The sequence below is a fragment of the Camellia sinensis genome, chromosome 8 (assembly GCF_055761805.1).
Source record: "Camellia sinensis isolate YWXY chromosome 8, ASM5576180v1, whole genome shotgun sequence".
NCBI classification, from domain to species: Eukaryota; Viridiplantae; Streptophyta; class Magnoliopsida; order Ericales; family Theaceae; genus Camellia; species Camellia sinensis.
Genome location: NC_138968.1, coordinates 140,416,578 through 140,560,756, shown reverse-complemented (window position 1 = coordinate 140,560,756; position 144,179 = coordinate 140,416,578). Strand labels below are relative to the sequence as shown.

The window sequence follows — 144,179 nt, the reverse complement described above, 5'->3', positions numbered from 1 at the left end:
TGAGGCCCTGCCGGCCATCAATGAGCCACTGCCGGCCATTGATGATGGCCGGCACCCCCTATCTCAGCTGGTTTTCCTCCAGATCTTTTGAGCCAACGGGATTTTCATTTGCTCCCCTCCATACACGTGTATGGAGGGATGGAAGCCTTAAAAAGCTTCTTGAAGAAGCTTTGGCTTTTCATTCCTCTATATAAGGAAGAAGCCTCTTCCTTAGCCAGGGGTTCTGAGTTTTGGAGAGCAAAAACTCCCTTTCTCTCTATATTGTTTGTATTTTGTGCTTAGAAATTGGATTTCCTTGCACTTTTACACTACAACACCTAGATATACACCACCACCATTGAACCAAGCTTCTTGGGAGGTCTTCTTGAGGTCTGAAAGTAAGCTTCCACCCCCTGAAATTGCTGGTTTCGAAGAGGGTCTTCAAGGGTGAGCATTTCCTCCATTTTTGCACTTTTTTGCACCTTGTTGTAGCCCTCTTTGCATATTGATTTAGGCTTTTCTTATAACTGAAAAAAGTCTTGTTTTTAAGTGCTTTTTAAGTTTGGTTAAGGTCATTTTGCTGTTTGGGGTGTGTAGCCCCCTTGCATGCTTTGTTTGGCTTTGTTTTAAGCCATATCTTGAGGCCTCCGAGCTAGCCTTGGTTTGGCCTTCCTACCACTGAAATCCAGTGGGATTTTGGTGGTAGAGGTGTGGTTTTGAGGTCCTAAATCAGAGGGGGGTAGTCCCCTCTCTTGGTGTCCCTCTTTACTTGCATTTTTGGCCTTCCAAAGGACCATCCTTCTATGTATTTTTGAGGCTTGGTTTAGGCCTATTTTGTGACTTTTAGGACCTGCCTTGGCCCTGTCCATGGCTGGTTTGGTCATATTTTGCATGCATATAGTATGTGTAGTGTAACTCCATCCATGGCTCATCAAAGTAGCACGTGTGCTTGGCTTTTGTTGAGTCCATTTCAGTCCATTTTTGGTGATGTTTTACCATGCCATGGACCTATTTTGGGTTGGTTTTGTTACTCCATGCTTGCATGATATACTTGTAATGTAAATCTCCTAAACTAGCTTCATATGCTCCATGCCATGCCATGTCATTTTAGCTTGTTTGGTTTACATTTCAGCATGTATTTGGTCATCATTTGGCATGTTATGACCCTATCCATAGTTGGTTTAATCATCCTTTGCATGCTCCATATAGGTGTAGAACAAATCATGTTTACTAGCCCCTTTGTGCATGACGTTTTGACTCATCATACTAGCATATTTTGGCTTTGCTCAAACTTGATTTTATGCTTATTTTGAAGTGTTCTAGGACTATTTTGGGCTGCCATGGCCATATCACTCATGCTTTGTATAGCTATAATGTAAATGCTTAGGCTAGTTTTGGGTTTTGAGGCCTCTATCATGCCATACATGTGATGTTTGCATGCCTTGCCCTCATTCCACATTCTATTTCAGTCCATGAAATATTGTTGTTCACTCGCATTTGACATGCCTTGAATGCTTTGTATAGCTTGTGCTTTATGCCTCAAGAATGGATTTTTGTGCATGCCATTAAGCCTAAGCCTTTGGCTCATCATTTCAGTACATTTTGGGTCCTAATATACCATGATGTAACTCTGTTTTTGGTTGTCCAAGTCATGCCATGATTGGTTCTCATAGGTGTAATGCATTGCCTCTTTTGCAGCCTTTCATGTCCTATGTTTTAGCATTGTATGCTAGCTTGCTTTGGCTTACTTCCATGCATGTTTTAGTCTTATATCAGTATGTACTAGGATTGTTTTGGGTTGCCCTTGCCATATCCTTCATGCTTCGTATAGCTGTAGTGTAATTGGCCTTGCAAGCTTCGTGTTTCGGTGATTCGCGCATGCTATCCTTGAGCTATTTGAATGATTTGGCAGCGTTTATCATCTCATTTTAGTGCATATAGTGTTGTTACACTTACACATTTGTCACTTCTTAGGCACTTTTGAGAGTTGCCCTTTTAGGCCCCTTTGATGAACCTTTCGCATTTCGCATGCTTGAGTGTGTTGTATGGCTTAATTCATCGCTTTGGCTACTGATTTGGACCTAGTTGAGAGTCGTCCATCTTTGGTGTAAGCCCATCTTACCATGTTGTCGCATGCTTGTTTCATTTCGTATGTTGTCGCATACTTGTTTAGCTTTGCATATCTTGCATGCTCACATGTTCATGTTGCATTTTGTCATGTTGTCCAAGGTCATCACCTCACATCATGCTTATATGCTTGTTGCATGCTTGGTTTAGTTGCATGTTTGCACATTTAGGTCATATTGCATGTTTGCCATGCTTATGTGTTGCATTGCTTGGATTAAGCGTTAATCCGAGCACGAGGAACGAGGGGCGTTTCATACTTCAAGTGATGGAACGTGTCTCAATTCTCGGTCGCCGAAGCTCTTGATGATTCATGATAGAGTTCTAGGCTTTACTTGCTTTATTTGTGCATTCACTTTCATATTGATTGGCATAAGTTGGATCTTTGGCCATCATGCATCGGGATGCGTGATTGATGGTCGTGGATCTGACTAGGCCTCTCCCTTAATGTCTTGAGGTGATTTGGAGTGCCACGGTGCGTACATATCCTTGGGAAACCCTCCATTTTCTCTATTTGTGCTTCGTTGCAGTTTGGTGTCACAGCACACCAGTAGCCGGCAGCCTGTCACTGATGGCCGACAGTGTGCCACCATTGGCCGGCAAAGGACCACCTTTGGCCGGCAGTGATCCTTCCATGGCCGGCAGGCCACTGGTGACTTCCCCTGCAGTGTTTTGGTAAGGTCCAGCAACAAGAGCTGGAAAACACCCTGCAAACAGAGCCTCTAAAGAGCAACCGGAAGGCGTTTCGAGGCGAAGAATCGAAGCGAGCATGCATGCCTTCCTTCTTCAAACAGAGCTGGAATAGCACCGTTTACTACTTTCCCTACCTGCTTGTTGTCATTCATTAATTAGTTAATTAATTTGTTAATTAATTTGTTAATTAATTAAGTTGTGTAATAATTAGTTGTAGCTAGTTATTCAATTTGGTTCTGTAATAATTAATTAGCTTGTGAGTTAGTTAATTAAGTGGCTTGTATTATTTATTCGGTCCCTCCGAGTGAGGGCAAATTTGTAATAAGTGTGGGTGCGTGTGTGTATGTCTTCCAACCCCATTTCTTTCTCCCTTTTATTTACCTGCTTATGATGGTTAGATTTAGGGCATGTTTCAATTAGCATACTTATGCTTGCATGTTTGCATCATTTATCTGTATTGCATGCACCGGGCTCGGCGCATCATACTAACTGCATTGTATTTTAATTCCGAGTTGAATACTTGTTAGTTGTAGCATTTCACATGCCATCCTTAGAATAACCGAGCCTACTATAGTTGCATTTTACATGTGTTGCATTAAGCATTTCTGTATAGTTAGGATCATGCATGGATTTCTAACGAGTTCTCTATTTTGGCGCGGAGTACAATGTAAGTATTTATGCTTTAGCATCTCGCATGAGTGTGATTGTTAACATGACAGCATGCTTACCATATGGCTATATGCTTGTGTGATATACCTGCCTGAATGCTTGTAGGTGAAGGTTGGATTACTTGAATTGGGATAATTCATTGAAATCCGCATTTTATCCTACTTGCCAGTAGCAAACTTCAAACATTTCCAAACAAACGGATATGCAATGCTTTGTTCCAAATTAGGCGATCTAGTCTATACTTGTATGTTGTGCGCATCACATAGTAATTCTAGCTAATTAATCGGATTAAGAACGCATAATGTTTTCAAAAACGAGATATCATGGTTAGTAGAGGCCGATCTTCGGATCGGGCGAGCGGGGGTGCTCACGAAGTGACCTTCCCCAATCGTACCTAAGTTCCAGAGCCGAGGCAACTTTGGTGATGACGGACACGTGGCCTTAGGCAACGAGTCAGGGTTTCCTAAATTTTCCAAAATAAAATATTTAGATGGCGACTCTGTATCTGGCAAAGCAGTCCATGTTTGGCACTTCTTTCAAAAAATCTGTTTCCAAAAATGATTTGTCGGATTTGGACTCTTTGATGATTCATCGGTCTTGCATTGCACTCTGCGAGATTAGATACAGGACCGTGACTTCGAGTCCTGAACTGTAGTGAGCCCATATGAACAAAACGGGACGGGATTTCCCTCCCAGGACGTTCGGGGACGTCTACACAAACTCCACCATATAGCTCGGTATGAAGTGCGGTGGAGGATTCAGGAAAACCTCGGTCTTTGGACCGTGACCGAGCTGTGCCACCGCCGCTTTCCACCCACACCTGAAAAAAAATATCCTTGGCAGCTTCACACTGCAGGATATAGGTGGCCTCACCCTCCTTATAACCGCGGTCTTCCGCGTCTTCCACCTTCTTCTCCAACTCCTTTATCTCGGCGTTTTTCTTTCCCTCGAGCTTGGCTAGCTCGCGTAGATATTTGTCTTTCACCACGGCCGCAGCCTTTTGCTTATCTGTTTCGACTGACTTGACAAGCCCGGTCAGACGTGCCATCTCGGTTTGTAGCTCGATTATTTGCTTCTATGACTCCTCTAGTTCGACGGTTTTGGCACTGGCCTCTACCATGGCCTGCCTTGTTATTTTGCGCAGTTCTAACACACGCTTGTGAGCAATGTGGTTTTTCTGCATGGCCTACAAAAGGGTGGTAAGAAACTTTTAGTCAAACCGAGCAGAAAGATGTACACATTAAAAAGACAAGCAGATGGGCAACTTACCAGCACCATTGATTTGGTTGCCGAGCGAATGGCCTGCAGCTCGGTGAGATGGTCGTGATGCTCCATGTCGGTTGGAAGGCAAACACTCTTGGCAAGGTTGAATACCAACAAATGGTCTTTTTTCGTGACCACCGAGTCGGAGTCATGGATAGCACGTTTATGGAAAGTGATCTTGGGTGCCCACTTGGAAGAGCTAGCTTGGTCTGAGCGCTCAAGCTGGGGGCTTGGTGGGGTGGTTTGTAGCAGCACGGTCTCATCCTCGTCGACAAGACGTGGCTCGGTCGTGGAAGTCCGAGCACGCTTGCTTGCCCGAGATGATGAAGGCTGATGGGTTGGCAGGGCTGCCACGGCCGCTTGGTTTTGGTTGGCTGGCGGTACCTCGGGCTGGTTTGTCTCAGTGATGAGGGCCCTCACTGCTCTCTTCTTCGCCATCTCTTGTTCAGCAGTTAATGGAATCAGGTTGATTTGTGGAAGGGAAGGATCTGGTTCTGGCGAGGGCTCCAACAAGAAGTCTGTCACCCTGGTTTTTCGCCGACTGCTGTATCGGTAGGTCGACTCAAAGTTGAGTAGCTCGGCCAAACTTCGATCGGGATGTCTTAGCGCGGCGCGGAGGGTGGCAAGGTTTGGGTAGCTATATTACGACTTTAAAAAGTTTAAATCTGCATAAGGGAATATTACAACGGTTAGTGCGGTTGAAGTTTGAAAACCGAAGTAAAAGAAAGCTCAGAATTGGGCCGAGGTATTCATACCGGCTACACCCTTGTTCCAGTTTATTCGGTCGCCCGGGATCTAGGCTTCCTGGTCTTCAAAATTCCCAGAAACCTAAAAAAATCATCGTCGTTTACATCTTTGTCTGGAGTATTCTTTATTATCTTTTCACGGCGGCGCCTTATTCTTAAATAGTAAATCCAGCCGTCCTCATTTTGGCCTAAAGAGTACTGGTGAAATAGCTCGGCCAAACCGAGGTTAATGCCAAGCCGGCGATTTAGCTCGGCGATGCCATTTATTATGCGATATGAATTTGTGGAAAGCTGGGTGGGACAGAGGTTTGTTTGTCTAAGGAATTCGTAAAGAAGAGGCTGTACAGGAAATCTAAGTCCGGTTTCTACAATGGAAAGAAGGGTAAAGGGAACAAAGCCAGGGTTTCCCCAGGGTGTCGTATCTAGTTCGGCTAAGGTAAGATGGACATCATTAGGGATATGGTAGTCCCTTCGGAACTCGGCCATAGCCCCTAGTGAGTTTACCAGAAACCTATATTTACCCATGAGGTCTTAAATTATGTATGAATTAGCTGGAGCGCTAGCTCGGTGCTGAGATGACGTGCGTTATCTCAGTTGGACGTTCAAAGGAGTGCCTGGGCAACCTAGTCAGAGTCTGCAAAGTGCAAAGGAAAAAGTGTTAAGCACAGATCTGTGGACCGTGCTAAGAGTAACGAAGGTAAAATAAATGTTGTCTTAGCTCGGCTACGAGGAATACTATACATTCTTAGCTCGGTTTGAGCAGGGGACTTTAGCCCGGCTAAGTAAACGTATGGTTCGTAGCCCGGTTGTAGCTTATGATACAAACATTCTTAGCCTGGTTTTTTACTAAAAGAGCTGGGTTGGCCCCAAATTTTAACTCGGTCGTTGGTTAAGGACTTCTAGTGCGGTATTGCGCAACACCTAGTGCAATTCGTTAGCTTGGCTAAGTGAAACAGAAGGTACTTAGACCTATTGTAACTACAAGTATGGCGTGAAGTTTTAGTTCGGTTGTTTAGTTTGGCTAAGCCTGCACCTAATACAAACAGTATCCTAGTTCGGTTGGAGTGTGATTTTGCATAAAAACCACCATTTCCAGGTTGTTCATGTATACAGTGGTTATGTTACAGAGGTTTTTTCAAAAAAATGGAAGCAAAAATGGTATGTGCTTTGAAAAACATACAAACACGCACGCTATGTTGTACGAAACAGATACAACATTAACAAAGAGGAAAGAGGATTAAGTTACTTACAAGAATGGAGGCAAGTCGATGAAGATCCAAGTTGCAAGGAAGAACGTGAGCTTTGGAAAAAACAGTGGTTGCAGAAATGGAAACTCAGAAAGTAGAGAGGGAAGAAGGTGAATAGCGTTGCATTTGAAGAGTAGGGTTTTTGTGAAGAATTCGAGTTTAGGCGGGACTGTTCAAATGTTGCGAAGTACGAAGAACGGCGTGACAGCTATGCTGGGCCAATGAGAGTTTGCCACGTGTCCTTTGAAATGAGAAGCGATTCAATTACAGTGATTGAAGAGACGTTTTGACTAGACAGATGGGTAGCCTGGTGTGAATTTAGCATGGTTGAAAAGCTAAAGTTTTTAGCTCGGCTGGTAACAGGTAATCCCTATCATGCTGCACAGGTGGAATTAAGGGGCAATTGAGAGGGTAGTTTATATGTAAATTGGGCCAAGCTGGGTAATGGGCCGTTCTGTAGGCCACAGTAAAAAGGTGTGAGTAAAAGGGGCTGGTAGTTACCACGGTCCGGAGAGAGCCTTGTTGTTAGCTCGGTCACTACGGCCAGAGTAGTAGCAGTTAGCTCGGTCACACCATTCAGGACCAGGGTATTTTGGGCTTCTGCTCAGAACCTTGCTATTGAATAGCTTGGTCCAAGGACGCTATAGATAGCGCGGTCTCAAGATGTCAAACCGAGGTACACACAGTGAAAGAAAGAACCAAGTTAGTTGGAGCTCGGTCTAATTTGTAGCCTTAGCATGATCATGTTAGCTCGGTTGTATTGACATCCAACCATGGTAAACCATCTCACTTGGTTTAAGCAGTGAGGGGGGTGTTGAAGGATAAGCATTATCTTTCTGGAGTATGATTCCTAGGAGGACTATGCTTGGAGGAATAAGACTCTTACTAGGATTGTGCCACACGGAACCTATAAAAGTTCATAGCATAACCTATGGAAGAGGTAACACAACTTTGATTCTCGAATACACAGAGCCTTTGTCTATTTGTCTATTTTTGCTGACTCAGGCATCGGAGAGGTATCCTGCACACACCCGCCGGCTAGCTCACGTTTGTGTTTTTAGGGAGTAAAGCGACGACGTACGGAGGAGCGCAATCTTGATCAACAGGATTATACGAGAACAATATTTCGTGCTCGTACAGCTAGCATACTTTAATCTTTTCAGTATTAATGTATTTGATTATTATTCTTCATCAAATTACTCCAATATGGCAGGCAACCTCTCGATGAGAAAAGAGACAAGCTAAAATGTTGGTAAGAACTCTGATATTTTTTCCTTTTTCCTCATTTTCTTTTTTTGTGGGTTCTTCTATATTGGATTTCAGCTATTATTTGGTGTCTCAATATTTTTCATCTCTATGCTTTTTTTGATTTTATAAAAGCCTTTCTTGTAATCTTCTTTATTCATTATTAGCAATGCATTTTTAAACTGCATTGCTTACAATTTCACATGGTAATTATTATTTGTATTAATGAAGCAAATGTTTCCTAAATAAGCCACAAACATGGAATGGTAAGAGAATGATGGCATTCCAGTTGAGATATATATTAAACCTACGATTTTCTTTATGTTTTGACCTTGGATATTGTCTGCATCATGTTTCATCTTTTAATGCTGCACCGGGCAGGTATATTTGTTATGTTCATTGATTTTTGTTATTATAAATCAAATCAGTGTTAGGTTTGATGAACGACTTAGATATATTTTGTCCAGGCAAAAGCTAAAGTGAGGATGATGAAGCAGAAAGGTTCTGATCAAACTGAATCATATTGGAGCAACCTCTGGGGTAAGCCCAGAGACTATCAAAATACGGGTAACAAGGATTCAACAAAAAAAATTGCTGATTTTGATGTTTAAAATCATGGAAAGCGGTCTACTTCTATTATTCTGATATAAATATTTTGTCAAGTGCAAATATCAGCTCTATTGTTTCTCTCATATGTTTCTAAGAATTCTTTAGCTCGATTGAGTATACATTGTTGGCATGTGTTTGTTCCTAAAGTTGTAGAATGTGGTAAAATAATACGGCATATGCAAACTTGCATTGACGTTTCCAGTAAAATTTATTCACTTTGCTTGGTTACATTTTTTCAAAAACACTTTTCAGAAAATTCTAAGTTCTTGTTTCCGTATTTTTTTTTTGTTTTTACTGAATTTTTTATATATTTAAAGCAATTTTTTTTTTTTACTTTTTAGGTATATTTATATAAATATACCTAAAAAGTAAAAAAATTGTGAAAAAAACCTTTTAAAAATTCACTAAATACCAAAAATACAAAAAAAAAAAATGAGAATTCAATACATTTTTTGTATTTTTATGTATTTATTAATTTTTTAAAATATTTTTTCTCAAATTTTTTACTTTTTAGATACATCTAAGTAAGGTACATCTAAAAACGTAAAAAAAAATTTAAATTTTAAAAATATTCACTAAAAAAAAACACGAAAACCGAAAAACTCTGTTTTCAAAAAACTTAATCCAATAAACTCAAACCAAACACAATGATTATTTCTTTCCATTTGGTAAAATGCTGTCCAAAATAATGTTTCGTGTACTTTGGGAAGCAGCCCTACTTGTTGAAGGATGGAGCCTAATGAAAGCCCCCCTATAATTTATAGTGGGAAAGGGTTTACTTGTTAGCGTTTTTTGAGTGAAAAGTTAGGAGTTGAGGTTTAAAGGGTTTAGACCTGAATTTGGCCAAGTTTAGTCTATATAGTAGCGAAGAACACAAGGTTAATGCTTTCGAGTGTATGGCATATTTGCCGAGAAGCACCACACCAAGATGGATGTTGTGCGGGAACACATGTGTCCACGTGTCCGACATGCCTTGTGGTGTTCAATTTTTAAAATTATTATTATTACTATTATTTTTGTAGAACATGTCAAGGACACTTCATAGACTGGCCAAACACTCTAATAGGTTTTTTTTTTTTTTTTTGAATTTAGAAAGCTCATTTGGTGTCGAAATAAAATATATCCATATATGCATCGATGCCTTTCATATCTATGTATTCTTAATGTCTATTAATATAAATAGTAAATAAAAATAAGTATCTTGCCACCTCCGTATTATAATTTTTTGAGAATCGTTGTGTCCCGTGTCCATGCTACTTGGTTTATTTGGAGAAGCACTGGAAAATTTTGTATGATGCCATACATAGTATTGTCGCCAGTTTTAGCATTTGTAAAGATCCAAAGAGGCTAGAACTCAAAGCACTTGAATCTATAGTGTTCATTGCAAATACTAAAACAAAATTGAAATTTTAAATGTGCTACCCTAGTGCATTTAGTAGAATATAAATAAATTTTCGCTCCTTGGAGGCTTATTACTTTGTTGGCTTCTGTAATGGTTGAATGGTTTCTACACCAGTATAAATCGTATACACGGCAGAAATTGTCTCGAAATGTAGCCAACACTTTTTAGTTTAAAATTTTAACTAAAGCTTTATATAATAGTGGTCGCAGAGGAGAAAGCAAAAGAGAGCACGAAGAGTAGCTGCAACATCTCAAAGATGGAGAGAGTACTTGAGAAGGGGTGTTGATAAACCTCCGACCTTTAAACTTCCAGCATCCGTGTCAAACAACGAAAAATGAGTAGTAAATTCTGATACCCCTTGATTTTCCCTTGTTATACGTAATTAATGTTTTCAAAATTTCTTTACTGAAAACATATATGATAAATGTTTAGATGTTATGTACTATATATGAAAAATTCATATTGATCTCACAACTATGTAACTAGGATTGGTATAAGTGCAATAAAATTAAGGGCAAACTTCACTTTACCCCCTATGATTTGGGCCGGGTGCGGTTTACCCCCTGACATTCGGAAATCACCACATAACCCCTTTGTGGTTGATGGACTAAAACGCACAGTTAGCTTTTCTGTCTAAAATAACAAAATGTGAATGTCACATGCCTCTATAGAGAGTGAGTCCATTTTTATGACGAAAATGCCCTTTCTACCTCTTCAAATTTACAAAAGATGCCATTCTATTTTCAACCTTCTTTTTCTTCACCTCTTTTCTCTCTCAAACTGAAACTGGTTCAATATTTCTCACCAAATCACTCAATTAATTATATTCATCAAATAAAGAAATCATAGAATTTAGATCAAACCATCTTTCATCTTTTTTTTTTCTTTTTTCTTTTTTTTCTTTTATGGGTAGAAGTTTTGAATCAAACTTTACATATATATACAACCCAACAAAACTTTTTTTTTAATTTTATAACTTCTGAATCAAACTATATATATACAACCCAATCAAACTTTTTTTTTAGTTTTATAACTTCTGAATCAAACTTTATACATATATATGCATATATATACAACCTAATCAAACTTTTTTTTAGTTTTATAACATCTGAATCAAACTATATATATACAACCCAATCAAACTTTTTTTTAGTTGTATAACTTCTAAATCAAACTTTATATATATATATGCATATATATACAACCTAATCAAACTTTTTCTTGATCTCATTTTGATTCGAATCTGAGGCAAATACAATGGGGCGATCCTAGATGGAGAGAGAACCCAAAAAAGGATATTATATCATTAAATATATATATGCATATTAAATACAATGGGACGATCCTAGATGGAGAGAGAACCCAGACGATCCTAGTATGAATCTGAGGCAAATATATATGCATATTATTGGATATTATATCATTAAATTTAATGGGATGATCCTAATTCTCTAAACCCTTCTTTAGCTTTGATTCAAAAAGTAAAGAACCCAGAAAAGGTTTGTGATTATTATGGGTTTTAATAAAGGTGTTGAAGAAGATGAAGAAAAAGAAGAGGTGAAGAAAAATAAGGTTGAAATGGAGAGAGAGAGAGAGAGAGAGAGAGAGAAAAGAAGATGAAGATGGAGAGAGAAAGAACTGGGTTTCCCCTGAATTATATATAAGGGTATAATTCTCAATTTACAACTTCTGTTAACAGAAGTTAGTGTGCGTTTTTGTCCATCAACCACAAGGAGGTTATGTGGTGATTTCCGAATGTCAGGGGGTAAACCGCACCCGGCCCAAACCATAAGGGGGTAAAGTGAAGTTTGCCGTAAAATTAATAACAGGAAATTCCATTTTTCTCCTAGACTATACTCCTCCGATCAATTTCACAACTAAATTTTTTATATTGTTAATTTATCCCCTCACCTATTTAAATCGTTATCAATTTGCCCCCTACCGTCACTTTTAAACAAAAAAAATTAAAAAAAAAAATTACATTTTGACCCTAAATTTCAAATTATACATTCAAATTCACTCATTCTCTTCTCCTCTCTCACTCAAGCTACCCTCTCTCCGCTAGCAACCAAACAACCACCACCAATACCACTACCACCATTGCCACGTCGGTGTACTGCCCTTGTTACCACCAACCATCCTAAAAACTAAGAAAATTTTTCAAAGATAATGCGTGTGTTTGGTTTGTGTTTTGAGATAAATTTTCAAAAAAATAAAATAAAATTTGGGGAGACAGTTTAATTTTTTTTTCAATTTTTTCTTTTCCTTATTTTCTATCCATAAATATCTTTTCAAATTTTTGAACACAACCTAACCCTGTGTTTGGTTAAGAGATTTGGGAAGGGATTTAGAAAGGAAAAGAAAAAAAAAGTGTGTGAAACTAGGTGAAATGTAATTATATTTTATTTACATTTCACCTGCCTTTTTCCTTTCTGTTTCCAAATCTCTTCTCAAATTTCTCAACCAAACATAGCCTAAATGTGATAGTTTAATGAAACGTTTGTTGAATAATGTGATAGTTTTTTAATATGAGGGACATTACTTTAAAAAAAAAAAGTGACAGTTTATAAAAATTCATAGTTTCTGAATAGGAGGGGGCATTACTAAAAAAAAAAAAAAGAGTGACAGTTTATAAAAATTCATGTGTAGACCTTATATAATAAAATAGATATATGTAATTTTACATTTTTAGCACATTGATAAAGGAATAATTGCAATATCTAAAAACAAAAGGTTATAATCTATATTTATGCGAAATCTTAAGAGAGGTAAACCAAACCAAACCAAACCAAGCCTTACGTCCCATCAAATGGGTCGGCTACATGAATCCTTCTTCTCCATGCAGCCCTATCAAATGACATTTCATTAGTCAATTTAAGTTGATTCATATCTCTATTTATAACGCTAGCCAATGTTAATCTAGGCCTACCCCGTCCCCTAACACTTCCATCTACCGTTACGACATCGCATCTCTTTACTACTGCCTCTGTTGGTCTCCGTTGAATATGACCAAACCATCTCAATCGATTCTCTCTCAACTTATCTTCTATCGGTGCTACTCTTACCCATTCCTGAATACACTCATTCCTAATTTTGTCTTGTCTAGTCTTACCACACATCCACCTTAGCATCCTCATCTCAGCCACATTCATCTTATCTACATGTTGTTTCTTGGTTGCCCAACACTTCGTCCCATACAAACATAGCTGGTCTAATAGCCGTTCTATAGAACTTACCTTTTAGTCTAGTCGGTATTCGTTTATCGTACAATATCCCAGATGCACTTCTCCGCTTACACTATCACGCCTTAATCCTATGGGCCACATCTGCATCAATCTCCCTCGTTATTGTGATAATCGACCCTAAATAACAAAAATGTTCACTCTTAGGCAGTTCTTGGTTCTCAATCTTCACTTCTCCTCTGTTTTCATTGTTATTGTTACTAAATTTACACTCTATGTACTCTGTCTTAGTTCTGCTTATCCGGAATCCTTTAGATTCAAGAGCTTTTCTCCAAATCTCCAACTTTGTGTTGACTCCTTCTCTAGTCTCATCCAGTAGCACAATATCGTCTGCAAAAAGCATACACCATGGCACGTCATCCTGAATATTTCTCGTCAACTCGTCCATAACTAAAGCTAAAAGATAAGGACTTAAGGTAGATCATTGGTGTAACCCTACAGTGATAGGAAATTCATTTGTCTCTCCAGCTGACGATCTAATAGTGGTCACCACGCCTTCATACATGGCCCGAATCACGTCAATGTAACCTTTTATCACCCCTTTCTTCTCTAACACCCACCATATCATATCCCGGGGCACTCTGTCATATACTTAACACCCACCATATTATATCCTGGGGCACTCTATCATATGCTTTCTCAAGGTCGATAAACACCATATGAATGTCTCTTTTCTTTTCTTTATACTTTTCTTTATACTTTTCTATTACTCTCCTCAAAAGATAAATCACTTCCATTGTTGACCTACCAGGCATAAACCCAAATTGATTCTCTAACACCTCTGTTATGTCTCGCAATCGGCATTATATCACCCTCTCCCACATTTTCATTATATGACACATTATCTTGATTCCTCTATAGTTGTTGCAATTCTAGACATCACCTTTATTCTTATAGATTGGCACTAAAATACTCTTCCTCCACTGATCTGGCATGTTCCTAGTCAACAAATTTTGCTAGACAACCTAGTCAACCAAGCAACTCCTTTTTTACCCAAACACTTCCAAGCTTCAATAGGGATATCATCGGGTCCTAAAGCCTTATTTGATTTCATCTTCTTAAGTGCAATCTTCACTTCAAAGTTCCTAATCCTGCGATAGAACCTATGGCCTTGGTTAATCGTATTACTGGCTATTTCTTCCCCTATTGCTGTACCTCCATGTTCCTCAGTTAATAGTTTCTCAAAATAATTCTTCCACCTTTCCTTAATCTCTTCATCCTTCACCAATACCTTAGAATCCTCACTCTTGATGCACTTTACTTGATTAAAATTTCTTGTTTTCATCTCCCGTATCTTAGCAAGTTTGTATACCCTCTTCTCCCCCTCATTACTATCTAGTCTAGTGTATAGGTCATCATAAGCTTTCAACTTAGTGTCTCTCACTACTTTCTTGACCTCCTTATTAGCCAATCTATAGCTCTTAAGGTTTTCCTCAGTTCTATCCTTCTGCCACTTTTTAAAGCACTCTTTTTTTGCCTTAACTACCACTTGAACCTCTTCCCTCTACCACCAAGTTTCCTGTAGCGATCCCTGTTTTGACTGTCTCTTACGATGTCCTGGACTCGAGTTTGTATGGTTTGCATGATGGTTCATATCGTGTTTCCCTTGTCTTCCCCTTAATGTTGGTTATTGGGTTGTAGTTGTGTGTTTGGAAAAGGTTGGTTGCTTGTTTTTTCAAACTTTTAGTTGCCTAGAATTTGGCTCTTCCACTCGAACGGGGCTTTTTACGCTCGAGCGGGCTTCTGAAATTTTGCTTAACGCTCGAGCGAGAATTCGGGCACTCGAGCGAGGTCTCTGTCTGCAAAAATACTGGAGGAGTGTATTTTATGCTCGAGCGCAGGGTTTCATGCTCGAGCAGGAGTCTGTGTCTGACGCTCGAACGAGGCTTTCCACGCTCGAGTAGACCGTGTTTTACCAGTTCGAAAAGGTGACATTTCATATCACTTTTTGCAATCCTCTCTCTCTCTTTAAAATTCTCCAAGATCCAGATCTAGAGCTTCTCTCTCTTGAAATCATCTTCTCTCTTTGATTTCTCCAAATCTTTTGGGATTTTGGCTATAGTTCCTTCATCAAAGTTGTATAACTTCTCGAGGGCATCGTTATGTACAGTGGAGATCGAGTTTCGACACCGTAAATTTTGGGGTTTCATCTCTATTCTTCTTCAATACTTGAGGTAGGGATTTTCTTTGAGTTATATATACATTTTTGCAAGATCTAGATTATTTTTGAAATCATCCTTTGATTTGATTTGGAAAATGGGTTGTTGATTCAAGATGATGAATGATTTTGGAAGTGGGTTTACTTTCTTGTTTCATTTAAAATAGAAAATAGAGGGTTTTGAACTATGTTGGTAAAAGAAATATGTTTTTGGTGAGATCTTCTCAAATCTTTGAAGATGGTTGGTTTTGGTGAGAAAACCGACAAATTTAGGGGTTTTTAGAAAGATGTTGAAAATTTTTGGAAGATGTTGTTATATTTGTTTTGTGTGCCAAAATAAATGATGTTAGAAAAATTGTCTATTTATTTACATATAAGTGATATTTTCACGGAATATGGGAATTATTGAGATTGCTTGAAATGTGGGAGTTATGTTATCCCTTGGATGAATTAAAATAAATGTATTTATTCATCTTGTGAAATTGTATTGAAAGGAGAAATGGAAATTTTGATCACAATGGAAATATTGTGTGGAACAATTGAAATGGATAAAATGTTGCATTGCATTAATTGATACATTGGCATATCAATTCATTGATAATGAAGAACTTTGAAATTTGATTTGAAAACTTTGTATTGAGTAAAGAATGTTGATAAACAAGTTTTCATAAAATGATTTTTGGGTGAATACGGTGGTAAGTCTTGAAAGGTAGTGTAGAGATTATCGGTGTCGAGCCTTCCAGTCGATACTGGTAAAAATGACAGATTATGGGTGTCGAGCCTTCCAGTTGATACTGGTAAAAATGACAAATTGGTAGTACTTATATAGTCTACTTGCAGACACCGACCTAGGGATTACCAGAGTCATATTTACCGCCCTTGAAATAAATTGATAAGTTTTGAACAATTGAAATTGCATGACATCATTGAGCATGATGGTTTTCAAAAGATGAAAATGTGATTTATCTTAAAAAAGGGCATAACATGGCATGGGCATTTATCTCTTGAGACTTGTATAAAATGTATATACTTTGTGAAGGATTTCTTACTGGGCTTTATGCTCACCCTACGGGATTTTTGTGCAGGAAAAGACGTGCTGAGTCCGCCTAACTGAGGGCATGAAAATGTGTGTGTTGAGAGCATAAGGTTCTCATTTGCTGTGATTCTATTTGTAAGCCAAGGGATTTGTATGTGTGGGTTTGAATAATCATTTTTGTGTAACCGGGCTTAAGCGTTGGAAACTTGTAACCCTTAGGGCTATTTATTTGTTTCTTTACTTGATGTCGGATTAAAGTATTATCGCATGAGAAAACTATATACATCATGGAATGCAAATGCGGGATTGTATAATTGGTTTTTCCTTTAAAGGGGCCATGATTATTGTATTGTCATTTGGGTATGAGAAATTGGGGTGTTACATTTCCCTAGAGCTGGGTCCCATTCCTTTCGACTCTCCAAGCACTTTCCTTGAGATTCTCATCATACAATTGGCCATCGAGTTCCACATAATGTTAGCATCACCTTCTAAGTCCCAAGTACCTTCTTTATCCATTCGATTCTTAAATATTTCTAGTTTATCCCTTTTTAGGTCCCACCATCTTGTCCTACGACGCCCACCATCCTTCCTAGATTGGTATTGCCCTTTAAAACATAAATCTAGTACCAAAATCATATGTTGAGAGACCAGGCTCTCTCTAGGAATCACCTTACAATCATTGCATTTTAGGCGGTCCACTTTTCTCACTAGGAAGTAATCTATTTGGCTCTTAACCAATCCACTCTTAGAGGTTATCAAATGCTCCTCCCTCGTCTTATACATAGTATTGGCCACCACCAGGTCAGAAGCCAACGCAAAATCTAAGATACTCTGTCCAGCCTCATTTTTGTCACCAAAACCGTATCCACCATGCACCCTTTCATAGCCTAGTTTATCTATGCCCACATGGCCATTAAAATCTCCACCTATAACCAGGTTCTCTCCTACGGGTTTCTCCTGTCAGATCTCATCTATTTGCTCCCAAAAATCCTTCTTAGTCTGATCATCTAATCCAACTTGAGGGGTGTATGCGCTAATAACGTTCACTATATTCCCTTCAATAACTAGTTTAATTAGCATAATCCTATCCCCTTTCCTAGTGGCTGCTACTACACTCTCCACAAGACCCTTGGTGATTATGATTCCTACCCCATTCCTGCATCTATCCTTTCCACTATAATATAGTTTAGAAACGCTATCCTTAATTTTCCTAGCTTTCTCTCCCGTCTACATAGTTTCTTGTATGCAAGTTATACTAACTCTCCTCCTAATCATAACATCTACCAATTCCATCGTCTTACCAGTTAAGGTTCCTGTTCCAAGTGGCTACCCTAAACCTATAGTCTTGGACTAGCTTCTTTACCCGCGCTTGCCCAGAAACACACGGAAACCTTTGCCCATTTTTCACCGCTCCCAGGCATCGATGCGGCGCCCCTTGCTCACTTTTTGAAACACCCGGAGACAGGTGCAACGCATCACTTGAGGGGAACAACCTAGCATTTAAACGATTCAAAGTAGGATTCATTTTCATAAGGGATCCGAGCAGCTTTTTTACGTGTTGGCCGTCGGCTACCTAACACACAACCCTCCTCCTTAACCCGGGCTTGGGACTAGCAGAGTTGTTAACAACCCAGGCGGAGTTAAATCTTAAGAGAGGTAACGGTAATAAATTTTTTTAATTTATTTTTATAATTATTGCTTTATTTAAAAGTCAAAAAATCTGAGGAAGTTATCAAGAAAATGGTCTTCTTTTTCCAAATTGCTTGCAAATAACACAAGAAATAGATCTGGAAACTTTTGAAAACTGTTTCTAGTTCACATTGAGATAGTTTAGGAGTATTGCTGTCGGCAAGAAATGATAATGGAAATAGCAAAGAAATGATAATGGAAACATATAGCACACAGAGTTTGTAACGCCCCAAATTTCTAGCCCAAATGATAATGCAACAATCATGGCTCTCTTAAAGAAAAACCAAATATAACTTCCCATACTTGCATTACATAATAATAATAGTTTCTCATGCGATATTACATTGATTCAACAACAAGTAAATAACCAAATAAGCACCCCCAAGGGTTTACAATCTTTCAAGGCTTAAGCCCGGTACACAAAATGGTTATTCAAACCCACACATACATAGCCCTTGGCTTACAAATAGGATCACCGCAAATGAGAACTTTAGTGCTTTCAACACACACATTTCCACGCCCTCAATTAGGCGGATTCACCACGTCTTTTCCTGTTCAAATATCCGGTAGGGTGAGCATAAAGCCCAATAGGAAATCCTTAACAAAGTATATACATTTTATACAAGTCTCAAGAGATGAGTGCACATGCCATGCCATGCCTTTTTGAAAATAAAACACATCTTCATCTTTTGAAAACCATCATGCTCAATGATGTTATGCAACTTCAATTGTTCAAAATTTATCAATTTAATTAAAGAGGGCGGTAAATACAACTCTGGTAATTCCTAGGTCGGTATCTGCAAGTAGACTATACGAGTACTACCAATTGTCATTTTTACCGATATTAACTAGAAGGCTCGACACCTATCCGCGCGACTTTCTGGTCTTTTACCAAGGACACTCAGGCCAATTTAAACAATTTCATCTACACCACCTATCAAGACTTACCACCGTATTTACCCCAAAACCATTTCATGAAAACCCATTTCCCAACATTCTTTTCTCAATGCAAATTTCCAAAGCTTAACATAGTCCAATGAATTGAAATGCCACTGTATGCTTAATAATGCAATGCAACATTACTTCCATATTCAATTGTTCAACACAATATACCATTGTGATCAAAATTCCCAATTCTCTTTTCAACACAATTCCACAAGATGAATATATATATATATATATATATATATACTTTTATACCTAATTCATTCAAGAAAATAACGTAATTCCCACATTTCGAACAATCTCAACAATTTAGTCAATTTAAGACTAAATCAACATTTTGGCAACAATTTCCAAAATAAACAACATTTCTCATTTTTTTCACAAAATTCGTCATTTATATATAAATAAATAATTTTCAAAACAAAGGATTTTCAACATCTTTCAAAGAAAAGACCCAATTTCTAGGTTTTCTCACCAAAACCATTCATCTCCAAGATATTTAGAACAATCTCCCCAAAATCATCTTTCTTCAATCAATATGGTTTAAAACCTTCAATTTCTATTTTAAAAGGAAAAGAAATTAAGCCCTCTTTCAAAATCACTCATCTTCTTGAAATCAACAATCAATTTCTTAAAGCTAATCAAAGGATGATTTCGAAAATCATCTAGATCTTGCAAAAACATATATATAACTCTAAGAAAATCCCTACCTCAAGTTTTGAAGAAGAAATGAGATGAAACCCCCAAAATCAACGGTGTCGAAACTTGATCTTCACCGCACACAACGAAGCCCTCGAGATGATAACCAACTTTGGTGAAGAACTTAGGTCTAAATCCCAATGGATTTGGAGAAATCAAAGAGAGAAGATGACTTCTAGAGAGAGAAAATCCCGGTCTAGAATTCTAGAGAGTTTTAGAGAGAGAGAGGACTAAAAAAGTGATATGAAATATCAGATTCACGAATTGATATAACATGGTCCACTCGAGCGTGGAATGCCCCGCTCGAGCGTCAAATACACTAACCCAATACTTTTGCAGACAAGTCAAACTTCTAAAACCAAACATTCTCTGCTTGAGCGCATAAACGGCTACTCGAGTGGACAAGCAACTTCGAATGCATTTTGCATTTTTGTTTTGGGGGCGCTACCCCTCAATCTCGCTAGGGCGCTGCCCTAGGACCCGCCAAGAGGCGCTGCCACCTAGACTCCCGCGAGCTGACCGGACAGTTTGACCCCCGCCAAGGTGCTGTCCTTGGACTCGCCAAGGGGCGCTGCCTCCTGGACCCCTGCGAGCTGACTGGGCAACTCGACCCCCGACCGGCCCAGTCGAAGTGGCAAAACATGAAGAAAGGATCGAAACCAGAATCGCTACAGATTTTTCTTTGAATTTTTTTTTATGTTTAATAATTTTTTAAATATTTTAATTAATTAATTTTACTTTTTAGATGTATCTTGATTAAGTGTATTTAAAAAGTATAAAAAAATTGATGAAATTATTAAAAAAAACTCAATAAAAATAAACAAAAACTTATCTAAATATAATTTTTGAAAAATCAAACTAAACAAATACTAAGATTGTGTTGAATATGAAAATTGAAAGAGAAAAATGAGACAAAAAGGTGTAAACTTAAAGGCAGCCACTTTATACAATAATGCCAAAAAGTAAATGTAGTTCTTTACCTAATCATGCATTGCTTATATATATATATATATATATATATATATTTGTTCTTCTTGTTCTTTTGTTTCTTGAAGTTCTTTGAGGAGGCTTACTAAATTGAAATTAATTATGTCTTGTGTGACACCACATTGACGACAGACAGGCACATTTTTTAACTCCTTTTTGAGACTTGTAACTCAATTTTTTATTTTTTATGCTTTTTAAAACTTACAATATAAAGAGAATTACAACCGGACGATTATAGTCCACTAATTTTAGAACTTCAACAACTAGCCCAACAAATAGTCTTATAATGGTGAAGAAACACCAACCCAATAATCAATCAACCTAAGAAAGGGTCCTGTAAACACTACAAGAAATTTCACTTTTGGCGACTAAAATTTTAGTCAGCAAAAGCCTTGTTTTTAGTCGCCAATCACTTTTGCCAACTAATATATTTGGCCGCCCATTTGGTTGCCAATAGTTTCTCGGGGAAACAATCGGCGACTAAAATTTTTTTGGTAGCCAAGAGTGGCCTGTTGGCAACTAAAACCTTAGTCGCCATATATTTTTTTATAACAATTAAATATATATATTTAATTTTAGCGACTAAATTATTTAGTAGCCAATTGAGCATGTATGTTTGGCGATTAATTATTTGGTAGCCAAAAGTTTTACTTTTTGAGAATTGGCGACTAAAATTTTAATAGCTAAAAGTTTCTTTTTTATAATTGGTGACTAACAATTTATTAGCCAAAAGTTTCACTTTTTTTACAATTGGCGACTAAAGTTTTAGTAGGCAAAAGCCAACCCGTGACATTTGTTTAGTCACCAAAAGGTCTCATTTAGTTTTTATAATTTATTCTGTAATATTTTTTGCGCCACCTATAACATGTGCATATACAAAATTATTCATCTATTCATTCATTCATTCATTCAATTCTCAACCATTCAATAAAAATATTTCTCCACAACCTATACCATTCAATTTTCAACCACATACAAAACTTAACTACTAACCGTACATATCAAACAAAATAAGAATCCATAAATATAGTATAATCCAACAAATACATATACTATCCAAACCAACAATTAAAATCCAAATTAAAGAAAATCTTAATAACAATTGTGGTGATGATGCTGATGTTAGAGACACTGTTGTTGGGCTGAAGGTCCTTCCACAATTGTTCTTCATCAATTTGTCACGTGGATGTTTAGGTTGTACATCATGACGAGAATGACAGTTTAGAAAATAAATTGAAACTGTTAAGTAAGGACAATAATAGTAAAAAGAAAGAGCAATACACACCTGTGCAGCTTGAAACCAATTCATGACAATAATAGTAAGGACCAAACCAACGGTATATCCTAGAAAAGCACTCTTGAAATATTGGCTCTTTTTCTCCCTAGACACATCGAAATGCAATGCCAATGCTACAAAAATGCATGAAGATTAGTTTGGTCATCAACACAGGAAAACAAACCAACCGATTTTCACAAACACTGGCACATGAGGCATGAATGAATGACAGATCTCTCTTGCAGCCCACTGAAAGTTGCATAAATAGGATGCTAACTTAGATGACTTCAATTCTCAAAAAAATGAACATCCAAAATCTCAGAAACCCAAATTTCTTTCATTGTTTTGGGACATTTGAACAAGGGTCCCTTATAATGATAATTGTTTTTGCGAAATTGTGAGAGAGACAGAGAGAGAGACCTTCCATTCGGAGAAAACAGAGTCGTGTTTGGTGTGTTTACTGTCTTCCCTCTTCATGATGGCGATGGTGGAGGAGAAGGAGGTGCTCCGATTGCCGGCGAACGCAAGGAAGAGCGGCGGTGAGAGAGGGAGGGGAGAGGAGTAGCGGAGAGAGAGAGGGAGAGGGAGAGAAACGCTGAAAATGGAGAGAGAGTTGCTGGTTTGTTACGGTTTGCGTTGGAAACAAAATACATATATAATTTATAACAATTCGTGACTAAATATTTTAGTCACTAATTACTTTTTTAATCCCTCCAAAATTTGAAATCTCTCTCCAAATATTTTAGTTTTTTGGCAATTAAAATATTCTTTTGTTGTTGAAAATATACTTTTGGCGACCAAATTTGGTCGCCAAAGATGAAAAACAATTTTTTTCTTTTCATTCGGCTACTAAAATATTCTTTTGTCGCTGAAAATATACTTTTGGCGACCAAACTTTTGGTCGCCAAATATAAAAAAATAATTTTTTTTTCATTTATCTACTAAACAATTTTACTAGCCAAAACTAGCTATACGGCTACTAAAATTTTTTTTAGTCACCAATTGTGATATTTTTAGCGACTAATTTTTTTTTAGTCGCCAATAATCTATACTCCCCGACTAAAAAAAATTAGTAGCTAAATATTTGACTTTTACTGACTAATATTATTTTTGGACGTCAATTCCACAACTTTTGACGACTAAATTTTTTTTAGTTGCCAAAAGTGGTCGCCAAAAGTATATTTTGTTGTAGTGAAAGAGGAAGAAATGAATAATACAACAAAGAGCCCCCATAATGAAGATGAAATTATCAATCCTTGAACTCCTTTTGAGACGTGTAAATCAAACTTGATAGTACTATTATGCAAGTACGTTTAGGGGGCTCATTACTATTATCAATGTTTCCAACCCAGATTGTCACTAGCAGCCTTTGAATTTTTAAAGAAGCTTTTTAATTTTCTATTCCAATGTTCATCTTTCAAAAGTTTTGTTTTGAACTAGTCAATTAAATTTGAAGTTTTTTTTTTTTTTCCCTCCCAAATTTTACAATGGTGAATGATGATTCCATTCCATTTACAGTACATTTTCCAACATTTTTTTAGGGCAAATTACACTAACGGTCCCTATAGTTTGAGAATTGTGTCACTTTGGTTCTTGACTTTTCAATTGTGACACATTTGATCTTGAATTTTGAATCTTGTTCCAAATAAGGACAATTAAAGATAGCATTGCTTAATTTCAAGGGCAAAATCGTCAATTTGATAAAATATAAGCTAATTTGACAAAAATAAATGTTAAAAAAATATTTTTGAATTTTTAAAAAATATTTCTACACACTAAAGATAAAATTATGCAAAATTGATATATCTTTTAGACATTTATTTATTTATTTATTTTACCAAATTAATTTTTATTATGCGTTTGGATGATGATCATGTAATGGGTGAGTTTTTTTTTTTTTTGTTCATTTAATTAGTTTCTATTTTTCTAAAAGTTAAATATGGTGACAATTTTGATATAATTATTAAACCAAACCATTAAATCGAAAAATCCAAAGCTAAAAACATTTCATATATTAAATATATCGATTACACATTAAAATTCTAACAACCACACATTACACAATCATTATCCAAACACATAATAAAAATTAGTTTGGTAAAATAAATAAATAAATAAATGTCTAAAAGATTTATCAATTTTACATAATTTTATCTTTTGTGGGTAAAAATAATTTTTAAAAGTTTAAAAAATATTTTTTTGACATTTATTTTTATCAAATTAGTTTATATTTTATCAAATTAACGATTTTTCCCTTGAAATTAAGCAATAATATTTTCAATCCTTATTTGGAACAAGATTCAAAATTTAGAGTCAAATGTGTCGCAATTGAAAAGTCAGGGACCAAAGACACGAGTCCCAAACTATAGGGACTATTAGTGTAATTCGCCTTTTTTTATTATTATTAAATCAAACGTGAGAATGGTTGTTATGATGGAATGACCATTCCATTCCATATTCATTTCAATGAACCAAACATTATCTATATTATTTATAATAGGTATCTGCCTCTCCTGCATCATATGTAATCTATGTTGGGGAATTTTCAAAATGGGTTTTCAAATTTATAGTTTATTTTTAGGTGTTTTCAAAACCTTCCATGTTTTTCTTTGGAAAGCATAAAATAATCTTGGGGCTTTGTCCCACATTGGAAAGAGAGGGAAACATGGAGCACTTAATAAAGTGCTACATGGAATATTTCTTTAAATATGGAATTGTGAGGTGAAAGCTAGCGTACATGCAGCCACACCGCAAGGATGGTGCTTTGCACCATCCGCACACGCACACGCGCGTGTGGGCAGTGGGTTGTGTGGCGTTTAATGGGGCACTTTGCACTTTGCACGGACGCATCGGCGCAAGGCGTCATGAGGGCGCTTTCCTATTTGCATCGGACAGGTTGGAGCGATGACGTAGATCCAACATGGCATGGGTGACGTGGAATACAATCAGCTCCACGTGGCAGTGACATGTCGTCTGTTGGCGATGACTCAACCAACCAATCGAATGGTTATGTGTCTGATTTGGAGTGGGGTGATCATAGCCGTTGATTGGAGATGAGCGTGATCGTACAAATATGATGGCACCCGATCGTAATCAGGTGTGATTAGTCAAGGCGTCCATTCGGTGTGAGAATGATCTGCACCATAGATCGTCGATCCAACGGTCAGATTTGATCGGATGCGATCAGGGGACATGACCATTCAATCAGGTGCATGAAGGCCTATAAATAGGCTGCGAAATCATCCATTTCATTCCATCCAAAAATTCACAATTCATTCCTGCAATTCTCTCTCTCTCCCTCTTGATTTAGAGTTTTCAATCAAGAGTTTTTTAAGCAAATTTCTGTTTTTCTTACTGGTAATCAAGTTCTACAGATTTGATTATCAGTATCTTGGTTTTCTTGATTATATCAAGAATATTCTGATCTACTGTCGTCAATGCAGATGCCGGTAGATTTGATCTTTAGAACAGGCTTCATTGTATCCTTGAGGCAAATTTACTGTAACCCCCTGCACACTTTTTGGTGGGTGCAAATATTGTCTTTAGGAAAGCGGCTTAGTAACACGACTTGAAGCACCAAATTTTTGTCCTATATAGACAAGATCATCGCCAAGTTTTGAAGACCCGAAGACCACCAATTGAAGAATTCAAGACAATTTGTTCCAACAATCTAAAGACAATAGTTAGATATGGCAATGTCTATTCAGAAAATGATTCAAGATTTCATAAAGCTTAACCGGTTTGATGGCAACAATTTTCGTCGCTGGCAAAAGAAGATGCACTTTTTGCTCACCACTCTCAAAGTGGTCTATGTGTTGACTACCCCCTATCCGGTGGAGCAAGAAGATGAGACTATGGAGCAAACCTGTACCAGAACCAAATGGGAGAATGACGACTACATTTGCCGAGGACACATTCTGAATACACTGTTAGACTCTCTATTCGATGTGCATCAACATCTGGAAATGGCAAAGCAACTTTGGGACATACTACAATCAAAGTACCTCGTCGAGGATGCCACCAGTAAGAAATTTCTTGTTAGTAATTTTATGCGTTTTACTATGATTGATACAAAGCCCATTATGGAACAATTCCATGAGCTCCAACATGTTTTGAGTCAGTTTCGACAAAAGAATATGAACATGGATGAATCTATTGTAGTTTCGTCTATAATAGAGAAACTGTCATCTTCTTGGAAGAATTTTAAGAAAACTCTTAAACATAAAAAGGAAGATCTAACTTTAGAGGAATTGGCTCAACACCTCCAAGTTGAGGAAGAGTCAAGACTTCTTGAGAGTAAAAAAAACCAAGTGGCTCAGACTTCCGAGATTCACATAGTGGATGATGGAAAAAGGTTCAACAAAAAGAAGCGTAAGCGTGAACCCCAACCCGAGAAAGATGTTAAGAAGCCAAAAGGCGCTTGCTGGCACTGTGGCAAGTCACGGCACTTCAGGAATGAATGTCAATCATACAAGAAGAAGCCAGAAGCATCAAATGCCAAGAACAAGTTTGTGGCTGTTGTATCCGAGGTGAACATGCTTGAAGATGCTGGTGATTGATGGATTGACTCAAGAGCAACAAGGCACGTCTGCAATGACAAGAGTCGTTTCACTACTTATGAACAAGTGAGTGATGGAACAGTTCTCTACATGGGCAACTCTTCAACTGTTACTATCAAAGGCAAAGGGACGGTGGATCTAGAGTTCACATCTAGAAAAGTCTTAAGTCTTAATGTTGTTTATCATGTACCTGATGTTAGGAAAAACCTTGTATCTGGAAGCTTGCTTAATAAGCATGGTTTCAAGTTAGTATTTGAGTCGGACAAATTTGTCCTGTCTAAGGGTGGAATTTTTGTTGGGAAGGGCTACATGTATCAGGGAATGTTCAAACATAACATTATCAATAATACATCTATTTCTGCTTATATTGTTGATTCTCTTTCTTTATGGCATGCTCATTTAGGTCATGTTAATACTAGGAAAATGCATAATATGGTTAATTTAGATTTAATTCCTAAGTATGAGATTGATATGTTTGAAAAATGTAAATTTTGTGTGCAATCAAAAATTACTCGCATTCCATTTCCTAAAGTAGATAAAACCACATCTCTGCTTGAACTTGTGCATAGTGATGTATGTGACATACATAGTACCCCCACTAGAGGTGGTAAGAAATATTTTGTAACATTCATTGATGATTTTTCTAAGTACTGTCATATCTATCTTTTGCATTCAAAAGATGAAGTGCTTGATAAATTCAAGATTTTTAAAACAGAAGTAGAAAATCAGTGTAATGTCAAAATAAAGAGACTTAGGTTTGATAGAGGCGGTGAATACCATTTTCCAGAATATTTTGAAAATGTTTGTATTATTCATGAGAAGTCTGCACCCTACACACCACAACAAAATGGAGTAGCTGAAAGAAAGAATAGGACATTAACAGAAATGATTAATGCTATGCTTTCTTACTCTAGTTTAAGTTTTGATTTTGGGGGTGAAGCCTTGCTCACTGCCTGTCACGTACTCAATAGAATTCCTCTCAAGGGAAGAAATGTTACTCTTTATGAACTATGGAAAAACAAAAAACCTAATCTTGGTTACTTGAAAACATGGGGCTGTAGAGCAATAGTCAGATTGCCTGAACCTAAAAGGAAGAAATTAGGTGAAAAGGGAATTGAATGCATATTCCTTGGCTATGCTATACATAGCAAAGCATGTAGGTTTTTGGTAGTAAAGCCCAATGGTTTAGTGAAAACAAATACCATCATTGAATCACGTGATGCAGTATTTTATGAGAATCATTTCACAACCATTCCAAGGTTGGATTCTAATCAAGAAAATGAATCAATTCCTTTGATGTCTACAGAGGAAAGTGAACGACATGAACCCATTGAGCCTAATGAACCTAATGAGCCTATTGAGCTAAGGAGGAGTAAGAGGGCTAGGACTAAGAAGTCATTTGGCCCTGATTTCGTTATTTACCTTGTAGAAGAAACTAGGAAAGCTTATTGTAAGCAAACAATGATTTCTTTGAATATGGATTCAGATCCATTAACCTTTGAGGAGGCTATGAAGTCTCAAGATGTTTTTTTCTGGAAAGAAACAATAAACGATGAGATGGATTTTATCATGGGTAACAATGCTTGGATACTTGCTGATTTGCCACCTGGATCCAAACCAATTGGTTGTAAATGGATTTTCAAAGGAAAATGAAAGTTGATGGCACAATTGACAAGTTCAATGCAAGATTAGTTACTAAGGGTTTTACTCAAAAAGAGGGTATCGGTTATTTTGATACATATGCTCTGGTGGCTAGAATCGCCACCATTCGAGTGTTGATTGCCTTAGCCTCAATCTATAAGCTTGAAATCCATCAAATGGATGTTAAGACCACTTTCCTAAATAGAGAGTTAGATGAGGAAATCTACATACAACAACCGGAAGAATTTGTTGTACAAGGTCAAGAGCACAAAGTGTGTAAACTCGTGAAGTCACTATATGGTCCGAAACGAGCTCCAAAACAGTGGCATGAGAAATTTGACAAAGTAATAGTGTCAAATGGTTTTAGGATACATGAATCTGATAAGTGTGTGTACAGTAAGTTTACTGGAAATAGAGGTGTAATCATATGCCTATATGTAGATGACATGCTTATTTTTGGTACTGACAATGATGTCATTGAAAGTACTAAAAATTTCTTGTCGTCTAGCTTTAGTATGAAATACATGGGCTTGGCTGATGTAATTCTGGGTATTAAGATCAAACGAGAGGACAATAATTTGATTCTAACCCAGTCGCACTATATTGAGAAAATTCTTAAGAAATTTAATCAATATAATTGTACACCCATATCTACACATTTTGATTCAAATTTGAAATTGTATCCTAATACTGGAAGAGCTTTTGATCAACTAGAATACTCAAGAATAATAGGTAGCTTGATGTATGCCATGACTTGCACTAGACCTGATATTGCATTTACAGTGGGAAAACTTAGTAGATACACTAGTAACCCCAGTAGTGTGCATTGCCATGCTGCTAACCGAGTACTTAGATACTTGAGGAAAACAATAGACTGTGGAATAGTCTATAATGGCTATCTGGCAATGCTAGAAGGATTCACGGATGCTAGTCGTATAACTGACCGTGAAGATCACCCGTCCACGAGTGGTTGGATTTTTACTCTTGGAGGAGAAGCTATCTCCCGAGGTTCTAAGAAGCAAACATGCATAACAGACTCAACCATGGCATCAGAGTTTGTAGCATTGGCTTCTTGTAGCAAAAAGGCAGAATGTGTAGCGATCCCGGTTTCGACCTTTCTTTCATGTTTTGCCACTTCGACTGGACAAGTCGGGGATCAAACTACCCGGTCAGCTCGTGGGGGTCCAGGGGGCAACGCCCCTTGGCGGGTCCAAGGGCAGCGCCCTAGTGGGGTTGAGGGGCTGCGCCCTCGAAGCAAAAATATAAAATGCATTCGAAGTTGCTTGTCCGCTTGAGCGGCCGTTTATGCGCTCGAGCAGAGAATGTTTAGTTCCAGAAGTTTGACCTGTCTGCAAAAGTACTGGGAAGGTGTATTCGATGCTCGAGCGGGGCTTTCTATGCTTGAGCGGACCATGTTATATCAGTCCGTAAGGGGAGATTTCAGATCATTTTTTCAGTTCTCTCTCTCTCTAAAACTCTCCAAAATTTCCAGATCTAGAGCTTCTCTCTCTAGAAGTCATCTTCTCTCTTTGATTCCTCCAAATTCTTTAGGAGTTAGACTGAAGTTCTTCATCAAAGTTGTGCAACTTCTCGAGGGCTTCATTGTGTGTAGTGGAGATCGAGTTTCGACATCGTAAATTTTGGGGTTTCATCTCATTTCTTCTTCAAAACTTGAGGTAGGGATTTTCTTAGAGTTATATATATATTTTTGCAAGATTTATATTTATTTCGAAATCATCTTTCGATAGCTTTGAAAATTGATTGTTGATTCAAGAAGTTGAGCGATTTTGAAAGTGGGTTTGTCTCTTGTTCTTTAAAATGATCTTATGGGTTTTGATCTTCGTTAATTGAAGAAAAGATGATTTCAGAAAGTTTTCTTTCAAAAGATTTGAGTTATATAGTTTTGGTGAGAAAACCTAGAATTTGGAGATTTTTTTTAAGAGACTGAAAATCCATGAATGATTTTATTATATTTATTTTGTGTGTCAAAATAAATGGATGTTCGGAAAATTTCTTATTTATATTTTTATAAATGATGAATTTCAGGGAATATGAGAATTATTGTTCATTTTAAAAATTATTGTTCAAAACGTTGAAATAGTCTTGAAATGACTAATTGTTGAGGATACTTGAGAAGAGGGAATTGTGTTGTTCCTACGATGATGAATTGGAATAAAAGTATTTATATTCATATTGTGTTATTGGCATATCAATTCATTTGATTACATTAAACTTTGAAAGTTGATTTGAAAACTTGCATTGAGAAAAGAATGTTGAGAAACAAGTTTTAATGGAATGGTTTTGGGGTAAATACGTTTGTAAGTCTTGATAGGTGGTGTAGATGATATTGAATAAGTTGGCCTGAGAGTCCAGGGCGAAAGACCGAAAACTCACGCGGATAGGTGTCAAGCCTTCCGGTTAATACAGGTAAAAATGACAAATTAGTAGTACTTGTATAGTCTGCTTGCAGACACCAACCTAGGGATTACCAGAGTCGTATTTATCGCTCTTAAAATAAATTCTTAAGTTTTGAAGAATTGAAATTGCATGACATCATTGAGCATGATGGTTTTCAAAGATGAAGATGTGATTTTCTTTCAAAAGGGCATAGCATGGCATGTGCATTTCAGCTCTTGAGACTTGTATAAAATGTATATACTTTGTTAAGGATTTCCTACTGGGTTTTATGCTCATCCTACAGTATTTTTATGCACGAAAAGATGTTGTGATGCCGTCTAACTAAAGGCGAGGAAATGTGTGTTGAGAGTACGAGACTCTCATTTTGCTGTGACTCTGTGTGTAAGCCAAGGGCTGTATTTGTGTGGGTTTGAATAACCATTTTGTGTAACCAGGTAAACCCTTGGGGGTATCTATTTGTTTATGTTATTTTGATTTGAAGTGAATGTATTGTTGCATGAAGAACTATTGTATAATGTAATGTAAGTTTAGAGATTTATATTCGGTTTTCCTTAAAAGAGCCATGATTGTTGTATTATCATTTGGGCTAGAAATTTGGAGCGTTACAGAATGGCTAAGGAATCTCTTGTTAGAGATTAAGATATGGCCAAAACCTATGCCACCAATATCTTTGCATTGTGATAGTGAAGCAAATCTATCATGGGCCTATAGCCATGTCTATAATGGAAAGTCCAGGCATATAGAACTGAGACATAGTTGTGTTAGGCAGTTAATCACAGAAGGTGTGATTACCATTAGTTATGTAAAGTCAAGTGAAAACTTGGTTGACCCCTTAACAAAGGGACTTGCAAGGGATTTGGTATGGAAAACATCAAAGGGGATGGGTCTTAAGCCCACTGTAGACACCCCATTTTTGACCGACCTTAAGACTCAGACGTCACCGATTGAGCGCTTGGTGATGTTGCATATGTGCTCGTTCAGAAGTCTCAGAGTCGCGGCTGCAAGCCCTGCCTTCGGGCTTCCGAATCCTTTTCTGTGCCTTGTCTCGGTTTGCGAACCAGACTCGGTTTTCTCTGTTTCTTTTCCTGAGGGGAAGGAGAGGTCCTGTAGACCATCTCTCAATGTCCGTAGGCTACATTTGGTGGCCGTAGGCCATTTTTCCCATTTCGGAGTCCGGTTCCCGGTTTTCGGAGCCGTCAGGCCGTGTGCCTCGGTTCGGGACCGCTTAACCATCTCCTATTGCTCTGATTTTTGGCATACTTCCTATTTTCTCCCTTTTGAGGGACACTGGGGGCCGAGAAACCCACTTCGAGGTCGAATACCATTTTCGGTGTTTAAACAGCCCATTTTCGGGACCCCGAACTGCGTGTTTTGGCCCCGGAACATTCGTTTTGCAACGGTTTTTGCTCATTTTTGGCAGGTCCCCCTGTTTTATAACGAGAAAGGTCACTGAAGGGTGGGAGGCCAGCAATTGTTGCAGCAACCAGTTATCTCTCCTCCGGAGCCTCCCGGCGCCCGTTTTTCCAACTTCCGGGCTAATGTTGAATACCCTAGGGTTAGTGTTGCCAACTTTCAACCACATATCTGTGATCTACACATCTGGGAGGCCCATAAAAGTTGGTGGCCGGCCATTAAGGTCACCTGACCCTTTTGACCCCTTTCTTCCGGGCTAATGTTGAACCCCTTAGACCTTTTTTCTCGAACTTTGAACCACATATCTGTGATGTACACACCTGAGAGGCCCCTAAAAGTTCATGGCCGGCCAGTAAGGTCAATTGACCCTTTTGAACCCCTCTTTCCGAGCCAATGTTGAACCCCTTGGACCCACTTTCTCGGAATTTTAACCACATGGTTGTGTTGTACACACATAGGGCTACCTCTCCAATATCTGGCCGGCCAGAAAAGCTCCTTGACCCTTTTGACCCCTAGCCGGCCGGCTAGGGGGTGTGGCCGGCCGACCACCTCCAGCAAAAGTAAGAGGCCGGCCGTGTTCTTCTCACTGTACCCTTTCCAGCTGTTGGGCAATATCCCCCAGATATTTTCTGTATCCGGGGGATATTTTGTGGGGGAGTTTTCCTCTCCATCTCCCCCACCTTTTACACCACCTTTTGGCCCTTTTAACCAGCTGATGGCCTCCTCTACAAGGGTTAGAAAAAATACTCTTCAAGACTCCATAGCCATCTCCATCTTCTTCTCTCTCAATTCTCCAAAAAACCCTAAGTCCCTAACCTTCATTCCTTATACACCACCAAGCTCTACCACCACCATCTCATTTCCAGCAGCAAGGAGGGATTCTAGAAGGCAAAAGAAGCTGCAAATCCATCCAAGAAGCAACAAAAGCTCGAATCTTCAAGGGTAAGTTACACTTTTACCCTTTTGACCCTTTTTCTTGTTCTATTTCTAAGCCCATCTTGCTTTTTGTTTCAAGCTCCGGCCCTAACTGAAAAGGGCCATTTTTTGAGCTCATATTCACTTCTCATTAAGGGCTCAACCCTGTTTGAGCCCTCCATAATACACTTGCTTCATTGACCATCTTGTATGTCATAGTTTTGCATGCTATTTTTGACCCATGAGCAATTTATTTTCGAGCATGTGGTAAACTGATATTAGGCTTATTTTGAGTCCCTCTTCAACATTGGAGAAGGGCTCAACATTGTTTGGTGTCTCCATGTGTCACTTGTAGTTCAATCCCTTGTTTGGCTCCATTTTTGCATAGATTGATAGCCCTCTTTGCTTTTGTTTTTGGACCTTGGTCCGAACTGACAGTGGCCTTATTTTGGCCTATACTTCATGTTTTATTCACACTTTTTTTCTGTTTGGTGATTATTTTATATACTTCATGCTTTAGCACCTTTTGGGCCTCATTTTGCATCATATTTTTAGCATGTTTGTATACTGATTTTGAGGCTGCCATATACTGTAAATGTTCATATTTTTGGCCCATCTTCAGTGTTGTAGAAGGAAATTTTTCGGTTTGGGTTTATCTTATACCACTTGCTTCATTACCCCTCTTTTGGCCCCTATTCTTGTATGCTATTTTTCCCTCACCTATGCTTGCTGTTTGGCCTTGTTTATAACTGTGAAAGTGCATCTTTTGGGACTGTCTATCTTCTGTCTTTGCATTGCATGTCCATATTGTGCATATTTAGCATGGCTATAGGCCATTTCGGATGCCTAATGTTGCATTTCGGGACATTTCCTTGCATTTCATGTCATTTCGCTTCATTTCGGGACTGTTTTCCCCCATATTTTGCTGCTGAAATTCCATTGGCATGCTTGCATATCATTTTTGCCATGTTTCGTTGCATTTTTGCACCTCCTCGGTTTGCGTGCCCGTGTGCACGCATTTCGAGGCACTCCGTTTTTATCCGCCGGCATCCTATGTGAGTGTGGCTGAGGCTCACTCATGTTGGTATAAGCCCATTTGTCATTTCCATGTCATTTCATCACATTTTGCCATCGCCTCGGCTTGCGTGCCCGTGTGCACGCATTTCGAGGCACCTTCTTTTTATCCGCCGGCATCCTATGTGAGTGTGGCTGAGGCTCACTCATGTTGGTATAAGCCCATATCATGTTTCCATGTCATTTGCATTGCGTATACTATTGCCTCGGTTTGCGTGCCCGTGTGCACGTACTTCGAGGCAACTCATTTTCATCATTTCTGTCATCGCCTCGGTTTGCGTGCTCGTGTGCACGTACTTCGAGGCAACTCATTTTCATCATTTCTGTCATCGCCTCGGTTTGCGTGCCCGTGTGCACGTACTTCGAGGCAACTCATTTTCATCATTTCTGTCATCGCCTCGGTTTGCGTGCCCGTGTGCACGTACTTCGAGGCAACTCATTTTCATCATTTCTGTCATCGCCTCGGTTTGCGTGCCCGTGTGCACGTACTTCGAGGCAACTCATTTTCATCATTTCTATCATCGCCTCGGTTTGCGTGCCTGTGTGCACGTACTTCGAGGCATCTCATTTTTATCATTTCTGTCATCGCCTCGGTTTGCGTGCCCGTGTGCACGTACTTCGAGGCAACTCATTTTCATCATTTCTGTCATCGCCTCGGTTTGCGTGCCCGTGTGCACGTACTTCGAGGCAACTCATTTTTATCATTTCTGTCATTGCCTCGGTTTGCGTGCCCGTGTGTACGTACTTCGAGGCATCTCATTTTCATCATTTCTGTCATCGCCTCGGTTTGCGTGCCCGTGTGCACGTACTTCGAGGCAACTCATTTTCATCATTTCTGTCATCGCCTCGGTTTGCGTGCCCGTGTGCACGTACTTCGAGGCATCTCATTTCATTGCATTCCGCTATCGCCTCGGTTTGCGTGCCCGTGTGCACGCATTTCGAGGCATCTCATTTCCATAGCATTCTGTATGTTTGGATTGTATCTTAGTTGCACTTCATGCATATCATGCATATTGCATCGTGTCCGGAATAGGAGTTAGTCCGGGCACGGGAAACGAGGTACATTTCGTACTCCGAGTGACGGAATGTGTCTCAATTCCCCAGTCACCGACACTCCGGAGTACCCATGATGGAGTTAGGTTTTAGCTGTAGTTTCATGTGCATTCATCCTATATTGAGTTGTGCATTTCGACTCCTCGGCCATCATGCCTCGGTATGCGTGATTGGTGGCACGAGGATCGAGACATGCATATATCTGTGCAAATACATTGCTATGCCCCTTTCCTGCTCTCTGTTGCAGCAAAACGCAGAATCAGCGACTTTTCTGGAACCTGGCAAGCATTTCAAGAACAGGTGTAAACAGAGGCTAATTGGGGCATTCCGGTGGATTTCCGCGCAAGACAACCCGGACATGCATCATCCATCAGAAGCAAGGCGGTCCCTGGCTTGCACGCCAGTTTTATTTGCTTTCTTAGTTAATTCTTTAATTAATTAGGATTTTGTAATATTTTGGACTGTAATATTCTTTTATTTGGGACTGTAATATTCGGACTGTATATTTATTCGGACCCTCTGAGTGAGGGCACAACTATAATAGGTGTGTGTGAGTGTGATGTATGTCTTCCAACCCCACGTCTTTCTCCCTTTTATTTATCCGCTTATGATGGTTAGATTAGGGCATATTTCAATTAGCATACAGTATGACAGCATGTTTGCATTCATTCATCAGTTTTGCATGCACCGGGCTCGGCGCATCATACTAACTGCATTGTACTCTCAATTCTAAATTGAATACATGATAATTGTAGCACTTCATATACCATCTTAGAATAGCCGAGCCTGCTATAGTTGCATATTTGCATGAGTTGCATTAGGCATTTCTGTATAATTAGGATCATGCATGATTTCTAATGAAGTTTCTATTTTGGCTTGGAGTACTCGGTGAGTTTTATGCTTTAGCATCCTTGCATGCGTGTGAGTGAATGCCATGATAGCATGCTTACCATGAGGCTATGTGCTTATATGATATAACTGCCTGAATGCCTGTGGGTGAAGGTCGGGTTGCTTAAATTGGAATAAATCATCAAAATGTTTCAAAGCCTACCTGCGGGTAGCAAACCATTTTCAAAAACAAACAAGAAGTGTTTTGTTCCAATCTAGGCGACCTGGTCTATACTTATATGCTGTGCGCATCACATAGTAACCTAGGCTAATAAACCGGAATAGGAACTCACAATGTTTTCAAAATTTGATATCATGGTTAGTAGAGGCCGGTCTATGACCGGGCGAGCGGGGGTGCTCACGAAGTGACCTTCCCCAATCGTACCCAAGTTCCCGAGCCGAGGCAACTTTGGTGATGACGGACGCGTGGCCTTTTGGCACCGAGTCAGGGTTTCCTAAATTTCCCAAAATAAAATATTTAGGTGGCGACTCTGTATCTGGCAAAGCAGTCCATGTTTGGCACTTCTTTCAAAAATCAGTTTTCCTAAAACGATTTGCCGGATTTGGACTCTTTGGTTCAGATTAGGAACCGTGACAACTTGAGAGTCCGAGCTGTAGCGAGGTCCCCCCGCGGGCTTGTTACAGTTTCTGGCGACTCCGCTGGGGATTTAGAGAGCTTGACTCGAACTCACGATATCTGTTTTTGACTACACTTGTGTGTTTCTTTGCATTGCATTTGCATTGGTGCGCCTAGGACACCGTGTTTGCCATCTGCTATTCCTGAACGGTTTGCCGGAGGCTTGTCTTGTCAAGGCATGACCATAAGGCTGACCGGTTGTGGGCTCTGCCAGTATGGGAACACAAACCCCGGTTTTACCGGGGCACCCTCTTTGACCATTCGACCTAGTGCATATTCGGATCCATAGTGACCATTCCAAATTAGGACAGGTTACTTACCCGTTTATAGGTTGTTTGAAACCGCTGCGTGCATAGTGAAACCCTAGTTCCTGACACAATAGGACAGGGAAACCCTACCCCAACATAGGGGTGTTTTGGCTCTCACTTATCTGTTACGTGCTTTAGAGTGCGTCTCTACAGGAATGCATGTATCAGTATATAAGTTTGGGCATCAGGCCTGCGGGCATCAGTTCAGAATTGTCAGTATCAGGCCTGCGGGCATCAGATCAGTATATGAGTTTGAGTATCAAGCCTGCGGGCTACGGTTCAGTATTGACAGTATCAGGCCTGCGGGCATCAGTTCAGTATTGTCGACATCAGGCCTGCGGGCATCAGTTTGGTATTGCGGGTATCAAGCCTGCGGGCATCAGCCAGTATTTGAGGATTAGTTATCTGCGGATATCAGATTCTGTTTTAGGGAACAGTGATACAGGGATGATAATCAGTGTTTGAGGACAGTGTATATTTCAAGCTTATTGACTGTGTGTTGATTATGCCCGACTGTGTGTCTTGCATTTTATTTTAAGCTGTTGTGCTGTCTGTTTATCTGTTTATTTATTTCCTTTTCGCTTTATTTATCTTTTGCTAGGTCAGTTTTTAGCACGATTGCTTCCGACCCGACAGGCATTCCCCAAGCACCTTGGACACGAGGTCGTCGACTCCACCGATCTGAGGATCTAATCGACGGACAACCAGTGTTCTATTCTCTACCCCCTGTTATCAGAAGGAAGCCGAAAAGGCGCAGTGTGTCAGAACAGAGGTTGTCAGGGCAGTGGGTTACCCCGTCAGAGGACAACAGAGGTGAAGTCCTGATTAGTGCTATAAGAGTAGACATACCAGTCAGTCGAATGGAGCAACAGAATACATCAGGGATGGAAGCCCTAATGCGCCAGATGCAGGAGAGTATGAAGCAAATGCATGACGATGCCGCCCGTCAAGCGGAATTCTCCAAACAGCAGGCCGCAGTCATGGCCCAACAGGCTGAGCTGATTACCAGGTTGCAACAGCAGAATACAGCATCTGCTTCACGCCAAATTCCCCCTCCGGCGGGGGCCCCATTACCCGAGAAGGCTCCTGCTATTCAGGACGTTCCTCCGAACACCCAGAATACTGTACCGACTGTCCAAAATTTACAAGAGGACACGAGTCTTCCAACGGGGCCAGCTCCGCCCCCGCCTCCACCACAACTGTCCAAGGTTCATACATCCAATCACCCGGACTCTCCATCCGAGGTCGAGATTGATCATACGGCTCTGAAATTGAGCAAATTGGAGAAGCTCTTCAAAAAATCCCAAGGGGCCAAGGCTATGCCGGATATCGGAGACGGATATACCGAGGAGGCCGTAACGCTCCCCGATAGATTCAAAATGCCACAGATCGACCGTTTTGATGGGACCGGCGACCCCATGGTCCATATCCGACTGTTCGCGGATGTCTTGCGGCCAATGGGCCTAACACGACAACAGAAGCTCTCACTATTCGGCCGAACCCTGTCGGGTGTGGCCTCCCATTGGTACGCAAGATTATCGGATGAGGTGAAGAAGAATTGGGACGAGATGGCTGAGGCCTTTGTCACACAATATTCATACAATACTCAGATCGAGATCACAACCCGTGATCTTGAAACGACAAGGCAAGAGCCTAAGGAATCTTTCTCGGACTTTGTGATCCGGTGGAGGGCAAAGGCGTCAACGATGACTTTAAGGCCCACTGACAGAGATCAAATTCGGATGATTGTACGCAATCTCCACCCGAAATTAATGCAAAGAATGATTGCGGTCCCCTTCCCTACTTTCGCAGATTTACATGATATGGGAGTGCAAATAGAAGATGCTATGAGACAAGGTCTGTTTGACCAGGACAGAGAACAACCGAGGAGGACCTTCAATCGCAACAACAACGCAGGCCCGAGTGGCGCTGCAAATACGAGAGCCTCGGAAGTTGGTATGGTCACCACCACTCCCCCTCCCCCTCCAAGGCCCATGACTGCCACACCATTCTCCGGCGCGTCCGGAAGCAACTCACAAAACAGCCGATTCCAACCACGAGGCCAAAGAACCTTTACTCCACTATATATGCCTCTGACCAAGGTTCTGGGAATATTAATCAGGAAAAATCATTTAAAACCCCTAGAACCAAAGCCATTACCAAATCCACTCCCCCCCTCATATGACCCGTCAAAATACTGTGCGTACCACCAACAACACGGTCATGACACCGACCGTTGTTACAGATTACGTCATGAGATCCAAGATCTTATTGACAAACAGGTGATCGCACCTCCCGATCAACCCAATGTTACAACCAACCCTCTCCCACCACATAACCAACCTCCCCCTCCCAACAGAATTAACTTTATCCAGACTGGGGTCGCATCCTACGATCCCAGCATCTATATTACATCCACCCACCTACCCAAGCCGGAGGTGCTCCTCCCCGATTGCACTGACTTCTTATGCATGGTGGACATCTCCAAAACCCAACCGGAACCGGTGGTGGTGACCGTCGAAGACAGGGCAGGGCAGATTTTGGAGGAAAATGAGATTGCCGAATCTAAGACTGGGCAGAATTTTGCTGAGGGAGTTTATGATCCAAGCAAGTACATCCTATCAACGAGCCGAATTGGGCTAAGTGTAGAATTGCCAAAGACAGGAGAACTATGCATGATCCGGGGGGATGGATCTGGGCAATGGGCAGATGAGCTGACAGCCGTAGAGGAGGACTTTGCTAACTTACAATTTCTCGAGGACCAGGAACTCGGGGATACATCGATTAACTGGTATGATTATGAGGAATCAGAGGAGGCCACGGGATGGCTCGAAGATCAACCGGATGCAGTGGGGGAAACCCAACCAGAACAGAGCCCGACAAGGGCAGAAATATCAGTTGTGGCCGGAACGGCCGAAAATCAAGTTGTACCACCGGAGAGCGCCGGTGTTGAGAATTTCGCGCAGGACATGGGCATTATTGATACAGGAACTGTTGAACAACCAGCTGTACTGATGCAGTTGGAACAAGAAAAATCTGAGGCTACTGAGAGAGCCAGAAAGGCAAAGGGCCCTGAGGGGACTATAAGTGTAGTGTGCACAAAGACAGACAATGCTGCGAGCATATGGACAGAGAGCACTAAGAGTGCGAGTAAACCGGAGCCAGACAGATGTCTGTTGGCTGCCGGCGGAATGTGGTGGGAAGATGACGATTTGTGTCTTGCCCACACCGATGAAGACTGGGGGAATAACCATCCGGATGATACTGGGTACCTCGGTGAGGTTGACCATATGACAAGAAGTGGGCGGTACTTCAAGCCCCCACACCTGGACCAACCCGAGGCATCCGGGAAGGACAGAGAAGTAGAAAGACAGAAGGAGAAGCAGATTGAAGAGGAAGCTGTGCTGAAACAATTAAAGAAGATACAGGAAGACATCTCCATCTGGGGACTGCTAATGGCGTCACGAGTGCACAGAGAAGCTGTCCTATCTGCTATGGACAAGTCCAAACTCTCCATAGATACCACGCCTGAACAGCTGGTTGGGCTGGTTTTTCCGGGAGGAGGTTCCCCGGCATTAACCTTTTCGGACAAGGAGCTACCGCCTGAGGGCATAAACCATAACAAACCCCTCTATATTTCTGTGGAATGTAGAGATAAGTGGATACCGGTGGTACTTGTTGATACCGGGTCTGCGATTAATGTCTGCCCGACCAGAACGGCATATGCAATCGGGTTAAAACCCGCGGACTTCATCCCAACCACCCAAGTGATCAGGGCATATGACAATACCAGCAGAGAAGTGATGGGGACTGTTAAAATTCAAACCAAGGTTGGTCCAGGACAACACAGTATCGAATTTCATATCTTGGACGTTCCCGCAACCTTTAACTTACTTTTGGGGCGACCGTGGTTGCACCAAGTCAAAGCAGTCTCTTCCACTCTACATCAAATGCTGAAATACCCTCACGGGAAAGGGGTAGCGATCGTTTTTGGGAATTCATCAATCCATCCACCGCCGGAAGTGTCTACACCTGTCTTGGAGATCGAGCACGGCACGGAGGATGTGTTTTTGTCGGGGTTCACTTTGGCCGAGGCTCAAGTGGTTCAGAATGTCATGGCTGTGAATGAGGGCATGTATGTTAGTGCTCAATCTATATACCTCATGAACAAGCTAAAACATACCCCTGGGATGGGATTAGGGAGAAGCGGCCGGAAGGGCGTCTCAGTATTGGCCGAAGTGCCACACAACCCCCACGCCTTTGGACTGGGTTATCTGCCCACCAAGGAAGATTGGGTGAGGAAAGGAAAAGAAATGGCCGGAAGGGCCAGGGCAAAGAAGGCCGGGAAGCCATTTGATTTAATGCACAGGCCCATCTGGGGTACCCTAAACGGACGTTTCGTCCGGGAGGGGGAAGATTTTCCATTCTGCGGCTTCCCGGAGCCATGGCTAAACGCGGAGGGGAAGCGCGTGCCTGGTTTTGAAATCTTCTTCGACATACAATTATCTGGGGATGACGTTGCCGAAGCGCAGACAGACCCACCAACTGAGGTTGAGCAATGTGAAACAGTGGATCCTGAGAGCACAGAGCTTGAAATGGGGGTAGCACTGGCGAGTCTACTATCAGATCCTCCGATCGGCCAAGAGTGCTTGGGGGATAACTCTTCGGTTTCTGTGATTGGAGATGAAATAGCTGCAGGCTTCCCGGCGCCGATCTTGGATGCATCTATCGCACCTTCTCTCATCTGGCAATATGAAGAAGGCTTTTTATCTAGCAGTTCCGGGTCAGGTAGTGAGCCGGAATCTGATTCTACCGAATCTTCTGCGTCAGAATCAGATTCCAGCTCGACTGAGTCTGAGTCCGGTATTCCTGGGGGTGATAACCCGGATACCACAGTCCTGTCTAGGTCGTCTTTTTCATTTTCTTTTGAGTCTGTTGTAACAGAGGAATCTGACGGCTTGGAAGTATTTAATGAGAATGATGTGGATGTGGTTTCCGAGTATTTTTCTGTGCCTTTGATTTATTGCTTAAATCAGGATTTTCAAAATTTTGATGAAAACAGCGAGGAAGAAATTCCCCCAGTTTTGCAACGATTAATTAATCAAGAGCAGGAGAGATTTGTTAAACCTTTAATGGATGAAATCACTACTGTGAATGTTGGTACTGAGAAGGACCCGCGGCTGGTCCAGATCGGGTCCACGTTGTCTTCAGAGGAACGCGAGCGCTTAGTCGCTTTATTAAAAGATTTCAAAGATGTTTTCGCGTGGTCCTATGAAGACATGCCTGGAATCGATCCTGAGATTGTACAGCACCGGATCCCTCTTGATCCAGAGGCCCGCCCTGTTAAACAGAAACTCAGAAGGATTCGCCCGGACTGGGCCCTCAAGATTAAGGAAGAGGTCACCAAGCAAATTGACGCAGGGTTCCTGCTAGTATCTGAATATCCAACTTGGTTGGCCAACATAGTTCCGGTGCCAAAGAAGGATGGCAGAATTCGGGTCTGTGTAGACTTCAGGGATTTGAACAAGGCCAGTCCGAAGGACGACTTCCCCTTGCCGCACATCGACGAATTGGTGGATTTCACGGCAGGACACGCCTTGCTTTCGTTTATGGATGGTTTCTCAGGCTATAATCAGATAGTGATGGCACCCGAAGACCGGGAGAAGACTGCGTTCACTACCCCGTGGGGGACATATTGTTATCGAGTGATGCCATTCGGGTTGAAAAATGCTGGAGCTACGTATCAACGTGCAGCAACTACAATATTGCATGATATGATCCATAAGGAGGTCGAGGTGTACGTGGACGACATGATTGTCAAGTCCAAAGACAGAGAGGGCCACTACACCGCCTTACAAAAATTCTTTCAACGGATCAAAGAGTTTCGGCTGCGACTGAATCCCCAGAAATGCACGTTTGGTGTTACAGCAGGGAAGATGCTAGGGTTTCTGATCACACAAAGGGGCATCGAGGTCGACGCTTCCAAAATCAAGGCCATCTTAGAAATGCCACCACCAAGGACTGAAAAGGAGGTGCGAGGCTTTCTAGGTAAAGTGCAATTCATAAGGCGGTTTATTTCTAAATTAACCTTGACTTGTGAACCACTTTTTGGCCTCCTGAAGAAAGGAAAGAAATTCCAGTGGGACGACCGATGTCAAGTAGCTTTTGAGCAGATCAAGGAGTATCTACAGAACCCACCCGTGTTGTCACCGCCAGAGCCGGGGAGACCGTTGATACTGTACCTTTCGGTAACTGAGACTACCATGGGCTGCATGCTCGCGCAGGAATCAGAAGACAAAGTGGAAAGGGCCATATACTATCTGAGCAAAAAGATGCTGGATTACGAGACCCGTTATACGCCGCTGGAGAAGGCTTGTTTGGCCTTGGTATGGGCAACCAGGAAGCTGCGGCACTACCTGTTAGCCCACTCAGTAATGTTGGTTTCCCGCTTGGATCCCATCAAATATCTCTTCGAGAAACCAGCACTTACGGGTAGGCTAGCTCGCTGGCTGCTGTTGCTCTCCGAATTTGATTTGAAGTATGTGACGCGCAAGTCAGTAAAAGGCAGAGCGGTAGCGGAGTTCCTTGCCGACCACCCGGTTGAGGGGGATGAAGCGGTTGAGTATCTATTCCCAGATGAAGCCATTCTGCACGTCGAAGATAAAACTTGGACGATGTACTTTAACGGAGCGTCAAACCAGTATGGGTATGGGATAGGGGTGTTGCTGATAGCGCCTGATGATTCCCGTATTCCTTTAGCATTCAAGCTCCGGTTCAAAGTTTCCAACAATGAAGCAGAGTATGAGGCATGTATTGCTGGCCTGGAAGCAGCCCTGGAACTAGGGGCAAGACGGTTGGACGTCATTGGGGACTCGAACCTTGTTGTGTCTCAAGCAAAAGGAGATTGGAAAGTCAAAGAGGAAAGGATGATAATCTATCACCAAACCTTGGATCTGCTAATTCCTCGGTTTGAGAAGCTAAATTTCACCCACCTCGCAAGAGAGAACAACAGGTTTGCAGATTCACTAGCAACTCTATCTTCTATGATAGACATCCCGTCCGGAGTCCGGATGCGTCCAGTCATTATTGATCAGAAGTTCGTGCCAGCATACGAGTCAATTTCCGTCATAGATGAGGTTCAAGACGGCAACCCCTGGTATTATGACATCTGGAACTTCTTGGAAAAGGAGACATATCCGCTAGGAGCAAATGCCAAAGATAAGAGGGCTGTCAGAAGAATGGCTGCTCAGTTCGTTATCTGCGGGGGAAATTTGTATAAAAGGGGCCATCTGGGAATGCATAAGCTCTGTGTAGAAGCTGAAGAGTCAAAACGCCTGATGGAAGCCATCCATGGGGGAGAGTGCGGTGCACACATGAATGGAGTGATGCTGGCCAGAAAGATCCTCAGACAGGGCTACTACTGGTCAACCATGGAGGAGGATTGTATTAGCTTTGTTCGGCGATGCCACAAATGTCAAATTCATGCAAACCGCATGAACATCCCGCCGTCAAAACTGTACAACATGACTTCGCCGTGGCCTTTTTCAGTCTGGGGAATTGATGTGATCGGAGCTGTTACCCCGAAGGGGTCCAACGGGCATGAGTTTATCCTAGTAGCGATAGATTATTTCACAAAGTGGGTCGAGGCCCAATCATACGCGGTGTTGAAGGCGTCGCATGTCGCGAAGTTCATCAGGAACAATATCATCTGTCGCTACGGGGTGCCAAACGAAATAATTTCAGGTAATGGTTCCCACTTCAAGAAAGAAGTGATAGACTTGTTGGAGAAATACAATGTAGCTTTTCATAAGTCATCTACATACAGGCCACAGACCAACGGAGCAGTTGAGGCCGCCAACAAGAATATCAAGCATATACTACAGAAGATGGTGGAAACCTATCGAGATTGGCCAGATAAGCTGCCATTTGCTCTGTGGGGCTACAGGACTTCAATCAGAACTTCTACTAGAGCAACTCCATATTCATTGGTCTATGGAATGGAGGCTGTTCTACCCATTGAGATTGAGGTCCCATCGTTACGAGTATTGGCTGAATGCCAGATAGCCGAAGCAGATTGGCAGTAAAGCAGATTCGAAGAACTCATGCTCTTTGATGAAAGAAGACTGAAAGCACTGTACCACATTCAAGGCTATCAACGCAGGATTGCCCGGGCTTTCAACAAGAAGGTTAAGTCCCGGAATCTGAAAGAAGGAGATTTGGTGCTCAAAGATAACCGAGCTCCCATCCACGACCCAAGGGGCAAGTTCAAACCAAATTGGACTGGTCCTTACATCATCAAAGCTATCTGGTCAGGTGGGGCTGTGGTTCTGATGGATCTAGATGGCTTGGAGTTCTCACAACCGATCAATATGGACAAGTTGAAGAAATACTATCCTTGAGAGGCTCGCTAGGCCGAAAACCCGAAAGGGCCACCTAGGCAAAATTCAGAGCACAAAAAAATTAGAAAATATAAAAACTGAGCTCGCAAGGTTGAAAACCCGCAAAGGGCGGCCTTGGCAAAAGTTAGAGCGCAAAAGGAGAGTGAAAATACTCGAGTGAACCTGAGCCTGAACTACGTAAGGCTTGATTCCCATCTTTGGGATACGTAGGCAGCTTCATCTTGAAGTTCAGCCATAAACTTTTCCCCGACCAACTTTGTCCATCCTGATCATCTCAGTCATCTTTATCCATCAGCATTTATCGTGATCTCCGGTACAGTGCTGTTCAAACTAGGGGCAACTTTCCGTTGCCGCGACGGTGCAAAGTTACTCAGACAAGGGGGAACTTTCCGTTGCTTTGCAGTGCCGCATTGTTCTTCAGACTAGGGGCAACTTTCCAGTTGCGGGGATCTGGGGTTGTGCATCTCAGTGACAGATCTTCGGCATGTCTAGTTCTGATCCACATCGAAAATAGTTTTGAAAAGTTTTAATAAAAGTTGGCTTTGTTCAAATCAATCTTTTTACGACTAAGACCATTTTTGGACCAAAAGCGAAAAATTTTCAGTACCATAAACTTCAATTTCATTGATTTCAAAATAGAGCTCTCCTGCTCTTACATTACAATCGAGGTTGCTTTTCAGTACATTCATAAAGAAAACTTGGAAATGCTAAATAAGTAATAAATTTGAGGCATAGTTGAATCAAGTATCTCTGCGTCCCCTCCTAGAGCTGGACGAAGCATCTGATGCCAAGCTAGGCCCAGCCTGTGCCTCTTCATTGAGCCAATCCAAGCACTCATCAGACAAGGTGCAACTGAAAGTTGAAGCAGGGGCCAGGAGCTCTCTAGTCCTCCATGCCGTGGCGTATCGGGCAAGCTATGCACCCCGGACCGGGAAAGCCGCTGGGTACTCAATCCCCTCCGGTGGGCAAGTCTGATCATGGCCAAACTGACGCAGGAACCGGAACGGAAAATAGAATACGCAGTGGGTTAGACCAACCAATTGAATCCCTGTTAGCCGGGACATACTATAGCTCATCGCCGGGAGGTTGAGCCAAGGGCAACGCCAAGCAATGCCGTCTGCGGACAAATTGCACATCCAATCGAACCACCACCTTTCGTCAAGAGCATTGACAAGGCGCTGCCGAAAGAAGTAGCCTCGAGCTGAATAAGCCGGGCAAGAGTCCACAACCTGTAATTTATCCATTAACCATACCTAGGGGAGGGATGGAAAATGAGAGAATAAATAACAGAGAGATGTACGATGAGAGAAAAGTAAGACAAGGGTTTTGTGAGAAAAATCGAGCCTGAGGGTCGAGTGATGTGAGCAGATATATATGTAAGGTTGGGTGGGAAACATTACCTGCAGTAGCAGTGGACTCCCAGCAAACCTAGTCGCCTCCCGGTGATAGACAGAATCTAAGCCCATCAATGTCTCGGCCAAGGTCATGGCAATACAGCTCTTTCCTTCTCTCAAACCTTGGGCGACTTCAATCAGGCGAATGCTAGCCCCACCGAAGCCCGAGGAAAGCAGAAAGTGAGACAACAAACATAAGCAGAGGGCGTGTTGCCGGAAACCCTGCCAATAATGGTTGCTGCGGTCACCAGCGTCGGAAAAACGACGGATCAAGCCGAGGGTGTCCAATTCCCCACTACAAATCAGAGATCGAGCGTCATGCGCCGTGAGCCCACACATCCGCCCTAAAGCCTGGGCGTGACCAAAACGGAGCTGAGGCAAGATCACTTCAGAGCATTCAGACTCCATCAAAACCTGAAAATCTTCGAAAGTGGGACACATCTCTTGGCCGCCAAAGCTAAAAACATGCGTCACTAGATTCCAGAACCTGGCCGCGGCATGGAGAAAAGGAAGCTGTAGCGGAGTACGGCTCAGCGTAAATAGTGCATTCAAGCCGAAACCCCGGAAATGTAGTTTTTCCGAGCCATCTAGAGAAGAGATCCAAGATGTGATATTTTCTGCGAGAAATGCCTCCATCTTTGTCTAAAACTAAGATGAAATGAATGTTCCCGAAGTTGAGGCTTTTATAGAAGGAAAGACACTATTCACGGGGACACGTGTCAAAAATCTGGTGGCTGCAGGACTAAATGGCCGGCCAGCTACTTTTTCTGGCTGGCCAGCTATTTACTTTCTGCAGAAATAGCTGGCCAGCCATTTACTTTTTGCAAAAATGGCCGGCCAGCTCTCAGGGGTGGCTGGCAATGCTGCAGTGTATCTCCTTGGCCCCGTTTTACTCTTCAAGGGAAAGTTCCAAGCATTTCCATGCAACGGGAGAGTCGAAGGCCTTTATCTCCCTCTGTTTCGGATGCGTTCCGATGTCCAGATCGTCAGAAGTACACTTTGTTGTTGTTAAGTTTTGTTTATCGAGTTGTTGTTTTGCTTATCGAGTTGTTTGTCGAGCGGACGTATTTCGTGTTTGTGAGTCATTGCTCTCTGTTTAAGCAATTTTTGTTAAAGTCTTGTTTATTTGCATTGTTGCATTTTGCTTATCGAGTTGTAAAACTTTCTAAGGTCCTGTTATATCTTAGTAAGTTGAGTTGTTTAGTTTGTTGCGTCGGTTCACTACCTGACTTGGTGATCACACATTGCGCATTACCATTCAATTTCATCCTTGTGCAAAATAAATTCATGCGATATGATGCCAAAAGTTTAAAATACAAACACCTTTTCAAAAGCTATTTCATTTCATCATGCTTTACAACAAACAAAGGTACAAGTTTTACAAAAATAAAACTGCCTAACAATGTGCAAAGTGCTACAAACTACTAGTAAAAGAAAAATAAAGCAGGAAATAGCAACATCAAAATCCTCGGGAGCGGGAACGAGAAGCACGCCTCGTCCTCTTTTACGGGACGACCTCCACACCATCGTCTGAGTCGGAGCTGTCATCCTCGGGATCCTCCTCAGCCTCACCTCTGTTCCCCGAGCCAAAACCGGAACCTCCCTCCTCAACAGATGTCTCGAACTGACGGTCGGTAGCCTCCTCCTCCTCCTCATCAGGCTCCACCTCCACAACATGAGCCCTGCGTCTGCGGACAGGCTCTCCTCGAGCTCCTCGATAAGGCCTGGATGGCCCGGCTCCTCGGGAAGGCCGAGATGACCCCGCCCCCTGAAAAGGCTCAGATGGCCCAGCTCCCCAATGAGGCCCAGATGGCCTGGCCTGCGGCTGACCGGACCATGAAGGCCTCTGAAAACAAGGAGTTCAAATCAAATACATCAGTCCAAATATGTACATCAGGATACAGATATAAGCGAAGACTACATGAAGTGGGTGCATATAAATACAGTGTACAAGTGGGGTGTGTGGCAGATGTGCTCTACACAAGTAGTCTATCGATGCAGTAGAAATCAGCATGTCATCAGAAGTATGATAAATGCCAGGAAAACTGAAAGGTACCTGGATGCCCGCGACGGACAACTGTGCCTCCCTGCGCAGGACCATGCCCTCGAGTGTGGCCACTAGTCCAACCATCTCCTCTATGTACCCTCGCGATGGCTGCAAAAATGAGCTCATAATCATCAGTGAATAGAAGAGTGTCTAAACATCTGAATGATGAATGAAAAGTGGAGCATACCGGCGGTGAGTCCGGATCAATGGCGTATCGATCACTGGGCATCGGAGGCTCTAGTGGAATCGGGGTCGGAGAGCTAGTCCCATACTGCCACGCCATCAACTCAGTGGGCATATCTGGCCATCCCAGATGAGGATGAATCGACGGAGTCGGGGGAAACGGTCTACTCCCACCTCTAGACGTGCCAGCCCTGCTAGAAGAAGGGATGTCTGTAGCTCGAGCCCGAGCCTGGTCCGAGGATGACATACCGGCAGGTCTCATCATCGGAATACGAGCTTCTGTCAATGGAGGCATCAAATATATGTGACGGTAGGTGGCGTAGTCCCCCTCCGCAACATATAGCAAAGCATCACTGCCCAGCATGGCGCCGACTACCTCTGAGTAAGAGAGCCTGTCAGCGGTCCGCATACTAGCTGGAGGTACTGCGGGAACGTCCTGAGAAAGATGCCCCCGTACCTGGCACAGAAAGCGCTCCCCCAGGAACCAGACTCTGCCAACCGGCCCTTCGAGCAGGACCCTATACCGGGAGATGCCTGACGCTCCGGTATACTGAAGTAGGAGATCATCACCCAGGGGTGCCCAAGGCTGCCAAGTAATCTGCGGATGATGAATGTATAAACCAATCAGAAAACGAGGATATACAGAGCAAGTCAAAGATGAAAATGAAAAGAACTGAAAGTTCTGGAGTACCTCCGAGTGTCGCACAGTGTCGAAGTACTGTCGCAGGCGAACGAAGGTCTCTCGAGGTCTCGGCCGGTGCGGGCCCTCGAATATCAATGAATATGGGGTCACGGGAATCCCCACCACCTCCAGCTCTGGGGCTAACGATGGGAAGTATACATAAGCCCATAGCTGAGAAAAGCAGTGCAGAATGTAAGTACGAAATGCTGAGAGTAAAATGCAGACTGTAAAGGTGCGCCGTGTGTGCAATGTACAAGTAATGAGAAGCAGAAATGTAAATCAAGGGGACAGAAAGTACCTCCCAAGCTCTCCAGTAGCCGCCAAGCAAATCGCCCCGCCCGCGGGAGGTCGCGCTCATATAAAAATAAAGGGTAGCCAGGCCGGCGCCACCCCAATCATATCTATGGACCTGTGATAGGTCAACTAGAGCGCTCAGCAGGTATAGCCCAATGGTGTTCCCTCTGTCGGCAAACAGGGTAGTCCCGAAGAGGAACATCAGGAAACCACGGGCGTACTGCTCCGTCTCCTCGGGACTCTCAGGCACCATCTCCGCCCGCCGGAAATGGGAGGAGAACCAAGTGTATCTGACTCTCCCTGAAACCCTATCAACAGGTGGGCGAGCCCCCAACAAGTACATCCAGGCGGCCTCCCACTCGCCCATATCCTCGTCGTAGGGAATGGACCAACCTCCGACGTCTAAACCGGTCAATACAGCGAAATCAAAAGGGGTCATAGTCATGTCCCCGGTAGCAGAGAAATGGAAGGAATTAGTGGTGTCCCACCATCTCTCTACCAAGGCCGCCATCAATGTCCTCCGGGCAGGACAACGTGACAACCCGACACAGAAGGGGCCAAACCCCGCCAAGTCTACTAAGTCTCTGACGCCCTCCGGGAGCTCAGCATACCAATCCCGCGCCATGGTGGAACCATATCCTCGCACACTGCGGGAACCACCCTGCATTCAGAATGAATATATGTGTCAATAATGAAATAAATGGGCTGTGTGCCAATGATAATGAAATGGGCTGTGTGCCAATGAGATGAAATGGGCTGTGTGCCGATGAAGTAAAATAAACTACATGCAAATCTACCTGGGCTGCGTGTTCAGAGAATTTGAAATTTTGGGCTGCGTGTTCAATTTTCAGTTAATTTGTGGGCTGCGTGTTCACTATCTACCTGGGCTGCGTGTTCAGAAAATTTGAAATTTGGGCTGCGTGTTCAACTTTCAGTTAAATTGTGGGCTGCGTGTTCACTATCTACCTGGGCTGCGTGTTCAGAAAATTTGAATTTTGGGCTGCGTGTTCAACTTTCAGTTAAATTGTGGGCTGCGTGTTCACTATCTACCTGGGCTGCGTGTTCAGAAAATTTGAAGTTTGGGCTGCGTGTTCAACTTTCAGTTAAATTGTGGGCTGCGTGTTCACTATCTACCTGGGCTGCGTGTTCAGAAAATTTGAAGTTTGGGCTGCGTGTTCAACTTTCAGTTAAATTGTGGGCTGCGTGTTCACTATCTACCTGGGCTGCGTGTTCAGAGAATTTGAATTTTGGGCTGCGTGTTCAATTTTCAGTTAATTTGTGGGCTGCATGTTCACTATCTACCTGGGCTGCGTGTTCAGAGAATTTGAAATTTGGGCTGCGTGTTCAACTTTCAGTTAAATTGTGGGCTGCGTGTTCACTATCTACCTGGGCTGCGTGTTCAGAGAATTTGAAATTTGGGCTGCGTGTTCAACTTTCAGTTAAATTGTGGGCTGCGTGTTCACTATCTACCTGGGCTGCGTGTTCAGAAAATTTGAAATTTGGGCTGTGTGTTCAATTTTCAGTTAATTTGTGGGCTGCATGTTCACTATCTACCTGGGCTGTGTGTTCAGAAAATGTAAAGTGTGGGCTGTGTGTTCACTTTCGAATTCGGGCTATGTGTTCGACAAATCAGTATTTGAGCCGTGTGTTCTAATGTGGGCTGTGTGTTCGCAATTAATTGATGAGCTGAGTGTTCAAAAATTCAAGTATTGAAGCTACATGTTCAAGATGCAAGCAAAGTACTACGTCATAAGCTAAACAGCATGTTCAAGCATGGCAAAGGTGCGTAATGTAAAATACGGAAGATGAGGTAAATACCTCTCGGGCATCGTAAGAGAGATGCTGCTCCGGCTCTCTGAGAAGCAGATCCACGGGTGCTCTCTCGTCAAAACTGGTAAAGTGACGGAAAACAGCGCGCGGGAGGACGTGCACTGCCGGACGGTACCTCCCAGGCATGAAGGGTCGGGTCCTCGGAGGCAGAGTCATGGGGTCGAAATCATCCCCGGCACCCGGAAAACCTCCACCGTGAGGAGAATTGCCCGCCATTTTCAAGAATCTGCAAAAGGGGAGCAAAAATGAGCAAAATGAGCAAAATTGGAAAAAAGTCAACAAAAGTCAACTCTCGGGAAATGAAAGTCAACAAAAGTCAACTCCCGAGAAAATATTCTAAACATTGAGATAAACTTACCTCAAGTGGTGAAAATGCAAAAAGAAGCTTCGAAGCCGGAATTTAATCACTCCAAAGTGTTTAAAACTGAGTGTTTTTGCGAAAACAATTTGCGCGGGGCGTTGGAAAACGCACGTGAAACTCAAATCTGGAGAGAAAAGTGTTGAAAGAGGCAAGGAATGAAGTGAGGTTCGGCTGCCATTTATAGGCCTCAAGCCTTGGGTGAAAAGGCATACAAAAAGGAGGGAAAAAGACCAAAATACCCCTGGGAAAAGGGCATGGCCGGCCGGCCTCTATTTCTAGCTGGCCAGCCATCTGCTTTTTGCAGAAATGGCCGGCCAGCCATCTACTTTAATGGAAACCGGTTGGCCACCCCCCCTTGGGAAGATGAACGGCCGGCCATCATCCCCACATGCTCACCTAGCTCTCTGCAAATTTTGAGGAAGATCGGAGTTCCCGGGACCTGAAAAAGTTCAAGAAAAGTACACTTCCGGCCGCGAAATTGCTCCGTCAGGACTTCGGTTTCAAATTCTGACATGTGTCTCATCATCATTCATCGAAATCAAAGTGTATCCCTTTTGAATGAGTTGTAGCCTTTCAAAGAAGCAGATCGGAGGCCGCGATTGAGTTACCTTCGCCGAAACACGCTTTTCCGTACTCGTTGTTTCATGACAAGTGAACACCCTGATTCATGCTCGTTTTGTACTATCATGCACATTATCTTGCATTCTCATGAGTATACTTGTCTTGTCATGTACGTTTCTTGATATTGGCATACCTCCATGTTTGAGCATGCGTTGTCACTCATATTCCGTTCTTGCATTGCGATGCATTCACTCACCGGCACTGCGCGTGTCGAACTTTCGAAATCACGTTAAATACGTGTTATTAGCATGTTGTGCTTGTTGCAATTTCTCTCTTTTGCAGGTACGATATTGTATGTACGGTTCAATTGAGGCTGGTGCGACCAGACGAATCGCGCAGGTATCGTATCTTCTCCGTGTGAGACGTGGCGGGGATTGAATAATCCTCTGCATTCTTAACTGCATGAAATGTAGTTGTTGCTTTGCATTCTTGCTTAAAACTGTTGCATCTATTTGCGAATACTTGCTTCATTACAGCTTGCTGCATTTGCACGATCATTGGGTTACCTTCGGCTTCTTGCATATCATTTGCATTTTGTCCCTGCCTGCGGGCACATCTTTGTTATCTTGCCTGTTTGTCTGAGTCTTCGGCCTTGTCAAAAATAGGTCGTCTCTGGGCTTTGACATTCACTCCCGTCACTTGTGACTTCCGAGTTCTGTCAAAGAGGGGCAACTGTAGACACCCCATTTTTGACCGACCTTAAGACTCAGACGTCACCGATTGAGCGCTTGGTGATGTTGCATATGTGCTCGTTCAGAAGTCTCAGAGTCGCGGCTGCGAGCCCTGCCTTCGGGCTTCCGAATCCTTTTCTGTGCCTTGTCTCGGTTTGCGAACCAGACTCGGTTTTCTCTGTTTCTTTTCCTGAGGGGAAGGAGAGGTCCTGTAGACCATCTCTCAATGTCCGTAGGCTACATTTGGTGGCCGTAGGCCATTTTTCCCATTTCGGAGTCCGGTTCCCGGTTTTCGGAGCCGTCAGGCCGTGTGCCTCGGTTCGGGACCGCTTAACCATCTCCTATTGCTCTGATTTTTGGCATACTTCCTATTTTCTCCCTTTTGAGGGACACTGGGGGCCGAGAAACCCACTTCGAGGTCGAATACCATTTTCGGTGCTTAAACAGCCCATTTTCGGGACCCCGAACTGCGTGTTTTGGCCCCGGAACATTCGTTTTGCAACGGTTTTTGTTCATTTTTGGCAGGTCCCCCTGTTTTATCACGAGAAAGGTCACTGAAGGGTGGGAGGCCAGCAATTGTTGCAGCAACCAGTTATCTCTCCTCCGGAGCCTCCCGGCGCCCGTTTTTCCAACTTCCGGGCTAATGTTGAATACCCTAGGGTTAGTGTTGCCAACTTTCAACCACATATCTGTGATCTACACATCTGGGAGGCCCATAAAAGTTGGTGGCCGGCCATTAAGGTCACCTGACCCTTTTGACCCCTTTCTTCCGGGCTAATGTTGAACCCCTTAGACCTTTTTTCTCGAACTTTGAACCACATATCTGTGATGTACACACCTGAGAGGCCCCTAAAAGTTCATGGCCGGCCAGTAAGGTCAATTGACCCTTTTGAACCCCTCTTTCCGAGCCAATGTTGAACCCCTTGGACCCACTTTCTCGGAATTTTAACCACATGGTTGTGTTGTACACACATAGGGCTACCTCTCCAATATCTGGCCGGCCAGAAAAGCTCCTTGACCCTTTTGACCCCTAGCCGGCCGGCTAGGGGGTGTGGCCGGCCGGCCACCTCCAGCAAAAGTAAGAGGCCGGCCGTGTTCTTCTCACTGTACCCTTTCCAGCTGTTGGGCAATATCCCCCAGATATTTTCTGTATCCGGGGGATATTTTGTGGGGGAGTTTTCCTCTCCATCTCCCCCACCTTTTACACCACCTTTTGGCCCTTTTAACCAGCTGATGGCCTCCTCTACAAGGGTTAGAAAAAATACTCTTCAAGACTCCATAGCCATCTCCATCTTCTTCTCTCTCAATTCTCCAAAAAACCCTAAGTCCCTAACCTTCATTCCTTATACACCACCAAGCTCTACCACCACCATCTCATTTCCAGCAGCAAGGAGGGATTCTAGAAGGCAAAAGAAGCTGCAAATCCATCCAAGAAGCAACAAAAGCTCGAATCTTCAAGGGTAAGTTACACTTTTACCCTTTTGACCCTTTTTCTTGTTCTATTTCTAAGCCCATCTTGCTTTTTGTTTCAAGCTCCGGCCCTAACTGAAAAGGGCCATTTTTTGAGCTCATATTCACTTCTCATTAAGGGCTCAACCCTGTTTGAGCCCTCCATAATACACTTGCTTCATTGACCATCTTGTATGTCATAGTTTTGCATGCTATTTTTGACCCATGAGCAATTTATTTTCGAGCATGTGGTAAACTGATATTAGGCTTATTTTGAGTCCCTCTTCAACATTGGAGAAGGGCTCAACATTGTTTGGTGTCTCCATGTGTCACTTGTAGTTCAATCCCTTGTTTGGCTCCATTTTTGCATAGATTGATAGCCCTCTTTGCTTTTGTTTTTGGACCTTGGTCCGAACTGACAGTGGCCTTATTTTGGCCTATACTTCATGTTTTATTCACACTTTTTTTCTGTTTGGTGATTATTTTATATACTTCATGCTTTAGCACCTTTTGGGCCTCATTTTGCATCATATTTTTAGCATGTTTGTATACTGATTTTGAGGCTTCCATATACTGTAAATGTTCATATTTTTGGCCCATCTTCAGTGTTGTAGAAGGAAATTTTTCGGTTTGGGTTTATCTTATACCACTTGCTTCATTACCCCTCTTTTGGCCCCTATTCTTGTATGCTATTTTTCCCTCACCTATGCTTGCTGTTTGGCCTTGTTTATAACTGTCAAAGTGCATCTTTTGGGACTGTCTATCTTCTGTCTTTGCATTGCATGTCCATATTGTGCATATTTAGCATGGCTATAGGCCATTTCGGATGCCTAATGTTGCATTTCGGGACATTTCCTTGCATTTCATGTCATTTCGCTTCATTTCGGGACTGTTTTCCCCCATATTTTGCTGCTGAAATTCCATTGGCATGCTTGCATATCATTTTTGCCATGTTTCGTTGCATTTTTGCACCTCCTCGGTTTGCGTGCCCGTGTGCACGCATTTCGAGGCACTCCGTTTTTATCCGCCGGCATCCTATGTGAGTGTGGCTGAGGCTCACTCATGTTGGTATAAGCCCATTTGTCATTTCCATGTCATTTCATCACATTTTGCCATCGCCTCGGCTTGCGTGCCCGTGTGCACGCATTTCGAGGCACCTTCTTTTTATCCGCCGGCATCCTATGTGAGTGTGGCTGAGGCTCACTCATGTTGGTATAAGCCCATATCATGTTTCCATGTCATTTGCATTGCGTATACTATTGCCTCGGTTTGCGTGCCCGTGTGCACGTACTTCGAGGCATCTCATTTTTATCATTTCTGTCATCGCCTCGGTTTGTGTGCCCGTGTGCACGTACTTCGAGGCAACTCATTTTCATCATTTATGTCATCGCCTCGGTTTGCGTGCCCGTGTGCACGTACTTCGAGGCATCTCATTTTCATCATTTCTATCATCGCCTCGGTTTGCGTGCCCGTGTGCACGTACTTCGAGGCAACTCATTTTCATCATTTCTGTCATTGCCTCGGTTTGCATGCCTGTGTGCACGTACTTCGAGGCATCTCATTTTCATCATTTCTGTCATCGCCTCGGTTTGCGTGCCCGTGTGCACGCATTTCGAGGCAACTCATTTCCATAGCATTCTGTATGTTAGGATTGTATCTTAGTTGCACTTCATGCATATCATGCATATTGCATCGTGTCCGGAATAGGAGTTAGTCCGGGCACGGGAAACGAGGTACATTTCGTACTCCGAGTGACGGAATGTGTCTCAATTCCCCAGTCACCGACACTCCGGAGTACCCATGATGGAGTTAGGTTTTAGCTGTAGTTTCATGTGCATTCATCCTATATTGAGTTGTGCATTTCAACTCCTCGGCCATCATGCCTCGGTATGCGTGATTGGTGGCACGAGGATCGAGACATGCATATATCTGTGCAAATACATTGCTATGCCCCTTTCCTGCTCTCTGTTGCAGCAAAACGCAGAATCAGCGACTTTTCTGGAACCTGGCAAGCATTTCAAGAACAGGTGTAAACAGAGGCTAATTGGGGCATTCCGGTGGATTTCCGCGCAAGACAACCCGGACATGCATCATCCATCAGAAGCAAGGCGGTCCCTGGCTTGCACGCCAGTTTTATTTGCTTTCTTAGTTAATTCTTTAATTAATTAGGATTTTGTAATATTTTGGACTGTAATATTCTTTTATTTGGGACTGTAATATTCGGACTGTATATTTATTCGGACCCTCTGAGTGAGGGCACAACTGTAATAGGTGTGTGTGAGTGTGATGTATGTCTTCCAACCCCACATCTTTCTCCCTTTTATTTATCCGCTTATGATGGTTAGATTAGGGCATATTTCAATTAGCATACAGTATGACAGCATGTTTGCATTCATTCATCAGTTTTGCATGCACCGGGCTCGGCGCATCATACTAACTGCATTGTACTCTCAATTCTAAATTGAATACATGATAATTGTAGCACTTCATATACCATCTTAGAATAGTCGAGCCTGCTATAGTTGCATATTTGCATGAGTTGCATTAGGCATTTCTGTATAATTAGGATCATGCATGATTTCTAATGAAGTTTCTATTTTGGCTTGGAGTACTCGGTGAGTTTTATGCTTTAGCATCCTTGCATGCGTGTGAGTGAATGCCATGATAGCATGCTTACCATGAGGCTATGTGCTTATATGATATAACTGCCTGAATGCCTGTGGGTGAAGGTCGGGTTGCTTAAATTGGAATAAATCATCAAAATGTTTCAAAGCCTACCTGCGGGTAGCAAACCATTTTCAAAAACAAACAAGAAGTGTTTTGTTCCAATCTAGGCGACCTGGTCTATACTTATATGCTGTGCGCATCACATAGTAACCTAGGCTAATAAACCGGAATAGGAACTCACAATGTTTTCAAAATTTGATATCATGGTTAGTAGAGGCCGGTCTATGACCGGGCGAGCGGGGGTGCTCACGAAGTGACCTTCCCCAATCGTACCCAAGTTCCCGAGCCGAGGCAACTTTGGTGATGACGGACGCGTGGCCTTTTGGCACCGAGTCAGGGTTTCCTAAATTTCCCAAAATAAAATATTTAGGTGGCGACTCTGTATCTGGCAAAGCAGTCCATGTTTGGCACTTCTTTCAAAAATCAGTTTTCCTAAAACGATTTGCCGGATTTGGACTCTTTGGTTCAGATTAGGAACCGTGACAACTTGAGAGTCCGAGCTGTAGCGAGGTCCCCCCGCGGGCTTGTTACAGTTTCTGGCGACTCCGCTGGGGATTTAGAGAGCTTGACTCGAACTCACGATATCTGTTTTTGACTACACTTGTGTGTTTCTTTGCATTGCATTTGCATTGGTGCGCCTAGGACACCGTGTTTGCCATCTGCTATTCCTGAACGGTTTGCCGGAGGCTTGTCTTGTCAAGGCATGACCATAAGGCTGACCGGTTGTGGGCTCTGCCAGTATGGGAACACAAACCCCGGTTTTACCGGGGCACCCTCTTTGACCATTCGACCTAGTGCATATTCGGATCCATAGTGACCATTCCAAATTAGGACAGGTTACTTACCCGTTTATAGGTTGTTTGAAACCGCTGCGTGCATAGTGAAACCCTAGTTCCTGACACAATAGGACAGGGAAACCCTACCCCAACATAGGGGTGTTTTGGCTCTCACTTATCTGTTACGTGCTTTAGAGTGCGTCTCTACAGGAATGCATGTATCAGTATATAAGTTTGGGCATCAGGCCTGCGGGCATCAGTTCAGAATTGTCAGTATCAGGCCTGCGGGCATCAGATCAGTATATGAGTTTGAGTATCAAGCCTGCGGGCTACGGTTCAGTATTGACAGTATCAGGCCTGCGGGCATCAGTTCAGTATTGTCGACATCAGGCCTGCGGGCATCAGTTTGGTATTGCGGGTATCAAGCCTGCGGGCATCAGCCAGTATTTGAGGATTAGTTATCTGCGGATATCAGATTCTGTTTTAGGGAACAGTGATACAGGGATGATAATCAGTGTTTGAGGACAGTGTATATTTCAAGCTTATTGACTGTGTGTTGATTATGCCCGACTGTGTGTCTTGCATTTTATTTTAAGCTGTTGTGCTGTCTGTTTATCTGTTTATTTATTTCCTTTTCGCTTTATTTATCTTTTGCTAGGTCAGTTTTTAGCACGATTGCTTCCGACCCGACAGGCATTCCCCAAGCACCTTGGACACGAGGTCGTCGACTCCACCGATCTGAGGATCTAATCGACGGACAACCAGTGTTCTATTCTCTACCCCCTGTTATCAGAAGGAAGCCGAAAAGGCGCAGTGTGTCAGAACAGAGGTTGTCAGGGCAGTGGGTTACCCCGTCAGAGGACAACAGAGGTGAAGTCCTGATTAGTGCTATAAGAGTAGACATACCAGTCAGTCGAATGGAGCAACAGAATACATCAGGGATGGAAGCCCTAATGCGCCAGATGCAGGAGAGTATGAAGCAAATGCATGACGATGCCGCCCGTCAAGCGGAATTCTCCAAACAGCAGGCCGCAGTCATGGCCCAACAGGCTGAGCTGATTACCAGGTTGCAACAGCAGAATACAGCATCTGCTTCACGCCAAATTCCCCCTCCGGCGGGGGCCCCATTACCCGAGAAGGCTCCTGCTATTCAGGACGTTCCTCCGAACACCCAGAATACTGTACCGACTGTCCAAAATTTACAAGAGGACACGAGTCTTCCAACGGGGCCAGCTCCGCCCCCGCCTCCACCACAACTGTCCAAGGTTCATACATCCAATCACCCGGACTCTCCATCCGAGGTCGAGATTGATCATACGGCTCTGAAATTGAGCAAATTGGAGAAGCTCTTCAAAAAATCCCAAGGGGCCAAGGCTATGCCGGATATCGGAGACGGATATACCGAGGAGGCCGTAACGCTCCCCGATAGATTCAAAATGCCACAGATCGACCGTTTTGATGGGACCGGCGACCCCATGGTCCATATCCGACTGTTCGCGGATGTCTTGCGGCCAATGGGCCTAACACGACAACAGAAGCTCTCACTATTCGGCCGAACCCTGTCGGGTGTGGCCTCCCATTGGTACGCAAGATTATCGGATGAGGTGAAGAAGAATTGGGACGAGATGGCTGAGGCCTTTGTCACACAATATTCATACAATACTCAGATCGAGATCACAACCCGTGATCTTGAAACGACAAGGCAAGAGCCTAAGGAATCTTTCTCGGACTTTGTGATCCGGTGGAGGGCAAAGGCGTCAACGATGACTTTAAGGCCCACTGACAGAGATCAAATTCGGATGATTGTACGCAATCTCCACCCGAAATTAATGCAAAGAATGATTGCGGTCCCCTTCCCTACTTTCGCAGATTTACATGATATGGGAGTGCAAATAGAAGATGCTATGAGACAAGGTCTGTTTGACCAGGACAGAGAACAACCGAGGAGGACCTTCAATCGCAACAACAACGCAGGCCCGAGTGGCGCTGCAAATACGAGAGCCTCGGAAGTTGGTATGGTCACCACCACTCCCCCTCCCCCTCCAAGGCCCATGACTGCCACACCATTCTCCGGCGCGTCCGGAAGCAACTCACAAAACAGCCGATTCCAACCACGAGGCCAAAGAACCTTTACTCCACTATATATGCCTCTGACCAAGGTTCTGGGAATATTAATCAGGAAAAATCATTTAAAACCCCTAGAACCAAAGCCATTACCAAATCCACTCCCCCCCTCATATGACCCGTCAAAATACTGTGCGTACCACCAACAACACGGTCATGACACCGACCGTTGTTACAGATTACGTCATGAGATCCAAGATCTTATTGACAAACAGGTGATCGCACCTCCCGATCAACCCAATGTTACAACCAACCCTCTCCCACCACATAACCAACCTCCCCCTCCCAACAGAATTAACTTTATCCAGACTGGGGTCGCATCCTACGATCCCAGCATCTATATTACATCCACCCACCTACCCAAGCCGGAGGTGCTCCTCCCCGATTGCACTGACTTCTTATGCATGGTGGACATCTCCAAAACCCAACCGGAACCGGTGGTGGTGACCGTCGAAGACAGGGCAGGGCAGATTTTGGAGGAAAATGAGATTGCCGAATCTAAGACTGGGCAGAATTTTGCTGAGGGAGTTTATGATCCAAGCAAGTACATCCTATCAACGAGCCGAATTGGGCTAAGTGTAGAATTGCCAAAGACAGGAGAACTATGCATGATCCGGGGGGATGGATCTGGGCAATGGGCAGATGAGCTGACAGCCGTAGAGGAGGACTTTGCTAACTTACAATTTCTCGAGGACCAGGAACTCGGGGATACATCGATTAACTGGTATGATTATGAGGAATCAGAGGAGGCCACGGGATGGCTCGAAGATCAACCGGATGCAGTGGGGGAAACCCAACCAGAACAGAGCCCGACAAGGGCAGAAATATCAGTTGTGGCCGGAACGGCCGAAAATCAAGTTGTACCACCGGAGAGCGCCGGTGTTGAGAATTTCGCGCAGGACATGGGCATTATTGATACAGGAACTGTTGAACAACCAGCTGTACTGATGCAGTTGGAACAAGAAAAATCTGAGGCTACTGAGAGAGCCAGAAAGGCAAAGGGCCCTGAGGGGACTATAAGTGTAGTGTGCACAAAGACAGACAATGCTGCGAGCATATGGACAGAGAGCACTAAGAGTGCGAGTAAACCGGAGCCAGACAGATGTCTGTTGGCTGCCGGCGGAATGTGGTGGGAAGATGACGATTTGTGTCTTGCCCACACCGATGAAGACTGGGGGAATAACCATCCGGATGATACTGGGTACCTCGGTGAGGTTGACCATATGACAAGAAGTGGGCGGTACTTCAAGCCCCCACACCTGGACCAACCCGAGGCATCCGGGAAGGACAGAGAAGTAGAAAGACAGAAGGAGAAGCAGATTGAAGAGGAAGCTGTGCTGAAACAATTAAAGAAGATACAGGAAGACATCTCCATCTGGGGACTGCTAATGGCGTCACGAGTGCACAGAGAAGCTGTCCTATCTGCTATGGACAAGTCCAAACTCTCCATAGATACCACGCCTGAACAGCTGGTTGGGCTGGTTTTTCCGGGAGGAGGTTCCCCGGCATTAACCTTTTCGGACAAGGAGCTACCGCCTGAGGGCATAAACCATAACAAACCCCTCTATATTTCTGTGGAATGTAGAGATAAGTGGATACCGGTGGTACTTGTTGATACCGGGTCTGCGATTAATGTCTGCCCGACCAGAACGGCATATGCAATCGGGTTAAAACCCGCGGACTTCATCCCAACCACCCAAGTGATCAGGGCATATGACAATACCAGCAGAGAAGTGATGGGGACTGTTAAAATTCAAACCAAGGTTGGTCCAGGACAACACAGTATCGAATTTCATATCTTGGACGTTCCCGCAACCTTTAACTTACTTTTGGGGCGACCGTGGTTGCACCAAGTCAAAGCAGTCTCTTCCACTCTACATCAAATGCTGAAATACCCTCACGGGAAAGGGGTAGCGATCGTTTTTGGGAATTCATCAATCCATCCACCGCCGGAAGTGTCTACACCTGTCTTGGAGATCGAGCACGGCACGGAGGATGTGTTTTTGTCGGGGTTCACTTTGGCCGAGGCTCAAGTGGTTCAGAATGTCATGGCTGTGAATGAGGGCATGTATGTTAGTGCTCAATCTATATACCTCATGAACAAGCTAAAACATACCCCTGGGATGGGATTAGGGAGAAGCGGCCGGAAGGGCGTCTCAGTATTGGCCGAAGTGCCACACAACCCCCACGCCTTTGGACTGGGTTATCTGCCCACCAAGGAAGATTGGGTGAGGAAAGGAAAAGAAATGGCCGGAAGGGCCAGGGCAAAGAAGGCCGGGAAGCCATTTGATTTAATGCACAGGCCCATCTGGGGTACCCTAAACGGACGTTTCGTCCGGGAGGGGGAAGATTTTCCATTCTGCGGCTTCCCGGAGCCATGGCTAAACGCGGAGGGGAAGCGCGTGCCTGGTTTTGAAATCTTCTTCGACATACAATTATCTGGGGATGACGTTGCCGAAGCGCAGACAGACCCACCAACTGAGGTTGAGCAATGTGAAACAGTGGATCCTGAGAGCACAGAGCTTGAAATGGGGGTAGCACTGGCGAGTCTACTATCAGATCCTCCGATCGGCCAAGAGTGCTTGGGGGATAACTCTTCGGTTTCTGTGATTGGAGATGAAATAGCTGCAGGCTTCCCGGCGCCGATCTTGGATGCATCTATCGCACCTTCTCTCATCTGGCAATATGAAGAAGGCTTTTTATCTAGCAGTTCCGGGTCAGGTAGTGAGCCGGAATCTGATTCTACCGAATCTTCTGCGTCAGAATCAGATTCCAGCTCGACTGAGTCTGAGTCCGGTATTCCTGGGGGTGATAACCCGGATACCACAGTCCTGTCTAGGTCGTCTTTTTCATTTTCTTTTGAGTCTGTTGTAACAGAGGAATCTGACGGCTTGGAAGTATTTAATGAGAATGATGTGGATGTGGTTTCCGAGTATTTTTCTGTGCCTTTGATTTATTGCTTAAATCAGGATTTTCAAAATTTTGATGAAAACAGCGAGGAAGAAATTCCCCCAGTTTTGCAACGATTAATTAATCAAGAGCAGGAGAGATTTGTTAAACCTTTAATGGATGAAATCACTACTGTGAATGTTGGTACTGAGAAGGACCCGCGGCTGGTCCAGATCGGGTCCACGTTGTCTTCAGAGGAACGCGAGCGCTTAGTCGCTTTATTAAAAGATTTCAAAGATGTTTTCGCGTGGTCCTATGAAGACATGCCTGGAATCGATCCTGAGATTGTACAGCACCGGATCCCTCTTGATCCAGAGGCCCGCCCTGTTAAACAGAAACTCAGAAGGATTCGCCCGGACTGGGCCCTCAAGATTAAGGAAGAGGTCACCAAGCAAATTGACGCAGGGTTCCTGCTAGTATCTGAATATCCAACTTGGTTGGCCAACATAGTTCCGGTGCCAAAGAAGGATGGCAGAATTCGGGTCTGTGTAGACTTCAGGGATTTGAACAAGGCCAGTCCGAAGGACGACTTCCCCTTGCCGCACATCGACGAATTGGTGGATTTCACGGCAGGACACGCCTTGCTTTCGTTTATGGATGGTTTCTCAGGCTATAATCAGATAGTGATGGCACCCGAAGACCGGGAGAAGACTGCGTTCACTACCCCGTGGGGGACATATTGTTATCGAGTGATGCCATTCGGGTTGAAAAATGCTGGAGCTACGTATCAACGTGCAGCAACTACAATATTGCATGATATGATCCATAAGGAGGTCGAGGTGTACGTGGACGACATGATTGTCAAGTCCAAAGACAGAGAGGGCCACTACACCGCCTTACAAAAATTCTTTCAACGGATCAAAGAGTTTCGGCTGCGACTGAATCCCCAGAAATGCACGTTTGGTGTTACAGCAGGGAAGATGCTAGGGTTTCTGATCACACAAAGGGGCATCGAGGTCGACGCTTCCAAAATCAAGGCCATCTTAGAAATGCCACCACCAAGGACTGAAAAGGAGGTGCGAGGCTTTCTAGGTAAAGTGCAATTCATAAGGCGGTTTATTTCTAAATTAACCTTGACTTGTGAACCACTTTTTGGCCTCCTGAAGAAAGGAAAGAAATTCCAGTGGGACGACCGATGTCAAGTAGCTTTTGAGCAGATCAAGGAGTATCTACAGAACCCACCCGTGTTGTCACCGCCAGAGCCGGGGAGACCGTTGATACTGTACCTTTCGGTAACTGAGACTACCATGGGCTGCATGCTCGCGCAGGAATCAGAAGACAAAGTGGAAAGGGCCATATACTATCTGAGCAAAAAGATGCTGGATTACGAGACCCGTTATACGCCGCTGGAGAAGGCTTGTTTGGCCTTGGTATGGGCAACCAGGAAGCTGCGGCACTACCTGTTAGCCCACTCAGTAATGTTGGTTTCCCGCTTGGATCCCATCAAATATCTCTTCGAGAAACCAGCACTTACGGGTAGGCTAGCTCGCTGGCTGCTGTTGCTCTCCGAATTTGATTTGAAGTATGTGACGCGCAAGTCAGTAAAAGGCAGAGCGGTAGCGGAGTTCCTTGCCGACCACCCGGTTGAGGGGGATGAAGCGGTTGAGTATCTATTCCCAGATGAAGCCATTCTGCACGTCGAAGATAAAACTTGGACGATGTACTTTAACGGAGCGTCAAACCAGTATGGGTATGGGATAGGGGTGTTGCTGATAGCGCCTGATGATTCCCGTATTCCTTTAGCATTCAAGCTCCGGTTCAAAGTTTCCAACAATGAAGCAGAGTATGAGGCATGTATTGCTGGCCTGGAAGCAGCCCTGGAACTAGGGGCAAGACGGTTGGACGTCATTGGGGACTCGAACCTTGTTGTGTCTCAAGCAAAAGGAGATTGGAAAGTCAAAGAGGAAAGGATGATAATCTATCACCAAACCTTGGATCTGCTAATTCCTCGGTTTGAGAAGCTAAATTTCACCCACCTCGCAAGAGAGAACAACAGGTTTGCAGATTCACTAGCAACTCTATCTTCTATGATAGACATCCCGTCCGGAGTCCGGATGCGTCCAGTCATTATTGATCAGAAGTTCGTGCCAGCATACGAGTCAATTTCCGTCATAGATGAGGTTCAAGACGGCAACCCCTGGTATTATGACATCTGGAACTTCTTGGAAAAGGAGACATATCCGCTAGGAGCAAATGCCAAAGATAAGAGGGCTGTCAGAAGAATGGCTGCTCAGTTCGTTATCTGCGGGGGAAATTTGTATAAAAGGGGCCATCTGGGAATGCATAAGCTCTGTGTAGAAGCTGAAGAGTCAAAACGCCTGATGGAAGCCATCCATGGGGGAGAGTGCGGTGCACACATGAATGGAGTGATGCTGGCCAGAAAGATCCTCAGACAGGGCTACTACTGGTCAACCATGGAGGAGGATTGTATTAGCTTTGTTCGGCGATGCCACAAATGTCAAATTCATGCAAACCGCATGAACATCCCGCCGTCAAAACTGTACAACATGACTTCGCCGTGGCCTTTTTCAGTCTGGGGAATTGATGTGATCGGAGCTGTTACCCCGAAGGGGTCCAACGGGCATGAGTTTATCCTAGTAGCGATAGATTATTTCACAAAGTGGGTCGAGGCCCAATCATACGCGGTGTTGAAGGCGTCGCATGTCGCGAAGTTCATCAGGAACAATATCATCTGTCGCTACGGGGTGCCAAACGAAATAATTTCAGGTAATGGTTCCCACTTCAAGAAAGAAGTGATAGACTTGTTGGAGAAATACAATGTAGCTTTTCATAAGTCATCTACATACAGGCCACAGACCAACGGAGCAGTTGAGGCCGCCAACAAGAATATCAAGCATATACTACAGAAGATGGTGGAAACCTATCGAGATTGGCCAGATAAGCTGCCATTTGCTCTGTGGGGCTACAGGACTTCAATCAGAACTTCTACTAGAGCAACTCCATATTCATTGGTCTATGGAATGGAGGCTGTTCTACCCATTGAGATTGAGGTCCCATCGTTACGAGTATTGGCTGAATGCCAGATAGCCGAAGCAGATTGGCAGTAAAGCAGATTCGAAGAACTCATGCTCTTTGATGAAAGAAGACTGAAAGCACTGTACCACATTCAAGGCTATCAACGCAGGATTGCCCGGGCTTTCAACAAGAAGGTTAAGTCCCGGAATCTGAAAGAAGGAGATTTGGTGCTCAAAGATAACCGAGCTCCCATCCACGACCCAAGGGGCAAGTTCAAACCAAATTGGACTGGTCCTTACATCATCAAAGCTATCTGGTCAGGTGGGGCTGTGGTTCTGATGGATCTAGATGGCTTGGAGTTCTCACAACCGATCAATATGGACAAGTTGAAGAAATACTATCCTTGAGAGGCTCGCTAGGCCGAAAACCCGAAAGGGCCACCTAGGCAAAATTCAGAGCACAAAAAAATTAGAAAATATAAAAACTGAGCTCGCAAGGTTGAAAACCCGCAAAGGGCGGCCTTGGCAAAAGTTAGAGCGCAAAAGGAGAGTGAAAATACTCGAGTGAACCTGAGCCTGAACTACGTAAGGCTTGATTCCCATCTTTGGGATACGTAGGCAGCTTCATCTTGAAGTTCAGCCATAAACTTTTCCCCGACCAACTTTGTCCATCCTGATCATCTCAGTCATCTTTATCCATCAGCATTTATCGTGATCTCCGGTACAGTGCTGTTCAAACTAGGGGCAACTTTCCGTTGCCGCGACGGTGCAAAGTTACTCAGACAAGGGGGAACTTTCCGTTGCTTTGCAGTGCCGCATTGTTCTTCAGACTAGGGGCAACTTTCCAGTTGCGGGGATCTGGGGTTGTGCATCTCAGTGACAGATCTTCGGCATGTCTAGTTCTGATCCACATCGAAAATAGTTTTGAAAAGTTTTAATAAAAGTTGGCTTTGTTCAAATCAATCTTTTTACGACTAAGACCATTTTTGGACCAAAAGCGAAAAATTTTCAGTACCATAAACTTCAATTTCATTGATTTCAAAATAGAGCTCTCCTGCTCTTACATTACAATCGAGGTTGCTTTTCAGTACATTCATAAAGAAAACTTGGAAATGCTAAATAAGTAATAAATTTGAGGCATAGTTGAATCAAGTATCTCTGCGTCCCCTCCCAGAGCTGGACGAAGCATCTGATGCCAAGCTAGGCCCAGCCTGTGCCTCTTCATTGAGCCAATCCAAGCACTCATCAGACAAGGTGCAACTGAAAGTTGAAGCAGGGGCCAGGAGCTCTCTAGTCCTCCATGCCGTGGCGTATCGGGCAAGCTATGCACCCCGGACCGGGAAAGCCGCTGGGTACTCAATCCCCTCCGGTGGGCAAGTCTGATCATGGCCAAACTGACGCAGGAACCGGAACGGAAAATAGAATACGCAGTGGGTTAGACCAACCAATTGAATCCCTGTTAGCCGGGACATACTATAGCTCATCGCCGGGAGGTTGAGCCAAGGGCAACGCCAAGCAATGCCGTCTGCGGACAAATTGCACATCCAATCGAACCACCACCTTTCGTCAAGAGCATTGACAAGGCGCTGCCGAAAGAAGTAGCCTCGAGCTGAATAAGCCGGGCAAGAGTCCACAACCTGTAATTTATCCATTAACCATACCTAGGGGAGGGATGGAAAATGAGAGAATAAATAACAGAGAGATGTACGATGAGAGAAAAGTAAGACAAGGGTTTTGTGAGAAAAATCGAGCCTGAGGGTCGAGTGATGTGAGCAGATATATATGTAAGGTTGGGTGGGAAACATTACCTGCAGTAGCAGTGGACTCCCAGCAAACCTAGTCGCCTCCCGGTGATAGACAGAATCTAAGCCCATCAATGTCTCGGCCAAGGTCATGGCAATACAGCTCTTTCCTTCTCTCAAACCTTGGGCGACTTCAATCAGGCGAATGCTAGCCCCACCGAAGCCCGAGGAAAGCAGAAAGTGAGACAACAAACATAAGCAGAGGGCGTGTTGCCGGAAACCCTGCCAATAATGGTTGCTGCGGTCACCAGCGTCGGAAAAACGACGGATCAAGCCGAGGGTGTCCAATTCCCCACTACAAATCAGAGATCGAGCGTCATGCGCCGTGAGCCCACACATCCGCCCTAAAGCCTGGGCGTGACCAAAACGGAGCTGAGGCAAGATCACTTCAGAGCATTCAGACTCCATCAAAACCTGAAAATCTTCGAAAGTGGGACACATCTCTTGGCCGCCAAAGCTAAAAACATGCGTCACTGGATTCCAGAACCTGGCCGCGGCATGGAGAAAAGGAAGCTGTAGCGGAGTACGGCTCAGCGTAAATAGTGCATTCAAGCCGAAACCCCGGAAATGTAGTTTTTCCGAGCCATCTAGAGAAGAGATCCAAGATGTGATATTTTCTGCGAGAAATGCCTCCATCTTTGTCTAAAACTAAGATGAAATGAATGTTCCCGAAGTTGAGGCTTTTATAGAAGGAAAGACACTATTCACGGGGACACGTGTCAAAAATCTGGTGGCTGCAGGACTAAATGGCCGGCCAGCTACTTTTTCTGGCTGGCCAGCTATTTACTTTCTGCAGAAATAGCTGGCCAGCCATTTACTTTTTGCAAAAATGGCCGGCCAGCTCTCAGGGGTGGCTGGCAATGCTGCAGTGTATCTCCTTGGCCCCGTTTTACTCTTCAAGGGAAAGTTCCAAGCATTTCCATGCAACGGGAGAGTCGAAGGCCTTTATCTCCCTCTGTTTCGGATGCGTTCCGATGTCCAGATCGTCAGAAGTACACTTTGTTGTTGTTAAGTTTTGTTTATCGAGTTGTTGTTTTGCTTATCGAGTTGTTTGTCGAGCGGACGTATTTCGTGTTTGTGAGTCATTGCTCTCTGTTTAAGCAATTTTTGTTAAAGTCTTGTTTATTTGCATTGTTGCATTTTGCTTATCGAGTTGTAAAACTTTCTAAGGTCCTGTTATATCTTAGTAAGTTGAGTTGTTTAGTTTGTTGCGTCGGTTCACTACCTGACTTGGTGATCACACATTGCGCATTACCATTCAATTTCATCCTTGTGCAAAATAAATTCATGCGATATGATGCCAAAAGTTTAAAATACAAACACCTTTTCAAAAGCTATTTCATTTCATCATGCTTTACAACAAACAAAGGTACAAGTTTTACAAAAATAAAACTGCCTAACAATGTGCAAAGTGCTACAAACTACTAGTAAAAGAAAAATAAAGCAGGAAATAGCAACATCAAAATCCTCGGGAGCGGGAACGAGAAGCACGCCTCGTCCTCTTTTACGGGACGACCTCCACACCATCGTCTGAGTCGGAGCTGTCATCCTCGGGATCCTCCTCAGCCTCACCTCTGTTCCCCGAGCCAAAACCGGAACCTCCCTCCTCAACAGATGTCTCGAACTGACGGTCGGTAGCCTCCTCCTCCTCCTCATCAGGCTCCACCTCCACAACATGAGCCCTGCGTCTGCGGACAGGCTCTCCTCGAGCTCCTCGATAAGGCCTGGATGGCCCGGCTCCTCGGGAAGGCCGAGATGACCCCGCCCCCTGAAAAGGCTCAGATGGCCCAGCTCCCCAATGAGGCCCAGATGGCCTGGCCTGCGGCTGACCGGACCATGAAGGCCTCTGAAAACAAGGAGTTCAAATCAAATACATCAGTCCAAATATGTACATCAGGATACAGATATAAGCGAAGACTACATGAAGTGGGTGCATATAAATACAGTGTACAAGTGGGGTGTGTGGCAGATGTGCTCTACACAAGTAGTCTATCGATGCAGTAGAAATCAGCATGTCATCAGAAGTATGATAAATGCCAGGAAAACTGAAAGGTACCTGGATGCCCGCGACGGACAACTGTGCCTCCCTGCGCAGGACCATGCCCTCGAGTGTGGCCACTAGTCCAACCATCTCCTCTATGTACCCTCGCGATGGCTGCAAAAATGAGCTCATAATCATCAGTGAATAGAAGAGTGTCTAAACATCTGAATGATGAATGAAAAGTGGAGCATACCGGCGGTGAGTCCGGATCAATGGCGTATCGATCACTGGGCATCGGAGGCTCTAGTGGAATCGGGGTCGGAGAGCTAGTCCCATACTGCCACGCCATCAACTCAGTGGGCATATCTGGCCATCCCAGATGAGGATGAATCGACGGAGTCGGGGGAAACGGTCTACTCCCACCTCTAGACGTGCCAGCCCTGCTAGAAGAAGGGATGTCTGTAGCTCGAGCCCGAGCCTGGTCCGAGGATGACATACCGGCAGGTCTCATCATCGGAATACGAGCTTCTGTCAATGGAGGCATCAAATATATGTGACGGTAGGTGGCGTAGTCCCCCTCCGCAACATATAGCAAAGCATCACTGCCCAGCATGGCGCCGACTACCTCTGAGTAAGAGAGCCTGTCAGCGGTCCGCATACTAGCTGGAGGTACTGCGGGAACGTCCTGAGAAAGATGCCCCCGTACCTGGCACAGAAAGCGCTCCCCCAGGAACCAGACTCTGCCAACCGGCCCTTCGAGCAGGACCCTATACCGGGAGATGCCTGACGCTCCGGTATACTGAAGTAGGAGATCATCACCCAGGGGTGCCCAAGGCTGCCAAGTAATCTGCGGATGATGAATGTATAAACCAATCAGAAAACGAGGATATACAGAGCAAGTCAAAGATGAAAATGAAAAGAACTGAAAGTTCTGGAGTACCTCCGAGTGTCGCACAGTGTCGAAGTACTGTCGCAGGCGAACGAAGGTCTCTCGAGGTCTCGGCCGGTGCGGGCCCTCGAATATCAATGAATATGGGGTCACGGGAATCCCCACCACCTCCAGCTCTGGGGCTAACGATGGGAAGTATACATAAGCCCATAGCTGAGAAAAGCAGTGCAGAATGTAAGTACGAAATGCTGAGAGTAAAATGCAGACTGTAAAGGTGCGCCGTGTGTGCAATGTACAAGTAATGAGAAGCAGAAATGTAAATCAAGGGGACAGAAAGTACCTCCCAAGCTCTCCAGTAGCCGCCAAGCAAATCGCCCCGCCCGCGGGAGGTCGCGCTCATATAAAAATAAAGGGTAGCCAGGCCGGCGCCACCCCAATCATATCTATGGACCTGTGATAGGTCAACTAGAGCGCTCAGCAGGTATAGCCCAATGGTGTTCCCTCTGTCGGCAAACAGGGTAGTCCCGAAGAGGAACATCAGGAAACCACGGGCGTACTGCTCCGTCTCCTCGGGACTCTCAGGCACCATCTCCGCCCGCCGGAAATGGGAGGAGAACCAAGTGTATCTGACTCTCCCTGAAACCCTATCAACAGGTGGGCGAGCCCCCAACAAGTACATCCAGGCGGCCTCCCACTCGCCCATATCCTCGTCGTAGGGAATGGACCAACCTCCGACGTCTAAACCGGTCAATACAGCGAAATCAAAAGGGGTCATAGTCATGTCCCCGGTAGCAGAGAAATGGAAGGAATTAGTGGTGTCCCACCATCTCTCTACCAAGGCCGCCATCAATGTCCTCCGGGCAGGACAACGTGACAACCCGACACAGAAGGGGCCAAACCCCGCCAAGTCTACTAAGTCTCTGACGCCCTCCGGGAGCTCAGCATACCAATCCCGCGCCATGGTGGAACCATATCCTCGCACACTGCGGGAACCACCCTGCATTCAGAATGAATATATGTGTCAATAATGAAATAAATGGGCTGTGTGCCAATGATAATGAAATGGGCTGTGTGCCAATGAGATGAAATGGGCTGTGTGCCGATGAAGTAAAATAAACTACATGCAAATCTACCTGGGCTGCGTGTTCAGAGAATTTGAAATTTTGGGCTGCGTGTTCAATTTTCAGTTAATTTGTGGGCTGCGTGTTCACTATCTACCTGGGCTGCGTGTTCAGAAAATTTGAAATTTGGGCTGCGTGTTCAACTTTCAGTTAAATTGTGGGCTGCGTGTTCACTATCTACCTGGGCTGCGTGTTCAGAAAATTTGAATTTTGGGCTGCGTGTTCAACTTTCAGTTAAATTGTGGGCTGCGTGTTCACTATCTACCTGGGCTGCGTGTTCAGAAAATTTGAAGTTTGGGCTGCGTGTTCAACTTTCAGTTAAATTGTGGGCTGCGTGTTCACTATCTACCTGGGCTGCGTGTTCAGAAAATTTGAAGTTTGGGCTGCGTGTTCAACTTTCAGTTAAATTGTGGGCTGCGTGTTCACTATCTACCTGGGCTGCGTGTTCAGAGAATTTGAATTTTGGGCTGCGTGTTCAATTTTCAGTTAATTTGTGGGCTGCATGTTCACTATCTACCTGGGCTGCGTGTTCAGAGAATTTGAAATTTGGGCTGCGTGTTCAACTTTCAGTTAAATTGTGGGCTGCGTGTTCACTATCTACCTGGGCTGCGTGTTCAGAGAATTTGAAATTTGGGCTGCGTGTTCAACTTTCAGTTAAATTGTGGGCTGCGTGTTCACTATCTACCTGGGCTGCGTGTTCAGAAAATTTGAAATTTGGGCTGTGTGTTCAATTTTCAGTTAATTTGTGGGCTGCATGTTCACTATCTACCTGGGCTGTGTGTTCAGAAAATGTAAAGTGTGGGCTGTGTGTTCACTTTCGAATTCGGGCTATGTGTTCGACAAATCAGTATTTGAGCCTTGTGTTCTAATGTGGGCTGTGTGTTCGCAATTAATTGATGAGCTGAGTGTTCAAAAATTCAAGTATTGAAGCTACATGTTCAAGATGCAAGCAAAGTACTACGTCATAAGCTAAACAGCATGTTCAAGCATGGCAAAGGTGCGTAATGTAAAATACGGAAGATGAGGTAAATACCTCTCGGGCATCGTAAGAGAGATGCTGCTCCGGCTCTCTGAGAAGCAGATCCACGGGTGCTCTCTCGTCAAAACTGGTAAAGTGACGGAAAACAGCGCGCGGGAGGACGTGCACTGCCGGACGGTACCTCCCAGGCATGAAGGGTCGGGTCCTCGGAGGCAGAGTCATGGGGTCGAAATCATCCCCGGCACCCGGAAAACCTCCACCGTGAGGAGAATTGCCCGCCATTTTCAAGAATCTGCAAAAGGGGAGCAAAAATGAGCAAAATGAGCAAAATTGGAAAAAAGTCAACAAAAGTCAACTCTCGGGAAATGAAAGTCAACAAAAGTCAACTCCCGAGAAAATATTCTAAACATTGAGATAAACTTACCTCAAGTGGTGAAAATGCAAAAAGAAGCTTCGAAGCCGGAATTTAATCACTCCAAAGTGTTTAAAACTGAGTGTTTTTGCGAAAACAATTTGCGCGGGGCGTTGGAAAACGCACGTGAAACTCAAATCTGGAGAGAAAAGTGTTGAAAGAGGCAAGGAATGAAGTGAGGTTCGGCTGCCATTTATAGGCCTCAAGCCTTGGGTGAAAAGGCATACAAAAAGGAGGGAAAAAGACCAAAATACCCCTGGGAAAAGGGCATGGCCGGCCGGCCTCTATTTCTAGCTGGCCAGCCATCTGCTTTTTGCAGAAATGGCCGGCCAGCCATCTACTTTAATGGAAACCGGTTGGCCACCCCCCCTTGGGAAGATGAACGGCCGGCCATCATCCCCACATGCTCACCTAGCTCTCTGCAAATTTTGAGGAAGATCGGAGTTCCCGGGACCTGAAAAAGTTCAAGAAAAGTACACTTCCGGCCGCGAAATTGCTCCGTCAGGACTTCGGTTTCAAATTCTGACATGTGTCTCATCATCATTCATCGAAATCAAAGTGTATCCCTTTTGAATGAGTTGTAGCCTTTCAAAGAAGCAGATCGGAGGCCGCGATTGAGTTACCTTCGCCGAAACACGCTTTTCCGTACTCGTTGTTTCATGACAAGTGAACACCCTGATTCATGCTCGTTTTGTACTATCATGCACATTATCTTGCATTCTCATGAGTATACTTGTCTTGTCATGTACGTTTCTTGATATTGGCATACCTCCATGTTTGAGCATGCGTTGTCACTCATATTCCGTTCTTGCATTGCGATGCATTCACTCACCGGCACTGCGCGTGTCGAACTTTCGAAATCACGTTAAATACGTGTTATTAGCATGTTGTGCTTGTTGCAATTTCTCTCTTTTGCAGGTACGATATTGTATGTACGGTTCAATTGAGGCTGGTGCGACCAGACGAATCGCGCAGGTATCGTATCTTCTCCGTGTGAGACGTGGCGGGGATTGAATAATCCTCTGCATTCTTAACTGCATGAAATGTAGTTGTTGCTTTGCATTCTTGCTTAAAACTGTTGCATCTATTTGCGAATACTTGCTTCATTACAGCTTGCTGCATTTGCACGATCATTGGGTTACCTTCGGCTTCTTGCATATCATTTGCATTTTGTCCCTGCCTGCGGGCACATCTTTGTTATCTTGCCTGTTTGTCTGAGTCTTCGGCCTTGTCAAAAATAGGTCGTCTCTGGGCTTTGACATTCACTCCCGTCACTTGTGACTTCCGAGTTCTGTCAAAGAGGGGCAACTGTAGACACCCCATTTTTGACCGACCTTAAGACTCAGACGTCACCGATTGAGCGCTTGGTGATGTTGCATATGTGCTCGTTCAGAAGTCTCAGAGTCGCGGCTGCGAGCCCTGCCTTCGGGCTTCCGAATCCTTTTCTGTGCCTTGTCTCGGTTTGCGAACCAGACTCGGTTTTCTCTGTTTCTTTTCCTGAGGGGAAGGAGAGGTCCTGTAGACCATCTCTCAATGTCCGTAGGCTACATTTGGTGGCCGTAGGCCATTTTTCCCATTTCGGAGTCCGGTTCCCGGTTTTCGGAGCCGTCAGGCCGTGTGCCTCGGTTCGGGACCGCTTAACCATCTCCTATTGCTCTGATTTTTGGCATACTTCCTATTTTCTCCCTTTTGAGGGACACTGGGGGCCGAGAAACCCACTTCGAGGTCGAATACCATTTTCGGTGCTTAAACAACCCATTTTCGGGACCCCGAACTGCGTGTTTTGGCCCCGGAACATTCGTTTTGCAACGGTTTTTGTTCATTTTTGGCAGGTCCCCCTGTTTTATCACGAGAAAGGTCACTGAAGGGTGGGAGGCCAGCAATTGTTGCAGCAACCAGTTATCTCTCCTCCGGAGCCTCCCGGCGCCCGTTTTTCCAACTTCCGGGCTAATGTTGAATACCCTAGGGTTAGTGTTGCCAACTTTCAACCACATATCTGTGATCTACACATCTGGGAGGCCCATAAAAGTTGGTGGCCGGCCATTAAGGTCACCTGACCCTTTTGACCCCTTTCTTCCGGGCTAATGTTGAACCCCTTAGACCTTTTTTCTCGAACTTTGAACCACATATCTGTGATGTACACACCTGAGAGGCCCCTAAAAGTTCATGGCCGGCCAGTAAGGTCAATTGACCCTTTTGAACCCCTCTTTCCGAGCCAATGTTGAACCCCTTGGACCCACTTTCTCGGAATTTTAACCACATGGTTGTGTTGTACACACATAGGGCTACCTCTCCAATATCTGGCCGGCCAGAAAAGCTCCTTGACCCTTTTGACCCCTAGCCGGCCGGCTAGGGGGTGTGGCCGGCCGGCCACCTCCAGCAAAAGTAAGAGGCCGGCCGTGTTCTTCTCACTGTACCCTTTCCAGCTGTTGGGCAATATCCCCCAGATATTTTCTGTATCCGGGGGATATTTTGTGGGGGAGTTTTCCTCTCCATCTCCCCCACCTTTTACACCACCTTTTGGCCCTTTTAACCAGCTGATGGCCTCCTCTACAAGGGTTAGAAAAAATACTCTTCAAGACTCCATAGCCATCTCCATCTTCTTCTCTCTCAATTCTCCAAAAAACCCTAAGTCCCTAACCTTCATTCCTTATACACCACCAAGCTCTACCACCACCATCTCATTTCCAGCAGCAAGGAGGGATTCTAGAAGGCAAAAGAAGCTGCAAATCCATCCAAGAAGCAACAAAAGCTCGAATCTTCAAGGGTAAGTTACACTTTTACCCTTTTGACCCTTTTTCTTGTTCTATTTCTAAGCCCATCTTGCTTTTTGTTTCAAGCTCCGGCCCTAACTGAAAAGGGCCATTTTTTGAGCTCATATTCACTTCTCATTAAGGGCTCAACCCTGTTTGAGCCCTCCATAATACACTTGCTTCATTGACCATCTTGTATGTCATAGTTTTGCATGCTATTTTTGACCCATGAGCAATTTATTTTCGAGCATGTGGTAAACTGATATTAGGCTTATTTTGAGTCCCTCTTCAACATTGGAGAAGGGCTCAACATTGTTTGGTGTCTCCATGTGTCACTTGTAGTTCAATCCCTTGTTTGGCTCCATTTTTGCATAGATTGATAGCCCTCTTTGCTTTTGTTTTTGGACCTTGGTCCGAACTGACAGTGGCCTTATTTTGGCCTATACTTCATGTTTTATTCACACTTTTTTTCTGTTTGGTGATTATTTTATATACTTCATGCTTTAGCACCTTTTGGGCCTCATTTTGCATCATATTTTTAGCATGTTTGTATACTGATTTTGAGGCTGCCATATACTGTAAATGTTCATATTTTTGGCCCATCTTCAGTGTTGTAGAAGGAAATTTTTCGGTTTGGGTTTATCTTATACCACTTGCTTCATTACCCCTCTTTTGGCCCCTATTCTTGTATGCTATTTTTCCCTCACCTATGCTTGCTGTTTGGCCTTGTTTATAACTGTCAAAGTGCATATTTTGGGACTGTCTATCTTCTGTCTTTGCATTGCATGTCCATATTGTGCATATTTAGCATGGCTATAGGCCATTTCGGATGCCTAATGTTGCATTTCGGGACATTTCCTTGCATTTCATGTCATTTCGCTTCATTTCGGGACTGTTTTCCCCCATATTTTGCTGCTGAAATTCCATTGGCATGCTTGCATATCATTTTTGCCATGTTTCGTTGCATTTTTGCACCTCCTCGGTTTGCGTGCCCGTGTGCACGCATTTCGAGGCACTCCGTTTTTATCCGCCGGCATCCTATGTGAGTGTGGCTGAGGCTCACTCATGTTGGTATAAGCCCATTTGTCATTTCCATGTCATTTCATCACATTTTGCCATCGCCTCGGCTTGCGTGCCCGTGTGCACGCATTTCGAGGCACCTTCTTTTTATCCGCCGGCATCCTATGTGAGTGTGGCTGAGGCTCACTCATGTTGGTATAAGCCCATATCATGTTTCCATGTCATTTGCATTGCGTATACTATTGCCTCGGTTTGCGTGCCCGTGTGCACGTACTTCGAGGCATCTCATTTTTATCATTTCTGTCATCGCCTCGGTTTGTGTGCCCGTGTGCACGTACTTCGAGGCAACTCATTTTCATCATTTATGTCATCGCCTCGGTTTGCGTGCCCGTGTGCACGTACTTCGAGGCATCTCATTTTCATCATTTCTATCATCGCCTCGGTTTGCGTGCCCGTGTGCACGTACTTCGAGGCAACTCATTTTCATCATTTCTGTCATTGCCTCGGTTTGCGTGCCTGTGTGCACGTACTTCGAGGCATCTCATTTTCATCATTTCTGTCATCGCCTCGGTTTGCGTGCCCGTGTGCACGCATTTCGAGGCAACTCATTTCCATAGCATTCTGTATGTTAGGATTGTATCTTAGTTGCACTTCATGCATATCATGCATATTGCATCGTGTCCGGAATAGGAGTTAGTCCGGGCACGGGAAACGAGGTACATTTCGTACTCCGAGTGACGGAATGTGTCTCAATTCCCCAGTCACCGACACTCCGGAGTACCCATGATGGAGTTAGGTTTTAGCTGTAGTTTCATGTGCATTCATCCTATATTGAGTTGTGCATTTCAACTCCTCGGCCATCATGCCTCGGTATGCGTGATTGGTGGCACGAGGATCGAGACATGCATATATCTGTGCAAATACATTGCTATGCCCCTTTCCTGCTCTCTGTTGCAGCAAAACGCAGAATCAACGACTTTTCTGGAACCTGGCAAGCATTTCAAGAACAGGTGTAAACAGAGGCTAATTGGGGCATTCCGGTGGATTTCCGCGCAAGACAACCCGGACATGCATCATCCATCAGAAGCAAGGCGGTCCCTGGCTTGCACGCCAGTTTTATTTGCTTTCTTAGTTAATTCTTTAATTAATTAGGATTTTGTAATATTTTGGACTGTAATATTCTTTTATTTGGGACTGTAATATTCGGACTGTATATTTATTCGGACCCTCTGAGTGAGGGCACAACTGTAATAGGTGTGTGTGAGTGTGATGTATGTCTTCCAACCCCACATCTTTCTCCCTTTTATTTATCCGCTTATGATGGTTAGATTAGGGCATATTTCAATTAGCATACAGTATGACAGCATGTTTGCATTCATTCATCAGTTTTGCATGCACCGGGCTCGGCGCATCATACTAACTGCATTGTACTCTCAATTCTAAATTGAATACATGATAATTGTAGCACTTCATATACCATCTTAGAATAGTCGAGCCTGCTATAGTTGCATATTTGCATGAGTTGCATTAGGCATTTCTGTATAATTAGGATCATGCATGATTTCTAATGAAGTTTCTATTTTGGCTTGGAGTACTCGGTGAGTTTTATGCTTTAGCATCCTTGCATGCGTGTGAGTGAATGCCATGATAGCATGCTTACCATGAGGCTATGTGCTTATATGATATAACTGCCTGAATGCCTGTGGGTGAAGGTCGGGTTGCTTAAATTGGAATAAATCATCAAAATGTTTCAAAGCCTACCTGCGGGTAGCAAACCATTTTCAAAAACAAACAAGAAGTGTTTTGTTCCAATCTAGGCGACCTGGTCTATACTTATATGCTGTGCGCATCACATAGTAACCTAGGCTAATAAACCGGAATAGGAACTCACAATGTTTTCAAAATTTGATATCATGGTTAGTAGAGGCCGGTCTATGACCGGGCGAGCGGGGGTGCTCACGAAGTGACCTTCCCCAATCGTACCCAAGTTCCCGAGCCGAGGCAACTTTGGTGATGACGGACGCGTGGCCTTTTGGCACCGAGTCAGGGTTTCCTAAATTTCCCAAAATAAAATATTTAGGTGGCGACTCTGTATCTGGCAAAGCAGTCCATGTTTGGCACTTCTTTCAAAAATCAGTTTTCCTAAAACGATTTGCCGGATTTGGACTCTTTGGTTCAGATTAGGAACCGTGACAACTTGAGAGTCCGAGCTGTAGCGAGGTCCCCCCGCGGGCTTGTTACAGTTTCTGGCGACTCCGCTGGGGATTTAGAGAGCTTGACTCGAACTCACGATATCTGTTTTTGACTACACTTGTGTGTTTCTTTGCATTGCATTTGCATTGGTGCGCCTAGGACACCGTGTTTGCCATCTGCTATTCCTGAACGGTTTGCCGGAGGCTTGTCTTGTCAAGGCATGACCATAAGGCTGACCGGTTGTGGGCTCTGCCAGTATGGGAACACAAACCCCGGTTTTACCGGGGCACCCTCTTTGACCATTCGACCTAGTGCATATTCGGATCCATAGTGACCATTCCAAATTAGGACAGGTTACTTACCCGTTTATAGGTTGTTTGAAACCGCTGCGTGCATAGTGAAACCCTAGTTCCTGACACAATAGGACAGGGAAACCCTACCCCAACATAGGGGTGTTTTGGCTCTCACTTATCTGTTACGTGCTTTAGAGTGCGTCTCTACAGGAATGCATGTATCAGTATATAAGTTTGGGCATCAGGCCTGCGGGCATCAGTTCAGAATTGTCAGTATCAGGCCTGCGGGCATCAGATCAGTATATGAGTTTGAGTATCAAGCCTGCGGGCTACGGTTCAGTATTGACAGTATCAGGCCTGCGGGCATCAGTTCAGTATTGTCGACATCAGGCCTGCGGGCATCAGTTTGGTATTGCGGGTATCAAGCCTGCGGGCATCAGCCAGTATTTGAGGATTAGTTATCTGCGGATATCAGATTCTGTTTTAGGGAACAGTGATACAGGGATGATAATCAGTGTTTGAGGACAGTGTATATTTCAAGCTTATTGACTGTGTGTTGATTATGCCCGACTGTGTGTCTTGCATTTTATTTTAAGCTGTTGTGCTGTCTGTTTATCTGTTTATTTATTTCCTTTTCGCTTTATTTATCTTTTGCTAGGTCAGTTTTTAGCACGATTGCTTCCGACCCGACAGGCATTCCCCAAGCACCTTGGACACGAGGTCGTCGACTCCACCGATCTGAGGATCTAATCGACGGACAACCAGTGTTCTATTCTCTACCCCCTGTTATCAGAAGGAAGCCGAAAAGGCGCAGTGTGTCAGAACAGAGGTTGTCAGGGCAGTGGGTTACCCCGTCAGAGGACAACAGAGGTGAAGTCCTGATTAGTGCTATAAGAGTAGACATACCAGTCAGTCGAATGGAGCAACAGAATACATCAGGGATGGAAGCCCTAATGCGCCAGATGCAGGAGAGTATGAAGCAAATGCATGACGATGCCGCCCGTCAAGCGGAATTCTCCAAACAGCAGGCCGCAGTCATGGCCCAACAGGCTGAGCTGATTACCAGGTTGCAACAGCAGAATACAGCATCTGCTTCACGCCAAATTCCCCCTCCGGCGGGGGCCCCATTACCCGAGAAGGCTCCTGCTATTCAGGACGTTCCTCCGAACACCCAGAATACTGTACCGACTGTCCAAAATTTACAAGAGGACACGAGTCTTCCAACGGGGCCAGCTCCGCCCCCGCCTCCACCACAACTGTCCAAGGTTCATACATCCAATCACCCGGACTCTCCATCCGAGGTCGAGATTGATCATACGGCTCTGAAATTGAGCAAATTGGAGAAGCTCTTCAAAAAATCCCAAGGGGCCAAGGCTATGCCGGATATCGGAGACGGATATACCGAGGAGGCCGTAACGCTCCCCGATAGATTCAAAATGCCACAGATCGACCGTTTTGATGGGACCGGCGACCCCATGGTCCATATCCGACTGTTCGCGGATGTCTTGCGGCCAATGGGCCTAACACGACAACAGAAGCTCTCACTATTCGGCCGAACCCTGTCGGGTGTGGCCTCCCATTGGTACGCAAGATTATCGGATGAGGTGAAGAAGAATTGGGACGAGATGGCTGAGGCCTTTGTCACACAATATTCATACAATACTCAGATCGAGATCACAACCCGTGATCTTGAAACGACAAGGCAAGAGCCTAAGGAATCTTTCTCGGACTTTGTGATCCGGTGGAGGGCAAAGGCGTCAACGATGACTTTAAGGCCCACTGACAGAGATCAAATTCGGATGATTGTACGCAATCTCCACCCGAAATTAATGCAAAGAATGATTGCGGTCCCCTTCCCTACTTTCGCAGATTTACATGATATGGGAGTGCAAATAGAAGATGCTATGAGACAAGGTCTGTTTGACCAGGACAGAGAACAACCGAGGAGGACCTTCAATCGCAACAACAACGCAGGCCCGAGTGGCGCTGCAAATACGAGAGCCTCGGAAGTTGGTATGGTCACCACCACTCCCCCTCCCCCTCCAAGGCCCATGACTGCCACACCATTCTCCGGCGCGTCCGGAAGCAACTCACAAAACAGCCGATTCCAACCACGAGGCCAAAGAACCTTTACTCCACTATATATGCCTCTGACCAAGGTTCTGGGAATATTAATCAGGAAAAATCATTTAAAACCCCTAGAACCAAAGCCATTACCAAATCCACTCCCCCCCTCATATGACCCGTCAAAATACTGTGCGTACCACCAACAACACGGTCATGACACCGACCGTTGTTACAGATTACGTCATGAGATCCAAGATCTTATTGACAAACAGGTGATCGCACCTCCCGATCAACCCAATGTTACAACCAACCCTCTCCCACCACATAACCAACCTCCCCCTCCCAACAGAATTAACTTTATCCAGACTGGGGTCGCATCCTACGATCCCAGCATCTATATTACATCCACCCACCTACCCAAGCCGGAGGTGCTCCTCCCCGATTGCACTGACTTCTTATGCATGGTGGACATCTCCAAAACCCAACCGGAACCGGTGGTGGTGACCGTCGAAGACAGGGCAGGGCAGATTTTGGAGGAAAATGAGATTGCCGAATCTAAGACTGGGCAGAATTTTGCTGAGGGAGTTTATGATCCAAGCAAGTACATCCTATCAACGAGCCGAATTGGGCTAAGTGTAGAATTGCCAAAGACAGGAGAACTATGCATGATCCGGGGGGATGGATCTGGGCAATGGGCAGATGAGCTGACAGCCGTAGAGGAGGACTTTGCTAACTTACAATTTCTCGAGGACCAGGAACTCGGGGATACATCGATTAACTGGTATGATTATGAGGAATCAGAGGAGGCCACGGGATGGCTCGAAGATCAACCGGATGCAGTGGGGGAAACCCAACCAGAACAGAGCCCGACAAGGGCAGAAATATCAGTTGTGGCCGGAACGGCCGAAAATCAAGTTGTACCACCGGAGAGCGCCGGTGTTGAGAATTTCGCGCAGGACATGGGCATTATTGATACAGGAACTGTTGAACAACCAGCTGTACTGATGCAGTTGGAACAAGAAAAATCTGAGGCTACTGAGAGAGCCAGAAAGGCAAAGGGCCCTGAGGGGACTATAAGTGTAGTGTGCACAAAGACAGACAATGCTGCGAGCATATGGACAGAGAGCACTAAGAGTGCGAGTAAACCGGAGCCAGACAGATGTCTGTTGGCTGCCGGCGGAATGTGGTGGGAAGATGACGATTTGTGTCTTGCCCACACCGATGAAGACTGGGGGAATAACCATCCGGATGATACTGGGTACCTCGGTGAGGTTGACCATATGACAAGAAGTGGGCGGTACTTCAAGCCCCCACACCTGGACCAACCCGAGGCATCCGGGAAGGACAGAGAAGTAGAAAGACAGAAGGAGAAGCAGATTGAAGAGGAAGCTGTGCTGAAACAATTAAAGAAGATACAGGAAGACATCTCCATCTGGGGACTGCTAATGGCGTCACGAGTGCACAGAGAAGCTGTCCTATCTGCTATGGACAAGTCCAAACTCTCCATAGATACCACGCCTGAACAGCTGGTTGGGCTGGTTTTTCCGGGAGGAGGTTCCCCGGCATTAACCTTTTCGGACAAGGAGCTACCGCCTGAGGGCATAAACCATAACAAACCCCTCTATATTTCTGTGGAATGTAGAGATAAGTGGATACCGGTGGTACTTGTTGATACCGGGTCTGCGATTAATGTCTGCCCGACCAGAACGGCATATGCAATCGGGTTAAAACCCGCGGACTTCATCCCAACCACCCAAGTGATCAGGGCATATGACAATACCAGCAGAGAAGTGATGGGGACTGTTAAAATTCAAACCAAGGTTGGTCCAGGACAACACAGTATCGAATTTCATATCTTGGACGTTCCCGCAACCTTTAACTTACTTTTGGGGCGACCGTGGTTGCACCAAGTCAAAGCAGTCTCTTCCACTCTACATCAAATGCTGAAATACCCTCACGGGAAAGGGGTAGCGATCGTTTTTGGGAATTCATCAATCCATCCACCGCCGGAAGTGTCTACACCTGTCTTGGAGATCGAGCACGGCACGGAGGATGTGTTTTTGTCGGGGTTCACTTTGGCCGAGGCTCAAGTGGTTCAGAATGTCATGGCTGTGAATGAGGGCATGTATGTTAGTGCTCAATCTATATACCTCATGAACAAGCTAAAACATACCCCTGGGATGGGATTAGGGAGAAGCGGCCGGAAGGGCGTCTCAGTATTGGCCGAAGTGCCACACAACCCCCACGCCTTTGGACTGGGTTATCTGCCCACCAAGGAAGATTGGGTGAGGAAAGGAAAAGAAATGGCCGGAAGGGCCAGGGCAAAGAAGGCCGGGAAGCCATTTGATTTAATGCACAGGCCCATCTGGGGTACCCTAAACGGACGTTTCGTCCGGGAGGGGGAAGATTTTCCATTCTGCGGCTTCCCGGAGCCGTGGCTAAACGCGGAGGGGAAGCGCGTGCCTGGTTTTGAAATCTTCTTCGACATACAATTATCTGGGGATGACGTTGCCGAAGCGCAGACAGACCCACCAACTGAGGTTGAGCAATGTGAAACAGTGGATCCTGAGAGCACAGAGCTTGAAATGGGGGTAGCACTGGCGAGTCTACTATCAGATCCTCCGATCGGCCAAGAGTGCTTGGGGGATAACTCTTCGGTTTCTGTGATTGGAGATGAAATAGCTGCAGGCTTCCCGGCGCCGATCTTGGATGCATCTATCGCACCTTCTCTCATCTGGCAATATGAAGAAGGCTTTTTATCTAGCAGTTTCGGGTCAGGTAGTGAGCCGGAATCTGATTCTACCGAATCTTCTGCGTCAGAATCAGATTCCAGCTCGACTGAGTCTGAGTCCGGTATTCCTGGGGGTGATAACCCGGATACCACAGTCCTGTCTAGGTCGTCTTTTTCATTTTCTTTTGAGTCTGTTGTAACAGAGGAATCTGACGGCTTGGAAGTATTTAATGAGAATGATGTGGATGTGGTTTCCGAGTATTTTTCTGTGCCTTTGATTTATTGCTTAAATCAGGATTTTCAAAATTTTGATGAAAACAGCGAGGAAGAAATTCCCCCAGTTTTGCAACGATTAATTAATCAAGAGCAGGAGAGATTTGTTAAACCTTTAATGGATGAAATCACTACTGTGAATGTTGGTACTGAGAAGGACCCGCGGCTGGTCCAGGTCGGGTCCACGTTGTCTTCAGAGGAACGCGAGCGCTTAGTCGCTCTATTAAAAGATTTCAAAGATGTTTTCGCGTGGTCCTATGAAGACATGCCTGGAATCGATCCTAAGATTGTACAGCACCGGATCCCTCTTAATCCAGAGGCCCGCCCTGTTAAACAGAAACTCAGAAGGATTCGCCCGGACTGGGCCCTCAAGATTAAGGAAGAGGTCACCAAGCAAATTGACGCAGGGTTCCTGCTAGTATCTGAATATCCAACTTGGTTGGCCAACATAGTTCCGGTGCCAAAGAAGGATGGCAGAATTCGGGTCTGTGTAGACTTCAGGGATTTGAACAAGGCCAGTCCGAAGGACGACTTCCCCTTGCCGCACATCGACGAATTGGTGGATTTCACGGCAGGACACGCCTTGCTTTCGTTTATGGATGGTTTCTCAGGCTATAATCAGATAGTGATGGCACCCGAAGACCGGGAGAAGACTGCGTTCACTACCCCGTGGGGGACATATTGTTATCGAGTGATGCCATTCGGGTTGAAAAATGCTGGAGCTACGTATCAACGTGCAGCAACTACAATATTGCATGATATGATCCATAAGGAGGTCGAGGTGTACGTGGACGACATGATTGTCAAGTCCAAAGACAGAGAGGGCCACTACACCGCCTTACAAAAATTCTTTCAACGGATCAAAGAGTTTCGGCTGCGACTGAATCCCCAGAAATGCACGTTTGGTGTTACAGCAGGGAAGATGCTAGGGTTTCTGATCACACAAAGGGGCATCGAGGTCGACGCTTCCAAAATCAAGGCCATCTTAGAAATGCCACCACCAAGGACTGAAAAGGAGGTGCGAGGCTTTCTAGGTAAAGTGCAATTCATAAGGCGGTTTATTTCTAAATTAACCTTGACTTGTGAACCACTTTTTGGCCTCCTGAAGAAAGGAAAGAAATTCCAGTGGGACGACCGATGTCAAGTAGCTTTTGAGCAGATCAAGGAGTATCTACAGAACCCACCCGTGTTGTCACCGCCAGAGCCGGGGAGACCGTTGATACTGTACCTTTCGGTAACTGAGACTACCATGGGCTGCATGCTCGCGCAGGAATCAGAAGACAAAGTGGAAAGGGCCATATACTATCTGAGCAAAAAGATGCTGGATTACGAGACCCGCTATACGCCGCTGGAGAAGGCTTGTTTGGCCTTGGTATGGGCAACCAGGAAGCTGCGGCACTACCTGTTAGCCCACTCAGTAATGTTGGTTTCCCGCTTGGATCCCATCAAATATCTCTTCGAGAAACCAGCACTTATGGGTAGGCTAGCTCGCTGGCTGCTGTTGCTCTCCGAATTTGATTTGAAGTATGTGACGCGCAAGTCAGTAAAAGGCAGAGCGGTAGCGGAGTTCCTTGCCGACCACCCGGTTGAGGGGGATGAAGCGGTTGAGTATCTATTCCCAGATGAAGCCATTCTGCACGTCGAAGATAAAACTTGGACGATGTACTTTGACGGAGCGTCAAACCAGTATGGGTATGGGATAGGGGTGTTGCTGATAGCGCCTGATGATTCCCGTATTCCTTTAGCATTCAAGCTCCGGTTCAAAGTTTCCAACAATGAAGCAGAGTATGAGGCATGTATTGCTGGCCTGGAAGCAGCCCTGGAACTAGGGGCAAGACGGTTGGACGTCATTGGGGACTCGAACCTTGTTGTGTCTCAAGCAAAAGGAGATTGGAAAGTCAAAGAGGAAAGGATGATAATCTATCACCAAACCTTGGATCTGCTAATTCCTCGGTTTGAGAAGCTAAATTTCACCCACCTCGCAAGAGAGAACAACAGGTTTGCAGATTCACTAGCAACTCTATCTTCTATGATAGACATCCCGTCCGGAGTCCGGATGCGTCCAGTCATTATTGATCAGAAGTTCGTGCCAGCATACGAGTCAATTTCCGTCATAGATGAGGTTCAAGACGGCAACCCCTGGTATTATGACATCTGGAACTTCTTGGAAAAGGAGACATATCCGCTAGGGGCAAATGCCAAAGATAAGAGGGCTGTCAGAAGAATGGCTGCTCAGTTCGTTATCTGCGGGGGAAATTTGTATAAAAGGGGCCATCTGGGAATGCATAAGCTCTGTGTAGAAGCTGAAGAGTCAAAACGCCTGATGGAAGCCATCCATGGGGGAGAGTGCGGTGCACACATGAATGGAGTGATGCTGGCCAGAAAGATCCTCAGACAGGGCTACTACTGGTCAACCATGGAGGAGGATTGTATTAGCTTTGTTCGGCGATGCCACAAATGTCAAATTCATGCAAACCGCATGAACATCCCGCCGTCAAAACTGTACAACATGACTTCGCCGTGGCCTTTTTCAGTCTGGGGAATTGATGTGATCGGAGCTGTTACCCCGAAGGAGTCCAACGGGCATGAGTTTATCCTAGTAGCGATAGATTATTTCACAAAGTGGGTCGAGGCCCAATCATACGCGGTGTTGAAGGCGTCGCATGTCGCGAAGTTCATCAGGAACAATATCATCTGTCGCTACGGGGTGCCAAACGAAATAATTTCAGGTAATGGTTCCCACTTCAAGAAAGAAGTGATAGACTTGTTGGAGAAATACAATGTGGCTTTTCATAAGTCATCTACATACAGGCCACAGACCAACGGAGCAGTTGAGGCCGCCAACAAGAATATCAAGCATATACTACAGAAGATGGTGGAAACCTATCGAGATTGGCCAGATAAGCTGCCATTTGCTCTGTGGGGCTACAGGACTTCAATCAGAACTTCTACTAGAGCAACTCCATATTCATTGGTCTATGGAATGGAGGCTGTTCTACCCATTGAGATTGAGGTCCCATCGTTACGAGTATTGGCTGAATGCCAGATAGCCGAAGCAGATTGGCAGTAAAGCAGATTCGAAGAACTCATGCTCTTTGATGAAAGAAGACTGAAAGCACTGTACCACATTCAAGGCTATCAACGCAGGATTGCCCGGGCTTTCAACAAGAAGGTTAAGTCCCGGAATCTGAAAGAAGGAGATTTGGTGCTCAAAGATAACCGAGCTCCCATCCACGACCCAAGGGGCAAGTTCAAACCAAATTGGACTGGTCCTTACATCATCAAAGCTATCTGGTCAGGTGGGGCTGTGGTTCTAATGGATCTAGATGGCTTGGAGTTCTCACAACCGATCAATATGGTCAAGTTGAAGAAATACTATCCTTGAGAGGCTCGCTAGGCCGAAAACCCGAAAGGGCGACCTAGGCAAAATTCAGAGCACAAAAAAATTAGAAAATATAAAAACTGAGCTCGCAAGGTTGAAAACCCGCAAAGGGCGGCCTTGGCAAAAGTTAGAGCGCAAAAGGAGAGTGAAAATACTCGAGTGAACCTGAGCCTGAACTACGTAAGGCTTGATTCCCATCTTTGGGATACGTAGGCAGCTTCATCTTGAAGTTCAGCCATAAACTTTTCCCCGACCAACTTTGTCCATCCTGATCATCTCAGTCATCTTTATCCATCAGCATTTATCGTGATCTCCGGTACAGTGCTGTTCAAACTAGGGGCAACTTTCCGTTGCCGCGACGGTGCAAAGTTACTCAGACAAGGGGGAACTTTCCGTTGCTTTGCAGTGCCGCATTGTTCTTCAGACTAGGGGCAACTTTCCAGTTGCGGGGATCTAGGGTTGTGCATCTCAGTGACAGATCTTCGGCATGTCTAGTTCTGATCCACATCGAAAATAGTTTTGAAAAGTTTTAATAAAAGTTGGCTTTGTTCAAATCAATCTTTTTACGACTAAGACCATTTTTGGACCAAAAGCGAAAAATTTTCAGTACCATAAACTTCAATTTCATTGATTTCAAAATAGAGCTCTCCTGCTCTTACATTACAATCGAGGTTGCTTTTCAGTACATTCATAAAGAAAACTTGAAAATGCTAAATAAGTAATAAATTTGAGGCATAGTTGAATCAAGTATCTCTGCGTCCCCTCCCAGAGCTGGACGAAGCATCTGATGCCAAGCTAGGCCCAGCCTGTGCCTCTTCATTGAGCCAATCCAAGCACTCATCAGACAAGGTGCAACTGAAAGTTGAAGCAGGGGCCAGGAGCTCTCTAGTCCTCCATGCCGTGGCGTATCGGGCAAGCTGTGCACCCCGGACCGGGAAAGCCGCTGGGTACTCAATCCCCTCCGGTGGGCAAGTCTGATCATGGCCAAACTGACGCAGGAACCGGAACGAAAAATAGAATACGCAGTGGGTTAGACCAACCAATTGAATCCCTGTTAGCCGGGACATACTATAGCTCATCGCCGGGAGGTTGAGCCAAGGGCAACGCCAAGCAATGCCGTCTGCGGACAAATTGCACATCCAATCGAACCACCACCTTTCGTCAAGAGCATTGACAAGGCGCTGCCGAAAGAAGTAGCCTCGAGCTGAATAAGCCGGGCAAGAGTCCACAACCTGCAATTTATCCATTAACCATACCTAGGGGAGGGATGGAAAATGAGAGAATAAATAACAGAGAGATGTACGATGAGAGAAAAGTAAGACAAGGGTTTTGTGAGAAAAATCGAGCCTGAGGGTCGAGTGATGTGAGCAGATATATATGTAAGGTTGGGTGGGAAACATTACCTGCAGTAGCAGTGGACTCCCAGCAAACCTAGTCGCCTCCCGGTGATAGACAGAATCTAAGCCCATCAATGTCTCGGCCAAGGTCATGGCAATACAACTCTTTCCTTCTCTCAAACCTTGGGCGACTTCAATCAGGCGAATGCTAGCCCCACCGAAGCCCGAGGAAAGCAGAAAGTGAGACAACAAACATAAGCAGAGGGCGTGTTGCCGGAAACCCTGCCAATAATGGTTGCTGCGGTCACCAGCGTCGGAAAAACGACGGATCAAGCCGAGGGTGTCCAATTCCCCACTACAAATCAGAGATCGAGCGTCATGCGCCGTGAGCCCACACATCCGCCCTAAAGCCTGGGCGTGACCAAAACGGAGCTGAGGCAAGATCACTTCAGAGCATTCAGACTCCATCAAAACCTGAAAATCTTCGAAAGTGGGACACATCTCTTGGCCGCCAAAGCTAAAAACATGCGTCACTGGATTCCAGAACCTGGCCGCGGCATGGAGAAAAGGAAGCTGTAGCGGAGTACGGCTCAGCGTAAATAGTGCATTCAAGCCGAAACCCCGGAAATGTAGTTTTTCCGAGCCATCTAGAGAAGAGATCCAAGATGTGATATTTTCTGCGAGAAATGCCTCCATCTTTGTCTAAAACTAAGATGAAATGAATGTTCCCGAAGTTGAGGCTTTTATAGAAGGAAAGACACTATTCACGGGGACACGTGTCAAAAATCTGGTGGCTGCAGGACTAAATGGCCGGCCAGCTACTTTTTCTGGCTGGCCAGCTATTTACTTTCTGCAGAAATAGCTGGCCAGCCATTTACTTTTTGCAAAAATGGCCGGCCAGCTCTCAGGGGTGGCTGGCAATGCTGCAGTGTATCTCCTTGGCCCCGTTTTACTCTTCAAGGGAAAGTTCCAAGCATTTCCATGCAACGGGAGAGTCGAAGGCCTTTATCTCCCTCTGTTTCGGATGCGTTCCGATGTCCAGATCGTCAGAAGTACACTTTGTTGTTGTTAAGTTTTGTTTATCGAGTTGTTGTTTTGCTTATCGAGTTGTTTGTCGAGCGGACGTATTTCGTGTTTGTGAGTCATTGCTCTCTGTTTAAGCAATTTTTGTTAAAGTCTTGTTTATTTGCATTGTTGCATTTTGCTTATCGAGTTGTAAAACTTTCTAAGGTCCTGTTATATCTTAGTAAGTTGAGTTGTTTAGTTTGTTGCGTCGGTTCACTACCTGACTTGGTGATCACACATTGCGCATTACCATTCAATTTCATCCTTGTGCAAAATAAATTCATGCGATATGATGCCAAAAGTTTAAAATACAAACACCTTTTCAAAAGCTATTTCATTTCATCATGCTTTACAACAAACAAAGGTACAAGTTTTACAAAAATAAAACTGCCTAACAATGTGCAAAGTGCTACAAACTACTAGTAAAAGAAAAATAAAGCAGGAAATAGCAACATCAAAATCCTCGGGAGCGGGAACGAGAAGCACGCCTCGTCCTCTTTTACGGGACGACCTCCACACCATCGTCTGAGTCGGAGCTGTCATCCTCGGGATCCTCCTCAGCCTCACCTCTGTTCCCCGAGCCAAAACCGGAACCTCCCTCCTCAACAGATGTCTCGAACTGACGGTCGGTAGCCTCCTCCTCCTCCTCATCAGGCTCCACCTCCACAACATGAGCCCTGCGTCTGCGGACAGGCTCTCCTCGAGCTCCTCGATAAGGCCTGGATGGCCCGGCTCCTCGGGAAGGCCGAGATGACCCCGCCCCCTGAAAAGGCTCAGATGGCCCAGCTCCCCAATGAGGCCCAGATGGCCTGGCCTGCGGCTGACCGGACCATGAAGGCCTCTGAAAACAAGGAGTTCAAATCAAATACATCAGTCCAAATATGTACATCAGGATACAGATATAAGCGAAGACTACATGAAGTGGGTGCATATAAATACAGTGTACAAGTGGGGTGTGTGGCAGATGTGCTCTACACAAGTAGTCTATCGATGCAGTAGAAATCAGCATGTCATCAGAAGTATGATAAATGCCAGGAAAACTGAAAGGTACCTGGATGCCCGCGACGGACAACTGTGCCTCCCTGCGCAGGACCATGCCCTCGAGTGTGGCCACTAGTCCAACCATCTCCTCTATGTACCCTCGCGATGGCTGCAAAAATGAGCTCATAATCATCAGTGAATAGAAGAGTGTCTAAACATCTGAATGATGAATGAAAAGTGGAGCATACCGGCGGTGAGTCCGGATCAATGGCGTATCGATCACTGGGCATCGGAGGCTCTAGTGGAATCGGGGTCGGAGAGCTAGTCCCATACTGCCACGCCATCAACTCAGTGGGCATATCTGGCCATCCCAGATGAGGATGAATCGACGGAGTCGGGGGAAACGGTCTACTCCCACCTCTAGACGTGCCAGCCCTGCTAGAAGAAGGGATGTCTGTAGCTCGAGCCCGAGCCTGGTCCGAGGATGACATACCGGCAGGTCTCATCATCGGAATACGAGCTTCTGTCAATGGAGGCATCAAATATATGTGACGGTAGGTGGCGTAGTCCCCCTCCGCAACATATAGCAAAGCATCACTGCCCAGCATGGCGCCGACTACCTTTGAGTAAGAGAGCCTGTCAGCGGTCCGCATACTAGCTGGAGGTACTGCGGGAACGTCCTGAGAAAGATGCCCCCGTACCTGGCACAGAAAGCACTCCCCCAGGAACCAGACTCTGCCAACCGGCCTTTCGAGCAGGACCCTATACCGGGAGATGCCTGACGCTCCGGTATACTGAAGTAGGAGATCATCACCCAGGGGTGCCCAAGGCTGCCAAGTAATCTGCGGATGATGAATGTATAAACCAATCAGAAAACGAGGATATACAGAGCAAGTCAAAGATGAAAATGAAAAGAACTGAAAGTTCTGGAGTACCTCCGAGTGTCGCACAGTGTCGAAGTACTGTCGCAGGCGAACGAAGGTCTCTCGAGGTCTCGGCCGGTGCGGGCCCTCGAATATCAATGAATATGGGGTCACGGGAATCCCCACCACCTCCAGCTCTGGGGCTAACGATGGGAAGTATACATAAGCCCATAGCTGAGAAAAGCAGTGCAGAATGTAAGTACGAAATGCTGAGAGTAAAATGCAGACTGTAAAGGTGCGCCGTGTGTGCAATGTACAAGTAATGAGAAGCAGAAATGTAAATCAAGGGGACAGAAAGTACCTCCCAAGCTCTCCAGTAGCCGCCAAGCAAATTGCCCCGCCCGCGGGAGGTCGCGCTCATATAAAAATAAAGGGTAGCCAGGCCGGCGCCACCCCAATCATATCTATGGACCTGTGATAGGTCGACTAGAGCGCTCAGCAGGTATAGCCCAATGGTGTTCCCTCTGTCGGCAAACAGGGTAGTCCCGAAGAGGAACATCAGGAAACCACGGGCGTACTGCTCCGTCTCCTCGGGACTCTCAGGCACCATCTCCGCCCGCCGGAAATGGGAGGAGAACCAAGTGTATCTGACTCTCCCTGAAACCCTATCAACAGGTGGGCGAGCCCCCAACAAGTACATCCAGGCGGCCTCCCACTCGCCCATATCCTCGTCGTAGGGAATGGACCAACCTCCGACGTCTAAACCGGTCAATACAGCGAAATCAAAAGGGGTCATAGTCATGTCCCCGGTAGCAGAGAAATGGAAGGAATTAGTGGTGTCCCACCATCTCTCTACCAAGGCCGCCATCAATGTCCTCCGGGCAGGACAACGTGACAACCCGACACAGAAGGGGCCAAACCCCGCCAAGTCTACTAAGTCTCTGACGCCCTCCGGGAGCTCAGCATACCAATCCCGCGCCATGGTGGAACCATATCCTCGCACACTGCGGGAACCACCCTGCATTCAGAATGAATATATGTGTCAATAATGAAATAAATGGGCTGTGTGCCAATGATAATGAAATGGGCTCTGTGCCAATGAGATGAAATGGGCTGTGTGCCGATGAAGTAAAATAAACTACATGCAAATCTACCTGGGCTGCGTGTTCAGAGAATTTGAAATTTTGGGCTGCGTGTTCAATTTTCAGTTAATTTGTGGGCTGCGTGTTCACTATCTACCTGGGCTGCGTGTTCAGAAAATTTGAAATTTGGGCTGCGTGTTCAACTTTCAGTTAAATTGTGGGCTGCGTGTTCACTATCTACCTGGGCTGCGTGTTCAGAAAATTTGAATTTTGGGCTGCGTGTTCAACTTTCAGTTAAATTGTGGGCTGCGTGTTCACTATCTACCTGGGCTGCGTGTTCAGAAAATTTGAAGTTTGGGCTGCGTGTTCAACTTTCAGTTAAATTGTGGGCTGCGTGTTCACTATCTACCTGGGCTGCGTGTTCAGAAAATTTGAAGTTTGGGCTGCGTGTTCAACTTTCAGTTAAATTGTGGGCTGCGTGTTCACTATCTACCTGGGCTGCGTGTTCAGAGAATTTGAATTTTGGGCTGCGTGTTCAATTTTCAGTTAATTTGTGGGCTGCATGTTCACTATCTACCTGGGCTGCGTGTTCAGAGAATTTGAAATTTGGGCTGCGTGTTCAACTTTCAGTTAAATTGTGGGCTGCGTGTTCACTATCTACCTGGGCTGCGTGTTCAGAGAATTTGAAATTTGGGCTGCGTGTTCAACTTTCAGTTAAATTGTGGGCTGCGTGTTCACTATCTACCTGGGCTGCGTGTTCAGAAAATTTGAAATTTGGGCTGTGTGTTCAATTTTCAGTTAATTTGTGGGCTGCATGTTCACTATCTACCTGGGCTGTGTGTTCAGAAAATGTAAAGTGTGGGCTGTGTGTTCACTTTCGAATTCGGGCTATGTGTTCGACAAATCAGTATTTGAGCCGTGTGTTCTAATGTGGGCTGTGTGTTCGCAATTAATTGATGAGCTGAGTGTTCAAAAATTCAAGTATTGAAGCTACATGTTCAAGATGCAAGCAAAGTACTACGTCATAAGCTAAACAGCATGTTCAAGCATGGCAAAGGTGCGTAATGTAAAATACGGAAGATGAGGTAAATACCTCTCGGGCATCGTAAGAGAGATGCTGCTCCGGCTCTCTGAGAAGCAGATCCACGGGTGCTCTCTCGTCAAAACTGGTAAAGTGACGGAAAACAGCGCGCGGGAGGACGTGCACTGCCGGACGGTACCTCCCAGGCATGAAGGGTCGGGTCCTCGGAGGCAGAGTCATGGGGTCGAAATCATCCCCGGCACCCGGAAAACCTCCACCGTGAGGAGAATTGCCCGCCATTTTCAAGAATCTGCAAAAGGGGAGCAAAAATGAGCAAAATGAGCAAAATTGGAAAAAAGTCAACAAAAGTCAACTCTCGGGAAATGAAAGTCAACAAAAGTCAACTCCCGAGAAAATATTCTAAACATTGAGATAAACTTACCTCAAGTGGTGAAAATGCAAAAAGAAGCTTCGAAGCCGGAATTTAATCACTCCAAAGTGTTTAAAACTGAGTGTTTTTGCGAAAACAATTTGCGCGGGGCGTTGGAAAACGCACGTGAAACTCAAATCTGGAGAGAAAAGTGTTGAAAGAGGCAAGGAATGAAGTGAGGTTCGGCTGCCATTTATAGGCCTCAAGCCTTGGGTGAAAAGGCATACAAAAAGGAGGGAAAAAGACCAAAATACCCCTGGGAAAAGGGCATGGCCGGCCGGCCTCTATTTCTAGCTGGCCAGCCATCTGCTTTTTGCAGAAATGGCCGGCCAGCCATCTACTTTAATGGAAACCGGTTGGCCACCCCCCCTTGGGAAGATGAACGGCCGGCCATCATCCCCACATGCTCACCTAGCTCTCTGCAAATTTTGAGGAAGATCGGAGTTCCCGGGACCTGAAAAAGTTCAAGAAAAGTACACTTCCGGCCGCGAAATTGCTCCGTCAGGACTTCGGTTTCAAATTCTGACATGTGTCTCATCATCATTCATCGAAATCAAAGTGTATCCCTTTTGAATGAGTTGTAGCCTTTCAAAGAAGCAGATCGGAGGCCGCGATTGAGTTACCTTCGCCGAAACACGCTTTTCCGTACTCGTTGTTTCATGACAAGTGAACACCCTGATTCATGCTCGTTTTGTACTATCATGCACATTATCTTGCATTCTCATGAGTATACTTGTCTTGTCATGTACGTTTCTTGATATTGGCATACCTCCATGTTTGAGCATGCGTTGTCACTCATATTCCGTTCTTGCATTGCGATGCATTCACTCACCGGCACTGCGCGTGTCGAACTTTCGAAATCACGTTAAATACGTGTTATTAGCATGTTGTGCTTGTTGCAATTTCTCTCTTTTGCAGGTACGATATTGTATGTACGGTTCAATTGAGGCTGGTGCGACCAGACGAATCGCGCAGGTATCGTATCTTCTCCGTGTGAGACGTGGCGGGGATTGAATAATCCTCTGCATTCTTAACTGCATGAAATGTAGTTGTTGCTTTGCATTCTTGCTTAAAACTGTTGCATCTATTTGCGAATACTTGCTTCATTACAGCTTGCTGCATTTGCACGATCATTGGGTTACCTTCGGCTTCTTGCATATCATTTGCATTTTGTCCCTGCCTGCGGGCACATCTTTGTTATCTTGCCTGTTTGTCTGAGTCTTCGGCCTTGTCAAAAATAGGTCGTCTCTGGGCTTTGACATTCACTCCCGTCACTTGTGACTTCCGAGTTCTGTCAAAGAGGGGCAACTGTAGACACCCCATTTTTGACCGACCTTAAGACTCAGACGTCACCGATTGAGCGCTTGGTGATGTTGCATATGTGCTCGTTCAGAAGTCTCAGAGTCGCGGCTGCGAGCCCTGCCTTCGGGCTTCCGAATCCTTTTCTGTGCCTTGTCTCGGTTTGCGAACCAGACTCGGTTTTCTCTGTTTCTTTTCCTGAGGGGAAGGAGAGGTCCTGTAGACCATCTCTCAATGTCCGTAGGCTACATTTGGTGGCCGTAGGCCATTTTTCCCATTTCGGAGTCCGGTTCCCGGTTTTCGGAGCCGTCAGGCCGTGTGCCTCGGTTCGGGACCGCTTAACCATCTCCTATTGCTCTGATTTTTGGCATACTTCCTATTTTCTCCCTTTTGAGGGACACTGGGGGCCGAGAAACCCACTTCGAGGTCGAATACCATTTTCGGTGCTTAAACAGCCCATTTTCGGGACCCCGAACTGCGTGTTTTGGCCCCGGAACATTCGTTTTGCAACGGTTTTTGTTCATTTTTGGCAGGTCCCCCTGTTTTATCACGAGAAAGGTCACTGAAGGGTGGGAGGCCAGCAATTGTTGCAGCAACCAGTTATCTCTCCTCCGGAGCCTCCCGGCGCCCGTTTTTCCAACTTCCGGGCTAATGTTGAATACCCTAGGGTTAGTGTTGCCAACTTTCAACCACATATCTGTGATCTACACATCTGGGAGGCCCATAAAAGTTGGTGGCCGGCCATTAAGGTCACCTGACCCTTTTGACCCCTTTCTTCCGGGCTAATGTTGAACCCCTTAGACCTTTTTTCTCGAACTTTGAACCACATATCTGTGATGTACACACCTGAGAGGCCCCTAAAAGTTCATGGCCGGCCAGTAAGGTCAATTGACCCTTTTGAACCCCTCTTTCCGAGCCAATGTTGAACCCCTTGGACCCACTTTCTCGGAATTTTAACCACATGGTTGTGTTGTACACACATAGGGCTACCTCTCCAATATCTGGCCGGCCAGAAAAGCTCCTTGACCCTTTTGACCCCTAGCCGGCCGGCTAGGGGGTGTGGCCGGCCGGCCACCTCCAGCAAAAGTAAGAGGCCGGCCGTGTTCTTCTCACTGTACCCTTTCCAGCTGTTGGGCAATATCCCCCAGATATTTTCTGTATCCGGGGGATATTTTGTGGGGGAGTTTTCCTCTCCATCTCCCCCACCTTTTACACCACCTTTTGGCCCTTTTAACCAGCTGATGGCCTCCTCTACAAGGGTTAGAAAAAATACTCTTCAAGACTCCATAGCCATCTCCATCTTCTTCTCTCTCAATTCTCCAAAAAACCCTAAGTCCCTAACCTTCATTCCTTATACACCACCAAGCTCTACCACCACCATCTCATTTCCAGAAGCAAGGAGGGATTCTAGAAGGCAAAAGAAGCTGCAAATCCATCCAAGAAGCAACAAAAGCTCGAATCTTCAAGGGTAAGTTACACTTTTACCCTTTTGACCCTTTTTCTTGTTCTATTTCTAAGCCCATCTTGCTTTTTGTTTCAAGCTCCGGCCCTAACTGAAAAGGGCCATTTTTTGAGCTCATCTTCACTTCTCATTAAAGGCTCAACCCTGTTTGAGCCCTCCATAATACACTTGCTTCATTGACCATCTTGTATGTCATAGTTTTGCATGCTATTTTTGACCCATGAGCAATTTATTTTCGAGCATGTGATAAACTGATATTAGGCTTATTTTGAGTCCCTCTTCAACATTGGAGAAGGGCTCAACATTGTTTGGTGTCTCCATGTGTCACTTGTAGTTCAATCCCTTGTTTGGCTCCATTTTTGCATAGATTGATAGCCCTCTTTTATTTTGTTTTTGGACCTTGGTCCGAACTGAAAGTGGCCTTATTTTGGCCTATATTTCATGTTTTATTCACACTTTTTTTCTGTTTGGTGATTATTTTATATACTTCATGCTTTAGCACCTTTTGGGCCTCATTTTGCATCATATTTTTAGCATGTTTGTATACTGATTTTGAGGCTTCCATATAATGTAAATGTTCATATTTTTGGCCCATCTTCAGTGTTGTAGAAGGAAATTTTTCGGTTTGGGTTTAGCTTATACCACTTGCTTCATTACCCCTCTTTTGGCCCCTATTCTTGTATGCTATTTTTCCCTCACCTATGCTTGCTGTTTGGCCTTGTTTATAACTGTGAAAGTGCATCTTTTGGGACTGTCTAGCTTCTGTATTTGCATTGCATGTCCATATTGTGCATATTTAGCATGGCTATAGGCCATTTCGGATGCCTAATGTTGCATTTCGGGACATTTCCTTGCATTTCATGTCATTTCGCTTCATTTCGGGACTGTTTTCCCCCATATTTTGCTGCTGAAATTCCATTGGCATGCTTGCATATCATTTTTGCCATGTTTCGTTGCATTTTTGCACCGCCTCGGTTTGCGTGCCCGTGTGCACGCATTTCGAGGCACTCCGTTTTTATCCGCCGGCATCCTATGTGAGTGTGGCTGAGGCTCACTCATGTTGGTATAAGCCCATTTGTCATTTCCATGTCATTTCATCACATTTTGCCATCGCCTCGGTTTGCGTGCCCGTGTGCACGCATTTCGAGGCACCTTCTTTTTATCCGCCGGCATCCTATGTGAGTGTGGCTGAGGCTCACTCATGTTGGTATAAGCCCATATCATGTTTCCATGTCATTTGCATTGCGTATACTATTGCCTCGGTTTGCGTGCCCGTGTGCACGTACTTCGAGGCAACTCATTTTCATCATTTCTGTCATCGCCTCGGTTTGCGTGCCCGTGTGCACGTACTTCGAGGTAACTCATTTTTATCATTTCTGTCATCGCCTCGGTTTGCGTGCCCGTGTGCACGTACTTCGAGGCATCTCATTTTCATCATTTCTGTCATCGCCTCGGTTTGCGTGCCCGTGTGCACGTACTTCGAGGCAACTCATTTTCATCATTTCTGTCATTGCCTCGGTTTGCGTGCCCGTGTGCACGTACTTCGAGGCATCTCATTTTCATCATTTCTGTCATCGCCTCGGTTTGCGTGCCCGTGTGCACGTACTTCGAGGCAACTCATTTTCATCATTTCTGTCATCGCCTCGGTTTGCGTGCCCGTGTGCACGTACTTCGAGGCATCTCATTTCATTGCATTCCGCTATCGCCTCGGTTTGCGTGCCCGTGTGCACGCATTTCGAGGCATCTCATTTCCATAGCATTCTGTATGTTAGGATTGTATCTTAGTTGCACTTCATGCATATCATGCATATTGCATCGTGTCCGGAATAGGAGTTAGTCCGGGCACGGGAAACGAGGTACATTTCGTACTCCGAGTGACGGAATGTGTCTCAATTCCCCAGTCACCGACACTCCGGAGTACCCATGATGGAGTTAGGTTTTAGCTGTAGTTTCATGTGCATTCATCCTATATTGAGTTGTGCATTTCGACTCCTCGGCCATCATGCCTCGGTATGCGTGATTGGTGGCACGAGGATCGAGACATGCATATATCTGTGCAAATACATTGCTATGCCCCTTTCCTGCTCTCTGTTGCAGCAAAACGCAGAATCAGCGACTTTTCTGGAACCTGGCAAGCATTTCAAGAACAGGTGTAAACAGAGGCTAATTGGGGCATTCCGGTGGATTTCCGCGCAAGACAACCCGGACATGCATCATCCATCAGAAGCAAGGCGGTCCCTGGCTTGCACGCCAGTTTTATTTGCTTTCTTAGTTAATTCTTTAATTAATTAGGATTTTGTAATATTTTGGACTGTAATATTCTTTTATTTGGGACTGTAATATTCGGACTGTATATTTATTCGGACCCTCTGAGTGAGGGCACAACTGTAATAGGTGTGTGTGAGTGTGATGTATGTCTTCCAACCCCACGTCTTTCTCCCTTTTATTTATCCGCTTATGATGGTTAGATTAGGGCATATTTCAATTAGCATACAGTATGACAGCATGTTTGCATTCATTCATCAGTTTTGCATGCACCGGGCTCGGCGCATCATACTAACTGCATTGTACTCTCAATTCTAAATTGAATACATGATAATTGTAGCACTTCATATACCATCTTAGAATAGCCGAGCCTGCTATAGTTGCATATTTGCATGAGTTGCATTAGGCATTTCTGTATAATTAGGATCATGCATGATTTCTAATGAAGTTTCTATTTTGGCTTGGAGTACTCGGTGAGTTTTATGCTTTAGCATCCTTGCATGCGTGTGAGTGAATGCCATGATAGCATGCTTACCATGAGGCTATGTGCTTATATGATATAACTGCCTGAATGCCTGTGGGTGAAGGTCGGGTTGCTTAAATTGGAATAAATCATCAAAATGTTTCAAAGCCTACCTGCGGGTAGCAAACCATTTTCAAAAACAAACAAGAAGTGTTTTGTTCCAATCTAGGTGACCTGGTCTATACTTATATGCTGTGCGCATCACATAGTAACCTAGGCTAATAAACCGGAATAGGAACTCACAATGTTTTCAAAAATTGATATCATGGTTAGTAGAGGCCGGTCTATGACCGGGCGAGCGGGGGTGCTCACGAAGTGACCTTCCCCAATCGTACCCAAGTTCCCGAGCCGAGGCAACTTTGGTGATGACGGACGCGTGGCCTTTTGGCACCGAGTCAGGGTTTCCTAAATTTCCCAAAATAAAATATTTAGGTGGCGACTCTGTATCTGGCAAAGCAGTCCATGTTTGGCACTTCTTTCAAAAATCAGTTTTCCTAAAACGATTTGCCGGATTTGGACTCTTTGGTTCAGATTAGGAACCGTGACAACTTGAGAGTCCGAGCTGTAGCGAGGTCCCCCCGCGGGCTTGTTACACCCACTTAACATAATCACTCCTGGTGGAAACTCGACTCAACACTTGAAGAAACATCAAGTCTTGAGTTCAATGAGCCCAAGTACACCATATGTCGTGATTGCAAGCACTTAATTTTATTTCATTTTCATCCCAAGATTGAAGTGCTTGGTACTTGTAATGTGAAAAGAAGAGGATGAGTTAGCAAACTGTTAATAAGCTTACAACTGAGTTGTTAGGGTACTACAAATTACAGGGATATTCTTAGTAAGCTTACCTATGTGAGTGTAAGAGGTGGTGCCGCTTCCTATGAGTCCAAGGGCTTGACTCTAGAGCGCTCATAAAACAGGATATAGACACAAGGCCAATCCACGTGTTAGTTTGTTTGAATACTTGAGGTAACCTGTACTGTGCGTGAGACATGTCCGGTTAGTCGAATAAGATCTCTAGTTCAAAGACAAGTCTACTATGCCATCTTGACTAACTTTGAAATGTCTTCACTAAGTGAATGATTCTAATTGTAAGATATCTTCACCTATGCATAAGGCTGCCAAGTGAACCAAGAATCATTATCTAATATTTTGAAAATGGTGGGGGAATGTTGGGGAATTTTCAAAATGGGTTTTCAAATTTATAGTTTATTTTTGGGTGTTTTCAAAACCTTCCGTGTTTTTCTTTGGAAAGCATAAAATAAGCTTGGGGCTTTGTCCCACTTCGGAAAGAAAGGAAAACATGGAGCACTTAATAAAGTGCTACATGGAATATTCCTTTAAATATGGAATTGTGAGGTGAAAGCTAGCGTGCATGCATCCACACCGCAAGGATGGTGCTTCGCACTATTCGTACACGCACACACACGCGCGCGTGGGCAGTGGGTTGTGTGGCGTTTGATGGCGCACTTTGCACTTTGCACTTTGCACGGACGCATCGACGCAAGGCGCCATGAGGGCGTTTTCCTATTTGCATCGGACAGGTTTGAGCGATGACGTGGATCCAACGTAGCATGGGTGACGTGGAATACAGTCAGCTCCACGTGGTAGTGACATGTCATCTATTGGCAATGACTCAACCAACCGATCAAATGGTTGTATGTCTGATTTGGAGCGGGGTGATCATAGCCGTTAATTGGAGATGCGTGCCATCGTACGGATGAGATGGCACCCGATCGTGATCAGGTGTGATTAGTCAAGGCGTCTATTCAATGTAAGAATGATCTGCACCATAGATTGTCGATCCAACGGTCAGATCTAATCAGATGCGATCAAGGGACGTGACCATTTGATCAAGTGCATCAAGGCCTATAAATAGGTAGCGAAATCAGCCATTTTATTCCATCTAGAAATTCATAATTCATTCCTGCAATTCTCTCTCTCTCTCTCCCTCTTGATTTAGAGTTTTCAATCGAGAGTTTCTTAAGTAAATTTCTATTTTTCTTACTGGTAAACAAGTGCTGCAGATTTGATTATCAATGTCTTGGTTTTCTTGATTATATCAAGAGTATTCTGATCTACTATCGTCAGTGCAGACATCGGTAGATTTGATCTTTAGATCAGGCTTCATTGTATCCTGGAGGCAAATTTGTTGTAACCCCATGCACACCTTTTGGTAGGTGCAAATATTGTCTTTATGAAAGTGACTTAGTAACGCGACTTGAAGCACCAAATTTCTGTCCTACATAGACAAGATCATCGCCAAGTTTTGAAGACCCGAAGACCACCAACTGAAGAATTCAAGACAATTTGTTCCAACAATCTATGCCCATTCATGATTCCATAATTGAAGTCATTTATTTACTGAGATATGTAAAACTCATCCCTTTACTTCTCTTTTATGTTTCAAGTTGAATTTTGATTAAGAGTCTTGGATATTTTTGTGAATATTTATGAAAGGAAGGCTTTGTCTCATTATGTCATTACCAATAAAGACTATAAATAGATTTGAAGGCATGTGAAATTTTATTGGGATGTGTTTTTTAAGTAATGATGCTCTCTTTCAGTCAGCTTTCTTGTGGGGGGAAACAGAGTTTATTAGAAAAGTTCATATGTTCAATAGGAAGGAGGTGTCTACAAGCAAGGAACGAGGTCGGCTTGGTGTTTGAAGAATTAGAGATGTTAATGATTGTTTGCTGGTGAAGTGGTGGAGATTTGGATATGAAGATGATGCTTTATGGAAACTTTTGATTTATAGCATTTACAGAGTTTCCCATCTTTTGGAGCTAATTCTGGTTTTTCAAGGATTTGGAGTGGTATTATTTCTAGTGCTTTTTCCAATCCTAATTTACTCAACTTCTTTTCTAGCCAATACTGATGTTGTGGTAGGTGATGGGAACAGAATTCACTTCTGGATTGATAAATGGCTTGGGAATGCTAGATGGTTTTGCTGATCACGTTAGATGGGTTGTCTCATCCTCAGGTCAGTTCGTCGTGCATTCAGTCTTTATGTGGTGTGAGTCTGCCCTTGGCCTGAATGTCACTTGTCCTAGGATGTTGTTTCATAATGCCACTCCTCATAAAGCTCAATTTTTTATTTAATTTTTATTTTTTTTGCTTTATTAGCATGGAAAAAAAGAATTAAGACTTTAGAATTTTTGCAAAGAATTGATGTGCTAAATTTGAATGATATCAGTGCCCGTGTGTTTTGTAATTATGATGCTGAGATTCACCCAAAAATTCTGATGCTAAAATCTGAATCATATTCTACTTTTTTGCCCTTTTGTTTGGAAAGTTTGGTCTGAAATGATGAGTTTGTGTTGGTTTGAATGGGTAATACTAGGGTTTAAGGTCAGTAAGTTGGGATTTTAAATTTGGAAAGCTGTTCCTATAACAGTATTTGGTCTGTTTGGAAGCATAGAAATGATTGCATCTTTAATAAACATCGACCGAATTTGGGTGAACTGAGTGAACTTGTAAAAGTAAGAGTAGCTTTATGGGTGAAGCTTCATTGATCTGATATGTTCTTCTCCGTGAACACCTTAAAGTAAGAGTAGTTTTGAGTTGCATCTTTTGATATTAGGGACTAGTGGGACTAGTTTTTCTGGCTTGATATTCTTCTGTAGATATAAATTCATTAGAACATCTTAAAAAGACCAAGCAATCTTTCAAAGTTTTTTTTCTAATATATGTCATTATCTAGAATTTCATATATTTTGATGTCTGATGATTGATGATGAAGGATGGAGCCAAAAAAAAGCTTCCCTATAATTAATGGTGGGAAAGGGCTTAACCATTAGGGGTTTTTGTGAGTGAGAAGGTAGAAGTTGAGGTTCAAAGCAGAGCTTTAGGCTTGAATGTGGCCAAGTTTAAGATAGATACTAGCAAGGAACACAAGGTTAATTCTTTGAGTGTATGGTTTATTTGCTAAGAAACACCACACTCCAAGAAGGGTGTTTTGTCAATGTCTGATAGGCAAGACACGCTTGTCAACATGTTTGATATGCCACGTGGCGTTCAAATTTTTATTTTTCTGTAGAACATATTCGGCACACTTCATGGACACTCGTGCCCTGTGATTCGTTACGCTTCAAGACATTTTTATTGTTTTTTTTTAAAAAAAATTTAAATAATTTAAGAAAGCTGATTTGGTGTCGAAGTAAAATATAATAAAGAGAGAAAAAGTATGTATCGATGCCTCTCATGTCTATGTATTCTTCATTTCTATTCAAATAAATAGTAAATAAAAATATATATATATATATTTGTTTCGGCATCCCTATCGTTTCCGTATTTTGATTGTTTGAGAATTGTTGTATCCTGTGTCCATGTCAGTGACCATGCTTTTTAGTTTGTTTGTAGAAGCACTGGAAAATTGTCTGCTGCCGCACATAGTATTGTTGCTAGTTTTAGCATTTGTAAAGATCCAAAGAGGCTATAACTCGAAGCACTTGAATCCAATGTTCATTGCAAATACTAAAAGAAAATTTGAAAATTTTAATGTGCTATGCTAGTACATTTATTAGAATAGAAATAAATTGTTGCTCCTTGGATGCTTAATATTGTAGTTGACTATAGTAGCGAAGTAAATTCTGTTGATGGTTGAATGGTTTCTACATTAATATAATTCATATACACGACAGAAATTGTCTCAAAATGTGGCCAACACTTTTTACCTTAAAATTTTAACTAAAGCTTTACGTGGTGATTGCAAAGGAGGAAGCGAAAGAGAGAGTATGAAGAGCTGCAGCAGCATCTCGAAGATTGAGAGTACTCAAGAAGGGGTGCTATTAAACTCTCACCTTTAAACTTCCCGAGGCTATGTCAAACAACGAAAGATGAACTGTAAATTGTGATATTCATGATTTTCCATTGTTAGATGTAATTCATGTATTCAAAATTTATTTATTGAAGACATATACAATAAATATTTAGATTTTATGTAAGATATGTAAAATTTATATTGGTCGCTCGACTGTGTAACTTGGATTAGTTTAAGTGCATTAAAATTAGTAAATAATAAAAAATATGAATTATATAGAACTAGTTTGCTATTCTGCAGCTTGTTCTATTGCATGAATGAGTTATATTCATTTAGTTCTTGTTTGACCCTTTCTTTAGTTGTTGAGAGAAAACTTTGCTAAAGAAAAGACAACAAAAGTATACTGCCTTTCAATTTAATGTAACACTTTCTGAAAACATGAAATATGAACTGAGTGAATCAATTCCAAGAACTGTTATCAACTTGGGGCATGTTTTGGCTATGTTTTCATTTTATTTGTACAAATAGATGTAACACCCTGACAAATACACTCTATGATACACAGTAATAACAGTATCATTTATCCCAAAAGAGGTCATCTTTCTCATTGAACTCAGAGTTTATCGATTACAATATACTAGATACATTCCCATGATGCCCAAATTCATTTCGTAGTTCAATGAACTAGATAATTCAACAAAACATAAGCCCTTGGGGCGTACAACGTCACAAAATACATATAAAGGTTCAGTTACAATATCCCAAAATAAATACAAAACAACCAAAAGGCTCCTGACTTCAATTAATTCCCCAAAAGTAAATGGAGCTAGTGCTTGAACCAATCCTTCAATGAGACTGGCCTTCATCAATTCCTGTAAAATAAATTAGGGTTGAGCTACATGCCCAGTAGGAACACATTTATCCAGGTATCTAAACCTTCGAACAAGATTATGGCATTTATGTGATAAAACAATATAATGAAATTCACTTTCATATGAAATCGTTAACAATTCACAATGAAACACGATAATACAATGTGGCAAGTGCAATTCATGTCATCATGTACAACAATTAAGCATCTACAATCATGGAAATCAAACCACACTTTTCTCTATTTAAGTCCAATTGAGAACAACTTTTACTTTTAAAGACAACCCCACATTTGTTGGCTACTATACAGAGGGGGGTGGGCACCCTAAGAAAACCATCTGTTTTTCCACTTTCGCCGGCTACTATACGGCGGGACTGTGTGGACACCCTAAAAATTTTTCCCACATTCGTCTAGTGATAAGCCTAGACAAGGCATTTGGGCACCTTTTAAACTCCCCGAGCAGGTACTAACACAACACCACCTTTACTCATCACCGACTCACACAAGGGTTTATGCATGCTCAACAATTAAATCACACTTGAATTCCAAAATTAAACATCAAACATTATCATGGATAAACATCACATAAAGCTCAAGGAATAATAACATTCAAGTCATCTTTTATTTAATTACATCAATACCCACATTTCATCTCTCCATTATTCGTCAATTTCTATGAACCAAGAGAAGATTCCACTATCTTAAGTGTTTTCTATCCAATTTGGGAACCTAGGGTTTCACCCAATTTGGGGGTTTCTCTCTTTTATTACCAATCTAGGTTTTAACAACATTTACATTCATGTTTCATAGAAGGAATTGAGGAATTTCAAACAAATTATAGAGCAAGAGATTTAACATGTGTAATAAAAGTTTAATCCAATAAAATCCCCAAATTAGTTCACACATCACACACAATGCCATGGAATCCCTTCAATGATGAAGAAATACAAAGATAAAAGTATCCCTACCTCATTAATCAAGCAAAGATCCAAGCTTCTACAAGAATCCTTCGTAAATACACAATCCAATCGGTAGATAACAAAGATCTTCAAGTATACTTCGCCCATAGCAAGAGATTTTGGGTGGATTTCAATGGTAGGAGAGGTAGTAGAAATTTAGGGTTTCATAGAGAGAGAGAGAGAGAGAGAGAGAGGAGATGAAGAATAAAAAAAGTGGGGTGTGAGAATGATCTAGAATCAATATGTTTAAAAAAAGCTGATATCGTGATCCTCGCTCAAGCGAGACTTCCTACGCTCGAGCGACCAGACACAATCAAGAGGCCTCGCTCCAGCTACAACTTCTTCGCTCGAGCGGAGAATGAGAGGTCTCAGAAATTTAGCAGCACTACAATGAAACTTCTGGAAGCTAGCATTCCTCGCTCGAGCGAGACTTTCCTTGTTTAAGCAAGACTTTCCTCATTTGAGCAAGCACACCTGCTATTCAGCAAGATTTTGGGAGCAACGATTCTACGCTCGAGCGACAGTTCCCTCGCTCGAGCGACCCTAAAAACAAAATGTCACAGATGTGGGTAAAACCATTGCGTACTTCCTAATTTATTTAATTTTAAGATTTAAACCAAGAAAATGATAGTTTAAATGTGATGAAAAAAATGCAGAGTGAAAATGCTAGCAATTTCAAGTGAAATTATTAAATTTTTGGGATGGAATAATAATTTTCCTTAAATGGATAAAATGATAATTTGAATGTGAGGAAAAAATGATTTTTGCTTTTCATATTTTTTTTCTTATTTATTAATCATTTTATTCGTGTAAACCTTAAAATTAGGCCAATTAGGAAGCAAATATACTAGCATATCACCGGTGCAATGTACAGAATAAAATAATATATTATTTTTGAAATAAAATACATTTTTTTTCATTTTGTAGCTCAAATAAAAAATTTAGTATAATTTATGGATTTTACATTATTAGTTTCCTCTTTCCACTCAATCAAATGTAGTCATTAATCAATATGTGTTTTTAAATTTTGTTTTTAAAAAATTTTAATAATCAACAATTTAGTTCAATAGTTTTCTCTTCCCCAACCCAAAATGAAAAATATAAATTTTATTTCAAATTTATGAAAATTGAAATAAATATAAAATTTTAAATATTTCATCTATTATTTATTTTTTGGGCTACGTAGCCTTAACCCCCAAATCCAAACCTACCTTCTACCACCAAAATCCATCACTACCACTATGCCAAATTTCTTTTGTTTTTAAAATCTTCCACTTCAATCAAAACTACATATTAGAAACCTATATATATTTTTTCATATTTAATAAAGGATTAGACTACATTGACTTAATTATGAAAGTTGGATGGCCTAATAGAAAAATAATTGTTTGAGGTTTACACTAAAAAGTTCGACGATTGCATTGAAAATTAAAACAAAACAGAAAAATTAGAAGTTGGAGGGTAATATTGAAAATGAAAATAAAGTTGGACGATTTAAATAAAAAAAATTAGGTTGGAGGGTCACATTAAAAATTAGGTAAAAGTTGGAAGGATTAATTGCTAATTTACCCTTTATTTATTTATTTATTTATTTTTCTACTATAATTGTAGCGATCCCGGTTTCGACCCTTCTTTCATGTTTTGCTACTTCGACTAGGCAGGTTGGGGATCGAGCTGCCCGGTCAGCTCGCGGGAGTCCAGGGGGCAGTGCCCCTCGGCGAGTCCAAGGGCAGCGCCCTGGTGGGGTCAAGGGGCAGCGCCCCCGAAGCAAAAATGCAAAATGCATTAGAAGTTGCTTGTCCGCTCGAGCGACCGTTTATGCACTCGAGCGGAGGATGTTTGGTTCCAAAAGTTTGACATGTCTGCAAAAGTACTGGGAAGGTGTATTCGACGCTCGAGCAGGGCTTTCCACGCTCGAGCGGACTATGTTATATCAGTTCGTGAATATGATATTTCAGATCACTTTTGTATATCTCTCTCTCTCTAAAAACATTTCCTCTCCCTTCTCTCTGCATTTCCCTATGCCAAATTGGATCAAAACGTTAATTTCTCAAGATCCATTAGAGTTCTGCCATAGGTTCTTCATCAAAGTTGGTTAACTTCTCGAGGGCTTCGTTGTGTGCGATGAAGATCGAGTTTCGACACTGTTGATTTTGTGGGTTTCATCTCATTTCTTCTTCAAAACTTGAGGTAGGGATTTTCTTAGAATTATATATATATATATATATATTTGCAAGATCTAGATGATTTCCGAAATCATCTTTCAATAGCTTTGAAAATTGATTGTTGATTCCAGAAGTTGAGCGATTTTGAAAGTAGGTTTGTCTATTATTCTTTTAAAATGATCTTATGGGTTTTGATCTTCGTTGATTGAAGAAAAGATGATTTTAGAATTTTTCTTTCAAAAGATTTGAGTTGTATAGTTTTTGTGAGAAAATCTAGAATTTGGGAATTTTTTTAAAAGAGACTGAAAATCCATGAATGATATTGTTATATTTATTTTTTGTATAAAAATAAATGAATGTTTGGAAAATTTCTTATTTATATTTATATAAATGACGAATTTTAGGGAATATGAGAATTGTTGTTCATTTGGAAATTATTGTTCAAAACGTTGAAATAGTCTTGAAATGACTAATTGTTGAGAATACTTGAGAAGAGGGAATTGTGTTATTCCTAGGATGATGAATTGGAATAAAAGTATTTATATTCATCTTGTGTTATTGGCATTTCAATTCATTTGATTACATTAAACTTTGAAAGTTGATTTGAAAACTTGCATTGAGAAAAGAATGTTGAGAAACAAATTTTCATGGAATGGTTTTGGGGTAAATACGTTGGCAAGTCTTGATAGGTAGTGTAGATGATATTGAATAAGTTGGCCTGAGAGTCCGGAGTGAAAGACCGAAAATCTGTGCAGATAGGTGTCAAGCCTTCTGGTTAATACCGGTAAAAATGACAAATTGGTAGTACTTGTATAGTCTACTTGCAGACACCGACCTAGGGATTACCAGAGTCATATTTACCGTTCTTCAAATGAATTGTTAAGTTTTGAAGAATTGAAATTGCATAACATCATTGAGCATGATGGTTTTCAAAGATGAATATGTGATTTTCTTTCAAAAGGGCATAGCATGGTATGTGCATTTCATCTCTTAAGACTTGTATAAAATGTATATACTTTGTTAAGGATTTCCTACTGGGTTTTATGCTCACTCTACGGGATTTTTGTGCAGGAAAAGATGTGGTGATGCTGCCTAACTAGAGGCAAGGAAATGTGTGTTGAGAGTACGAGACTCTCATTTTGCTGTGACTCTGTGTGTAAGACAAGGGTTGTATGTGTGTGGGTTTGAATAATCGTTTTGTGTAATCAGGCTCAAGCCTTGGAAACTTGTAAACCCCTTGGAGTTATTTATTTATTTATTTACTTGTTGGATTAATGTATTGTTGCATGAAGAACTATTGTATCATGTAATGTAAGTTTGGAGATTTATATTCGGTTTTCCTTAAAAGAGCCATGATTATTATGTTATCATTTGGATTAAAAATTTGAGGCATTACAATAATGTTCGAGACTTGCTTATTACACACTTATTTGTTTATCTATACTATATTAGTGTCCTTTGAATCAAGACTTTCGATATAGTAAAGAAGACATTTACCACTTGATTATCATTATTTTTTTGTTTTTACTTAATGCGTGTGTCAGCTATTAGTTTTATATAATATATATTATAAATTTTTGATGATATAAGATTGAAGTTGGCGTTATATTTTATAAAGAAATAAATTACTTGTGTAAATATGATTGAACCACTTTTTTAACCTGAACCAAGGTGAACTACAACAGATTAATCCATCTTCTCCACCACACCAATCATAATAATATAGAGTAACACGTGACCGTACTCCCAAAATACCTAATAATCAATCCAAATTGAATAAAACCTTAATTACTAAGCCACCTCTATCATGTACGAGTTTGTGTAGAAAATCTTTGACATTTTAATTTCGAGTATAAAAGAATTTTTTAATATTAAATCTACTTACTCACCTCACCTTGATGTATGAGTTATTAAATTATTATTTTTGAAATTATTTTTTTTAATCAAAATTTTCTTTTGGCCGCACTTAGAAAAGGGGAAAATGAGTAAAACATTCATCTCCAACTTTAAAAAGTAGGAGATGTTCAATATATTTTTATTTTATTTTATTAGTTAAGGTTCATCGATGAAATTTCTCTATGAAATCAGAGAAATTTTTGTGTCAGGACAAAGTTTATTTGTGTCTAATTTTCTCTGTAAAAATGTTGAGGGACAACAACTACTATGAAAATATTGTACGTCTTTTATCTTATAAAATGTTAATATTGCACACCTTAAAAAAAATTTCCCCTTAAAAAAAGTTACCTCTTTTTCTGATATTTTTTGTTTTTAGTGACCATTTTTCAAAATTATGTTAATTTTTTTTACTTTTCTGGTTCACCTTGTCAAGACGAATCTAAAAACTTTTTTTTTTTTGAAAAATTCAAAATTCAAAAAAAATTGAAAAATCCAAAATATGCACAAAGAAAAAAAAATCACTAGTTTTTGCGTATTTTTGGATTTTTCATTTTTTTTTTGGAATTTTGTAAAAAAATTTATAATTTTTCGATTTATCTTGTCGAGCTTAATCTAGAACCTTCAAGGTTTTTGAATTTTTTTTTTAAAAATCACTAAAGACGAAAATTAGTCAAAAAATAAGTAAACCCCAAAACAAAATGAATTTGGCCCAATTAAGAAATGTTTGAATTTGGACTTTGTAGCAAAATGTTTGAATTAAATTTTGAAAAAAATAGTGAAACCTTCCTCTCTAACCTTTGATAGTAGGAGAGGTCGAAAATGTTTTTTCAAAGAAATTTCAGCTCGTCATAGAAAAATTTCAAATTTCTTTGTGATAAGTTGAAATTTCTCTGTGGCATCTTTATGAAGAGCTAAAATTTCTGTGTTGAAATTTCTCTGTAAAAATGTAAAGTGACCTCAACTATTACGAAAATATTACATGTCATTTATCTTATAAAATTTTACTATTAAGGACCTTAAGCTAAAATTCCTTAAATTTTAAAAAGAGAATATGCATATTTTTGTTATTTTTTTTTAAATGTTTTATAATTTAAATGTAACCAAATAAGAGAAAAATTAAAATAAATATTTTATGAATGGCCATACTAGGGAAGGTTAGAATTCTATATTCCAATCCTAGTTCAAAAATAAATAAGTTCATAATTTCAAGCTAATCCAGTCGTATGAATTAAAATATTTATCTCTAAGTCTTACAAATACAAAACTAGACAGGATAGATCACCAAAACCACCTCGGCAATGACCACCTCTAACCATGGGGTGTTGTTTTACTAATTATTTATCGATATGTAGTGAAGCTTCTTTTTTTTTTTCCGACTTCTTTGGCTTATGTCTTTTATTGTTGAAAAAGTAGGAAACATAGTAACAATTTTTCAATCCTTATCCAGTTTAATAGAAAAATAAAGACGTGTATCGCTATAGGCAAGTAATATCAAAGAAGTAGTAATGACAATGACAATGGAAATAACAAAGAAGTAATAACGATAATTAGGAATGATCACGGGTTGAATTTGGGGTAACGTTGTCGTAATCCGCCTCCGCCCTGTTTTATATTGGGTGCAGAAAAAATTGAGGGTGATGGTAGCGGGGCGGGTGTAGGGGGGATGGTCTTTTTTTATAACTTTAAAAATAAAAATATTAATAAAAATTATAGTATATTATGGATAATAATTTATACTTAATAAGAATTATAACAAATAAGATAGAAAATAAATGATTAAAAATTAATATTAAGTATAATATTCTAGTGTTTTAATTTTTATAATAAAAAAATTTAAATTATATATTATATACATATAAATATATTTAATAAATATAATCGGGGTAGAAGGGGGCGGAAAAAGCAAAACCGGTCTCCTTCCCACTTTCTTAACAGGGCGGGAAAAACTCATCCAGAGCAAGGCGAGAGATGCAAGTGTGGGGCGGGGTAGGAAAAAATACCCATCCTAATGACAATCGCTCAATGAGTAGCCTCTATATATGAAAATTGTAAATATATATGTTTTTTTCATTGATTAAAAAAATTCAAGCAATATCAAAGAAGTAGTAATGACAATAACAATGGAAAATAACAAAGAAGTAACAATGATAATGACTCAATGAGTAGCCTCTAGCATATAAATTTTAAATATATATGTTCATTTCATTGATTAAAAAAATTCAAGCAATATCAAAAAAGTAGTAATAACAATGACAATAGCAATTACAAAAAAGTGACGATGACAATGACTTAATGAGTAGAATTTTAAATATTTATGTTCTTTTCATTGATTAAAAAAATGATAGAAATAACAAAGAAACAACAATGACAATGGACCATATAGCAATATTATTATTGTTAATGTATTATATATTATTAGCTGTTAGTGTTATTAGCTGTAAAGTGTCCAAGCTGTAATCATGGTGTCTTTGCTTTCGGTTACTTTTGGGTACATTGTTTGTAAACTTCTCCTTTATAAGGAGGCCCTGAACCATTGTACAAAACATAACATATATCAATATATACATACAATTTATTCTCTCTCTATCAATTTATCTTACAATTATTATTTGGTAAATTATAAGCTAATTACGGTGACTTCTTGTGAAGTTTATAATAATTATTCGTGTTAGATTTATGATTTATCTTTATTTAGTTGTTTATTTCTTCTTTATATAATGAGATTGTTTTGTGTAATGATTTATCTTTATTTAGTTGTGAAGTTTATAAAAATTTTATCTCTCTCTACTAATTCCTTACACCAAACAGTGAAACAACGGCTTCCTCCTCTGTTCCATCTTCATCTCGACCTCAATACACATACGATGTGTTCTTGAGCTTTAGAGGCGAAGACACCCGCGATAACTTCGTCAGTCATCTTTACACTGCGTTGGCTCAGAAGGGGATTCACACCTTCAAAGATGATGAAAAGCTCGAGAGAGGAAAAGTGATTTCGCTAGTGCTCCGGATTGCTATTCGAGAATCGAGGTTTTCAATCGTGGTTTTATCGAAGAATTACGCTTCTTCGAGATGGTGTTTGGATGAACTCGTGGAGGCACCTGAATGCAGCAAGACAACAGTTATCCCGATATTCTATCATGTGGATCCATCGGAAGTGAGAAGCCAAAAAGAGAGTTTTGGGAAGGGATTTGATGAATTGGTTTCCAAACAGGAAGAATCAGGGATGGAGAATGTTCAACGGTGGAGGAAGGCTTTGGACCAAGTTGGCAATTTATCAGGATGGCCTTATCCCAGTGATACAATCATCAAGAAACTTGAAATTAGATACAAAATAGGGAAAACGTTCTTTGCTCATATTATTACCTGTATTGGATAGTGGGTCATTCATAACAAACTTTAATATATTCACATTTCATCGAAATATATATATATATATATATTATAAGTAAAAATATTGGAATTTCAAGATTAAAATTCTCAATTTAATTTTTTTTATATTTTTAAATTTTTTAACACTAAAAAAATACGTGTCATGAAAGGATTGGGTTTCATATTATGATAATATCTCTTTGACATTTAATTAATAGAAACTAAATTAAAGTAAGTTTTAAAATGAAATAATATGCCATTATTGTTTATAAATTAATAAGGAAATGTTTTCAAATTTTTTTACAATATAATCTTTTTAAAAATGCTTACACAAAAAATAAATTGAGTTTTTAATTTCTAAATCCTTCTAAAATTGTTTATACAAAATATAATTTGTTTCTATTTTTCTTATAAGAATATTAGATAATTTATTTTTAAATTATGTTTGATCATTTCATTAATTATGACATTGTCCCCCCCCCCCCCCCAAAAAAAAAAAAAAAATACCTTACCATTTCAAAATTTTATAAAACATGTCTAGAAACTAATGACTTTGCTTGGTTACACTTTTTTATAGTTTTTTCAACAGTTTTTCTCTGAAATATTTATTGTTCATAATAATATAGTAAGTTGAGATATGCAATGGTTTGATCAATTATATTAACTTAATATTACAATCTATCTAATAAAAAAATAAATGCTATGATTATTATTATTATTATTATTTTGAGAATGAAAAAAATAGAACTAATTATTTTATATAGACCATTTGCTATTTATAATTTAACTATTTTAGAAAGTAAGTTTTGTTGGGTGTTGAATGTTAAAATTTTCAATCATTTTTTTCTCATAATTTTGATATTGAAAATCTTATTAATTGTGACCCATATTTATATATACTAATTTGGTGTTTGGAATTAGCTTTTTTAGTAGCCATTTTATTAACTCTCTTTTTTTTTTTTGTTGATTTTTTTTAATTTTTAAAAATTTTAAACGTCTAAGTAATATTAGACGGATCGGAAAAATAAAAAATTATTAAATACAAAAGAGTTAAAAAGAATTTGACTCTTTTAATCGGATACCAAACAAAGACTGTTTTGGGAAGTTAATATTTTAACAAAAAAGTCAAAAAAGATACAATAAAAAATTCCTTTCTCTATACGTTTTTACACATTTTTCACAAAAAGTCAAAAAATTCTTAAAAAAATCAATTCTCAAAAGTTTATTTTAAGTTTTCATTAAAATTAGCATCTTAAAATGTTATTTAAAAAATAAAATTATGTCAATGAGACAATCATTTTCATGGAAACTTACATTTTTTTAATTTTAGAAGAAAAAATAATAATTAAGAATATTGATGACTCATTAATAGATATGACTAAAAATAAAAATAAAAACCACTCACCTTAACTGATCACCAACTTTATTAGGATTGGATTGGAATGAGTTTTAGATTTTCATACCAACCATGTTATTGTCCTTAATCACAAAATTTTTAATCACATATTTTTTTAGTTAAATGAGTAGATATTAGTACAATTTTCCTTTATACTACAATTAAAAAAAATTCTAAAATGAACATAAATCAATTTTTTTCTGGGGGTAAGTTTTGCTATTTGTATAGGTTCAATCCGAGGGTTATATATTATTAACAATAAAAATTAAAATGCTTGGATTGCGACAATTTTTCCTCAAACTCTAACTGAATTTAATTCGAGTTGGTAAAATTTTCCCTTAGTCTTGACCAAATTTAAAAAAGTCTTAAGGCTCTAAAATTTTACAAACTTAAAATTACTTAAATTGGGTCAACCAAATGGCACCTTGGCTAGGTCATAAGGTGAATTAGATGGGGCTCTAAATTTTATGATTTAAAAATTCATGCAATGTTAATAAATATCTTTATCATATATCTCTAAATTCAAAAATAAAAATAAATTTATAATCAAAAAATTCATAAAATATTAATATATATCATTATCATATATATTTAGCCGTGCATAGCACAAGTCGAATGCTAATATATTTATATTTAAGTTTTATATGGGATTTTTTTTTTCTAGCATCCTTATTAGGATGCAGTGTGTCGCTATTGTGCACGTCTCATTCAGTTCTCATTTTCATTTTAATGATGCGAACAATTCACTTTTTAGTGTCCATTGAGTAGAATATCCCTATAAAATTTTAAGTTGATTGGACATCGAAAGACCTATGATCAGGTCAAAGCCTAAATTTTTAATTTGTTTTTAATTTGAATTATTTGTCTATTTCCATTAAATAAAATAGATGAAAATATTGGTATTTTAGTTATTAAACACAATGAAAATGAATATTCTAGACATTTTATAAATACCTACATTAAGTTTAATGACTAAAATATTTTTTTTTTATTGGTTTTACTTAACAAAAATAGATAAATGGTTTAGATTAAAAACAAATCAAAAGTTCAGCGTTTAAATTGACAAAATTAAAAATTTTAAGATTATTTTGTTACAAGAGTTAAACTCTGGGGTTTTTTTCGTAATTATCCCAAAAATATAATATTTGCTTTTTTTTAATCAATATAATTGCTTTTTCAAATTTGATATTCAATATTCATTGTCTTAAAAAGACAAATTAATATATGAGTGGTGTTACATTTTCCTAATAAATTACTCTCATTTTGACCTCTAATGAGATAGAAGAGAAAGAATAGAGAGAGATAGAGAAGAAGGATGAAGTGTAAGGAATGGGGTCTATTTCACATTATTAAGGTAAATTACAAATGCTCAATTAGAACTCCCAAATATTTTTTTTAATATATATCAATTTTGTTAAAAACGAATTATAAAACTAAAGTTATGTGATTTTAAAAAATTTAACACAAAATATAAAAAGGATAAAAATATCAATAATTGTCCTTATCATCATATGTTTAAAAGTGCCTTGTGTCCTTTTTACCAACAAAGATGACCTTAGTCACCCTCACCAATTTTTCATTAGGTTTACGATTATAAAATTATGGATAAATTATATTTTGTCCTTTTTAAGTCATTTTTTTTTTAATTATGGTTCTGAAAGTCTTTTTTTTTTCACTTTGACCTCTCACGTTTTAAGTTTTTTTCAATTTACTTCTAAAATTAATTTATATTCAAAATTAGATAAAAAAAATTTAACAATAATTATAAAATAATATAAAAAATATATTATTATATTAGAATTTGAATTTGTGTCAGTGGTTTAAATTATATATAATAAAATATTTTTATGACACATGACTGCTAATGTGTCATTTTCTTTGAAATTTTTAAGAGAAATTAACTTTAGGAAATAAATAGAGAAAAACTTAAAACATGAAACGTCAAAGTAAGAAAAAATAAACTTTTAAATATCAAAGGGAGGAAGTGGCCAAACGTAAAGGGGCAAAGTGTAATTTATCTTAATAGTATTTTAGTTATAAGGTGTATATGGTACACATTTAAAGAGTGTGTATCATAATTTTTTCCAAATATATAACACAGTTTTATATGATGTTGAATGTTATCCTATTAAAAAATTAATCAGTTTAGAAGTAAAATTTATTATTTATGAAACATTACAATATGCATGAAATAAGCGTTGCCAAGTTGGCTAGTTTAATAACATTAATGAAAATGAAAAAATTGTCATCTGACCTACTCGTAAATTGTGTTTGAATTTAGGATTTGGACAAAAATTTATGGAAGGAAATAAAAAGCTGAGAGGAATGGTGGAACAATTAACTTATATTTCATTTGCATTTTTTACATTTTTTCCTTTTTCTCTACAAAGTCTTATTAAAATCATAAATTCAAATACAACGGTAAAAGTTTTAAAGTTGAAGGACTATATAACTGTTTGATGTGGCTTCTAACAAGCTAAAGCTAATAATCGAAAAGCAGAAACTAAATACCTTTTCCCTTGCTTGTTAATAAAAAAATATTTAGACTATTTACGCCTCATAAGTTGGAAACAAAAGCTCACCAAACATTATTACACAAATTTTTTAAATAGAAATAATTGAAAAGTAGAAACTAAAACACCTCTACCCTTGCTTATTAATAACAACTTATTTAGACTATTTATGCCTCATAAGTTGTAGACAAAAGCTCAGCAAACATTCTTACCCAAAATTTTAAAAATAAAAAATTGTCGTAAACAATTCTATAAACTACACCAAACAGTTTTATTGAGGTTGGGGAGGCTTATGGGAGACTTATCCTAAGTTCTCTAGTTCAATATCACCTCCAGACCAAAGAAGATTAAAAAAAAAAAAGATTAAAACCAAAAGGGGATAAAGAATAATAACAAATGAAAAAGCTCAAAAATAGAAATCTTCATGAGGGTTTCTCACAATAAATTAAAGTAGAATTGAAGAAATGCAGTTCAATAACTAGTAAAGTAGATCAATTGTGGGAAAATTTAGAAACCCAATGTGCCATTCAAATAAAGCAAATAAACACTTTTCATGTTTTTCTTTCTATTAAAAAATATTTCAATTGCAATGAGTAAAATTAATCACCATTTTACCAAAATAATTTTTTCTTCGTATTGCTCTTTTGAGTTTTGATGAATAAATTTATTACTATCCCCCTAAATCTGTAGGTCTAAATCAATGTTCATCCAAGAAGTTGTTGAGATACTTTTTACAAAATTAATTCGTACATATTCAAGCGTTGTCGTAGACCTAGTTGGGATGGATTCTCATATGCAGAAAGTGATTGAATTGCTAGGTTTAGAGATGGGTGATGCTCGTGTTATAGGAATTTGGGGAATGGGTGCAATCGGTAAGACTACTATTTCTAGAGATGTTTCTGAATGTCTCTCTTACCAATTTCAAGGCTGCAGCTTTATTGACAATGTTAGAGAAGTATCAAAAAAATGTGGTTTAAAAACTTTGCAACAACAACTAATTTCTGAAATCTTAATGAAAAAGGATTTGAAAGTACGAAGTGATGGTTGTGCAGTACGGATGATAAGGCATATGGTATGTCATAAAAAGGTTCTTATCATGCTTGATGATGTAGATGAATCAACCGACCTTGAAAAATTGGCAGGAGAGCACAATTGGTTCAGTTTTGGAAGTAGAATCATTATAACCACTCGAAATAAACATGCGTTAACTAGATATGGCATAAAACATGTCTATGAGGTTGAGCAATTAAGAGAAGATGAAGCTATAGAACTATTTGTATCGAAAGCCTTTGGGAAACACCAACAAATGGGAGGCTATGAAGAGCTTGTACATCATGCAGTAAAGTTTGCAAAAGGAGTTCCTTCAGCTCTCAAAGTTTTAGGTTCTTTCATTTGTGGTCGAAACAAAGATGAATGGGAAAGTTCATTAAGCAGACTGAAAAAAAGCCCTCTCAAGGAAGTTCGACAAGTACTTAGAATAAGTTATGATGCATTAGATTGGGAAGAGAAGGAAATATTCTTAGATATTGCATGTTTTTTCAAAGGGAATGACAAAAAGGATGTAACAAAAATTCTAGAAAGTTGTGGCTTCCACACATTTATTGGAATAAATGTTCTTGTTGAAAAGTCTCTTGTAACTGTCTCATACAATAAGTTGTTGATGCATGATTTGATACAAGAACTAGGGCAGTATATTGTTTGGGAGCAATCACGTAAAGAGCCTGGAAAGAGCACTAGGCTATGGCTTGATGAAGATATAAAACATGTATTGATGGACAATACGGTAAGAGGTCTTATAGAAAAGCATGAACACTCAAAAATTGTTTAATTAACAAAAGCTAGTTCTGCATAATTTTGTCAGCCTTCTGATATTATGTTCTTGTTATTTGCTTGTGGTTATTAGGAAACAAACAAAGTGGAAGGCATATTTATGCAGTATAGTGACCTAAGAGGTCTAGATCAATTGAAGTTGAGGCCTAAAGCTTTTGCAAAGATGTCAAACTTAAGGATTCTCAAAATTTGTTGTACGCAACTCTCAGAAGAACTCAAATATCTTTCTAACAAGTTAAGCTATCTTGACTGGTTAGGATACCCTATGAAATACATGCCTTCGACATTTCAACCAGAGCATCTTGTTCAACTTCACCCATAGCAGCATTGAACAACTTTGGGAGGGAACAATGGTATGAATACGCATTCTCTTTAATTACTTCGAATAAGATGCAAAGTCCTTGACACAATATAATTTTCGTAATTTATTTATATTTAAGTTCTGTAATTTATTTTTATTTTTATTTTTCTTCAACAGCATCTAGGCGAGTTAAGGATCATGAATCTTAGTCACTCGACATCTCTAATGAAAAGCCCATACTTTACAGGGGTCCCAAATCTTGAAAGACTAATTCTTGAAGGTTGTACAGGTTTGGTTAATCTTCATCCATCCATTGGAATTCTCAAAAGGCTTATTTGTTTAAACTTAAAGAACTGCAAAAGTCTCAAGAGTCTTCCACATGGCATTCAATTGGAATCTCTTGAAGTTTTTATTGTCTCTGGGTGCTCAAAGCTTGATAAAGTTTTGGTCAGCTTGGAAGATATGAGATGTTTATCAAAGCATCGTTTAGATGGGACTGGTATCAGTGAACTTCCACCTTCAATTGGACATTTTACCAATCTTTATTTCATTAGTTTGAGAGATTGTAACAACTTGAGAAGTATTCCAGACAGCATTTGTCAATTGACAGATCTTAGATTTTTTATCCTTTCTGGTTGCTCCAAACTTGACAAATTGCCGCAAGACCTGGGTGGTTTGGACCGTTTATTTGAGCTTCGTGCAGATTGGACTGCAATTAGACAACTCCCATCCTCCATTGGACTTCTGAAGAAGCTTGGAATAATAACGCTAAGAGGGTGTAAAGGAATATCATCTAATTCATGGAGTTCTTTCTTCTTGCCTTCATTTAATTCACGGAGTTCTTTCTTCTTGCCTTCGTTTTTACGAAGAGAGAGAGATAATTCCATGGCTTTTGGACTTGAAGCTTTGTCAGGGTTAAAGTCTTTATTTGAACTAGATCTCAGTTACTGTAATTTAAAATCTATCCCCACAGCCATTGGTCACATCTGAAAAAATCTAGAAACCTCCTAGATGTTGATTTGTGATTATGTATCAATATTAATCAGAATATAACAATCCCAATCAAACAATCAAGACAAAGAGACACAACGATTTTACGTGGAAAAACCACAATTGGACACCTCCAATTGTGATCAAAAAACCACGGGCAACAGCCAAAAGAACAATCCACTAAGAAGATTTAAAGGAATTACACAGGTATACTCTCAATTATCTAGCGAATCCACAACGCCTAATTGAACCAACTTCTATGTGCCTCTTCCAAGCCCATCTTTACCACGGAATTGTCTTTCTGATGAGCTACTCCAGATTCCACCGAAGCTTCAGGCTCGAATTCTTCAAAATCCACCGAAGAACAATTCTCTCTCTCTCTTGTAGAATAAACAAACAAACCTTTGATGTATAATCTTTAAACCATGAGTTGAATACTCAAACAAAACATCAAAGAAAACTCACAAAATATCCCCAGATATAAACCCTAGAACCCAAAAAGAAGATCTGGAGGAGTAATCCTAAAATCTGACCCAACACGCGAATTTATAGAATCTGTCCCGCGATCTCCGCTCGAACGCCCAACAGCCCACTCGAGCGGCTTCAGCAAAATATGCGTGTGATATAACAGAGGTCCGCTCGAGCGCTGTATAACCCGCTCGAGCGCGAAATCACAAAGCTCAGTACTTTTATAGGCGACCAAAATTGCTGGAACCAGGGATTCTCCGCTCGAGCGCGGGAATGTCCGCTCGAGCGGATAGGCAACTTGGAATGCATTTTTGCATTTTGCTTCGGGGGCGCTGCCCCTCATCCCCGCCAAGGGGCGCTGCCTCCTAAACCCCCGCGAGCTGACCGAGCAGCTCGATCCCCGTCATAATCAGCAAAGTGGCAATCTTGAAAGCATTAGCATCACAAACTTCTCTGAAAGACACAATTCAGGTTGGATTCGCATCTAAACTCTCATAGCCTCACTGAAATAAAAAGTGCAAAAACAAATACAACTGAAAGGAGTTTTGTCAAACAGGATTGCCAAGAAATAAAACCTAACAATCTCCCCATTTGGCAATGTCGTGACAAAACACACCTAACAAATAAAATCCTAAACACCCCAACCCATTACATCTAACAAAAGCCAACTTCTTTCTCAAGGTCATGGTCTGCAAAATAGTTATTAGTGCCACAATCTCCAAAATAATTATTAGTCCCACAGGAGTATATTAAAAAAAATAAACATGTGAGATGGAAAACATGAATAGATGCGACTTGGAGATTTTAAGAACATGTAGCATGAAAACCTGAAAACTAAGACACATGCACCCGACACATGAATGGATGAAATCACACTACACATGTGCATGAAAACAAGAACAACCTCCCCCTTTTTGTCACGAATTGACAATGGAAACTTAATCAACTAAAGCAAGATCATAAACCACACAAGCAATGATATGATGATGTAAATATCAGGAGCATGCAAGAATGCAAAGCAACATGCAAAACAACTAAAGCCAATCTCCCTTACCAAACAAATCAAAGTGATCATGCAAACAAACTCTTGTAAAGATAAACCAAACTCCCCTTCACTAAAAACAACCACACACACTAAAAACAGTGAACAAGAAGAAAACGACAAAAATAATATGGTAGAGCAAGCAAAAAATTTCAGATGAGTACCTTGAAACACACAAGATTATCCAAGAAGCCCAATTACAAGAAAACACAATGTGCACAGCCTCTAGAAAATTCCTCATAAAAGAAAGTGATGCATTATGTGAAAAGCATAGATCCCATGAGAAAAGTGTGTGTGTGACTCTTGGAGTTCGACAAACACAAGATTCAAATCCTAGTAGTGATATGAAAGCTGCACCTCCGACAAGAGAATCTGAGCACAACTAAGGAAAGTCAAACCACTAGGAATCAAGGGGTATTTGGTGAGTAAAAGCGGAGGCTCCCCCTCAATCAATGAATCCCTTTTTTTTTCACATTTTTTTTCTTTTCTTTCTTTTGCATATTTTTTTTCTTTTGCATATTTTTTCTTCTTCTTTTTCTTGTTCTTTTTCTTTTTCTTTTGCACACTCATTGGCGGCTGATACGCTCAAGAGTATGGAAACCGAACCAGAGAAGCATGGATATAACAAGGATGGCCTGGTTAGTGACTCTGAGGTAGCCTTTTCCTCATGGCTGGACTACAAAGAATAGAGGGGAAAGTCGTGGAGATGCAAAAAGATGGAAGATGGTTAAGAGACTCAACATCACCCATGATATGCTAGTATAGGTCAATTCCTCTAGAAAAGCAAAAGATACAATGCCAGAAGTCCATAAAAAAAAATCACTAAGGCGGAAGACTCCCATATTTGCTAATCCAAAAGTGTGTACAGAATGAGACATACTAATCAAAAAACACACACTCCAAAATGAGTAATGACCATAGAAAGCACACATATATTAACATATAATGGATATTCTCATCAATTCCAATATGCACCAAGGACCACTCAAAAATTTCAAACGTGCAAAACCATACTAAGAAAATCTTTTTTGGATTTTTTTTTCTTTTTCTTTTTCTTTAACCAAAGTAAGATAAAAAACAAAAATGCATACATTTTTTTCTCATTAAAAAAAACACAGAGACCCCAAAAACTAAACAGAGTAAACACATTAACACAAGTCAAGTTTTCTCACCCAAATCTTTTTGGTCTTAACAAAATCAGGTCTAGCGGACTTGGTAAGAGTCATGGCATTGTGAACACCCTCATGAATCTTGGTATTTCTAGACATGTAAGGTTGTCTCCGAACCCAAAAAGTATTCGAATTCCGACCCTTTTGAGACACTCTCCCATGCAACTTATAACAATAAGGGCGAATATGACCATGCATACCACAATGATGACAAATAAAAACAGGGTGTACCTTCTTTTCTTTTACCTTACCAACTCTAGGAAGTTTGAGAAGTCTATCCTCATGTTGAATCTTTTGTCCTCCTTTTCCTTGAGTTCTAGTATCATGAGATGTGGATGCACTCTGTTGTTGCTCTTTCTTACCTCCAAAGCCAATGCCACTCTTGTCAGAACAGATTTGTTGAAACCCAATGATATCCTCCAAAGTCTTTGATCCTTTGTTCCAAAGACCAATGGTAACCATGGCACACTTGAGCTCTTCCTCTTTCTTGATCATTAGTTCTTCCAAAGCAACTTGTTACTGTAACAAGTCCGCGAGGGACCCTCGCTACTACAGTTCGGACTCGCGATTTTGTTGTCGCGGTTCTTAATCTGAACCAAAGAGTCCAAATCTGGCAAATCGTTTTGAGAAACAGATTTTTGAAAAAGTAGTGCCAAACATGGACTGCTTTGCCAGATACAGAGTCGCCACCTAAATATTTTTTAATGGGGAAATTTAGGAAACCCTGACTCAGTGCCGAAGGCCACATGTCCGTCATCACCGGAGTTGTCTCGACTCGGGAGCTTGGGTACAATCGGGGAAGGTCAGCTATGAGCACCCCCTTTCGCCCGGTCCGAAGACCGGCCTCTACTAACCATGATATCCGATTTTGAAAACATTACGTGTTCTTATTCCATTTATTAGCCTAGAATTACTATGTTATGCGCGCAGCAAACAAGTATAGACTAGATTGCCTAATTTGGAAATAAACATTGCATATCCGTTCGGTTTTGAAAAGCGCTTTGGAATTTGCTACTCGTAAGTAGGCTAAAATACGGATTTCAATGAGTTTTTTCCAACTCGGGCAGTCCAACCTTCACCCACAGGCATTCAAACAGTTTATCTCACATAAGCACTTAGCCACATGATAAGCATACTATCATGGCAGCATTCACACGCATGTGGTATGCTAAAGCATAAATACTTACATCGTACTCCATGCCAAAACAACAAACTAGTTAGCAAAAATACGTGTCCTAGTTCATGTTAAAAATGGCTAATGCAACACATGCAACAATGCAATCTAGACAGGCTCGGCTAACCCTAAACATGGCATGTGAAATGCGATCAACTACCACATATTCAATTTGGGAATTGAAGTACATATGCAGTTAGCATGATGTACCGAGCCTAATGTATGTAATACAAATGTATGGATGCACGCATGCATAGCATAAGGTATGCTAAATTAAATATGCCTTAGTCTACCATCATAGGCGGGTAAATAAAAGGGAAGAAAGAAGTGGGGATTGGAAGACATGCACACTACCCACACACACTTATTACAGATTTGCCCTCACTCGGAGGGACCAAATAAATATTACAAATTAATTACCTACGCAAGCTAATTAAATATTACAAATTGTCTAATCAACTAAGCAAATTTAATTAAGCTAAGAAAACAGTAAATCGCCTCGGGAAATGCGCCGCCATGCGTGAGCTGCCTCTGTTTTCCTTCCTTCACTCCTTTGGAGGTTGCCAAAACCTCAGGACTGCTTCCTTGGATGCTGGGAGACATCACCGGCTGCATGGAATTGCCACCGGCAGTGGGATGTGGCCACCGGCACAAAGTTAAGCTGTCGGCAGGGAAATGATTGCCGATCGGCACTTTACACTGCCGGTCGGCAGAGTGTTCCTGCAGAATCTGCAAATGACAGCAACAGAGGGCAAGGCAAAGCATGGCAGCACAATTCAAGGCATATATGCACCAACCATGTCCCTTATCATGGTAATGACTCAAAGGGGCATGTGTCTCGATTCTCGGATCACCAATCACGCATTTCCATGCATGATGGCCCAAGGGATCAAGTATGTAACTTTCATATCAGATGAAATGCAAATCAATCAAACAAACTAAGGCTCAATTCCTATCATCAAGTCAAGGAATAAGGCATGCATGCAAGGTGCAATGCAACCTAGGCATGCAAGCTAAGGATGCAACATGACATGGCAACAAACTTATGCAAGCATACACGCGAACATGAGGTAATGCTAACCAATGAAAAGGTGGTCTTAAACATGGTTTGGGCAGCTCTAATAAGGCCTAAAACAGTGGCCAAAATGCCCAAAAATGGAGGCTAAACACACATGCACACATACACATGTTATGGTCCAAGCATCAAGCATTAAGCAAGCAACATTCAAGCACACTCGCAAAGGGATTTCATGGACAATTAGCATGCAACATGAGCTCTAAAATCATGCTAAAACATGGTGCCAAACCAAGCAATAAATCAAGCGAAGCATGCAACAAATGGCCTAAGTGCTCAAAACAAACCAATGAAGTATTGAACTACACTTAGCAAGACCAAACATGGCATGAACTCATTGACCAAAAACAGAGTTTTAGGACATTAATACAAGGCCTAAGAATCACTTAGATGGCATCCAAATGACTCAAAAACAAAGGCATGCATAATCACCAAAACATGGAGCATTGCTACACAAGCTTATGAGGCATTAAAGATGCATCCAAGGTAAACATATAGGCATGCAAATAGGACTGAAATAACATGGTGGATGGTCCCAAATCACCAAATCAATGCAAGAATAGCATGCTATACACTCACACACTTAAGGCCAACAAGCCAAAATGCAAAGGGGATGTATGATGCATGCCAAAATCAACCCAAACACTTATGGACAGACCTAAAACATGTCAAGATAAGCACAAAATCTTCACAAATGTAAGCCTAAAACATGTTAGAAACAAAGGCACACAACCTAAGACATGTTAAGGAATCACAAGGCATTACATGGCAACTATGCTAAGCATGCATGGAGTACCAAAACCAATTTAAAATCATGTTATATTATGGAAAAATAAGCATGAAAAATAGTCTATACATGCTCAACACACACTCAAACATAGGCTCCTTTTAGAGGCCAAAACATGCCCTTTTCAAGGACAACAAGGAGAAGGGGTGGCCCTCTCCCTTTAGAGACTTCAAGGTACCATCTCCACCACTGAAATCCCTTAAGATTTCAGTGGTGAAGAGGCCCAAACACCAAAGTCCCGAAACTAGCACAAAATAGCACAAAATGAGGCCTTTCAAGGCCTAAGAGGGGTCAAACACCCTCAAACCACAAAACACCCTTAATAAACAATCAAGAGGACTAAAAAACAGAACTTTTTTATGTTATACAATAAGCACGAAAATAGCTCTAAGACAGGTAGAAAATCAATGCAAAAATGGGGAATAATGGGACTAGATTCTCACCCTTGAAGACCCCTTTACAAATGATGCTCCAATGGTCCTCCTTGGCTTGAATCCAACACCAAAACTTCAAAATCAGTCCCTTAGAACCTCAGTTTCAAGAGAAAGGTGAAACACTAGGTGCTTGTGTGCAATAGTATGGACTAAAACACACACAAGAGTAATATAGAGATAGGATGTGTATGTAACTCAAACCCTAAAACCAGAGCTTGGTCTGTGTTTTCCTCTCCCTAAAATGTCTAAACTCTCTAACCCTAGCAACAAGAGAGAGCCCCTCTCTATATAGAAGCTTTTGTCTTGTAAAGCTTACAAGACAAGCTTCATAAGAGGGAGATCCCTCCATACACGTGTATGGAGGGGAGCAAAAGCAAGACAGCTGTCTTAAAATATCTGCAAAAGCAGATGCACAGTAGTCGGCCGGCCAAAAATGCCATCTTGGCCAAAAGGAGTGCTGACCGGCACTAAATAGTGCTGACCGGCAACAAATAGTGCCGACCGGCAATAAAAAGTGCCGATAGAAGCAAAAACCAGCCGGTGGCCTCTAGCCACTGCCGGTGATGTGTGGGGATGCCTCACAAGGCATTCCCTGCCCCTCCAAGGCAAAACACAAGTGTTTGGTGTAAAACCAGACACTAAACAGTCAAGTTCGGAGATCCTGAGGCAAGGCGCGCGAGCCGAGACCTCCGGGAACTCCAAACGAACACAAACATGGATAATCACCGAGTGTTCAAACGGTGACGTCCAAGTTTTGAGGACAGTCAAAAATGGGGTGTCTACAGTTACATCTCGAGAGTTTCAATCTTTTCTTCATACATGGCATGGGTTTCCTGTAGCTTATTCCTCTCTGTCTCACAAGTCAACAATTTTGCACAAAGAACTTGTTGATCATCAGCTATCTTGATAGCATTGATCCTAGCCTCGGAAATCTCCTCCTTAAGTTTGACATTCTCACCTTCACATGCTTTGAGTTTCTTTGTGAGTTTGTCATTTAATTTGAATAAATTAAGAGACTCCTTATACAGCTTTTCATAGGCTTGCTCAAGCTCTTCATGATCACTCTCCGAGGATTCATCATCAGTGGTATTCTCAACTGATGTCTTCGAAGACTCTGTTTGTCCTTCAATTTCGGAAGCCACAATGAAAGCAAGGAATTGCTTATGTCCCTTTTCGCCTTGATCTTTATCGTCACTTTCGTCTTCATCAGATTCTGATTCATCATCCCAAGTGACAGCGAGGGATTTCTTTTTCTTCAAACGAGTAGGGCATTCTTGAGCAAAGTGGCCAAAACCTTGGCATTGATAGCATTGGACTCTTTCAGAGTTCCCTTGTATCTTTCCTTTCTCCTTCTTAGCTATAGAATTAATTTTAAGTTTATCTTTGCCTTTAAATTTATGAGCATGAGTAGAGTCCAGAAGATTAGGATTTGTTTTCAAAAAAGTTTTTTTAAATTGTTTAACAAAAGCATTCATAATCTTGGAATCTATCTCACAGTTCTCATCAGAATCCTCCACCACTTTATGAGCACTACTAAAAACAACATCTTATTGTTTCTTTTTGAAATTTCTATGTGCCTCATAAGTTTGGAGATTTCCAACCAACTGATCTAGCTTGAGGTTGTCAACATCTTGAGCCTCCTCAATAGCCGTAACTTTTGGTTGGAACCGATCGGGCAAGGATCTCAAAAATTTTCCTACAATCTTGGATTCCGGTATTTTTTCACCTAAATTGAAGCTGGAATTTACAATGTCACTCAACTTCGCATAAAATTCATCAAAGGTCTCACTATCTTTCATTCAAAGGTTTTCGAAACTAGACGTGAGCCTTTGAAGTTTTGAGCATTTAACAGAAGGAGTGCCTTCGTAAATAGTTTGTAAGATATCCCAAGCCTCTTTTGCGACTTCACAATTACAGATACGACTAAACTCTTCAAGTGTGACAGCGCAAAAAAGAGAATTGATAGCTTTACTATTCCAGCTACTATTTTGGTAATCAGTTGTGTCCCACTTATCAATTGGTTTGGGGAAAGTTACTCCATCAACAGTAATTGTTGGTTCAGTCCACCCATTCATGACGGATTGCCAAACTTTTTCATCAATAGATTTTAAAAAAGATCTCATCCGAGCTTTCCAAAAAGAATAATTGGATCCGTCAAGTAGGGGTGGTCGAACCATAGAATTTCCCTCACGAATTGAATCCATTATCACAAATCAAACAAGATCTCATTCTAAAAGAATTTTTTTTTTAAAAAAATAGAACGACCTGCTCTGATACCAATTGAAAAAATCTAGAAACCTCATAGATGTTGATTTGTGATTATGTATCAATATTAAGCAGAATATAACAATCCCAATCAAACAATCAAGACAAAGAGACACAACGATTTTACGTGAAACAACCACAATTGGACACCTCCAATTATGATCAAAAAACCACGGGCAACAGCCAAAAGAACAATCCACTAAAAAGATTTAAAGGAATTACACAGGTATACTCTCAATTATCTAGCGAATCCACAACGCCTAATTGAACCAACCTCTATGTGCCTCTTCCAAGCCCATCTTCACCACGGAATTGTCTTTCTGAAGAGCCACTCCAGATTCCACCGAAGCTTCAGGCTCGAATTCTTCAGAATCCACCGAAGAACAACTCTCTCTCTCTCTCTCTCTTGTAGAATAAACAAACAAACCTTTGATGTATAATCTTTAAACCATGAGTTGAATACTCAAACAAAACATCAAAGAAAACTCACAAAATATCCCCAAATATAAACCCTAGAACCCAAAAAGAAGATCTGGAGGAGTAATCCTAGAATCTGACCCAACACGCGAATTTATAGAATCTGTCCCGCGATCTCGGCTCGAGCGCCCAACAGCCCGCTCGAGCGGCTTCAGCAAAATATGCGTGTGATATAACAGAGGTCCGCTCGAGCGCTATATAACCCACTCGAGCGCGAAATCACAAAGCTCAGTACTTTTATAGGCGACCAAAACTGCTGGAACCAGGGATTCTCCGCTCGAGCACGGGAATGTTCGCTCGAGCGGCCAGGCAACTTGGAATGCATTTTTGCATTTTGCTTCGGGGGCGCTGCCCCTCGTCCCCGCCAAGGGGCGCTGCCCCCTGGACCCCCGCGAGCTGACCGGGCAGCTCGATCCCCGTCATAATCAGCGAAGTGGCAATCTTGAAAGCATTAGCATCACAAACTTCTCTGAAAGACACAATTCAGGTTGGATTAGCATCTAAACTCTCATAGCCTCACTGAAATAAAAAGTGCGAAAACAAATACAACTGAAAGGAGTTTTGTCAAACGGGATTGCCAAGAAATAAAACCTAACAACATCTACTCCTTGGAAGAATTAAATCTTAGTGGAAATAATATGGAAAGTTTACCTGAAAGCATGAATCAACTTTTAAGGCTGTTGAAATTGTATTTGAATGGTTGCAAGAAGCTTCAAGAATTGCCAGAGATTTCATCTGAAATACAGAAACTACGAGTTGTTAATTGCCCATCATTAAGAATATTAAGGAGTCCATCCAAATGCAATAATTTTGCCGAACTGTCCTTCAAGAATTGCTTCAAATTGGTTGAGAATAAGCAAAACAACAAGCTGATAGAAAAAATTCTTTCAAATCAATTTCAGGTTCTCTCTCTCTCTCTCTCTCTGGCACTGTGAAACGGCGACTCTACTCTTTTAGCTAATTAAACACCCTGATTTTTTTTTATTACTAATACATATATGTTCAACAAGTTCACTCATTGCAATTTTGAACACCCAGCCACTCCTACTTTAAACACCCAGCAATGAGTTTTTAAATTTAAAAAGAAAAAGAAAAAGAGCACTGGCATTTGAGTCCATTGTTTTTGTTTTTATTGGGATATATATATAGGATAAATTACAATAATAGTCCCTAAAATTTTATACCTTTTTCATTCAAGTCTCTAAAGTTCAATTTTGTCAATTAAGTCTCTAAAGTATTTAATTTGAATCAATTTAGTCTTAAAAATAGCATAATGTTTGGTACTTGATTTAGAAAGAGATTTGAAAAGGGAAAGGAAACGGGGTGTGAAACATATGTGAAATTTAGTTATATTTCACTTACATTTCACCTATTTTTCCTTTCCCTTTCCAAAACTCTCCCCATATCCATGAACCAAACACAGTATAAAGGTTATAAAAAATTGTGATTAGGCCTAGATTTTAATTTATTGTTAACTTAATTATCCTCTGCATATGTATTTTTATAATTAGTATATTTCTCGCAGACTAATTAAGGCCTTGTTTGTCATCCCCTAAATCAAAAAGTTAAAAAGTCACTATCTTATTTAAGTCGCATCATCTTATTTAAGTCACATCACATCTCTACAACATCACTTCAAACCCAGGAATTGGGTTCACAATTGTGCCTTTGGCACAGTAGTGACTGTTGTGCCTCATTTTGTGGTGCATTATGGATTTATTTTTATAATCTGAACTGTTCATATTGTAGGGTTTGTTGAGTACTTCATGCCTACCAAAAATCATATTAATCGAATATCAATAATTATATGATTGATAACCAAAAAAATAAACAAGTTTTTCTTTTGAAAAATAGTATAAACATATGCAATTCAATCATACAGTTATTGATATCCGATTAATATGATTTTTGGTAGGCATGAAGTACGCAACAAATCCTACAAATTCAACGGTTCAGATCATAAAAATAAGCTTATAATGCACCTCAAAATGAGGCACAACAGTCAGTGACCCCAATTCCTCAAATCCAATCCATACCCAACCCATATTTCATAAAAAGTTAAAAAGTGCACTTATTTAAAATATTCCAAACAACCCCTAATTCTAATTGCTTATATAGGTCTTCTTCTATTTATATTCTACTATTATTTATTTTTTTCTAATACATAATTATCCATTTTATCTGATTTTTTGACTATTTTTAACATTATTTTATATTTCATTTCATTATATTTTTTTTTTCTTGTTCCGCCATTATCTTTATAATTCATCTAGACTATAATTAATTAGATCTTTTCTCTCTTTTTTTTGGGTGACATTAATTTAAAAGATTCCTTTGGAGAGTTCCTTTGTAAGGATAATGATAATTATATGTATTATTTTCTATAAGGGCTAACTGCTTAAATCATTAATAATTTTTTAAAAATAATTACAAATTGGTGATAAATTTATAAATATTAATAATTAAAATTTTAAATTTTTTTTTGTGAATTTGCAATTATTTTTTAAAATTTATACTAAATTATGAATTTTCAAAAAAAAAAAAAAAAAGCCTCCAATCTCCAGACTAGGTGTGAGTCCTATAACTTATCAAAAACAATTTACATAGTATTTTATTTTGTTGGATTGAAACAAAAATATTAGGGATAATTACAAAAAAAAAAAAAAAAAAATCTCTAGAGTTTGAGTTTTGTAACAAAATAAATCCTGAATTTTTTATTTAATTAATTTAAATCTTTATCTTTTGATTTATTTTCACCTTAAACAATTTGCTTATTTTCGTTAAGTAAAACAGGCAAAAAAACATTTAATCATTAAAATACTCATTTTTTTTTATTGATTTTACTTAATGATAGGAAAATGATTTAGATTAAAAATAAATCAAAATTTAAGATTTAAATTAGTAAAATTAAAAATTTAGGGTTAGTTTTGTTATAAGGTTCAAATTCTAGTTTTTTAATATTTTTTTTAATTGTCCCAGAATATTAATATATTTATAAAAAAAAATAGCTGTAATTTGAGAAGTTAAAAGGTTAATTTTCTCGCGTCTAGAAAAACAGATATAAATTTCAAATACACCCTCTGAATTTTTCTTAAAATAGGGATTACTCTTTGTATTTTGAATAATTATAAATAGTCCCTTTCTAGAATTTTTTTTATTTAATAGAATTAATTGAAAAATAAAATTTCCAAATATTCATATATACAATAATAAAATTATTTGAATTAATAATTGAAATATATTTCTAATATCATTAAAAATTAGTAATTGATTTGATGATTTATGAATAAAATGGGCCATTTATTATGAAATTAGAAATTTCAATGGGTGGAATATAATTTCCAAAGCCACAGGAGTGATTTGTATTTTAAGCAAAACTCAAGAAGTGTATTTGTAATTTATCCAAAAAAAAAAGAAAGAAAATTTCTCTCATGTTGAGAACATGAGAGAATTTGAGGCGTTCATGGGGCCTACCACGAGTCACGTTTGATAATTTGAATTGTTTATTTCGTAAGGCACTTAATGTAACACGTCAAAACAATTACAATAAAACCATCCACAATATTAATAAATGACAATACCATTTTGAATACAATATCCTTTCCATTTCATATAATCAGAGTGTACAAAATGTAGCACATGCAGTTATACATTTTCAAGTTCTAACTCTGAATCTATAACATGTGTTACAAGTTAAGAATATGAAATAAGAGTTAAACAAATAAGAAATACCCTAAAGTCTTACAACTTTCCAAGTCAATGCTTGGTTACAACAAAATGGATTTAAATCCAATACAGTTAAAGCCCGTGGCTTGTACAAAAACATATACAACAAATAAACAAATGAAGCCTTCAGCTCTAATGTCCTCCCGAGCTATTGCCTTGGCGAAAGCATATCATCAGCACTTGAAAATGGTTTTCCCATATAGAGTGAGCCAAAGCCTAGTAGAAATACTCTAACACAGTTTATGAATCTTAACAAAGATATAAGGTGTTATGCATATGCAATGCTCGTGTCAAAACATTTTATACCTCTTTCCAAAATCATGCAATGCCAGGTTTATATTATAATTATGAAATTATTTCCTTTACAATAGAAAACAAGGCAATGAATATGACTCTGTGAATCTCTAGGTACGTGTCTGCAAGTAGACTATACAAATACTATCAATTTGTCATTTTTATCAATATTAACCGAAAGGCTCAACACCTATCCGCGTGGGTTTCTAGTCTTTCACTAAGGACACACAGGCCAACTTAATATTATAACCACACCCCCTACCCAGATTCACCAAGTATTCAACCCTTTTTCTTCAAACAATAACATTTTCAATGTTTTCAATATGCAACAATGCTCAATACAAATGGATGAGAGATTAGTTTCAATTCACCTAATTCTCATGCAATTTCTACAACAATCATAGCTATCCTCTACCGATCGCCCAACAAATATATCTCCAAACAGAGAAATAATTTTCAAAAAGATAAACTTTCCAAATTTCAAGATGTGAGTGGTAACACATACCCAACTCTACCATCCTCAACAATATCAACCAATTCCACATTTCCAGCATCAATTCCATTTGTGATTTCAAAATCAACATTTAACATTTCTAGGGCGAAACCCCCTTTCTCTTTGAAAACCAATTCCAAGGATGAAAACACATCATTTTATCACAACTCATCATCATTTACAATCCCATAAACCTTTTCAAGAATCCATTTGAAAACCCCTCTTTTTAATTTTAAACAAAAACCCTTGTTTGTTCACAAACCTCCAAATCCCAACGCCGTTTTAGAAATAGCAAATAACTAAGTTAAAAATTATAAAAAAAAAGTGCGGAGAATCCCTACCTCAAGCTTAGAAGACAAGACAAGAGATGGAGAAACTTCAACAATGCCCAAACCTAACTTCGTTCGGATAAAAAAGAAGCCTCCGGCGTGCTCTACTTTTTAACAAAGGGAGTAGGGTGGAGAAATCAAGAATCTAGGTGTATTTGTAGAGAAAATGTGAGTTTTAGAGAGAGAGTGTGTGTAGATTTAGGGTTTTTAGAATGTTTAGAAAGAAGTGAAAAAGTGACTCAGAAATGTAACTTTACGAACTGATATACGCGCAGATTGCTCGAGCGCAGGAAGTGTCGCTTGAGCGACCAGACACAATAAGTTGCACCACTCGAGCGAAAGAAGTATCGCTTGAGCGAAGAATACCATCTTCCAGAAGTTTTGCAGACAAAAGACCACCGCTCGAGCTCAAGAAGGGCCACTTGAGCCAACACAGCTCTTGTGCAAGAAGTGTTGCTTGAGCGAAAAACACCACCTCCTAGTATCTCTGTAGGCCTGCAAAAGTACTAAGAGTTCTCAAGGACCGCTCGAGCGTACCACTCGAGCGCAAGAAGTTTCGCTCGAGCGAAGAGGCAAAATTCTAGACAACACAGTTTTGAAACACAAGCTACCAACCTATTCCAAACATAATCAAGACATTCCAATAACCAAACTCAATGAGAAATAGGGAGGAATAAGACATGAACAAACATATGAGACAATGAAACCCGGATCCAAACATCAACGGGTCGGGTTTAAACCAGAATCGCTATCCTTAATGTATGTCATCGATGAAAAAGATTATGTCAGTCTGATAATTGTAACATTTTCATTTTATCATATTTGTCTGTAAAAAATGAATAGTCTATTTTCAAAAATAGATATATATTTATCATCTATTTTTTTAAAGATAAATGTAACAAAATGAAAATATTACAATTATCATATCAAACTAATTTTTTCATAAATAATATAATAAATTGAAAAATTTACAAAATGAATAGTTCGGATTATTGGTTGGGAGGCCAGACTACTTAAATTCTCCCATATTAGAGAAACGAAACCACAGTTTAAATTAACAGATTAACGGAAAGTGAATGACAGATATAGACAAGTGTATTTTTTGGGGGGTAAATTATGCTTTGCCCTATTTATATTTGGTCACTTTTTCATTTTGGCCTTTAATATTTATTTTTTTGTACTTTGGCCATTAATTTCTATTAAAAATTAGACAGAAAATGACATACTGTTGGCTTTTTGGCTTTCGAAGATTATTTTTGTAATTGCGAGCGTGTCAGCAAGGATCAATCAGTCCTTACAGAATTTTAATTGCCAACCAACTATCAAACGATTGTGTTGTAGTTCTTTCAGCCTCAATGAAGAGGACTTTTACTGGTGGCTTGATTTAGGAGAATTTAAGCACAAGAACAGTTAAATAAAAAGCAATTGAAGTATTTCATTAGTATGAAAAACTTACAATGATCCAAACTCAACCTCGTAGAGGTTTACAGCGACAATCTACGTGAAACTACTCCTATGAATGAAGTGCAGTGCAGGAATTTAAAGTACAGGAATATAAAGAACAGGAATTTAAAGAACAGGAAATGTAAAGCTGGAAATGTAAAACTGGAAAGAAAAATATGTAAAGTAAGACTGGTTTGTTGGATCTGAGTCTGGGGACTTTTTCTGGGGCCTTCCCTGCTATTTATACTCCTCAAAGATGACCATCGAACTGCACTTCAAACCGTCGAACTGCTCCTCCGTGATCGCTGATCATGCTACCTTATAAGTAGTTCCACTACGCCATCACTTGCAGTTGGGCTTCCCTCCTATATTTGAATTTGAATGTGAGTAACCGTTGAAGCCACGTCACCTTGTATCTCTTTGCTGATCCAATGCTACTCGGACCACGCAATAAACAATATCAATTGCCACATGTACGATCATGATCGAAGACTTAAACATTCTTTCAGTATAACCCTTACTCTGCCACGTGTTGAATTGTAATTGGCTTTTACAAAATATGTAGCCAACATTGCCCCGCGCACTAATATACCCAATATTTGGTGATATTAGCGGATCAAAGCCTTTCTCCCGCGTTTTTTAGAACGCGCATGGGATCTATATTCTGGAAACACAACCGTCACTTATTGATGATCATTTGCGTTAATTCTCTTTCAATCTTTTGAACACCCCAATACCTTAGCACTCGTACAGACTGATACTTCTTCTATGGCCGAATCAACTTTCTTCTCTATTGATCGGGCACATGAAGAGTCATTGAATAATGTTGATTCCCCTCGAAAGAACCTCCACGCATTCATTAGCCACCTTTATCCACCTTTCTATATTCAAGTCATGGAAGCCTTTGCAAATTACCAACCTTTGGATTACGAACACGTTGCCCTTAATCCTTCGATTCAGAAAGTTGCAGATATAGATACAAGAAGTTCTTCCTCTGACTCACCCTTGTACTTCGAACAAACTACTCTCAAACCTTTGATTCGGAAAGTTGCAAATATGGACTCGGGAAACTCTTCTTCACAAACCTCTGCATGGGATAAAGCTGCAACTTCTTCCTCTTCTGGGGTTTCTGACTGGACAAGCTGGTCAACACCTGAGACCTGTGATTTGAGGGAACGAATCAACCATCATTTTGTTGTGTTCACTGACCCTTTAGATTTCTCCTCCGATGCTCGAAGTTCGGTAGTTTATCCTTATGTGCCTATCGAGCATCAATGCCATTTGAAGGACAATTTACTCGTGGCATGGTACACATCTTCCATGTCTACAAGGATAACGCCTGCCACCCGATGCCTAGAAGAGGCACAAGGGCACAATCCATCATTTTTAGCCAAGAAGGCGAAGCTCTGCTCTTCCGATTGGCTCGATTACATTAATGCCTTTGTTCCTTCTGCTCCCGTGCCATCTCCCATAATAGAAGCATCCACACCTTCTTCCTCATCTCCTAAAATAGAAGCATCCACACCTTCTCCTCCGCCAACTCCTTGCTGGACAGAGAGACTGGGGCTTGCCCTTTCTGCGGATAAGGTCTTTCTTCCTTACACGCCTCCACCTTCCCTTACTCCAACTAAGCGAAAGCAAGCCCAGTTCTTGCTTACAGCCTTCTCTCACTTGCCTTTCGACATTCTTGAGGACGATGTTCCTCTCAAGAACTTTCGATGGGCTTGTGATATCCTAACTCGGGGTCAGGTCCTCAACCCCACTGCTCAAGCAGAACTCCACATGTTTCTAGACCAACTCCCATTACTCCTTCATTGGCATCAGACTGCTATGGCAACCGCCCAATCTTTGGACCAACTCTCATCCCTTCAAGTTCATGTCCAGTACGAAGCAGAGAAACTCATCGAGAAGTTCGATGACTTTCAGAATAAAGACTCTGCGTACAGTGGTGACGTGGATATGGGTGAACTGGAGCGAGGATTGAAAGAAACAACATTTGAAGTAAAGGCTGAAGAGCTTTTTTATCAAGTGAGAGCACATTAGCTTCAGCAGCCAGTCTTAGAAGAAATGGAGGATAGAATAAAGAAAGAATAGAAATTCATTGACCATAGTTGGACAACCTTTCATAATCTTGTTATTTATTCTATTCCTTATTTCTATGAGCTTGAATTTATACCCAAAGGGGGCCATTCAATGTAATTGCTTTTGCCTTAATATAACTAAGACTTTTCCTTTGTTTGGCATTGTCTCCGCTTGTCTTTAAATGCAAACTCAGGGCTTCGAACTGAACAATCTCATCCTTCGAACCTGGACTCAATTGTTTTAAATGATACACCAAAAAGAACCAATTATGAACTTTTCCAATTTATGGAATAAAGTTGACAGTTTTGGCTGATTTTCAATTAGAACCAGTGCTTCGAATCTAGCAATCTTATACTTAAGGCTTGTTTCAACCATAACCAACATCTGATCATGGTTAATATGATCAATTAGTTTTAAATTGACCATCTTTTGCTTCGAACAACAGTTCATGCTGTTTTAGTTCAACAGACAACCCTTTTTTTTTTATAAACCAACCATTGGTTTTGATGTTTCGAACACCAATTCCCATCCTTAAGGAGTCTCAAGTTTTGCCTCAAAGGACATTACTTTCGTTAAGAAACCTGAAACAGGTCTTTAAACCCTTTGAAGCAACACAAATACTTGAGAATTCTTACTTTTTAAGTATGGAAATGTGCTTTGAAGCCGGCTTCTCTGTTTCGAAGCCATTGTTATTTGGCTTTTGGCGCCAAAATCTGGTTTCGAAGCCAAATACTTTACTTCGAAGCTGGCATCAGCATCCAGAATATGTTTTTCCCTCCAAAAGTATCAATATTGAAGGAAACTCTTTGTATTCGTACTTCTAGTACTTAACGACTTACGCAATATATTTTCCAGACACAAAAGCTTTTAAAACCCTTTTGTTTCGTGCTTTGAAATCACTTGCTCTTTTAACACACAAACCCTTCTTTCTACCGATCTTCTGTTACCCTCTCTTCCTCGCTGCTTGCTACCAATGGATCTTTCCTCGCTGAAAGTGCTTGTTGGCGACCGTATCAGCCCTACCATGGCTTTGAAACAATGTATTGATAAAGAAATCGCCAAGCTAACAACTGATAAGTCAAGCACCATAGATGGACGTCTCTTTGTTCCTCGCCACAGCAACCAACAAGAGTATGTCCTAGGTCCCATCTTTCGGGAAGCCCCTGACCAACTTCCAGCTTTATACCCCCATTGGAGGACCACTTTCTTCTCTACGAAGGAGGGCTCAACTAGAGTAATTGGAGAATGACCCAGCCTCACCGTTGTTGGCCGACTTTGAGAACTGAATGAGAGGAATGGTATGACAGAGTTGTACCTACGAGAGAAGATGACTTGCAAGAGCTCTGCATTCTTGACGCCCTTCGTCTTTCTAGGTTCATTATTCCTGAAGACCCCTTTTTTATTCCTACTGCTCTTTGTTTTCGGAACATGGCTTTTAATTTTTTTCAGTTTCGGTGCGGTATGATGGCCCCCACCGTTCTTGATATCTGCCATCTCCTAGGGCTTTCACCTCTTGGTACTCCTTTTACACCTGCCTACCCAGACTTGTCTGTCAATTTTTCCCTTCCACCTTTAAATTCCTCCTATAGTGATTTTGTAAAGGCTGAAAATAAAAGGGTAGGCCCCGTGAGAGACAGAGAACTTTTTTCTTTCATTTTATACTGGCTGTGTAAGTTTCTCTTTTGTACATCTTCTCAACGGGTTATGCCTGAATTCGCTCCACTTGCGAAGGCTCTTGTTTTGAAAAAACGCATAGCCGTGGCCCTATATCTATTAGGCCATGTTTACAGAGCCTGCTCCCAATTTTGCGAAAGACCTCTTGATGCTAACCAAGGAGGTCCTCTCTGGGTGCTCCAACTCTGGCTCTTTGCCTATCTCACTGATTTGCATCAAAAATGCCTAAAATTCCTTGTTCAGGATCCTAGCACCTACGGGGAAAAGTATGCTAGGATTGTTCTTTATCCTGCTTTTTTTGCTTATTACCTTGCCTTCTTTCACCAACTCCCTATTTCTCCACCTGCTTCCCTTTTTTGTCCTTTTGATGCCAATAAAGGACCTGCTTGGCTGCAAACTTTTCTGGCTGATAAAGAGTGCTCCACCTCACCACACAAAAATATGTAGGCTTCAATTTTGCTACCGAGGGAGTTGTTCATTGGCACTTTAAACCCTCGAGGTTATAAATCCATATCTGAGGTGTACTACCCATCTCAGTTTGCTAGACAATTTGGGCTCACTCAAGGGATACTTGTTCCACTTTGTAGTTTCTTCAATGTCCACCTTATAGCTAGAAACCTGAGAATATCCAAATCAAAGCTAGAGGCGGCAACATTCAAACTGCTGAAGGAATTGAATGAATTTCAATTTGTCCCATTTTCTTCCATCTAGCTTAGTTTTGAAAAGATTCCAGAACTGGTGGACAGCCAATATAGAAGTGTGCTTATCTATACATCCTCATGACTTACTAATAGGGTTAGGAGTGCCTTCGAAGGCTACATCAGCAACAGTTGAGAACCTTCCCCCTCTTTCTGCAGCTACCACCACTTCTCCTGCAGCCTCACCCCCTCCAACTAGAGTTACCAGAGCTGCTTCGAAAAAGGGTAAGTATTTCTAAGTTCCTCTTTCTTTTAACTCTTTTGTTTGTCTCCTCTATACTCACACATTTTGGTGCAGGGTCTCCACAAGAAAAATCCCCTAAAAGAGCTAAAACTCTAGCTGCTCTCAAGGCCAAACAACAGCAGAAAAAGAAAAGAAAACTGGTACTCACTCCTGAAGAATCTGAATCTTGGAATGAAGAGAGAGAGATTGAGCAAGAGCAAGAAACACTGTTACAAAGAACAAAGAAAACAAAGGTAGCTGCCCCTTCTTCTGATTTGGTCGAAGATCCTAATTCCGAGACAGTTGACAAAGCAATGGAGAAGGAACTTACTTCTGAAGAACTTGATCCCCAAATTAAAGAGAGGGAGGTTGATAAGGAGCTGGTAGTATCATTACCAAGAAGGAAGAGAAAGAAAGTGACTGTTCCTACTACTGACTTGGTCAAAGACCCCATTCACGAAGCAGCTGCCAAGGCAGTAGAGCAGGAACATTCCAAGGTCATAATTGTCTTCGAGAGAGCTGAGACGAGACGGCAACAACAATTTCTAAAAGATGGAGTTGCTGCTGCTGATGCATTACAAAGGGAAACTGTAAGAAGGCAACAAAATGCCGAACATTACTCCCTTCGTAGCTCTCCCATCACTGCCAACATTTCTGAAACAAGTAATTTCTTTCATGCTTTTACTGTTTTTTCCTTGTCAAATTTTATTATTGAAGCTTGACAATACTTTACATTTCTTCCTCTTGCAGCAACAACTACTGAGCCTATCCTTCCAATGAGGACTCCCTCAATTTCAGTTGAAGTTGATGAAATGCAGCATGTGAAGGCTATTCAGATATTACTCCCACTTCCAAAGCCTACACTTTCTGTACCTCCCCTGAGGCCAAACATTCATACATCTATTTCTCTTGGCTTAAAGCCATACCTCCCTTTCTTGTCTTTTGAGCTACCAAAAATTAATTCCTTTTCGAGCCTTGCTCCTCCTTATCCTTCCATGGAAATTTCGACTGCTATTCCATCTCTGATGGCAGTTGATTCCCCTATTGAGGGTGCTGGTAGCTCTCCAACCCATGGTTTACCATCTTTACCTAGCTCTAGCCCTTCTTCCCTTGACTTATTGGTGGCTAGGACTATGGAGACTGCTAAAGATGCTCCACCCATCTCTTTTATCCCTATGCAGTCCTCTGTGCCTTCTACCACAACTCTCTCTGTGCCCCTCATGTCTACGGATGAGGTGGATATCTTCGAAGCAAGACTAGCCAGTCTCTTTGACATACCCTCTACCTCTCCAACAGTCAATGATGAAGCTGAGCCATTAGTCTTGGCTAACTCTTTGCTGGAAATCCTTGAATGCTCCTCTTCTTCCAGCAGCAAGCCTTCTGCCCCACTAATAGACTTAGACACTTGCCTAGAACTATTAATCTCCTTTTCGAGGATCCCCTTCGAGGCTCTACAAAGGCCTATAATCATAAATGGGTTCCTTCAGTGCTGCAACGTTGCCGAGCAGTCTGGCATGAATGTCTCAAGTCATCTATCCCAGGCAGCAACTACTATTGATTTCTACATCAGCATCTACCATGCTGCCAAGGCTGCAGAGAAGAAATTGACTAGGGACCAGAGTTTTGTTTTCCAAGTGCATACTGAAGTGTCAGAGCTCAAGGAACAACACTCCTCTGCCTCTCAATTTTGAGTTCAGCTGCTAGAGAGGAAAGTTCAACTTGAGGAGGAGCTATCTGCAGTGAACCAGGCTTTAATCTGAACTGACACCAAACTGCAAATCTCCAACCAAGGATTGGCCGATCGAAAGGAAGAAATGGCTACAGCTATTCAACTATTTTCATCATTTAGCAATAGAAAATCTGTTGTAAAAGAACAATTAAGACATTGTAATAATTTTTGGGCCAATTTGTGGCAAAATGTACTTGACTCTTTATGAAAAAACAAATTCTTGTCTATCATCTGAGTAATCTTGTGTTCTTGTACTTAGTGTTTATTTTATTCTTTGTGTTTCCCAAATCGTTGGAAAATAAGGATTCAAATGTCTACCATTAATCTTTTTGGGATGCACATAACCATTCAAATTTCTCAAATGGTATGCTCTAAATGACAGAACTCTATGAATTTGATATGATCCTTCCCAGTTAGGTGACCATTTGCCAAACTTATGGCTTTTAATTCCTATTGGGAGTATTGTCTTCCATACCAAATCACCTTCATCAAAGCCAATGTGTTTGACTTTCTTATTATAATTTTTGGCTGCTTTCTTCTTCTGAAAGAGAATGCTATTTAATGCCAGAATTCTAGCTTCATCTATGCTTTCTAACTCCAAGCACATACTTTGATGGTACTGCTCAGGATCCAACTGGTCTTGGCATCTTACCCTCAAGGACTTAACATTGATCTCCACAGGTAACACTGCATCATGCCCATATACTAAGGCATAAGGAGTGACTCCTGTGCTTGACCTTGGGGAAGTTCTGTAAGCCCACAATACATCCAACAATAAGTTATGTCAATCCCTAGGATTGTCTTCCACAACCTTTTGTATTCCTTTCTTCAAGGACTTATTGAATGATTCAGCTTGACCATTGGCTTGTGCATAATATGGGGTGGAATTAACAAAGTTAATTCCAAACTCGGCCACAAAAGACT

At 41.7% G+C, this 144,179-nt stretch overlaps 2 protein-coding genes across 2 annotated transcripts; both read left to right on the top strand.

Moving 5' to 3' along the window:
• The first annotated feature begins 25,698 nt into the window (after positions 1-25,698).
• On the top strand, positions 25,699-26,568 carry LOC145798128 (uncharacterized). Its single transcript, XM_082885608.1, has one exon. It carries the CDS (start codon positions 25,699-25,701, stop codon positions 26,566-26,568), a length of 870 nt encoding a protein of 289 aa, XP_082741734.1.
• A 1,649-nt stretch (positions 26,569-28,217) lies between these two features.
• On the top strand, positions 28,218-138,892 carry LOC145789375 (TMV resistance protein N-like). The gene is made up of 9 exons (XM_082885607.1): positions 28,218-28,467; positions 28,651-29,303; positions 103,327-103,437; positions 103,511-103,604; positions 114,079-114,616; positions 119,243-120,374; positions 120,456-120,686; positions 120,861-121,662; positions 138,327-138,892. Exons 1-9 carry the CDS (start codon positions 28,218-28,220, stop codon positions 138,890-138,892), a joined length of 4,377 nt encoding a protein of 1,458 aa, XP_082741733.1.
• The last annotated feature ends 5,287 nt before the right edge of the window (positions 138,893-144,179 follow it).

What these genes read in the sequence shown, in the direction of transcription:
- LOC145789375 (XM_082885607.1), top strand. Translation starts at nt 28,218, where the DNA reads ATGAAAGTTGATGGCACAATTGACAAGTTCAATGCAAGATTAGTTACT. An exon ending in GTAGCAAAAAGGCAGAATGT is followed by an intron (nt 29,304 to 103,326) that starts GTAGCGATCCCG and finishes TTGCTGGTGAAG; the next exon opens with TGGTGGAGATTTGGATATGA. An exon ending in AGCATGAACACTCAAAAATT is followed by an intron (nt 120,375 to 120,455) that starts GTTTAATTAACA and finishes TGTGGTTATTAG; the next exon opens with GAAACAAACAAAGTGGAAGG.
- LOC145798128 (XM_082885608.1), top strand. Translation starts at nt 25,699, where the DNA reads ATGGCAATGTCTATTCAGAAAATGATTCAAGATTTCATAAAGCTTAAC.